Source organism: Hippocampus bargibanti, linkage group LG10 (assembly GCF_051943395.1).
Source record: "Hippocampus bargibanti isolate YZ-2025 linkage group LG10, ASM5194339v1, whole genome shotgun sequence".
In the NCBI taxonomy this organism is placed as follows: Eukaryota; Metazoa; Chordata; class Actinopteri; order Syngnathiformes; family Syngnathidae; genus Hippocampus; species Hippocampus bargibanti.
Window position 1 is genome coordinate 15,603,343 of NC_142743.1, and position 144,179 is coordinate 15,747,521.

The 144,179-nt window shown below is 41.4% G+C and overlaps 9 protein-coding genes across 13 annotated transcripts in view; 4 read left to right on the top strand and 5 right to left on the bottom strand.

Moving 5' to 3' along the window:
* Positions 1-2,658: 2,658 nt before the first annotated feature.
* On the bottom strand, positions 2,659-6,618 carry LOC148892634 (keratin, type I cytoskeletal 20-like). The gene is made up of 9 exons (XM_089006311.1): positions 6,253-6,618; positions 4,980-5,105; positions 4,400-4,482; positions 4,173-4,329; positions 3,898-4,059; positions 3,633-3,758; positions 3,321-3,550; positions 3,209-3,243; positions 2,659-3,126 (listed from the first exon to the last, which is right to left on the bottom strand). The coding sequence occupies exons 1-9, from the start codon at positions 6,553-6,555 to the stop codon at positions 3,023-3,025; spliced, it is 1,326 nt and encodes a 441-aa protein (XP_088862437.1). The 5' UTR covers positions 6,556-6,618; the 3' UTR covers positions 2,659-3,022.
* A 3,380-nt stretch (positions 6,619-9,998) lies between these two features.
* On the top strand, positions 9,999-11,058 carry LOC148892635 (uncharacterized). Its single transcript, XM_089006314.1, has 2 exons — positions 9,999-10,728; positions 10,856-11,058. The coding sequence occupies exons 1-2, from the start codon at positions 10,341-10,343 to the stop codon at positions 10,930-10,932; spliced, it is 465 nt and encodes a 154-aa protein (XP_088862440.1). The 5' UTR covers positions 9,999-10,340; the 3' UTR covers positions 10,933-11,058.
* A 1,002-nt stretch (positions 11,059-12,060) lies between these two features.
* On the bottom strand, positions 12,061-29,506 carry hap1 (huntingtin associated protein 1). The gene is made up of 16 exons (XM_089006475.1): positions 29,476-29,506; positions 28,909-29,190; positions 28,538-28,726; positions 23,068-23,144; positions 22,784-22,900; positions 22,596-22,690; positions 21,848-21,956; positions 21,539-21,617; positions 21,323-21,453; positions 21,112-21,186; positions 20,776-20,987; positions 19,300-19,515; positions 18,880-19,214; positions 16,259-16,447; positions 15,142-15,244; positions 12,061-12,667 (listed from the first exon to the last, which is right to left on the bottom strand). The coding sequence occupies exons 1-16, from the start codon at positions 29,504-29,506 to the stop codon at positions 12,289-12,291; spliced, it is 2,619 nt and encodes an 872-aa protein (XP_088862601.1). The 3' UTR covers positions 12,061-12,288.
* A 9,425-nt stretch (positions 29,507-38,931) lies between these two features.
* On the top strand, positions 38,932-59,441 carry jupa (junction plakoglobin a). Its single transcript, XM_089007251.1, has 16 exons — positions 38,932-39,084; positions 49,102-49,137; positions 49,352-49,510; positions 49,588-49,838; positions 50,606-50,844; positions 51,157-51,358; positions 51,891-52,035; positions 52,268-52,371; positions 53,173-53,511; positions 54,596-54,748; positions 54,831-54,950; positions 55,039-55,189; positions 55,865-55,986; positions 56,069-56,108; positions 57,114-57,252; positions 58,641-59,441. Exons 2-15 carry the CDS (start codon positions 49,125-49,127, stop codon positions 57,248-57,250), a joined length of 2,175 nt encoding a protein of 724 aa, XP_088863377.1. The 5' UTR covers positions 38,932-39,084; positions 49,102-49,124; the 3' UTR covers positions 57,251-57,252; positions 58,641-59,441.
* Positions 58,903-76,745, bottom strand: LOC148892638 (A-type potassium channel modulatory protein KCNIP2-like). Its single transcript, XM_089007252.1, has 9 exons — positions 76,546-76,745; positions 64,988-65,086; positions 64,784-64,908; positions 64,627-64,696; positions 63,058-63,128; positions 62,789-62,896; positions 62,602-62,706; positions 61,505-61,567; positions 58,903-61,425 (listed from the first exon to the last, which is right to left on the bottom strand). Exons 1-9 carry the CDS (start codon positions 76,616-76,618, stop codon positions 61,378-61,380), a joined length of 762 nt encoding a protein of 253 aa, XP_088863378.1. The 5' UTR covers positions 76,619-76,745; the 3' UTR covers positions 58,903-61,377.
* A 665-nt stretch (positions 76,746-77,410) lies between these two features.
* armh3 (armadillo like helical domain containing 3) lies at positions 77,411-96,043 on the bottom strand. Of its 2 annotated transcripts, none has more exons than XM_089006416.1 (26): positions 95,912-96,043; positions 94,834-94,943; positions 94,690-94,746; positions 93,350-93,496; positions 93,141-93,248; positions 92,946-93,038; positions 92,782-92,856; positions 92,330-92,416; positions 91,789-91,845; positions 91,193-91,236; positions 90,546-90,606; positions 90,386-90,432; positions 90,192-90,267; positions 89,794-89,887; positions 88,714-88,815; positions 88,490-88,548; positions 88,335-88,400; positions 86,653-86,722; positions 86,335-86,395; positions 86,170-86,258; positions 84,188-84,270; positions 83,489-83,615; positions 82,984-83,059; positions 81,004-81,082; positions 79,061-79,177; positions 77,411-78,053 (listed from the first exon to the last, which is right to left on the bottom strand). In XM_089006416.1, exons 2-26 carry the CDS (start codon positions 94,933-94,935, stop codon positions 77,961-77,963), a joined length of 2,070 nt encoding a protein of 689 aa, XP_088862542.1. In that variant the 5' UTR covers positions 94,936-94,943; positions 95,912-96,043; the 3' UTR covers positions 77,411-77,960. The 2 variants fall into 2 exon arrangements, with proteins under 2 accessions (XP_088862542.1, XP_088862543.1); XM_089006417.1 differs by having other exon boundaries at positions 94,834-94,926; positions 95,912-96,036.
* A 556-nt stretch (positions 96,044-96,599) lies between these two features.
* On the bottom strand, positions 96,600-116,354 carry ldb1b (LIM-domain binding 1b). Its single transcript, XM_089006257.1, has 11 exons — positions 116,215-116,354; positions 107,042-107,144; positions 104,601-104,645; positions 104,333-104,408; positions 104,143-104,245; positions 103,465-103,637; positions 102,202-102,324; positions 102,028-102,111; positions 100,697-100,820; positions 100,461-100,606; positions 96,600-98,689 (listed from the first exon to the last, which is right to left on the bottom strand). Exons 1-11 carry the CDS (start codon positions 116,255-116,257, stop codon positions 98,459-98,461), a joined length of 1,251 nt encoding a protein of 416 aa, XP_088862383.1. The 5' UTR covers positions 116,258-116,354; the 3' UTR covers positions 96,600-98,458.
* Positions 116,355-129,217: 12,863 nt separating this feature from the next.
* Positions 129,218-139,432, top strand: LOC148892641 (uncharacterized). Its single transcript, XM_089006806.1, is given in 12 exon segments — positions 129,218-129,345; positions 130,850-130,954; positions 131,057-131,218; positions 133,149-134,291; positions 134,293-134,689; positions 134,805-134,858; positions 135,377-136,067; positions 136,155-136,352; positions 136,531-136,588; positions 137,382-137,503; positions 137,585-137,736; positions 139,108-139,432. Coding segments are annotated over 12 exon segments (3,276 nt in total). The 5' UTR covers positions 129,218-129,249; the 3' UTR covers positions 139,206-139,432.
* Positions 139,433-140,521: 1,089 nt separating this feature from the next.
* ogal (O-GlcNAcase like) overlaps positions 140,522-144,179 on the top strand; it is an 11,450-nt gene continuing 7,792 nt past the window's right edge. The window contains exons 1-6 of one of the 4 annotated variants that reach the window (XM_089006808.1): positions 140,522-140,823; positions 140,994-141,045; positions 141,454-141,551; positions 142,612-142,760; positions 142,950-143,121; positions 143,218-143,316. In XM_089006808.1, coding sequence (XP_088862934.1) covers positions 140,751-140,823; positions 140,994-141,045; positions 141,454-141,551; positions 142,612-142,760; positions 142,950-143,121; positions 143,218-143,316 — 643 coding nt within the window. In that variant the 5' untranslated portion in view covers positions 140,522-140,750. Of the gene's footprint in view, positions 140,888-140,993; positions 141,046-141,453; positions 141,552-142,611; positions 142,761-142,949; positions 143,122-143,217; positions 143,317-144,179 lie in introns of all 4 variants that reach the window. The other 3 variants (XM_089006807.1, XM_089006810.1, XM_089006809.1) reach the window with 3 other exon arrangements.

Consider the following 144,179-nt stretch of genomic DNA (forward strand, 5'->3'; position numbering starts at 1 on the left):
ATATATATATATATATATATATGCCCTTGTCAAATTAGCTATTGCCTTCCACGTTTAGCATACTAGTGACGACAGAAGAACAAATACGCAGAAGTTGAAACCTGCATGCTACTCGTGAGACTATGAACATTGACTATACTTAGTGATTCATGAGTAGTTGCCTACTAAGAGTAATTCACAGTTTTGTGTTATACTTCACCATGAAGCTCTCCTATGATGTAAATTGTCCTACATTCTTTGCACGTAGCGCCTGCGGATGTCATACCTGAGAGCAGCCTGGTCTTGTCAAAGCAGGTTCAGTAAATGCCATTTCAGCATTTTTTTTTCATCTTTGACATCCAGTGTGGTCTTTCACCTCACTAGTAAGACACACTAGTACATTACCATCTTACAATCTACATTAGTAGGACAACCTACATCATAGGAGAGCTTCATGGTGACGTATAACACAAAACTGCGAATTACTCTGTGAATTACTCTTAGTAGGTCACTACTTATGAAGCACTATAAGTATAGTCGAATTTTATAGTCTCACGAGTAGCACGCAGGTTACAACTACTGTGTATTTTTTCTTCTGTAGTCACTAGGATGCTAGGAATGCAATAGCTAATTTGACAAGTGCTCCCTCTCGCTTATTTAGGTCCAACAGTGCTCCCACAGAAAAATGGGCTTTTCAGCATCAGTACACTACACTACAATAGTAATCCCTGTCAAACATCTATCCATTATCCGTACCGCTTATTCCTCATTTGGGTCGCTGGGCGTGCTGCAGTCTATCCCAGCTGTCTTTGGGCACGAGGCGGAGGACACCCTGAATTGGTTGGCAGCAAATTGCAGCGCACACAAAGACAGCCACTCTCACACTCAATTTGGGTGTTCAATCAGCCTTCTATGCATGTTTTTGTAATGTGGGAGGACGCGGAGAAAGCCCACGCGGCCCCGGGGAGAAGATGGGAGGCCAGAGCGGGACGCAAACCGGCGACCTTTGCACTGTAAAGCAACATACCGTTCGCAGGCATCTTCCAGGCAGGCATATATTGCACAGTCATAAAATCTATACGAGTTTGAATATGCTATTTAAATTGTTTGCCGAACAAGAACCCTCCTCCCACTTGCAGCAGATACTCTTTTTATTTATTTTATGTATTTGTTTTTGCAGGGCATTTAGGGTGGTTGGGGCACATTTTATAATTGTGTTTTCCACGGTACCATGGTCCCAGCCGACGAACCCCATTCCACTTCCCGCATCGGGGTTAGATCTGAGGTCTGGCTTTCTTGGAAAGACAAAACCGCCATCTAGTGGCCAAAAGATCTTACTATTAGACATTTATCAAGGAAGCCGGTAGTTTTCCTTTTCTTCGTGTGTGTGCACAAAATCAAATTTCAGATTTTTGATCATTATTTGACTCACCTGTTGTTGATTGATGATTTATTTTACTTTTAATTATAATGACTTTGGTGCATTTTCGGTGACGGTCCTAACTTGAATGGCCTCCTATTTGAAAACACACACCTCCATGGGGAGAGCAGACAAAGCCCAATTAAGTAAAAGCATGGATTAAACCAAAGCAATAAATCACATGACATTTTTAGTCTTTCACGACGACAACTTTCAACACAGCATTCAGACTGCAAAAGATGTGTGTGAGAGAAAAAAAAAAAAGCTATTCTGTATTTCGTGGCGATCACTGAACCATTTCGTTTTATCAAGGAGACAATGGGCACAGCACTTAGGCATGTGTGTTTCCTAAAAAGGCAGTGACTCTCTTAACAGAGCAGTAATTTAATTGAATGTACCAGAACGACTAAACAAGAAATAGCCTCCACGACGACAGTGTGACGTCATTTTTGTCCTGTTAGAGAGGTTAACCTTCTGTTTTGTGACCAAGGTGGTCACTTTTACTGCAGGGGTGGACATATAGCATTTTTGTTACCTAGAATCAACAGAATTGTTTTTAAATGTACATACACGACAGAGTAGTTGAAGCTAGACTAAGAGCAGAAGTGAACATTTGTGAGCAGCAGTATGACAAAAAAGTATACGACAGATGCAGTGTTTGCTTTAAGAATGCTGATAGAAAAGTACAGAAAAGGTCAGAAGGAATTGCATTGTTTCTTTGTAGATCTGGAGATAGCATATGACAGGGTGCCCAGAGAAGAGCTGTGGTATTGCATGAGGAAATCTGGAGTGACAGAAAAGTATGTCAGAGTGGTACAAGACATGTATCGTGACTGTAAGACAGTTGTGAGGTGTGCTGTCGGTGTGACGGAGGAATTCAAGGTGGAGGTGGGACTCCACGCCATGAAATCCATGGAAGCCTTTCAATTACTCTCTCCGTCATAACATTTATTTTCCACGTGATGGCGCTGTGGAACAAATGAGGCCTTGTGCTGCATTGGCCAAAAAGCAAATTTGGATGGAAAGCCTCATTGCTTCATGGTGCCTCATTTTGCCATCACTACAAAGTAGATTGCGCATTCACCAGGGAGTGCAAATTCCCCATACAGCGCACATTGATTGACAGCTCATATCTTTATGCAGGAGAAAACTACATTGGAATGAATGAATTGAATTTCTCGATGACTAGCACGCTGTCATTGTGATTGTTCCCAGGAATGACATCAGGTTGATAATATCAAAGACACACACCCAAAATATGCAGCAAGACACTTTTAATTTCCATTGCTGTTGTTTTCACATCAAAGGTGCAACATTTCCCTCACACAAGTCAGTATATTCATTTGTGGACGTTATGTCACACCGATCAAAGATGTCAATGGCAATGTGTTTGTGAGAGGTTTTTTTAATTCATTTGATTTTAGAATTGACCTTCTTGCGTGTACTTTTTGTCCAAATACTGGGAAAGTTGATGTTGATTTTTCTTTCAACCGCTGCATGAATGTATTTCAAAGGAAAAGGAGAACAAAGGAAAGTAAACACCGCTCTTTTTCATGACGTGTTTTTCACGGGGAGAGGAGAGCAAGAGGAGCAAATGGTTTCTGATGGCTCACTTGTAACCATTTAGACATTTTGTCTCTGAGTGTCCACACTGGTGGACACCACCTTTCCGTCGACGATTTGTTCCACAATGGTCTTCACTCTCCTTTCCACGAGGGGCTTGTGCTCTGTGAAAGTGGAGGGAAAAGTGGTCAGGAAAACAGCCACAACGATGTCATTTTGTGGAATGAGAAAGTGACAGTCGCTAACCTTCCATCTGCACCACCTTGCTGATGACCAAAGGCCTTCAAAGAAAGCGGACAGGGTGGCATGAGTAAGGTCAGATACGATGTACGTGGACACCGAACGGATTGTTTCTCACTTTTTCTGCTCATATGATTCTCCATCCAACAGACGGCGGTACTCGGCGATCTCCCTCTCCAGCCTCATCTTGATGTCTAGCAGCAGGTTGTACTCGGTCTTCTGTTGCTCGACAGACACTTTGAGTTGCTGCAATTCCACTTCCAGGCTGTTGATGGTCAGTTGCAGTTGGCTGAGCAAATTGCTGTTCCGCAACTTGGTGTCGGCGAGGTTCTGGCGCAGGCATTCGATCTGCGTGGCGGGGGAGGAAGAGGGGATGACTGAGTGAAACAGGTCTGCGTCAGCTCATGCGGCTGAGAGAACGTTGGCTTACCTCAGCAAGGATGCCTTGGTAGGTGATTTCCAAACTCTGGTATGTCCGTTTCAGCTCAGAAAGTTGGGAGGAAAAGGTCTTTACCTCCGTGCTGTAACCTTTGATTTCGATTTGCAGGGATTCCATCTATAATACACATACAATTGCATTCCCCAGTAAGGTAACAAATGTCACAGGATTGATGTTCATGCTCAGGTATATGCGATTAATTTGTGGCCCTGGGGCCGCTTTGAGAGGTTCATCATTTTGGAGCTCCCCATCTCACCTTAGCTTGATACCACCTTTCCAGTTCCTGCTTGTTCTTCAACGCCAGAGCCTCATACTGCTCCCTTACGTCTTGAAGGATCTTGGAAAGGTCCACCGATGATGCGCTGTCCACTTCTACGTTCACGTTACCCGTGTACTGGAGCCTTGCTGCATTCATCTCCTGCGTCATGGGGGGGGAAGGGTTTCAGGCTCATTTTCAACTGCTGAGTGGCTGAGGGACATCCAGCAGAGGGAAGCGTTTGGTTCGAAACGCATGAGCTGAAATGAGCTGACCTCCTCGTGGATCCTCTTCAGTTGTGCCAGTTGATCCTTCAGATTCTCTATCTGCATTTTCAGGTCACTGATGGTAACAACCATGCTGTCCCGGACCCCTCGAAGACGAACCAAATCAGACTCCACCAGTGCACGCGTGTTCATCTCCACCTCATATCTTGCAGAAAAGAAAGCTTGCTTTTTTTACGCGTACTGAGATGACAAATGTTAGTTGAACCTCATCTTACTTCATTTTGAAGTCGTCCGCCGCCAGCTGAGCATTGTCAATCTGCAGGATGATGCTCTGATTCTCTGCATACCTCCTTGCGATCTAACAGGGAAGAATGACACCCTTACAGGAATTGGGGAGGAAGCTGAAATATTCCTGACAACACAAATTATTGACGGCGACTCTTCTGTTTCTTTTAGACGCTTTTTAGAAGCTGAATATGGTTGATTTCTGACTTCATTTACCAGCAAGTTCCATGGAACTACACAATGATTTGTAGTTTTTTATTTATTTGTCCAATCGACCACTTGAAATTTTTGGGAGGAACGGAAGATCAATTGTCACCACCGTAAAGCGGAGTGTACTGTACTTGTCCTGCGATTGACCCCACAACTTTCCGTGACAGGACTCAGTCTAGTGCTTTTTACAAACCGATTGTCTGATAAACACGAGCAGACGTAAACTGACAGGGTCAACTGAGAGCTGTGTCAATACGCGGACTGAGAAGAGTGCTCCAGCCGGCCACCTAAACCGGTTCTGCAGTGGTGCCTCTAGACTTGGGCATGGATCCTTGGTTTTTGCATAGCAGGAATAGTCACCTGTGCTCGCAGTTCATTGATGGTGGCGAAGTAAGCGGTGAAGTCCCTGGCAATTGGAGACCTCCTCTCATAGAACTCTCTGATCTGCAGCTCCAACTTCCTGTTGGCAGCCTCGAGGGAGCGTACCTGTGCGAAAGAGGCAATTACGGTCAATCAACGAGTCATTTAAGTCCTTTGTTTGTTTTGAATAGTTTCCTGGAGAACATTTCAGGACCAACCTGTGCATAAAAACGAACTGAGTCCAGCATTCTGAATGTTAGATTGATGACTCTTTTGATTTTGATGTTGTGTCATGAACACAATCTGCATTGCGTTACCAAACGCAACTCCTTAGAACAATATTTTCAAATGCATTAATTCATTCTTCTCTTTTTAATAATGAATATTGCCTGATTCGAATCAATCAACTCTTCCTGTTTTAAAAACCCACTCTGTGATCGTAAGCACAGTTATCATTGTAAAGGTAGGATTGGGCGTCATTCCTATCGCGGCTTGGCATTTCCCAAACTTAATTGAGTCAAGGCACATTCGAGAAAGATCAAACGGCACCCCCCAAAATAAAATGGGCTCACAATGCGGTTACACGGGTTCATCAAGTTGAAGAGAATTTCCTCTTACTGCTTGTAACTGGCAAAAATGACAGTCTTGGAAAATATTCGACAACCTTGAGGTATCAATTGTTCATTTAATTCCCTTGTACAACTAAAGATTTATCAAGGGAAAAACAGAGAGAAAAAAAACACGGATTGTCTAAAAGCACCGGTTTGGAGAGTACAGTGCCATATAGGAATGTTTGGTTAAAAAATGGCTCAGCTCTTTGTTGAAATTCACAATAAATTTGCCCAAAGAAATAATTGCAACAGGTATTTGAAATGAACGACAAACTGAAGAAACAAAGGTGGCCATCTATTTTTTGTCAATGAAAGTCTCCACAAGACTTGGAGCAAAAAAATGATTTTCAGTCCAGCCAAGTGAAACTTTCCATAGAACATGAATGTGTCACAAGCACAGCAGTGAGAGAACAAGAGCATTCGATGATGCAGATGTCCGTGATGTAGCGACAAGCGTGCGCAAGTCTCAACACACTCTGGTTCAATAGCATGAGCAAAGAGCGGCCGAGCTTATGACTCGCATTTCCAATTGCCCAGATTCAGTTCATTCTCTGGAAAGTCAAGAAAATCTTCTGATTGGAAACCATTTGAGAAAACATTTGAGCACGAAAGGAGAAGAGAGGAGAAGTTTGCGCCCGCTTTCGGCCCTTTTGATTTCTTACCTTATCCAGGTAGGAGGCCAGGCGGTCGTTGAGGTTCTGCATGGTGGTCTTCTCACTTATCCCCATGACATCAACCCCGTAGGAACCGATCCCGCCGTAGGAGAGCAGGGCGTTGCCCTGGGAGATGCGTGTGTCGTAGCCCCCCGCGCCCGCATACACGCTGGGTGCGCGGCCCTGGTAGATGCCGGAGACCGACATCTGGCTTACACCGCCCAGTGGCAGTCGGCTCCCGCCGATGCCGATTGTGCTGGCGGAGGAGATGCTGCGGGTGCTAGTGCCCGTACGGCCTACAATGAGAGACATGGTGAACAGGTGCAGGTGGAGGTTGAAGCTACAGTCAACGAGGAGTGACTGCGGACGGCGCCAGTGGACATTTTATAGAGGCTACCCGCACATTCTGCAACTATGTTCGGCACGCCGATAATCGTTTTCTGCGCTTAATAAGTGCACACAATTTCCAGTGACAGGTTGACAATCAAGTTGAGCAGCTTGATGCCGGCTCCTGATAGAGCAGGTCCAATAACATTTAAAGAGTAAATGTTTTAAATGGAGGCTGACTGGTTGGACAACAATTTGATCACTACACGTTACTGGTTCTCTTTTCAAAACATTCTGTTTATGACAAGAACATAAATAATAGTGTGCCAACTGTCACTGAAGGAAAAAAAAAACAATCACTTTAATTCTTTTTTTATCAAACAGTTCCAAACAGCTGTAATATTTTTTTTCATCCCTGCTGTTTCAAATATTTTACTGAGCAGAGGCACATATTTTACACCCCATGGCAAACCACCAAATATCACATGTGGATGTGCAGAAACATATATAAACATATATATATATATATATATATATATATATATATATATATATATATATATATATATATAAACATATATATATATACATACAAACATATATATATATTTATACACATACATACATACATACATACATACATACATACATACATACATACATACATACATACATACATATATATATTTATACATACATACATACATACATACATACATACATACATACATACATACATACATACATACATACATACATATATTTAGTCTCTATGTTTGATTAGCTCTGGTAGCACCTCATCAGCATGACTAAGCCTACGTGGTAACGACCTAAGAAGTCTGTTGTAAGAATGGTCTAAATTAAACCTCAAACCACCATGGTGATTCAGTGAAGGGTTTTGCTGTTTTAAAAACAACAAAAAGCTAATGGGGCAATCACAGCCAGGCATGGACATTAGAGGTAATCAGACAGACAAAAGAAGTAATCAGATTAGCTTCAGGGAGTAGTCCACTGCTCCCCCAACCTTAGAGCAGGGACCTATCAGAGCAGAGGTCTGGCACTGCCACCTCTGTCCATAAGGGATATATTTAGGGCCAGAGTTACCAGCACAACTTTAGTTCACTGACGAAGCTCTTCGGATGAGGAGTGAAATGTCCGAAACCTTCAAAGAAGTACAGATGACGGCTGAAGAAATCTTTTCATCATTGGGATCGTAATTACGCCAAAAAAAAATCACCTGTCTTTATTTATTTCAGATTCAAATTTCATTTTGAAATTTACTAGTGAGCACATCATGGACAGTCGGGTAAATGAAGGAGAGGACCCTGTTAGGGAGGCTGTGAGTTTGAAGGGTTTGGGGGGCCGGGGGGGACAGGAGCAAGGCCAAAGAAGAGAGCGAAAGATAATGTGCATCATCATGATTTGCTCCTCTTCCATGTCAAGGTATGAGGATGCTGGAGAAAATTAAACTGCAGCGGCCCTGGTATTCAGTGGTTTAAAAAAATCTGAGGAAAATAATACAAAGTCGAATAAAAATGATGTAAGCACAGTTAAACTTGAAATAAGCCTGAATTGGGCATATGTTTTAATGCCGTGGCTGCCAACTTGACACCCCGAATCTTGGTTTTATGATGCACATGTCTGAAAAGTCATTTGAGCATCGAGAGCATTTCTGCTTACCAAATGAAGGCACAGCATCAAGAAATTTGTCTCAGTGACCCCCTTCGACCTTTTCACCAGACACTCCATTTTTGGCTCACACCCTTTTCATTGCTGCCAAGCCACATTTACCTGCTTGTTCTCCCATGACATTTGATCACTGTCTGAGCTGGGCAGGCTGAGCTACAATGTATCAAGTTTGTGCACCTGCACGTCAATGTTGCGCATTGGAGCAATAATGTTGCTAAAGAAAGAAAGGCTACAAAAGGTTTTTGATTGATTTTGCTTTTTAATGACTCCAAAGTCAGTTGATGCAGATTTGTTTTTTTCCTCGAGTGAGTTAGAACATAAACTGCACCTGTCTCACTGGGAATATGATTGCAAATATTTCAAAGAAGCATTTAGTGAAGCAAGCATTTGAAAAGTATGTCTGTGGTGTGGCACACCCTTCACGAGGAAGTTTGGCGTGTCAAAATGCAGCGCTGGCAAATTACTTCGCATCCATGGACTCGTTCTGCCACACCAACCCATGGACCTTCAAGATGAAATTACAATCGAATAGAATACAATAGCCGGCCCGGTAGATGAGTGGTTAGCACGCCGGCTTCACAGTGCAGAGGGTGTGAGTTCAAGACCCGGTCCGGCCTCCCTGTGTGGAGTTTAGATGTTCTCCCCAGGTCCGTGTGGGTTTTCTCCGTGTCCTTCGGTTTCCTCCCACATTCCAAAAACATGCATGGCAGGCAGAGTTAACACTCCAAATTGTCCCGATGTGTGAGAGTGACTGGTTGTTTGTCTTTGTGAGCCCCTCAATTGGCTGGCAACCAATTCAGGGTTTCCCCTGCCTAGTGCCCGAAGACGGCTGGGATAGGCTCCAGCACCACCTGTGACCCTAATGAGGAATAAGCAGTACGGAAAATGCATGGATGGATGGATAGACCGATTTATGGTATGTATTCTTTTAAATTGGTTGACATTCAGACATGCTATTCAAACCATTTCATTAAATCACAAAAAAAAGTCCGTTAAAGAGACCCAAACAACACACGATACTCCGTTGGAGCTGTTATCTGCAATATTGGGAATTTATGTTAAAATCACCGTCGATGTATTGTTTTAGGGGTCTAGATATTTACAAGTACTGGTACAGGATTTTAACATCATATCCGCGAGTAGTTATGTAAAGATCGCTGCACTTCAAGAGATCAAAACATTGTTAAAGTTGACATAGATGGAGTACATGTGTCATGTCTTGATCAAATGTGTGTGTGTGTGTGTGTGTGTGTGTGTGTGTGTGTGTGTGTGTGTGTGTGTGTGTGTGTGTGTGTGTGTGTGTGTGTGTGTGTGTGTGTGTGTGTGTGTGTGTGTGTGTGTGTGTGTGTGTGTGTGTGTGTGTGTGTGTGTGTGTGTGTGGTATCTTCTGTGCTGGCAAGAGGTGAAGCGAACAAGCTTCCACCGTTCGTTGACGCATAGACAAGATTTCACAGATGGGTGTGTACATCTTTTTGTAATTATTCAATTAGATGAAGATCGCTTGGGACATTCACAAACTCAACCCCAAATTATTTCATCATCTCATTTGTTGATTAGCCACAGTACTTGAGGTGCTACAACATTTGCCGTTTCACATGACATAACTAATTTGGTGTGTGCACCAACTTTTGTTATGATCCAGCTTACTGCATTTGTTTTCCCCAAGCTGAAAAAAAATCCTTGTCATTTGAAAATAAATGGAAACTGTTGATCCTTAATTTATATTTAAACAATAAATGATTGACACAACATCTTGTTTCCAATTAGAAACAGACAATCATTTGGAGCAGCACAGGTATTATCAAGATAAAGGCTAAGATGAGTCACAAATTCAATCTTGTATTTCCTGCTATTGCGGCAGACGTGTAAACATTTGAAGAAGGTGTTTACCTTTGTAGCCACGTTTCTAAGAGATAAGTGATTGTCAGATCTGTTCATCAACCCCATGCTGTGCATTTTGGTTAAAAGCTACAAAAGAACTATTGGATTGCTTACGTACTGTAAATAGATTGACTTGTTTTATTGTTATTGGAGCGCAAAAAGCTTTCCCACCTGTAATCGACAAGCATAATGACAGCTTTATGGACATAGCAATGTATCTTTTCCTTCACGCACATCCTCTGGCCCAGTCGATCGAAAGCTCGGCCATGGACACTTGTCGATATTCGGCATGTTCTGCCAGTGTTATAAAAGAGGACCCGTCCGTGATGAGGCAACGAGTGGCGATTTGTTCAGCGGTCATGTCAGGGAACAGGATGAAAGCCTTTGCACTGGTGTTTGCTTTGCTCGCGTGTGATGCCGTTGCAGCAAATGGGAGCAAAAATGTCGAGCAGCTCCGAGGTGGGAGGGAAGCGGGAAGGAGCTCTGCAACAAGACAGGAGCCTCTACCGCCACGCACGGTGAGACGGGCACACCTTTCGGAGGATGAGCGTGTGATTATGACCAAGCAAATCATGCAAGCAATCTCAGGTATGCTGTGGGTTTGGGGTGTGAAAAAAAATGGTTCCAGCTGAGGGAAATTTTCCAAGAGATGCTCTCAAGTGTGCACCTGTACGAAAAGCCTCGTGTGGTTCACGGAGGAATGATCTGTTCACAGAGATGGTGAACTCTGACTGCATGATGAACCGCGACTATGAAGGCTGGGTGGATTTCGGACGCCGGGATGCAGACTAAAAGAAGGGAGGCTGCGGTTGTTTCTTTGGTCTTCGCCAAATGATTTTTTTGCTTTGACCTGCTGCTCATTTTACTACGCTTGCAACTTCACGAATAAAGTTTTTTGGGGCAAAGTTAGAAACGTCATTCTTGACAGCAGAATTGGTATGGAAATGCATCATTTTAGTCACAGATGGGATGATACACACTTATTGAATATATGACAAAATCTGACATAGCACATTCAAACTACAGATCAAAGTGTTTCAGTTAACTGAAAGCACAAGTGACCAGAACTTGCGTTTCTTGTGTAATTCCCTTTAAAGGCTACAGTATCCTATGCCCTTTTGCTACAGATGACAGTGTCAATTACTCTACTTCTAAACATTGTATATGTCTGCATGCCCAACACTTGTTTTTTTTAACTCATTGTAGAATGAAAGTCTCCAATGATGCCTTGAGTACGATTGTGTTTTCTAAAATAACATTCATGCACTTGATTCAAAATCAGTATTTTGATATCCCAAAAACATTTGCGATGTGCAAATAGCAAAAGGTGAACAATAACGGCATTAATTAGTGAAGTCATTGTTTCATGCTCTAAGTGCATCGTCGTCTAGTTGCGTTATTTGAATGATACGCGATCATCTTATATACAACCTGTGCTTTCTCAAGACAGCAGGTAATACAGAGGAAGACCAGAATGTGTTTCAGTGCTATTTAAAACTTCATTAATCTGCCAGAAATAAATTACTGCATGAAATTTACATCAACAACATACAATATTTTTAAGGTGAACGTTTAAATAACCTATGCAACAAATGGTGTATGTGTATATATATAGGTGTGTGTGTATGTATATATATATATATATATATATATATATATATATATACACACACACACACACAGTCGTATATATATATATATATATATATACACACAGTCGTATATATATATATATATATATATATATATATATATATATATATATATATATATATATATATATATATATATATATATATATATATATATATATATACACACACACACACAGTCGTATATATATATATATATATATATATACACACAGTCGTATATATATATATATATATATATATATATATATATATATATATATATATATATATATATATATATATATATATATATATATAAGATTAATTCAGTTTTATTGAAGTTTCAGACTTATGTGTAAAAAGAAGCCATTGCCGCAACCAAACAGCACAACATTGGATGATTGTCCTGAGATGAACATCAAGGAGAACGCATGTTGCCACGACAACAGAAAAGAGGACATATACACACACGGACACGTGTGCAATGGGCAAACAGCAGCGTAAGATCAAAACATCAGGTGAACATCGTACTTTGCCCACATGACTCGACTTCCCCCAGATGGTCACTTACTGCAAATTGAGATGATGAATCTTTTCCAACTACGTTTAAGATGGAAATGTTCCTTGTCCCTCCCGTGTTTGTGCACAAGCACTCCTTTGAGTTGATGGCGTTGGTGAGTTGAGGCTCAGTGCAGTGGATGCGGCGTGTGTTTTGTTGAGGACAATAGCGGGCAGAGATACCTCGTTCTTCCAGAAGCTGCAGGAGTCCCAGTGATGACGGGCATACGTTTGGGATGTGCCAGCCTTTGGGGCCAAAGTGGCGCTGGACAGAAACCGGTGAAGCGCTCATGTGCTCACAGTTCGTACATAATGGCAGGTCGATAGGGTGATGGCTGCAAAAGGATGAGAATGAAAATGAGTACAAACATGTGCCAGCAATCTCATTGGATTTGGAAGGCTAGTTGAAGTGGAATGTATTAAAAAAACAGTTGAGCGAAACAACGCTGAAGCAACACAATCCTGTGGTTAACTGTTATGAAAGAGTCGTTAGAAAAATTATTCAAGAAGCTACACGAGTATGAGAGGTGCACAAACAAGTTAAAGCAGATGGAACAGCTCAATTAGCACACACGTGAACTTGAGCAGAGGATGTGCAACAGCACAAAAGGGAACAACCAAGATGGAAAGACGAATGAGCATCAATTCCACATCCTTGATATCCAGCGAGCACACTTACACGTACACTCTTTGTCCTGCTGCGAGTACTACTTTGACTTTTGATAAAACTGATTGAGGAGAACACAGATGTAATTTGTGCAGTTTGTCTTGACGACTTAAATTATCTGTGCAGCGACGTCATGTGGAAGTAGGGAGTAAAAAATGCTACGTAAGACACTAATACAGTGATACCTCCGCTTACGAACTTAATTGGTTCCCAGAAAGTGTGTGTAAATTGAAAAGTTCGTCTGCCAAACATTTATTTCCCACAAGAAACCATTAAAAATGAGAATAATCCGTTACTTAGGTCTCCACAAAACATAATTTTCTACTAAATAAGCCGTAAAACTACACAAAATACACCTTATATTATGTATAATAAATGTGCTATTGTATTGAAATTAAAGAAATAAACTGTACAGTATAATAAAGTTGTTTTATTTACCTTTGTGATGGTCGTTGATGATATCCGATATTGCTGTGCTTTCTCTGCAATAATACCCTCAACCAGTGTCCCCTGATAGCTGCTTTTCATTAATCCAAATCAACAGAAGTTTTTCTACCTCTTCAATTGCCTGAGATCGTTGCTTGGACAACACAGAAACATCCTTAGCCACACGTAGCAATGGTCAATTTAGTATACTGGTACTGGGATACTAAGTCACACAAACACACACCTCGTTCGTGTTTTTCGATGATCTTCTTCTGCTCGACCGTAATTTTCTTTTGTGTCCTCTTCGGTTTAACACTAGCCTGTGGTGGGGTCTTTTTCGGTCCCATAATAGCAAAAGTACTCAACTCGATTACAAACCACATCTGCACTCAGAGGAAGGGGGTGAAGAAAACTAGACCGCCACCCACCGTGGCGCTGTTCAACAGTGTGGTTTGGTGTTCATCCGCCGAAAATTAGTCCGCCAAGCCACCATGGCGCTGTATGGTTTGTTTAGTCCGCCGAAAACTAGTTTGTATACCAAGATTATATTCTCGCGAATGTAATGTTCGTAAGGCAAAAAGTTCGTGAGCTAAAGCGTTCGTAAGCTGAGGTATCACTGTACCTCGATTTGTCTTTGCAATGAGGACAAAGAATGTACAGTATTTTCAGTACTATAAGGTGCTTTGGAGTATTAGGCACACCAATAATTGGGCTAATTTAAATCAGCGCATTGCATTATAAGGCGCATAGAATAAAAGCTACATTAGTGACTGTGGTCAGGTCTTGTATCCACTCGATGGAGAAACGATAAAGAGAATACAATACAATACAGCTTTATTTATGTAGCGTTTTCACCACCGCTGTCGCTGTAACAAAGCCTTTCTACAGAACATTTATAGTACTACATCCAAGAAATCAGAATATGATGTCCCTGATCCACTAGTGAAAAGGGTGCTTTGATCCTCTCCTTTTTCACCTCGAACTGCTTCATACAACAAAGAGGCTGCAGAAAGTGCTTAAGATTGAATGACTGTGACTTTGTCTTTGACTTTGACTTTGTCTTATATTTTTATTATTTCTTTTTGGTCTTTTGACTTCACGATAGCGCCGCAAGAGTGGCTGCCTTTAAAGGAGCTCCTGTATTTTGTTTTTCTACTCCTTCCTTTCCTTTTCTCTTTGTTCCATAACTTTGCTGTTGGAAATGTTAATGTCTCCAATGCGAGACTAATAAAGGCTAATCCAATCCAATCCATATTTAAAGCACATCGGATTATAAAGTACAACATTGGCTTTTAGGTGTGCTTCATCAAATGGCTTGCCATGCTGGACTAAATGAAGTCATGGATCATTTGTGACATTCAACCATGGATCGCTTGGCATCAAGATGTTGCTCTGATAACATGCAGACATGCGTGGTATTGTTTCTCTTATTAAAATTTCAAAACAGAAAATGAGAATTCACGTTATATTGACGCCACCAGCTCTTACTTTGCCACTCCTAGAGTTGGAGAAATAGTCTGGACAGACGTTTCATGCCACTATGGGAGGGGAAAAACGTTGGGTGGAATTATTTAAGAGTGCTGCAAGAGAGCATAATTCTCTTACTGAAAAATTCAGATTCACAAAGAAATTAAGTCAGTTGTGAAACCCGAGAGTAATCGCTTACGACAAAGGAAGCGGCAAGAAAATTGGCAAGACTACGCCATGAGTTCTTACCTAAATGAGACTGAGGGGGTAAGGAGGGATAGTGTGGGGACTTGGCAGTCAGTGGTGGTGGGAGTGGGAATGGTCTGAGGTGAGCTGGGGCCCGACGGAGGCACTGTGGGTTGGCGGAAGAAAAACGTCACACTGAACTTTTACAACATACTCACGATTGCAACGTGCATAAATAATTCTTTGCGTGTGTATGAAGCATGGAGAAGATTAAGTATGTAGAGGGATAGAGTGAAATCTTGTTTATAGGGAAGGATATGCAACATAGACAAGACAGAAGGAAAATTTTGCTATTGTGTGACTATATAAAAAAAGGCTGTATGGTTTTATCTGTCCCTCATACAATAAGGCCATTCGATTTCTGTGAGGAAACAAAAAAACTCTTGATCTTGTGGCGTCACACCTGCGCACCGCGGCGCTGATGTGTGTACGACTCTGTAGTGCGCCGCCTTTTAAGTGCACCTTTCAAGTCTGCACATTTGATGTCTTTCAAGTTTGTCTCAGCCTGACGCATTACCCACGCATGCAAATGTGTATGCATATAAGTAGCTTTTGCAGGGACAGGCTCAGACAGAATCACACAGACTCGCAGAGACCCGCACAGGCACGCCCGGCGTTTCAGGAGAAAACATTGCTGCAGTGAGGGACTCGGTAGGGCGCATCTTTTTGGGCCACCATCCCCCCCCCCCCCCCCCCCCCCCCCCCCGAAAGAGGAGTGTGTAAAAGTGATTGACAACTTTGTCAGACAGACGGGTGGGTTTGCTTGCAAACATTTGGAACACATCTTGGGAAAGCCATACATTGACTAAAAATTGACAGAAATAGCTGAAACTCTGGTGAATGGTCTTCCATAAACTGAATAATGTGTGGTTGTAATTTGAAATAAATAACTTTTTAATCAAAGCCACATTTTAAATTGTCATGGGTACACATCTTTTTGGGTCACCCTGTAATTGGACTGCTATGTATACTGTAAAAGGTCATGGAAAAAAAGATCACCTACCATACAGGGCGCAAATGATGATGCATGACAAAGCAAGGGTCCAATGTATAGGGAATGTAAATCTATTTTACGTGTGTGTGAGGGGAAGGAGGGGGGGTAAATTAACATGTGTCATACCCATGCTGTGAGCCCCTGAGAGCAGCGATAGGTCAGGTTCATCCTCCTCCAGGTCATTCAGACTGTAGACGTGCTGTATGTCCACTTCAAGTTCTCGGAAGTCCTTTGTCAGGACACCAGGACGAGGGTGAAGGATACCCCCCAGGTTTGGTATGGCCAGTTGCTGCCATTGGTGTAGCGTCACTGAGCCTGAAGAACCAAAGGATACAAGCCATGAAAATACTTTGCTGTATACTGTATATGTCCAGTAACAACAACATGTTCATGTTTACAACATGAGCCTCTTACACGTACATGGGTGTTATTCTCAACAATAAACTGGACTACGTCTGTGTAAGCTCTCAGTCGTACAGGAGTGGTCCATCAATGAAAAGGTTTCTTCAGCCGTCATCTGTACTTCTTTGAAGGTGTCGGATGTTTCGCTTCTTATCCAAGAAATTTCATCAGCAAACTAAAGTCTTCCTGGTAGTTTAGGCCCTATATATATATATCCCTACTGTCCAGACATGGCGGTGCCGGACTCTGCTATGATAGGTCCCTGCTCTCAGGTTGGGGGGAGCAGGGGACTACTCCCTGCCGCTCCACTGATTGTTCCTATTGTCCTGACCAACGACTGGCCTGATTGCCCTATTTGCCCTGGTATCACCTCATCAGCATTACTAATCCTATGTTGCCTAAGCAGGCTGTTGTACGAACGATCCAAATTGAACCTCCCACCACCATATCGGTTTAGTGAAGGATTTAGCTGTTTTATGAAAATCGCTTCGTTTACTCCCCTTTTACCCCCTTACATCTATGTTCTTTCGCTAAGATTTTAACCTCATTGTCGTCAAATGAGTGGTTGCTAGCTTTTAGGTGCATATTTCATCTTTCATATTTTCATCAGCAAAAGACTGTTACAGTCGCGCTGCAAGAAGGAGAGATACAGACGCTCGATCCTACCAACTGCTCTCAGGCTTCTTAATAATTACACATGAAAAAAAAACCTGGACTCATGCATTGTAAAAAGCACGGCCACCTTAGGTTGACTCAATACAGTTTCATATATCAAATATGCTTTTTATACTGTATTTTTATACTTGCACTATGTATAGTTCTTTTTATTAAACATTTTTGAGCAGTTATACTTTTCAGTCCTCTGACATACTTTGTTTTTATCTTTTCACCCCACCACCACCCCTTTCAATTTTCCTGCTTTAGATTGCAAATTTTGCCATTGTGGGACTATTAAAGGCTTTCTGAATCTGATGTTTGTGATGGCCCATGATGCATATGCATTCGTCTGACATTTTCAAGAAAACTGAATGTGAGTGTGGATGGTTGTTTGTTTGTGTGCGCCCTGCAATTGGCTGGCAACCAGTTCAGGGTATCCCCCGCCTATTGCCCGAAGACATTGGGATAGGCACCAGCACACCCCCCACCAGCTTCAGAAAAGAGGTGTGCCATAATTGGTCATTACCTGAGCCCTGAAAAACTATGTCATTTTCAGTCGGCAGTGTTGCAAGATTGCCGACCTCCAAGGTGAAAAACGGGCGGATTTTGCTGCTTAACACATATTTCACAATTGCAGTATTAATTAAATCTCCATCTAGTGGAGACTTATAGACCATATGCGCATCGACAATATACTTCCAAGAAATTTGAGTTTACTTCTCCGTTTACTTTCATTTTTGCAGCAGGTAGCATATTGACGATGCTTTGCCAGCTCCTGCATGTAAATGTCCTCAACTGCCGATCTGTTCCTGTAAGCATGAAATTGTGCAAATGGGGGCACTTGGTTTTTTTTTTTAACTGCACAAATATTTCAATCAAATTGTGCCACCGCAGTCTTGCTTCGCCCATGTTCATGACATACACATACACAAATTACAACCAAACAAGTTGTGGGTGTGGAAACAAGTATTTAAACCTCTCAGTGTTCAGGCTTTTTAAATGCCGTTCGGCAAAGTACACATTGACTGTGTATGTGCTGCGAGGGCACGAGGGTGAAAAGCCATGTCGTATCACCGCAAGACATGCAATATGAGCAGTTGAGCCTCCCTCATTCCTTTATTGTATCATCGATATTTTCACATAGTACTATGATACAAATTGGAATTATAATCCAGAGCACTACTTCCTTGACACAGTTATTACATTCCTATTAGTCAGAGGCTTGGCACCAATTTGCAGTGTCTGAGGGCATTACGAAAGAGCACAAAAATAGACGGAGGGTTTTGATTCGTCCTGAGAATATCTGAGAGCACTTGAACTGGAAAAGACAAATAATTGTTTGTAAAATTGAAGGTGAATGGTGGTCATCATATTCACAATTAAAATGACAGTAATACAAGAAATGATAGAGTGGTAATTTTGGAGTTACTGTTTCTAATTTGGCGTTGTTGTTACTTTAAGCCTAAATAATAACAACAATAAATCTGTCAAATGGTTATTGCTGTTCAAGTCATTACACTTCAGGGACCTTGAAAGCGTTTGACAGCAGAGCAATGTCAAAATTGTACGTGCAAGATTATTAGTGTGAAACGCCCATGCCAAGAATGATTAACATTCTCTGTGTGAAATTGCACACAACACACCCGTTTGAATGTATGTACGCTTGAAAAGATCAATCAAACAGCTACCTTCCAGAGGTTTGACGATCTGCAAGCGGTCAGGCAGGTATGACCGGGATCCCGAGGAATCACAGGAGTGACGGGAGCTTCCATTGGAGTAGTTGGTGCCGGTTGATGCCACTGGACTGGAGGCCAGGCTATCATTTGGTGTCAAGAAGCCACTAGAACCCTCATCCCCTTCGCTGTTGGCGGCCAGGGCGCGCAGTTTCCGCTCACGCTCCACATCGAAGAAAGGCCGCTCAGAAGAATGGTTCTGCTGGCGAGCAGATAAGTTTTGCAAGGCGGCTTCAAGGTCCTGCCCCCCTGGAGTGCCTGGTTGGCCTAGTGGCTTTGCTCCACGGATGCTACAGGAAAAGAGAAAAAAAATATCACAAAATGAGAATGTTAAAAAATGATGACGGCGGTGTGCGTTTAGGTTCTCTGGCGCACCCGTCTTCTTTCTGGGCTGGACTGGAGTCAGGCTTTTCCTCTATTGTAAGACTGGTGTTGTCAGAGCCGTAGTAACTGGTCCGGGGGGTGCTGGTCCAGCTGGAGTGCAGGGATACCGGGCTAGAACCCGGAACGCCCGGACAGTGGCACAGAGAACGCAGCCTCACCGATCTGTTCACCACGCGCACAGTTTCAAACACACGCTTCGGGTGGTTTCTGAAAAACAGAAAAACGCCATTTTGAAAGTCACCGAGAAAAATAAAACACACTTCATGTGTTTAGGGCAAACTCAAAGAACATTCTACATATCAAGTTCCCTCTGGGGATTTATGTACAGTATCATAAAACATGCCTAAAAGTCACAGTATACAGTAAATGCAAACAATAAAATTTGGCGCACCAGTAGTCGAGTGGTTAGCATGCCGGTTTCACAGTGCAGAGGTCGCGAGTTCAAGACCCAGTCAGGCCTCCCTATTTGGAATTTGCATGTTCTCCCTGGGCCCGCGTGGGTTTTCTCCGGGTCCTCCGGTTTCTTCCCACATTCCAAAAACATGCATGACAGGCGGATTGAACACTTTAAATTGTCCCTAGGTGTGAGAGCGAATGTTTTTTTTTATCTGTGTGCCCTGCGATTGGCTGGCAACCAATTCAGGGTGTCCCCCGCTTAGTACCCGAAGATGGCTGGGATAGGCTCCACCACTCCCGCGACCCTAATGAGGAATAAGCGGTACGGAAAATCGATGGAATGGATACAATAAAATAATAAAAGAATGACGATATTGTGCAGGTGTGCTCGCTTTTCAATATCTTCTGGGAAAGTAAACGATTCCTGCCACAGATTGCAAGAATCCGCAAGAACCAGACACAAAAAAAGATGATTTGCCATACAGCACAAGTAAAGAAAAGCAATTGAATATTCACTATTGCAAACCATTTTTTTGAGTATTGAGTTTCTGAATGACTTCATCTCCAGGCTGCAGTTGTTCCATTATATGCTTGAAAAACAGGGAGGTTTTTAAATTTGTTTGGACAGATTTTTTTTAAATAAGGTTTGTATTGGTTTGTTTATTTTATCTGTTTGAACAACCCTTGGCTGCTGCTATGTAACCGTTGGTTTATTGCTATGTGCAATTTGCTCATGGAAGTTGAGAAATTGTACTTTGACAAAGGTGTGCTTTCTGAAACTGATTTTATTGGCGACACCAATGGCTGTTTTTTGCAGGAGGTTTCTTTTGGATACGTTTTTTTTGAAACCCTAGAAACTTTTTTTTTTAAATGATGAACCTTCAAATGCCAACGTTTGGCTTGAGGATGCCGGGCATCCATGTATATTATTTCTTAATCTTGCAAACTATCCAGTCTTTTCATCTTTTGTTGACAAAGATTTGGGAATATATTCTTAATGTGGAATCCGATAAATTAGATAAACATCCACACTGCAAAACCTTTAGAGACGATCACACACGCTACACTTACTTGTATTCTGACGATGCAGGCGTGTCCAAGCCTTTACGGAAGGTGCCCTCTATCTCCGCTGCTAGGCTGTCCATTGGGAGGACAGAGGCCAGTGCAGTGTAGCGCTGCACAGTACTGTTGGGAAGACTCTTATTTCGCAGATTTTTGATGTCCTCTCGTGCCTCGTGGAGCATGTCCTCACACTGGGAGTACTTGTCCCGCAAGTCCTTCAGCTGCAGAGGGGAGACGCAAGTGACAATCTTAAATCATTGATGATTGACAATGCAATGTCTCACTTATGATCACTTTGAAATCAAAAAAGGGAAAATGATCCCCAAGTGAGTTTGAATGACTTGCCTCAGATTGCATGTTCAGGTTATTCTCACGGGATAGACTCAGATGTTGACTCAGCTCCTCATTCTCATTGGAAAACTGCACATGGAAGGAGCGACAATTCCAAGTTTGCCACAAGGCAGTGCAATTTGTAGAATAAGGGAATTCAGCAAAACTTGTAATATAAGCCATCTTTGTTTTAAGTATCGGACTGAGGTTCAAAATATTTACTCACACGTTTGCAGCGGATCTGCAAGTCAACAATCTGGGCAAGAAGCATGCTGATTTCCTCCTGTTGGCGAAAAGAGTCTTCGACTTTGCGTGCCAGCTCATCTGATAGGTCCACAACCTGCTTGTTGACAGAGGCTGAGAAAGCACAGGTCTGATTGATGGACTTGAAGAAAGAGTGATTTCTGTTGCAATTCCAATCATGGAAAATTAGACAACTTACACAGCTCCTCCACACACACCATCATCAGCTCCTGCTCTTGTTCTTCGTAGTTGGTCGTCTCAGTGCAGAGCTCACTTGCCTGCACAAATGTTAGGTCTCATGATTCACGATGTCACTCAATAGAGTAATATGTATTTACGGTTATAGACTCAATTTCTGGAACACTTCCAACAAAAAACATTGACTAAAAGGCAATACAAAAAGAGGAACCTAAATTTGAATGATTGCCACCAGGGACAAAAAAAGCTAAACGAAAAAAACGGTTCCTTTCGTTAATATTCTATAGAGTGCACACGCACATACGGTTACCTCCAGTCGAAGTTTGCGGTTCTCATCCTCTAAACATTTCAGTTTCTGCTGCATGAAGTCATAGTGGACAAGGTTGTTGAGAGAACTGCTTGATTCATTTCGTTTTATTCTGCAAAGAACATTTTTTCACATGAGCAATCCATATGCACTGGTGAATAAATGTCTCGGTCTTTGCATATGCAAACGTAAAGCGCAGTTACTCATTGAAATCAAGTGAGGGAAAAGTCAACTCTGACCAAACAAACGGTACACTGTAGTGAATAAAATGTCATCTTGGTTTTTAATTACTTCGGTTGTATCACTGTTGCGGCAAAAAGATTTAAGGAAAACCTCTATTTTCAACTTTTCTGGACACTATTGCGATCTGAATACAATTAATTCCTTCAATGAAGCTTCAATGCAATACAACACATGTACAGCAAAGGTTTCCCGCAGGGGGCCATTCTGATGATCAAACTGTATAAATGTATGATTGAGTGACTAATTCAATTATTGTTTGATTTATTTTGTGAGGTAGTAAACAGTATAAACATTTCATGACACAGAGGGACAAAAACTGAAAACACCCGCATTGACTAAAAATCGCCAGATTAGCTTCAGTTGTTTTTTTCTGTAAAAGAAGCAAGTATAAGCAGTTTTTGACCAAAACCTTATTTTTTCATTGTGAAGATTATGAATCAAAACATTTATTGTATTCATTTTTTGGGCACAACGTTAATGGTCAAATAAGTCTCTGTGTTGTACTCACGGTGAGTGTGATTCAGAGTTTTCAATCTCCTCCGTGCTTGCGTAGAATTGAAGGAGGTCATCACGCATTGAAAGTTCATGACGCAGTTGAGCAATCTGGGGAAATCGGCCATAATAACTTCAGTTCATGGAAGTAAAAGAGCCACTTTTGAAATGGGATTGAACTCAAGCATATTAGTTTGGTTGCACCTCCTCCTTTGCACTCTCCAGCTGTTCATCCAGTAATCCATTTCGGGTTGTCAGTTCTTGGTTTTGTTTCAGGAGCGATTGACCGATCCGCGCTGCTAACTCAAGATCCCGCTCTTTCTGAAAACGATTTGTAAAAAAGGGTGACAAAGTAGCACAGAAAAGAAGATACTATTTCTTGACCAAAATTATATATTAACAGGCAGAAAGGTAATCTCTCCTGAAAGTACTGCACATCCTGTTTTGTGGGTGCCTCTGTGTGTATGTGTGTCTCTTTTGTGTCTTACCTCCTCCAGCAGGTGTGTGACTGCCTTAATGTCATGATATGTCTTGGTGACCTGGCCAACTCTGTCTGAGCACAGCACTGAGAGAGGAAGAGAAGCAAAAGGATTTCATCAATGGAGGATGGCATCAATCTCGCGTACATCCTCATCTGTCACACAAGGAGACGTGAGCTATCAAAAGCAATAACTCCGCTCCGTAATTACCATTACGTCATGTAACCCTGGGAAAAAAACTATTGGTCCAGTGTCAGAAATACGTTTTATTTTGAAATTCAGGCACATATGCCACTTCTTCTTTTTCTTTCAGCTTTTCCCTTCAAGGGGTCGCCACAGTGAATCAGTGTCCTCCATCTTCAGAGGTTTGATTTGCAGGTGCCTATGCCACTGTAGATGTAAAATCACTCAACTCATCAAGTGGTAATAAAAAGGTAAGCACAAAAGGCTAACAAAATTATTTTTAATAATGAATCATAATTAGAGCATCCCGGTAGTTGAGAGGGTGGCGCGTCGACCTCTCAGTGCAGGGGATATGGAAATTTCCGGGCCTGCATGGGTTTTCTCCGAATACTCCAGTTTCCTCCCTTATTCCAAAAACATGCATGGCAGGCTGATTGAACCCTCTAAAATTGTACATAGGTCTGAGTGTGTGTGCGGATAATTGGTTGTCTGTGTGCCCTGTGATTGGCTGGCAACCAGTTCAGGGTGTCCCCTGCCTTCTGCCCGAAGGTGGCAGGGATAGGTTCCAGCACCCATTCTCCCTCCCGTGAGTGACCCTTGTGTGGATCAGCAGATTGGAACATGGATGGATGGATTTTAGTATGATACAGTATATCATGCACACAGTAAAATGTATTAATATAATTTTGTAAATGAGCTGTTGTGGAATAAGTACACAAACACACTTTAATTTATTACAACAACAAAAATGAACTGGTTCATTAATGTGGAGCTGTGTTCCACAGACCACAACAATTCCATGTGGTCAGTCACATAGCAATCCTCTTAGCTTGATCCTTTTTAGCTGAACTAAGACACCTCTAAAGACTTAGTTCGCCTGGATACTGATATAGCTCAATGAGAGACTCTGCCAAGAATAAACTGGACAACGGACAGAGGTTAACACTGCCTGATTTTTTTGTGGAGGTTGGAGTATCACACAGAATTGTTTGTTTAGATCCCTCTACGACCTCCTGTAGATATACTAATTTCCTCATTGTGGGACTATTAACGTTTTTCTAATTCTGATTTTGATGTCATAAGGTACAAGATTGTCTGTCCGTCAATCATCATTCACTCGTGGCCAGTCCGCCAGTCCTGTATTTGTCACGATATCACTGTCACACACAGAGACGCAGAACAAGCAGAAACATCGCCAAAAATGACACTGAAAGGAAATACAAGGCAACCAACCTTCCTTTCACCAGACTGGCTAGCCATGCTCAAAAGTATTTCTTTTTTTTCCTCCAAGAGGAGGATGAGAAGGCTCTGTTACATCGATGTGCGTGTGTGGAACGGATACGGATTGCTTTTCAGCATTTTTGTTTTTTTCAGCATTCATCAAGGAAGAGACTGTGCTGAGCAGTTGCGCATTTTCAGCAGCACAAATATGCCAGTATTGTTTTTGAATGGGTTGCCATTTGACTGTCATCGCTGGACATTTCTGGAGCGATTGTGCTTGTTTGCGCCTGTCGTGGGCAGCATGCAAGCAGAAAGCGCTTAAGAATGAATTACTTTCTGTGTCTTATGTTGTCATATTATTTGTTATTTCGTTTTTTTTTTCTTTTGACAAGATGGTGCCATTCCAGCAGCTTTTATTTTGTTTTTCTTCTTTCATTCCTTTGCTGCTGTGAAATGTAAATTTCTCCACTGCGAGACTAATAAAGGTAAATCCAATCCAATACAATCCAATACAATAAAAGCAGTCAAAGTGTAGCCACCCCCATGAACACATACATGCAAGACGGGTAGCAAATTTTGTCAGTCGTTAGAGAAACGGCAGTCTGTCAGTGATGGGCTGATTGACCTTCCATCGGTACTGACTTACTGCATACCAGAGTAATTGATAAATTAACCTTGCGTCGGTACCGGCGACATGCTACTTCACCTATCTAAAACCATTTACTTATTTGGACTGAATAGAAAGTCAAACAGAACTCAGGTTCCATATACATAATGATTTAAAAAAAATAACACAGTTTGACGGTATACTAATTACTGAGATACATATTTTTAAAACTTTTTCTCATCATTATTATGACATGCAATTGGTAACTAAACCATTTGGAAAAAGGTGATGTTTGCCAATTATTTTTCATTCAGCAATCTACTTCTTGTGGACCTGGCAGCTATATACTGTAGTGCAGGAGAGTTCAAAGGAAGAGATTTGCTATGACAGCTAAAGGTTTTAGGGTTTCTGTGGTGTTAATTCTAGGTGCGGGTAGCTTCATAAACCTGTAGTCTAAGAAGGTACTGTTCCCCCAAGGATGAGCATTGCAGACTTAGACATACTTATGACGTCCGTTGCAGTTCAGGGATGAGACAGGCAAGGATAAAAACAGAGATGGACATTCACATTGTTCCACCGTCTATTGTTTAATGTCAAGTCTTGCCAAGACTGGAAAGCATTATCAAACAGCTCATATATATTTTTTTTTTTAAGACATTGACAACATGACAAATAGTCCAAATCTCTAAAATGAGGAATGTTTTTTTTTAAATCTGTCCTGTTTTTCAGAGGCACTCCTGTGCCGCAGTGCTGGGCTCGATGCCAGCAATATGAATATTTAGAGAAACAGGCACACAGACGACGAATAAAGGATATGATCCACTCATGTCGCTACTTAATCAGTGAATCACCTTTAACTTCAATGTTAATTCTGAAACAGTGCTATTTTAAATGAGTAAGCAGTCATGTGTTCATTACTTTTACGTGAGCATGACTGTAAATGAGTTTGAGGTGAGAATCTAGGGCAGCAGCACACAACATGTAGGGCTAGAAAATGTACCCCCCCCCCCATCCTCACACACATCTGTGAATCACAAATCAGAAAAAAGTGGCATGTCAAGTTAGATTGTGGAACCTTCCTTTCACACCAACAAGCTATACTGTGAGATACAAAGACCATACTAATAATGACTAGAAAATGATGAAATAGTCTTTTTGATTTCTAAAGAACAATAACATTGTACATCAAATGGCCCACAATAGCTGGTATAAATCAACTTTGCTGGAAAATTTTATCATCAAATATTTTGCAACTGTTAATCATTGCATGACCCTAAAGGAGATGACTCCACAGCTGGCCTTCCGCAGTACATTCAGCAAATAGTTACGCATTAAAGCTCCTTGACAGCATAAACTCTACAAGCATTCGAACCAGGAAACTAGATCTACTCCAAACATCCTAAACTTCTCCTAGAGGAATATCTGATGTATGCATACCTATTTCACCATACTCGTCATCATGCCTTCTCTCACCTTGCTTCACCTGCCTGCAAAGGTTCTTGTTGTTGTTATTGTTGTTGTTATTGTTGTTGTGGTGGCATGTTTTGTCCTCGAGCACAAAACTGGCAGTGCTCCTCTCTTCTTCCTCCTCCTCAGATGCTGAGGAGCTCCATACCTCCATTGTAGTCAGAGAAAAACTGCGCTTAATCTTGCCATCCATGAGTTAAATCCACTTGATTCTACTGATGGTTCACTGTGCAGACTTGTCATTTCCCCAGCATCATGCTGCTGGCTCCTATGTATGGTAAAAACAAGATCCCCTTGCCACTGAGACAGTATACACCTGTGTTTGTTTGCAGCAAAGGCTCTGAGCTTCTTGCGGCTCATGCATAATCCATCAGTCTGTACGGCCAATCTGTCATCATTCCTGCTACGTTCACCTGGCCACGGTGGACTACCAGGCAATGAAGGAAGGGGCGATGTGGAGGAGGGGTCACGGATGAAGGAAGATCTAATTCACAAGCCGTAGGAACTCGCACTGGCCTCATCCACTTAGCACAAGATTAGTGTCATATCTCCTTTAACGTTGCAAGATTTGAAAAATGAGAACGTTGGTGCAGTGATAATGATGCGGCATTAAGACCGCACACCCCTGCAACACAGGATGGTACGTTCCAACCAAGTCAATGGCTGCTCTGATTCACCACACAGACTTAATGCCAGCCTGATCAAAAGAGATCTCTGCGCAAGATTAGCGCAGACAACGCCACACCGACTCACTTTGCATCGGGCTGATGGATACAGAGAAAATGCATTCAGATGAGCTGTCTGACTATGGCGGGAGCACATGTTTGAGTGTGCACCAGCACCGCTGCGCTGCAGTTGTGTCCTCATCCATTTGACCTGTTACATCATGTGCCAAATAAGCAAAGCTGCAAGACTTCGTTCATAATATCTGAGTGGCAGACCAGAAAAACCACTCTGTTTAAATGCCTTAATAATGGAGTAGATCAGTGTATCTATCATCCTACGGTGCCTGATGAAAGAGATTTACAATGCCTCACATATGTTTATTTGCTAAATTAATCTAGAGTGTTAAACCCAGCAGGAGCACGCTGGTCGCTGCCTGCCACTATTTTAACTGCTAAATCGCCAAATACACTGCGCATTATGGAAGAACCAAATTCAAGTTGGTTACAGTGCTCCTGTCTCCCTTGTAACTGTCTATAAATCCATCCATGTTCTTTCTGACCAAAAACAAATGCTCTCTTGCTATGAATATTTGTTTTTGTTCTCACTTATACCTTCTTCTTCTTTCAACATGCTAGACAGATGGGGTGTGTTTTTGTCACTGGGCAGCGTAACGGGCATTAGTGAGTTTCATGTCGTGATCCCAGTCATTTCTGTAGCTAGACGACTTACCGACTAAATATGAGGAAAATGTGCCTCTCTGTTGACGGCTTATTTGAAGCATTCTGTTTCAGTAAAGTAGAGATATTTCTATCAGGGTCAGCATGCTATCAGGGGGTCAACATTGCCACTTGGCTTTTCTGTCTGCACAGTTAGTGCTGAAACTGTTTAGAAAGCCAAACGACAGAAGGTTAATCAGCTTGGTGACATTGCTGACCTGTGTCACACTGAAGAGGGCGTGTGTGGAGGAGAGTACGTCAAGTAAAGCGTAATCGTCATGCAGTGTGGTCAAGGCAGACTCAAAAAATTGTGATTTGCAGACAGGATACAGAGACATTGAAGACATGGCGCTAATGACGAAAAAAAATCTTTTTAAGGATGCCCTATCTTCCCTCTGGTCACAATAACCACTACATTAAGTTTATGACGGTAAGAAAACTAAGTCTCATCAACACAACACAAGGTAATGATATAACACACTCAACATGCTGCCTTGGATAAACAAACAGTACATAAAACCATATGCATGCATCAAAGTCAAGTCCTGTAAGCATTTAATCAAATGTGGAAAAAGCTTTGACCGTTGAACTCCCACAACCAGTAAAAAAAAATACTCACAGAAGTACTTGAACGTCTCTTCAATTTGCTGGTGTGTGAGCCCCAGGACGACCTCTGGCTGTAGCAGTGGGGTGTGCACCCAGTCGTCATTGTCATAGCCGAATACACAGTCTGCTCGGAGAGTGTAGTTGGGCTGACCCTCTGACAGGAGGCTCACAATTGCCAACTCTGGCAGATCTGCGCAGAGGTCTGAGCAAAAGAAGTCCAGATATTAGCGTGGGTGGGCACGGGCATTTCATGTGCAATTAAATCTAAAGAATGAACGGTGAGCTGACGAGTGTGTCTGTACAGTATTGGGATTTATTTAAACCAACGAAGGGATTTTTCGACACAGTCGTTTTGAAACAAGAAAACCTTTGTGTCTGACCCACCTGTGAGAGTGGATGCATCAAGGCAAGAAGCTTCTCCCAGTTTTCTCTCAGCCGAGCCAAGATGAATAGGTTGGGGGTCCTCATCCAGGACCCCCGGCAACTCCCCCCAATCCACATGGAGGGAGAAGGCTGACTGGGTGTCCAGGTGGACCTGTGTGAGCCCGGGGGGGAAAAAGCGAAGCCCGAGAATAGGAGTATGGGACAGATTGACAGAAACTGGAAACCCAAGGCCAAGTCTGTCCCCTGGTGGCTCAGAGACAGAAGACAGGACAAGGGCGTCTGCTGAAAACAATAAAGACAGAGGGAGAGAAAAGAGTGGAAAAGCTTTAATGTGGACACAACTTGTTTGTGAATGTTCATCAACGTCCATAGTTGTGATTGCAGTCATTTCTTGGATGTAGCAATCTCTTCATAAACTCATAAGAAAGCCTTTGTCGTTTCATCAAAAGAGCCTTACACTAGGTGCGCAGGAGGGCTGGGCCTCTTCATGCGTGTCATCCATATAGAGTTACCACCGCCTGAAGCTACAATACACCGATCAGGTTCTTCAGCATAACTGCACCTCACCCATGGACACACGGTGCATGCCGTCTGTCATAGCGTAAACGTTCAACATGCAAACAGTGCTTTGTTCTATATGCTGAAAGCCCATTTTCTGGCAATGGCAGCTCCCGGCTGACATAGAGCTTGACGCAAACATGAAGTCAATGCATAACTGCTTCTCAATTATTTTGACGATGCACTGAAATAAACAAGATGAATTGCAATTTACATCAAATGCAATTAATCGTACTCATATCATAGGTGTTTACTTTTCAGTTTAGATTTGGTGGAACACATTGTCAGATTAAATTGTTAAAATGCGCATGCATAATCAATTATCAATTTACTAATGCGTTTTGTTGTTAATAGATTTTATTTTCCAGCCAGCATCCCTGAGCATTAATCACGACTGTAAATAATATATACACCTGTTTTCTCAAGCGTTAAGCGAGCTCAATTGAGTGTGCCGTCTTTACCAAAGCTGGCAGCAGAGGCCACTGTTACTAATGGAAAAAGATGAATCCATATTCAATATCTTAACACTGTAGTATGGCCGAGAAAAAAAACTATGCATGAATGGCATTTTTGATAAATACAACATGATCTTTCAACTCCAAAATGGTACACCTAAAAGTTCAATGTGATAACTAAAGTCAATCACACATACAGTAAAGTCTCGTTATATCGATATCGGATATATCGATAGTCCCGGTTATATCGATACTATTTCTATGCACGCACTGAGAAAATTACATGCAAACAGGGTCGGATATATCGATAGTCCCGGTTATATCGATATTTTTTCGGACTCCCTTGAATATCGATATAACGAGACTTTACTGTATATCCAAAAGGGCAAAGGGTCAGGCGGAACTGTCAAATTGAACAGAGTGCAGACACCGGTGCACACCCCACTGACCTAATTAAACATAAATAACCTGACTGAAACCCCTGCCTCATGCACGCACAGCCCACACATCCCTTGCCAGCACACAGACTGATACACTATCACAAGCCATTTAGTTCCCATTTTCATTATTGATCTACTCGGTTCTTTCCCATCTTGTATCAGTTAAGTGTATTGGTTTGTGGCCAAGATCTATGAAATACAGTATACAGTATGTATATACTGTATACAGTAATCCCCTGTTTATCACGGTTAAAGGGGACCAGAACACCCAGCGATGGGTGAAAATCCACAAAGTGGGGATGCCCCCCCTCGTCCCACAGCTCCTACACCCACTGGCACGTCCCACAGCTCCTACACACACCGACACATCCCACAGCTCCTACACACACACTTCCCACATCTCCTACACACACACACACTAAATGGCAAGCATTGATCTAGGCGAGTATTTGATTAGACTGATCAAACAGGAACCCATGTGATTAGACAGAGGGGTGCTGAGAAGATGTACACCCAATTCACGTGGCTGTAAATCCTGGGATCTTGTGCTCTCACCCAAAAGCCATGTCAAAACTCTGACACATCCAATTTGGCAAAAAAAGCAAAGCACACTATTGGATTATCATACGTGCAGATAAAACAGGGCCACAGCGAATGAGCAATCTCCTTGGTGTTTTTAACCCAAACTTCATACCACACGACATGAGATTCCACAAAACTCAGCAGGGATAGCGGCCACGGAAAACATAACAGCGTTGTGTTCTCCATAGTTGTATTCCAAATACAACAAAAGCAAATTTTAATCATTGATGAAGTAACCCTTTCAACGTGCGCCTGTGGCTTGTTTACCATGAGCTCCTGCAAACAGCCTTTGTACTTGAAGCTTGGACTGGACCTGATCTTAACTCAAAAAGATCTGCGATGGCACTGCGATGGCAAAGAATGCAATGCCCTTCCAGGAGGGTGTGTACGTGAGTGAAAGCACACAGCATTGTGAGGAAGGCGGGGCAGATGGGGTATTACTTGTCAAGGACAGAAAGGGAGAAAAGCAGCCATGTTCATATTGATTAACAGCCTGCACCAAAAATTTAATTAATTTAAAAAATGCTTTTTGCTGTCATCTCCTTTATTATGGCTTGCACAACTCTTAGAACTCATGCCCAAAGAAAATGTCTGAGGCCACCAAGATGATTCACTGTAGATGTGGTGATTTCTTAGCAAGAAGTAGCATCATTATGGTGCCATACTTTTTCAAATGTTGTCTCAAAAGGTCAACCATATTTTGGTCAGACCAAAATATAGACTGAATCCATACATCCGTTTCCTGACTGACTTATCCCAACAATGTTCACGGGGCGTGCTGGAGCGTTGAACAGATCACAGCCAATCGCAGGGATACACATAGACGAACAACCACTCGCATTGAGAGACAACTTAGAGTGTTACATTAACCTGGAATGCATGTTTTGGACTGTGGGAGAAAAGTGAAATACCCAGAGAAAACCCATGCAGGAATGGAGAGATCACGCAAACTCCACATACTAAGGATATCAAACCCCGCACCGCTGCAGTGTGATGCCTGTGCGCTTGACCTTGTGGAACTTCTACTTCTAAAATTATTTTCCTTCCAACAGAAGGCTTCCACCTTACCCAAAAGCCGTATGAAGACAATACATTGTTCTTCTTTTCCTTTCGGCTTTTCCTTTCAGGGGTCGACACAGCAAATCGGTGTCCTCCATCTTCTGAGGTTTGATTCGCAGTACATTGTTATGTTGCCAATATAGAATAAAATGACATGTATTATTGGTATGATACAGTGAACCTATGAACCTGTCTTTCAAAAACAAATCAAATCTTAGTTTTGACATGCAATGCCAAAGTGAGCAAGGCAAGTTGTGCCATGACTTGTGCCATGACTGGATGTAACTATTTTACACGGAAACTAAAATCACAGCAATGGCTACATTTTTTATATAACAATTAAACATTTGAATTAAAACAAAACAATGTCTTCTTCTTTTCCTTTCGGCTTTTCCCTTCTAGGGTCGCCACAGCGAATCAGTGTCCTCCATCTTCAGAGGTTTGATTGGCATGTTAGTTTTGGCCCTTCCTGACACAACCCTCTGTATTTATCCGGGCTTGGGACCGGCACAAGAAGACACTGGCCTGTGTGCCCTTGTGGCTACAGAACAAGCAACTCCATGAACTTAACAAAAAAAAGAAGATGCTCGATAAAAGGCTCCCAAACACAAAACGGTCATCAGCACAGCAGCATTCAAATAAAGCAAAACTATACTCACTATTTGTTGACAATGCTCTGATCTTCCTGTGAAATGGGCATCTCTTTCCATACATTTCATTACAAACAGCACTTCAAATGTGACACACATTCAACTACTGGTCACAGAAACACACATTTGACAATCATTAATGTCATTCTAAATTTACTTTTTTTTACCTTAATCTAATCAATAATGTCACCCTAACAATGGTGATAGCTATATACGGACTGAAAGTTGTGAAGAGAAAGGGGTCACCAAAAACCCAAGTGCAATTTTACTCATTCTATATAAGGAAATCTGTGCTGCACTCACAAAGCAATTTGGGCGCAAAGCCATCAAGCCCCATTGACACAAAACCATGAAAACCAAGACAAAAAAGTTCTTCACCCATTTTTGTGGATATGGTGTGTACTAAAATCTCAACATAGAAACATCAACAACAGCCAATTGCTCGCAGCCAATTGTTAAATTAATGTAAAAATGTGCCCTAAATATACAGTGAATAAATATGTGAGTCTTTTTTTTATATAACTGATCAAATTCCAACCCCGAAGAAGTCAAAATCTGCCAATGATTGTCAATGTTAATGCACATATCTCTCAATGAAACTGCAGGTTGTATAGTGCAAACACACTGAGCACATAAGAGATCACACACAAAGCAGGAAGTCTCTCTCACATGTCTACTTAAAAATAAAATTGAGTGGAAACAAAACTATAACTTCTGATGGTAGTCAACATAAACAGTTAGGAGCTTGTGCTGTGGGCTGTTCATGAAGTGGCACAGTTAACAGGATATCAAGAGTACAGTACTGCATCAGATCATAGTCCCTTGGCAAATGAGCGCAGCAATGAAACAGTACGCTAATGTTTTTTTGAATTCTTGTTGGTAAATATGAAAACATTTAACATGACTTACTGTGCTCTTAGAGTTAGGACACAATTTTGTTTTCATGTGAGCCCATCAAGTTCATTGTTCCCTGCTCCTTAAGTTCTTTTCACGGCCGACTAGTGTGGGTGCTGTGCCAAATGTGTGTCCTGTAATAGGAAGGAGAAAAGCAGTGAGGCAAAGCGGAGGTGGGGCCAAAGGCTGACCTGAGATATGAAGGACATGGACTATACAGTATGCAAGGCAAAGGCATGTAAGAATGTAAACCACAGGTATCAAACTCAAGGTCTGAGGGCCAAATGCGGCCAGCAACATAATTTTAAGCCCACAAGGGCTATTCATGTGAAAGTGACTTCCTGTTTCTTGCTTGATACAAAATTGCTCATTCAAAAGTCTTCACTTTGTATATTGTGATATTCTAAGGATTTTGTTCCCATAACACCTTCTAAAATAAATGGAAAAATACTTTTTGAGTTGCTTATTGTTTCAAAACCAGTTATGCATCAATTTGTTGTGTATCTGTGATAATATTTGGGGGGAGGGGGGCAGCTACAACAAAAACCTGGAAATCGAGAAGCACTGACGATGGTCTTTTGTTTTAATATGTTGCTCAATACACACTATCCTTTGCTAAATTCGAAACAAAGCTCCTTTTCATTCCTCCCTGAATGGGTGGTTTGTACCAGAAAAGTAAGGTAAGAATCTGCTGAGGAGATAAGTAGTTTTTTCCAGGGAGCTTGTGTCAAGGAAGATCCTTATTTGACAAATAGGAGATGTGAGTTCTACATTCAATTGCTACTCCTCGAGTACCGGGATGTTGGTCACGTGAAGAATTATTACTCATAAAATTAAATGGAAAAAGGCCCCCCAAGAGTGAAACTTCTGTCCTGGGGGCTGCTGCCCTGCATCTCCTCCTTTTTCCCAGTTTCAAAAATCAAATGAAGAGTATCAAAATAAGGCTTCTGCAGAAATTGCAGATGATCTATCTGAACATTTGATTCAGATTTGTTGCAACATGGAGAGTTGGAAAAATGCAGGACGGCGGCCCCTCTGGACCAGAGTTTGACACCAATGATCAAGTGAAATAAAATAGAGTGGAAAAGATTTGCATTTTAAAACTGAATGTAAAAAATGAATATACAGAATCAAATTTTCAGTATTTTTTAATACTCAATTCAGATTCAATTCAGATTTCAAAAGTTAAAATTCACATGGCACAAAGCACAGACAATTTATCTAAATCCGATTCCGTTTTCAATGCACGTATTCAAATTGGGCATTCAAACTCAAAAATGAATTATTCAGAGTCAATTTCTGATAGCTTATATTGTATTGCAACTTCGACAGCAAAGTTTAAAGAAGAGTAGTTGTAACCAAGTAGCGAACACGCCAACAGCCGCAATCCTTCCAACCTACAAAAATACAGTATCGGCACATCGTACGACCAGGAAGTTGGTAATTTACTTTCATTAAAGTTGCAAGAAAGAAGACCGATTTGGACGGTGTCTTTCACAGCCACCCAACACTCCGATGGAAAATTCCCTGAACAAAGTATTGTCCGACGCGAGGAAGTAAGAAACTATATTACAGCGAATTTAAACGAGCTCGGTCGCTAAAATGGTACTACGGTGTCTCAAAGAGAAGGATGTCATACTTACATGTTTCTTTAATTGTCGTTGATTGGCGGACTACTGTCAATGTTTAAGTTTAACTCAGTAAAACTCAAGCTCAGCTGTTACTGCGACCCCTTCGTGGTTTGATCCATTCGGTCACTGTTGTGGGATCATGGGTAGTGTAGTATTTTGACGCAGCAACGCGACGATACTGCAGGGGGAAACGGCAAGTACCAGATGGGATTGATGGATGGATGGACGGACAGACAGACACAGAGACATATTATTATTATTATTATTATTATTATTATTATTATTATTATTATTATTATTATTATTATTATTATTATTTCGCCACAAAGGGACATAAGTCTTCTTTTGCTGGTCCCAAGCCCGGATAAATACAGAGGGTTGTGTCAGGAAGGGCATCCGACGTAAAAGCTTGGCCAAAACAAACATGCGGATAAAACCTCGATAGATGGAGGACACTGATTTGCTGTGGCGACCCCTTGAAAGGAAAAGCCGAAAGGAAAAGATTATGATTACTATTATTATTATTATTATTATTATTATTTACTTCAGAACTGTAAAATTAATGTGTTGTTTTGCAGTTTCTGATTTTGTTTCTTTTTTGCCAAGATTGTTTATTTATTTATGTTTATTTGTTTGTTTTTAAAATCTTGAATCATCAAGTTTTAGTCAGTCGACCCTCCAAACATTAATGAACTACTAATGTCTCCAGAGGTTAGCTGTCTAAAAGGCTCACAGCAAGCACGCAACACAGCCTTCTTGTGTGTGGTCACTTTGTAAGTCATGATTAATAATTCACCAGTGTCTCCATAGATCGAGCGAGTGGCTTCAGGCCACTTCCTCTCCCGAGGACAATGGGAGCATTTCCTGCGGGTGTGAAGCCGAAGACAGAGCGGATTTGTTTACGGTCTGTGTGTTGGGTCACAAGCTCAATGCACTGTTTTTATTTTACAGGTTTTTACACGTTGATTTCTTTAGATCTTTATACACACTTATCTATCATCTGCATGGTTGCAGTGCAGCTGATAAAATTCATTTATGCATTGGATAGAATGACCAAACTATCATAACCGCGGGCGCTCTTTTCCATGTAAAAGCTGCTAAAATACAATAAATGGTCAACACGGTGGTAGTGGTAGTCATCCACACTGAATTTGCGCAAAACGCAAGTATAGTGTTTTCGACAGAGAGTTGTTAGCACTCTATCTTGCAACGTGCCATTTTCGTTTTCTCCTCGAGGGGCGCCGGTTCACCGCATATGTGGATCACAAACCACTCACATTCGCCATGTCAAAGGTGATTGAACCGTGGTCGGCCCGACAGCAACGGCATTTAGCGGACATTTCGGAATTCACAACAGACATTCAGCACGTGTAACCCTGTGGCCGATTGCTTGTCACGCACAATCGTGTGTCCAGTCCAACTCGGGGTGGATTTTTCAGAGATGGCCACCGCCCAATCTGAGGATCTGGACGTCCACAAACTCAAGGCAGCAGGCACGGCCCTGAAACCTGAGGAGGTGGCACTGTGTGAAGGGGGTCCCGCTCTCCTCTGCGATGTGTCTACAGGGTTCACTCGTCCCGTGGTTCTGCAGTAGTGGCGTCGGTGAATTCTTGATTCTATTCATTCCCTGTCACACCCTGGCGTCTGGTTGCAACCCTCCTTCGTAGGGTTGCACAAATCTCCTCACTATGGTCGATCGGACCACTAGGTGGCCGGAAGCAGTCCCCTTGTCCTCCACGACCTCGGCAGATATCGCCCGCGCATTTCTGTCGTCCTGGGTCGCACGTTTCACCACGCCATCCGTTATCACTTCGGACAGAAGCCTCCAGTTTGTGTCCGAGCTCTGGTCAGCCATGGCGCAGTCCTTGGGTGTGCAGGTACACCGCACTATGGCCTACCACCTGCAGGCTAACGGGATGTGCGAAACGTTTCCACCGGTCACTTAAAGCCGCGCAACGGGCAGCACTATCGGACGGTAACTGGGTCGACCGGCTTTCGTGGGTCTTGCTCGGATTACGTTCGGCCCCAAAAGAAGACCTTAATGCCTCCGGCAGAGTTAGTGTTCGGTCAGCCACTCCGCGTTCCTGGTGATTTTCTGCCTGAAGCTTCGGGTACACCTTCCTTCCCCCTTTTGCGAGGAGAGCCCCTCACTCCAGCACCATTTCACCGCTGCGTCCCCAAAATATTCGTTCTGTCTGCTCTTAGGTCAGCCCGGTTTGTTTTTGTGTGTCACGATGCCCACTGCGTGTCCTTCCCGGATCAGGTCTCACCCGGAGCACCTGCCCAAATGAGTTCACCTTCACCACCGAACTATGGACTGCGTAGTCGTTGTGGCAGGCTAGTCAAGCCCCTTGCAAAATTTTCACCTTGACCTTCCTTCTGGTTGTTCGGGGGGGGGGGGGGGGGGGGGGGGGGGGGGGGCTGAATGGCGGACACTAGGACCAGGCATCTCACCCAGCAGGTGCACGGGAGGGGGCGTGTTTATGTGACATATATTTCACTGCATTTTCCGTTTGAGTGAGATCCACTTGTTAGCCGTTGGAATAAACACGTCTCCACATTCAGTCGTGTGTGCTCTTTCCTCAACGGCTACATGTGCATCATAGTGACACATGGGGCTAAGGTTAGGGCACAATCATTTTTTGTTGTTGTTGCAAATACAACGTTTTACTTTATTAAACACACCTGACCCTTGAACACATTTGCTGTGATAGGCTCCAGATCCCAGATACGGAAATTACCCAAACATCCTTGCAATTTTATCAGTAAGACAGACAATATTTTCCGACTTAACGATGTAGCTTTTTTTGCTTCCGTCTCAGTTTGAAAAGGCTTGGTCCATTTGTCAGTTCAGAACTAAATGTGCATTCCACGTGTCCAGAAGGGACCCTTATCCCCTCGCAGCCGAACACCATGAACCGCATCCTGCCGCAATAACGTTACCAAAAAAATCGGTGGTATTACTATGCACTGCATGAGCAATTAATTTCCCGATCGTGGTGTGGTGACTCACTTCGCTTGTCTGGTTTCGTTGTTTCTCCCTCGAGGTGTGGCTTTTATGACGAGAACACTACATGCGCATTACGCGCGATGTCAGCATTACGTCTGCGTGACTTGTTTTCTGTTGGGAGTGACACACTTAGTGGGGGGCACTAAGACGAACAATCACTCTGCTTAAGTCTGATATATTTTTTCAGAAGTAAGGATTTTTTTTAGTGTCAATCATACACGATAAAAACACTCAATGGATTACATCTTAGTTGACAAAAAAGCGGGAAGCCGTGTCTCAAGCTGGCAGGATAAGTCAGATCAATATTAATGAGTTAAATGAGCAAGGCAAAACAACACAAAAGTCAAACATTTGCTCCCCTGCACAGAAAGAATACATTTTTAGCCTCCCCTCCTACACAAACACTCGCAGAAACTCTTGGACTAGACAGTGAGATTTCAAAAGACGGAAGCTGGTGGGTTTTAGACTGACAATAGAAACTTGACGAACTGTGTGTTGTTTATGTTTGTCCAGTGAAGTCACAAAGATTCATTTATTTTCAAAAAACGATGCAGTTGTAATCAACGTGAAATGACGCTTCAGCCAATATTGCTTCACCGAGTAAATAAAATACAGAGCACTGGTATCAAACAGTTCCAGTTAACAAGGAAAGCATTGCGCGAACCGAGGTCGTGCAGCAAGCAGGGTGGGGTCCATGTGAAGGGGGCGGAGTCTCTTGGAGGTGACGCCGCTGCTTGCTCTCTTGAGCGTTGGAGAGAGTACGTAGCCTTCCTACGGCAGAGCTCCAGGGAAGAAAGAGAGAGTGGCGGAAAGTTGCCGAGAATAGAGAGGTTGGCGTCCTGACGGAAAGAAAAACAAGCCCTTCTTTGGAATAATCTTTTTGGTAAAACTCGACAGGTGAGTTTCGCCAAACTGAACTTTTCTCTTCCTCTGCCTTCTTGTCGTGTTTTTCACAGTTTCTGTGAACGTGCACATCGAAACGCCGTCACGTGTAACCACTCGTATGTCTGTTGGAACAATGCATTTCAACGTGTTGTACATTTCAAAGGAAGCTTGCTGTTTTTGAAGCCTTTGGATTGTTTCCGCGTGTGTCGCGCTGCCTACCATTTAATCTGAGGTTATCGACACTTTACTATTGTTTTTCTCCGGTCACCGTGTTCCAGCCTTCTCTCTGTTGATTTTTTAAATGTTTGGGCTTAGTATCGATTGATACTTGACGTCACCTGTCAATGAAGTCGCACTGGTTAGCGCTCGGAAAGTTCACTGCGTGCGCGTGCGCGCGATGCAGGTGAATAACTTGGACGCTGCTTCCAGATAATCTTTCCTGATGAAATCGTTTCAACGCTTCTTTTTTTGTGCCTGCCTTTGTTGCATTATCGTTTTTAGCGTCGAACAGTTTTTTCGTTGTTGTTTCAAATATAATTATTGGTATTTTTAGAAAATGCCATTTTACAGAAAGAGTTTTGAGAGGGGAAACCCAGAGGAAAAAAACACGTAAGCTCTGAAAAAATACACAGTTAAAAATAAAATCAGAGAATTCCAGCAGTATAAAAGTGTGTATGACTACCGTAACTTTACAGAGGAGGGAGGTCTCCATTTTGTGGACTGGTTTAACTCGCAATATCGTCAACAACCGGTTGTAGTAATATTTTGTGCAAATTAACAGTAGGTTGAGTTCACAGTTGTCAAAGTCAAGGCCCGGGGTCCAGATCTGACCCGCCACATACTTATATTTGGGCCGCAAAAGCAAATCAAACTCATGAAATTCCATGATGGTTGCTAAACCAACATTTCTAATTTACCGATGTAAACAATAATAACAGTCATTAATTTGTTGTGTATATGTAATATGTGGAGGGAATTAAACATTCTAATGGCTTCCCAAAATTCTGAACGGTCACCGAGAAGAAACTAAGTAACTACAATGTGGCCTGCCGCAAAAAATAGTTTGACATTCTTGGTCTAGTTGCAATTTCACATGTGATATTTTTTTCAAGGTCCTCAAGAATTTAGTACACCTGTATTATAACAAGCAATATCAGATTTATTATGGATAAAAGTAATGGTTTTAAAGGGTACCAGATTGCATAGATCATGGATCACCCAGCTTTTTGACCCGCCAGCAGCTATTTCTTGAGTACAGATCAATGTGAAGCGCTACTATTTTGATACACACTTCTGAAATGACTTACTTTCTGAAATGACTTACTTTCTCAAATGACGTTGATTAATGTTAGGTTTAAGACAATGATAATCTGAATGATTTCTGATAACAATTAAGATTATTTTTAAATGATCAATTCTTCACCATTCTGAGAAAATCATTGTGTCCCATCATTAGTGAACTATTTTTGGAGCACTCCTTTGGTGACCACTGGCATGAATTATGTCAAAATTAAATTCATGACCTGTGTGAGAGTTGCGCTGTTTGCTTCAGAATGTATTTTCAGTGAATATTTCGAGGAGTGAATAATAGCTACCCTGACTACTTCCAGTTTGTGGTGTGGCAACACCCCTCACATAAACAAGAGTTCTTTAAAATGCATCAGTTTCAAAAACAGTTCTGACTACTAAACTGGCAGAATAAGACTACAATACAAAACAATTTCATCACGCTTTAAAGGGAACAGTTTGGCGTAGTGTCGTTAAGTTTTCAATAAAATAATCAAACAATTCTGTCAGTCACAAGTCAAATTACAACGGTAAAATTTTTCATGTTTCATGAAAGATTGATATGTAAACAAGTGGACTGAACTCAAGCACAGATTTTTATCTAGACGCTGCATAACTATATTGAAATATAACATACACACATCATACATGTAAAATTAAATCACCCATGCAATATAAAGTAGTTTTTTTTCTTTTTCATATGCATTGCAGCATATCGTTGTGAATTTGATTAAATGTTCAGCCCCAGACAATATATGTTCCTTTTTCTTGTTGTTTTGGGCTCATGGAAAATATTCTGTCTCACTAAGACGAATCACATTAAGAACAATAGTCTGGAGATTAATTTGTTTTCAAAATAATGAAAACCTATAAATTAACACTCCACTTGACACACACGCACACTCATTTGACCTCAACACAATATTCCATACCTGGAGCTTGACACATCAGTACTGATTAACACCCAAACATTTTGCGCTGCCGCCAAAACCGGCCTTGATAATTTTGTGTTAGGCTTGACAAGCAAACATTTTTCCCAATCCTGCTTAGCGGCGGCCACGGGAGCACACGTTCCTTTCATTTAATTTCTTATGAGTAATTCCACTGAAATCACCATCATGCGGAAATTACTTTCATGTCATCCGCCGTTTTCGATGCGATTAAGGCAAGTGGCATCCAACGTTTTCCATATGTCGAAGTAAATTCTACTATGGCTTACCATGTAATGACATTCTTTACTACGTTTATCAAATGATATCATCTTAAGTGGCGTGAAACACAAGCTCGGCAGTAATGTTGTCCCCTTTGTTCACAATATTTGCAAGCGACACAATCACAAAGTAAGCGCTTTTAATAAGCCAACTCTTGGCCAAGTAGTGCGGTCGCAGACCAGAGATCCCGTTTTGAAAGCTCTGCCCGTCTGCCCTCAAAGGAGAAAGAGGGGAGGGGGGATAGATGGGTGCCCGGACCGCAGTAGGGGGTGACTTGCTTTAGATTTCACAGATACAGCTGTGGTGGTTACAGTGATAATCTCTCCCCCTCTTGCTTAATTCTCTCATACTGTCCTACATTGGCAGAGCAAGAGGCCATGAGATCCTTGCATTTATAAATAGGTCTACACTTTGCAAAGGGGATTACTATATGGCATATAGCCCAACCTCTTTGTTTGCTTGGTATAATAAAAAATTCCTACCGGTTCAGTGAACCCCCGTTGTTGGTGTACATTGGTGCCTGACTTAGTACATTGCATGAGCTCAATTGCAGCCCAAATGTACATGTCGCGTGGCCTGTTCAGTATTTGGATATCACCTTGCCTATGTGCGCCACTGTTCGCATCGAGAAGGAACGCAGAGAGATAACATTTCTGGATGGCTTCCAGGCCTGACTCGACTGCAGTTAGAGGAATTCATGTGGATTCAAATTAGATTTTTATATCGTCATTTTCTTACTCCTGGCTTCAAAAACATAAAAAAACATATTTCAATATTTCCGGTGATGTGATTTGATGTGATGTCATGTCTGTGAGGGTAACTCATTCACTTCCAGACGATGTGCAAACATGTGTCCACTCCAGTGCTAGGGTTTTTCTCTCAAATTCTAGGACCCACATGATATTGAGTTTTAGGACTACATAAACATTCAATATAGTGTTAGAAACCTTAGACTCTCTTCTTTCATCAGAAAAAAAAGTTAATTACTAAATTATATAGGTCTGGATTTATATGAGCTTGAAATGAGGGTGGCTGTCCAAAATACAATGCCATACATACATATTGGTTTATATAGCCCTTTGACAACAGCTGAAGCTGGAACAAAGCTCTAACATGGAAAAAAGGGAAATGCTGTCCCCTGCCAGTGGTCTCTCTGCTTTATTCATGATCATCATAGCTGTAACTATGAGCTTTATATCCAACTAGGAGGGTGTAAACTTGATGCTGACTCTTTTGCAATCGGCTGATTTGGTCTTATTGTCCCCTTTTATTTTTAGAACTGAACCCCGGAATGTGTTTTTTTTTTTATCATTTCCTTGTGCTTGTCCTTGTCTGCTAATTGAAGAGAGAGAAGAGTACAAGGTTGTGGTTTTAAAATCAACATGGACACGGACTATACTTATTGTAGTGTAAATATGAGCAGACAGCGGGATCTCAAATGATTTTACCTATGTTGTTGCGCAAGCTTTGTACTATCTGGAGTCCAGCATTGCATTATTTTAAATGTGCCATTACACTACCACCCTGTTCTCACAGACAGCCCCCGCTCTATTGAGACTGTATTGTCCCTGAAAAATTCATCATCTGTCAAGAGTAACTCAGCGTGGAGCCACACACTGATGCCCAAACAGTGGTGGTTTGCGCTCAAAGTGCTTGTCCGTTCCCATACATGGATGGCTTTGACCACCACATTTGGCCTCTGAGCACACACGTTTCTGCTTCTTTGGTTGCAACCAATAGAGACACTTGAATCCCAGGTTGTTTTTCACTGTGACAGCAGTGCTGGGACAATACTGCTACTCTTTTCCATTCCTTAACACAGAAACTCTCTGTGTTCAGTCAAATACTTTGATCCTTCTCTTTTCCTTCCGACCTGTAACCACACATTTGGAGGGGTAGGACGTACAGTGAAGCTCCAAATGCACAAAAAATTTCTTCAGCTTACAATGCTGCAAGTGGAAATCAACAGAGCATTGTGCAAAATTTAAGTTTTGTATAATTCCGTGGAATTTAGTCATTTGATGATGCACTGCTTCATGATACAGAAGAACTTGCAACACAGCCGAATGGGAGGTCATCAATGAATGCTTCAAAAAAATACACTTCCAGCACATTTTCTTCATCTCATATTCTCAGCCTATATGAGAAAAGAAATGACCAGCATGAAAACAGGTGTCGACAAGAAGCTCTGCTCTTGGTCAACAGCCACACGCTGCAACTCACAGAGTGGAATTTAACATCCACTTTGCAGAGAAAAATGTGTACTCGGGCTCGATGATGTCATTCTTATTTACCTGAAAGTATCTCCCTGCGGCTGACCTGGTTTCTTCCTGGATGCTGAATGTCAGGCTGGTGAAGTGGTATCGGTGTCGTAGATATGTTCTTTGCTGTCATGGCCACAATCATTCTTATGTAACTTTAAAAAGATAAAAACATTCTGTGGGTTCAGTTCATTGTGACCCATAAGGGAGAGAGATGTATTGTACTTTTCAGGAAGGGGGTTGTTATGCAAATTTTTGGGTTCAAAGAGGAGTGTGTGATCCACTTGAAAGACTTGAAAAGGAGTAGCCAATTGCCCTTTGATAACTTTCAGGTTTGCTTTTTGGACAGTAAAAGACACACAACTTGCTTTTGTCTCCTTCTCACATCTTCAAAACATCTTGTTTTCTTTATCGTGTGCTTCAACCAAATTACTTGATATTGTTAGGGTTAGGATGGTTGTGTCACTTTTATGTCTTCTTCTTTTCCTTTCCGCTCGTCTGCTCTTAAAAAAAGAGAGAGAAAAAAACAACCGTCTTTTTTGTCACATGAATTGAGTATTTAAATGCAATGGTGACACATGCTGCAATCAATATGGATCATATATCTAATGAAACAATCAACAGCGTTTAGTCTGTTTTACTCATGCCTCCTTTCCATCAAATTAGATTGGATTGGATTAGCCTTTATTAGTCTCGCAGTGGAGAAATTTACATTTCATTGAATGGTGGCACTTCATTGCAGTTTCACTCATGAAGGCCCCCAAAATGACTGACATGAACGTTTCCCGCTTTTCTGTGTTCATTCAACGAGGTTCCATCCAGTCACGGTGTCGGCTGTCGATTGATTAATCGATAGGTGTCTGCCTGCCATGGTACAGTGGAACAAATTGATTCGAAAGAAAAGAAAGAGCGCAACTCAACAAGAAGGCAAATAGTTGCCACCGAGATCATGCATAGGATTTACCTGATGGTCCACATTGTAGCGTGGTTCGCTGAATTGAAAGTTCTAAAAATAAGGTTGTAGTGGTAATACATGGAAAAGAAGTCCTAAAACTGACAGGCTGTTTTTGTGGCTCTTTTTCCCCTTGTGTGAATGTAGAAAGTAACTGGAATACAACAGCAGCCCTCGGAGATGTACATTTTGTGGCTGATTGTTAAATTCCTCGCATGAGCCACGCAAATTAGGCCCCGATGCATTTCTCACCATTTCCGTCCTTCTTTATCAACCTTAGGCAATCTGATACAACGCAACACAAGGGCCCCTCCTCTGAGACAGCTCACATTTCCTTTGATTCACGACTTGCTTCTATTGGCCACAGTCATTCAATTTTCAGTAGCGCAGCACTGAATTAACTCACGGAAAGGACTGCTTATTTTATTCACTGTTGTTCTTGCTCTGCTGGCATGTGTTGCTGGGAAGGTTTCCAGATCAGCAAAACAAGGGGAGAGAAACATTGTTGCTGCATCTGCCACTTTTAGACGCATTTAATTTGTGTGTTGCACAAGCGTGCAGCAGAATGTCATTTTCCATTCTTTCCCTGAGCTTTTGGCTTTGTGCTCATGCTGTCTTCTGGTTTCCATCATCTCTCTGTTATCGTCAAAAGTTCCCAAAAAGGCTCTCGCACAGTGTTTGTATAAGATTAAGGCCAGCAATCGTGAAATAAGCCCATCGAACGACGCCCCCAAAAGCGTGTCCATCAACATTTGCTAGAGTGTCGCCTTTTCTAATAAACGTCTCCACTTAGATCCAGGACTGGTGCGAGTTAATTTCGACCACTTCCTGTCACCGTCTCAATGAATCCATCAACTGTGCATCACTTCACATCCTCCCATATTGATTTGGAACAATCTTCTATCCAGTCACCCCGTTCTCGGTTCATTATATTCCCAAAGCTCCTGTTGCACTTGAATTGGACACACTGTTTGTGTCTTTGGGTTGAAGAATGTTTGTGGCGTGTGAAGATGTATTCTCCCTAGAGAACTGATGCAGATTGTCAGTCTGCCGTAGCCTGTTGTCGTGTCAAGAGGACTGGACTATGTAAGTGCAGTTTTAAGTAAGAGATCTTTGCATTCTATGTCAGCGGGCTGTGTGCCGGCAACTTTACGGGTCGGGATTCTCGTGTTTGTATAGTCAGACGGTATGTCGGATACTTGATCTGTTTTAGTGCAGATGGTGTAGGCATTACTGATGTGTGGTAATAATCTGCTGTATTTGCATGTCGGCGTACGCATGATATTAACAAGTCTGTTTAAAACCAAACAAACAAAGCACCTTGTTGGTTAATGAAATTAATTTTTGGACAAAAATTCTGAAGCCTGAAAATGCAAATATTTTACAATGAATGTGAAACGGAAACTGCACCATTGAATGAGATGTAAATTCCTCTGCACAAATGAAGTGGAATATGCATGTAGCCCGTGTTGCTACCATGTAAAAGGACAGAGGAAGAACTAGATTGTTGTAGATTTTTTCTTTTCTTATAATCAATGCATGCTACTCTATTTAATATCAAATACGGCTTGTTTGCCTCAAAGAATGTTGGTAGAATGGCATTGCTTTGTCAAGCAAATCACCAATAATGTACCTCCTTCTGTTGAACTTCATACTAAACACACAGCTCAGGCGACAATACTGTTCAAGCGCCGTCTCATTTTCGCCCATTCTTGCCAAAACCGTCGGAGTGCAAAGAGCAAATCATTGCAGTATGTATGTTGTGATCCACTGTGAAGTTGAAACAGCATTCATCTCCAACCCCCTGGGCCTCCTGCCCGAGCTGATTCATTCCTGCTGTGACAGAAAGAAGCGCTTAGACCAGCACAGTCCAAATCTGGCTCACTGGAATGTCTTTTATAAAAGTACACTCGGTGTGGAAATCGAACACATTTGTCTCCTTTCTGTGAGACTTTCATGGTTAATTGTCAGCGCTTGAGCAAAGCCTTCCAGTAATCTATTAGCTATATTATTCCCAATCATTCCACCCCCCCCTCCCCCACGCGCCGCTGCCACACCCGTGTTGAGCGCTTGTCACCACTGGGGAGTGGGGAGACACTCCCTGTTGAGCATGCCTGAGTGATGGGCGAGCAGTAAGTTGAGTGTTTTTCATTGTTACCCAAGTGTCTTCATCAATTCATGATCACGCCGTTGATATAAATTTAGGAGGTCAGGTTTGAAAAGGGCCAAGAACATGAGCAATGCACACACTGAATGTATAACGACTGTGTGGAATGTCACGGTAGCGTTTTAGCAGCGCTGCCCAACAACGCAAGCCAAGCGTTTCTGTTACAACTTGTTCACCTGCAGCTTTCATTGAACATCTGCCTCGCTTTTACGCTCTGCTGAAAAGACGGCCCTCATCCCGCGCTGTAATTGAAGGACATTGCTCAACAAGATAGTGGGTGTTTTCCATTAGCGCAAAATGTTTAGCTGTGTAAGTATGCATTTACAGTCTGTGCTGATGGTGCAATGACCAGTAGAGAGTGAAATGAGGAATCACTTGTTAACTGGAAGAGAGCAAAGTCCTCTGAGAAGTTCACAAGAGAAAACTTGAACCCTGATGTTGTTGTTGTTTTTAGCTTTGGTCACTTTTGAGAATTTGTGAGTAACAAATAAGAACCCGCCTTTATCCACATGCTAGCAAGTCATTCTTGAGCCATCAGATGGGTCAGCAGATAAAATCCCCACCGTGAACCACTGGCAATGCATAGTTTTGGTTACCTAGGTGATATGTGGGTGTGTCGCTGCATTGCAACAGTTCAGTGAACCCACTGACTCAAACTGGGAAAGAAAAAAATATTTAACGCTGGCCCGGATTTACAGGAAACTTGTTGTGTTGTGTCCACTGCGGTTTATCAGTAAAATGTTTCTGTGGGCGCATATCTCTGGGTTGATAAACAGACTTTGGTCAGTTACCACCAAATGGGCAAGAGGCCACACCCAGCACAAGTGATTTATACTCGCATGAGTCATTGCCTTATCATGTAGCATGTTCCTGCAAGCAGTCAAATAGCCTGGTTAGGCAGGATCGACAGCTCTACACACACAACTGCTGAGACAGTGCTCCGGGCAACTGGATTCCTCACAGAGAAAATACATTTCTAAACCATATAGCAAATTGTAAGAGTGCTTTGAAACCCTTGTAAAGTTTGATATACCTGAGGAAAAGATGTGTCTTCAATACCCCAAGCATGGGCAAAATTCTCTCTTTGAACTCTATCAAGTATTGTCACAATTTAGCATCATCTCAAAATGAAGGCTGATGAAGACTGTGTGTGTAGTTGCGTCTATTCAAGCATCTGCTATGTACAATGCTAACATGCAATGCTCAGGAGTCAAAGACATTGAAAAGACACAGTGGATCCATTGTGTTATCAGTCTGATGTCTGAGACGGACCGCAATTAAAAATGCAGATGTTTCTGTGATGAGCGAGTTCTGTGGTGCATAATGACGCAGCTGCAGAAATGGTCTGCAGGAAAAACATTCCTTGAAGCGTGCTATTTTTTTGGTTGGGTCTTGAGAAAAAAAATCCTTCATATGATTAAAGGAAACTGTGGGATCGTGGTAAGTACCTTGTGTCTGTCAAGTATGAGGGAAATGGAAGAAGAGTAACAAATTTGATAATGCTGTTATTGTACTGCTACTCAGAGAACAATCTGAAAAGAGTGATTTGTAAAGACGGGAAGTTTTTTTTAATATCAGACAAGCGCTGACGAATGTCTGTTACGTCATCTGGAATGCCTATGAAGGCCACTTTCAACTTTTCCAAAAATCCCGGAGATGCCTGTTGTCTTGTTATTTGGTGAGCTAATTATGTCTATTTATTGTTTATGAACAAAAAGTTGCAGGTATTTGTGAGACAAGCTTGGGTGCGACATTCACAACCGCATCACCCATTTCACTGACTGTCGCTTCACATGCACACCTGTGTGCACACTGTGATCCAAAACCAGTAGGGCAGGTTCCAGTTTGTGATGTGTCAGCAATCGGCTGTTCCCACAACTTTTTGGGCGTAGGCCTGAGGTGAAAGGTCAGCAGAGTCGGCTAGTATTCCTAATTTGAATAAGTCTATTATCGCTATCTCTCCTATGCCTCTCTCTTGCCCACATGATTTGCTGTTGTTAGCTGAAGGGGCAGACTTTCTTTCTGGCATTTGAATACACTCACTTACACCCATGTTTGAAAATAGTAAAAAAAAAGAAAGAAAGACCAATATACTTGCAACATTGATCGTCATTCATTCAGAATAAGTACTTAATATTGTTTTTTTTTCAGGTTTTTGACTAGAGGAGGCCAGGATGTCCATGCAACGTAAGTCTCTTATTGCCATCTTTTGTGTGTGTGTGTGTGTGTGTGTGTGTGTGTGTGTGTGCGCGCATTGCGGTTCATCGCATTGCAGCAAAATATAGAAACACCAAATTCAATTGGGTGCAGAAGGACAAGAAGAAACATTTAAAAAATGACTGAAGCTACAAGAGAAGACTTTGGTCTGACATTGAGCGCCTTCAACTTCTGTCCATGACAGTGGGTGAGCTCGATGGCGGGGTAACGAAGGTGACAGAGTGGCAGGAGACGAGGTACGCATATGACTCGGGGATCCAGTCTGGAGCCAACACTGTCAGAGATGATGACGGTGACTTAAAGCAGTACAGCGTGACCACCACCGTCACAACAGAACCACCAGGTAGGACACGAAAAAGTCCAGTCATCCGCTGTCGTCTCTCTGCTGTTTACACGATGAGCTTCATCACTCATTTCTAGACTCCCAGTACGTGTTGACCAGAGGCCAGCGGGTTCGGGCCGCCATGTTTCCAGAGACGCTGGAGAACAGCACGACCATTTTGACTACAACCCAAACAGATCCGTCCCAGCTGACCAACGTCCAACGGCTGGCGGAGCCCTCCCAGATGCTCAAGGCAGCAATCATTCATCTGATCAACTACCAAGATGACGCTGAGCTCGCCACTCGTGCTGTGCCTGAGCTTACCAAACTGCTCAATGATGAAGATCAGGTATTTTCCAGATGCCTTTTACCTGCCATTCCAACTATCGACTTACATGCACAATAACTTAAAGAGAAGTAAAAAAAAGAATGGAGCTATTCAGGTATTGTACAAGGACAGTCTTATGTGGACAAGGACAGTGAAGGTCGCTGATTCATAACTGGCATCTCCAATATGTACTTTGTGAGTTGGAAACTATTTTTTATTCCACCAATGCAATGTTAACCACAGTGTTATATTTTGGCTAGTGCTGGCACACAATGAGGGCTGCTTTAAAGTCAACTCAGCTCATTTTTATTTATAGAGCATTCCATACAGTGCCGCACATGGAGAAATAATTACAATAACGGATAGAGGAAAACAATAAATGTACATCAAAACCATAAATTTCCATAAAACATTAAAACAATGACAAGTCTAATATTGAGTCAAGAGCTACAGAGTAAAACTGCATTTTAAGAGCGGTTTCAAAATGGCCTGACCTAACCTTTACCGGAAGGTTACTCCAAAGAGAAAGACCAGCAATGCAAAAGGCACAATCTTCTCCGAACGTTCTTCGTGTTCAGTCCTTGCTACCTCCAGCGGCATCTGCTCAACTCAAATATCCACTAAAAAGGCAAAAAAAAAAAAGATCTAGAAGCGACATAGGCACGGTGACCACGCTCCAGAGCTAGAGAAAAGTCCGCCATTTGAAAATGGCCCCTCTGTTGTCTTCCCAGGGTTGCATTCTTTGAATTTCTTCTGTCAACCAATGGGAATGTGTGCTTGTCCATCAGGTAGTGGTCAGCAAGGCAGCACAGATTGTCAACCAGCTCACCCGCAAGGAGGCGTCCCGCCATGCGCTGATGCAGTCGCCCCAGGTAGTGTCTGCAGTGGTGCGAGCCATGCAGAACACCAACGACATGGAGACCGCCAGGGCCACCGCCAGCATCCTCCACAATCTCTCTCACAAAAGGGAGGGCCTGCTCTCCATTTTCAAGTCCGGTGGTATCCCTGCGCTTGTACGCATGCTCAGGTACTTTTTTTTGGACACTATTTAGCGGACCAGCCCGCTATTTCCTAGTCTCAAAAAGCTTTTGTCGACGACTTGTGTCACGCACACATGTACAAACTTTCCTTGCTCCTTAGATTGATCTCTTTCTGGGCAGAACGTTAGGACACTGTTCTCTTGGTGATTTACCTGACATATTCTCACTAATTTTACTGTTCAAATGCACACTCTGATTTGTATCCCTCACAATGGCTTCAGGCTAAATTGCAACCAGACATTTGTAGGTCAGCTGTTCCTTACTTGTACAGTACTTTATCCCTCTGCGATGGCCCTCAGCTCTCCCATGGAGTCCGTGCTCTTCTACGCCATCACAACCCTACACAACCTGCTCCTGCATCAGGAGGGAGCCAAAATGGCCGTCCGTTTGGCTGACGGCCTGCAGAGGATGGTCCCCCTTTTGAAGAAAAGCAACCCCAAGTTTTTGGCCATCACGACAGACTGTCTGCAGCTGCTGTCTTATGGCAATCAGGAGAGCAAGGTGTGTGTGTGTGTGTGTGTGTGTGTGTGTGTGTGTGTGTGTGTGTGTGTGTGTGTGTGTGTGTGTGTGTGTGTGTGTGTGTGTGTGTGTGTGTGTGTGTGTGTGTGTGTGTGTGTGTGTGTGTGTGTGTGTGTGTGTGTGTGTGTGCATGCATGTGTATGTGTGTATACAGCATGGCGCAAGTCCACATAGTCGAAAAGCAAGACTTCACCGCTTTCAAGCACTTTGTCCTTTTGTAGGTACAGAATGCATGGTTAGATTTGGGTGTGACATCGGTACACCGTTCAGGGCAGTCAGGTTTGGGTGTGGTTATTAGAATCAAGTGTGCAGTGTGTAATTATTTTGCATGCTTTGACATGTCAGAGTTATATTCAAAGTCTACACGTTGCATTCCATAAACAGACGCGTCCCTAAAACTCCCAAGTGTAGTGATATTTTCAAAATATGAACCTCATGTCTTTTAGCTATCCATCCGTTTGCCCGTCTGTCTGTCTGTCTGTTGAGATATGTATTTACTATGTCTCTGTCACAGCTCATCATCCTTGCCAACGGTGGTCCCGAGGCTCTTGTGCATATCATGAGGAACTATAACTACGAAAAGCTGCTGTGGACCACAAGCCGTGTCCTCAAAGTTCTCTCTGTGTGCCCCAGCAACAAACCCGCCATTGTAGAGGCAGGTGTGTGAGAAATGTCTATTCAGTGTACACACACACACACACACACACACACACACACACACACACACACACACACCTACCTTTGTGCAGAAGCCAGTCATGCAGGTGTGGCGACTCTTTGTTAACGTCGCCGTGGGTAATGGCTGGTTTCTCATGAGCCTCAACGTTCCACGACAGCACACCATATGAAATGATGTGGTTGTGATCTGATGCATGCCTGTGTTTCCTCCAGGTGGGATGCAGGCTCTGGGTAAACACCTGACGGGCAGTAGCCAGCGTCTCATGCAGAACTGCCTCTGGACACTCCGGAACCTGTCTGATGCCGCCACCAAGCAGGTGTGTTTTCCTCTTTTAGGGTAATTGGATTGGATTGGATTGGCCTTTATTAGTCACGCAGTAGAGAAATTTACATTTGACAGCAGCAGAGTGATGAAAGTAAGAGGTAAGGAAAGGAAGAAGTGAAGTAGAAAAACAAAATACAGGACCTGCTGTGAAGGCAGCCACTCTCAAGGCGCCATCTTCAAGTCAAAAAAACAAAATAAGATGACAACACAGAGACCGTCATTCAATCTTAAGCACTTTCTGAACCCTCTTTGTTGTATGAAGCAGTTCTGGATAAAAGAGAGGATCAAAGCAGGCATTTCACCAGTGGATTAGGGACGTCATGATGAAATGTGCACATCTGCTACAAGCTAAATGTTGAAAGCAAATATGAAGCTGTAGCATCCATTGACAAAAAGAGATTGCATCTTACAACTCCTGTCCCACGTAAATCCGCTTCAATTCCAAGCCGCGACAGTTCCACATCCACATCGGCGCCCTGCGCTGACGCTCTTTTCTTCTCATCACGGGCTCCTCAAGCCATGCATCCATCCAGCTGCAGACTGTCCCACAGCAGCGATCTTTCCACTGAACAAAGCGGGGCTGTGAAAATGCTGCCCATTACAGGAGCAAAAAAAGTACAATCGCCCCAGCGATGTCACTCAAATAGCACTGACATTCTTCCCAAATCAAAAACGCTGCTGGCATATTCACGCTGCCGAAAAAGCGCAATCGCTCAGCAGAAGATGGATGGATAGATATATTGATTGGTTCTTTGAGTTCTTCACGTGCCAATATGCCTGTGTTTTATTCCAGGAGGGAATGGACAACCTGCTGCAGGTGTTGGTCAACCTGCTGAGCTCCGATGACATCAACATGCTCACCTGTGCCACTGGGATCTTGTCTAATCTCACATGCAACAACGCCTACAATAAAACTCTGGTCACCCAGAGCAACGGCATTGAGGCGCTGATCCACGCCATACTCCGTGCCGGCGAGAAAGAGGATGTGACCGAGCCTGCCATTTGCGCTTTGCGTCACCTGACCTCCCGCCACCAGCAAGCTGAGATGGCACAGCACGCTGTGAGGAGGCACTACGGCATACCTGCTATCGTCAAGCTGCTCAACCAGCCATACTACTGGCCAGTCATCAAGGTAGACCGGGTGCAGTGGAAAGGGATGCTTGGATGGAAAATTAACTTGATATACCGGGTGTAATTTCAGAGCTTGGTCAATGTCTTATAAAGGACAACCGACGTCACATTTTTGTTTTTTAACTGACATCAGAAAAACGTTTTATAGCATCTAAAATACCCAAAACACGCAGTATGATATTTTTAGTCAAATGCAAAACACCAATGAAAATGACAGTGTCCAAAATCTGCAAAAAAATTGAGCTGCGAATTGGGCATTTTCAGAAAGTCCCGCCCCCAGTTCGTGATGTCATGCCAAGACGTCTTGCATTGCTGGAGAATCAAAACAATGGCTTCAGATTCGGAGAATATGCTTTCTTGTTACACATCCAGTTATGAATATGATTCAAATAGTTCTGAAGAGGAAAGCATACATGTTTGCAATCGATTAAAGAATTTATTTGTGCCATTTTGAGGCAAAATTGGGGGGTAATCTCTCACCCAAAAAAAGAGGCACAAAACTGCGACCTCCTGTGGCCACCTCCGTTTCCACAGGCTGATAAATTCCTTATATGGCGCTTGGACGCCCTCTTCTGGCCTTCTGGCGGCTTTTGGGTGCAACACGAGGTCCCCAGACCAAACAAGTACAGTAAAATACATTGACGTGATGGAAGGACCGCTACAATGCGTCTTTTTTACGGTGAGGGGCGGTCCTTTAGTGACGTCACGTACGGACTCGTCACCAACTCAAAAACAAGACTTCCTGAATATTCAGCGCAAGTCTTAAAACGTAAAATATAGCTATATACGGTGGAATCTTTGTAAAATACGCTCAGTAGAAGTCATTTGAAGCCATTTTACAAATTATGGACACAACTTGTCCGGAGACGTCGGTTGTCATTTAAGGTAACATTGTGGGTGATATAGAATATTAGGTACTGTACACAAAAATAGTCCACAAGACTTTGGTCAAAGCAGTTTCAACGGATAGAATTTCGAGGACTAGGTGGAAATCTTTTATCGAGTCAGAAATATATAAATAAGCACCTTGTTTTTCCACACTGAGCAATGGTGTGACTTGTTCATTTGCTTCTCCTGCCCTGAAGGCTGTGGTGGGCCTGATCCGTAACCTGGCCCTGTGCCCGGACAACCAGGCCCCACTGAGGGATGCGGGCGCCATCCCGCGCCTGGTCAACCTGTTGCTGAAAGCTCACCAGGATGCCCAGAAACATGGCTCATCCAACCAGCAGACATACCAGGTAAGTGATCCCAGCCACTTTTAGTGGCCACAAATGCTGTGAAAGACCATTTATGTTAATCTCTACTCGTGCGTGTTGTCAGGATGGAGTGAGGATGGAGGAGATAGTGGAAGGTTGTACTGGAGCCCTGCACATCCTGGCCAGAGACCCTGTCAACAGAGCAGAAATTGCCAACCTGCAAACCATTCCTCTTTTTGTTCAGGTACCAGAAGCCATACACTTTGTTGTTGTTTTCTGTCACAGCCAGTCTTTGTCTTTTTTATGAGTTTAAAATTTCCTCCCCTTGGCAGCTTCTCTACTCGCCAGTCGACAATGTGAAGCGTGTAGCGGCGGGAGTTCTCTGCGAGCTGGCTCTGGACAAACAATCAGCTGAGGCCATCGATGGCGAGGGCGCCTCGTCTCCCTTGATGGAGCTACTGCATTCAGACAACGAAGGCATCGGTATGACGCCCGACGTTTAACATCACGAATTGGAGCATTTGTTGGTTCCAAATGGCAATGCTTAATCCGTTTTGAATGAGTGACTGGAATATTTACATACTCTTCTAAGACAGCGTATACTGTACGTATAAAACACTTGTAAGATTCACTTGAACATCACCCGGTGCAATTGGTGATGTTAAAGGTCCCTAAGGTGAGTTTTTAATCATGTTACCAGGTTGTTTTGTGTAGTTTTTTTTTAAATTGTTTTTAATCCCTTTAAATGTGTTTTGTCTAAACTAGATAGCTGGCTATCTATCTATCTATCTATCTATCTATCTAGCTAGCTGGCTATCTATCTATTAACTATCTAGCTATCTGGCCAGCTAGCTATTGGCTATCTATTAGCTTCTATGAACTTCAAGTTAGTGTTGGTTTAAAGGGGGGGGATACTCGCTCCACACCATTTTTTTTTGTGATGGACGGTGCCCATTTAGATTTGAATCCAAATGTAGGTTTTCTTGCCACCATAGGAACCGGATTTATGTTACTGAAACAACTTGTATTGACCCAGTCAAGCAAACAGGCTAAAAACAGAACCAGTGGAGCGCCTCATTGAGGTTGACTGAACAGTCAGTTGAGTGTTCCCAACAATACCAGCAGACATTAAGTGTTACACTTTGATGTCCTCATCAGCCACATACGCCGCTGCGGTCCTCTTCCGCATCTCCGAGGACAAGAGCGCCGAGCACAAGAAGAGAGTTTCCAGGGAGCTGACACACTCCATGTTCAAGCACGACCCTGCCGCCTGGGAGATGGTGGGTGTCGAGCTGCCACCGCGACCGCCGCCGCTTATTGACTGGACATACCAAAGTCTTACGTTACCTGACTTTTCTGCAGGCCCACAACAGTGTCACCATGGAAGCACCCTACCAAGATGGTGAGGACATCTTACTGGAATGTGCACACACAACGTATTAGTCAGCATTCACCGCAAGAGCAGCCCACACATCATCACTCTTAACATACAGTCACACAAGTGGCCATCTTGCAGGAAACAGACTGTCGGCAAATATCAATTCTGCATTTGATTATTCAGAAGGTCAATCTGGGTTACTTCAGTTTCTTGTTTCGTCTTTATTCACATCCACAGTTTCCATTTTTTTCCTTCGGTGTCTTGAGGTGTTAGCTTTTTGGGACGTTTTAGCTTTGTTGTGTGCTCTCTTTTGGAAATCTGTTTCAGCATTTATTTGACATCCTTGATATGCAGTTTACAATAAGTTCCATGTACTCATATCTTATGTTCTTTGTTCTCACTGGTAAGATAATTCAGTGTACAAAGTAGAATGAGTGTTTTTACTATTTTTTGTGTGGTGGAAGAGATATTAAAAGTATACGGAAGAGGATTAGGGCCACTGAAGAGAAAAAAAGGTTGGCAAGATTCTCACTATTATCAGAATTCTGACTTTAAAGTGACTCAAGTCAGAATTCTGACTTCATTCTCAGAATACAGTGAGTTCTGGCTTTAAATTGAGAGTTCTGACTTTAATGTGATAATTCTGACTTTATTCTCAGAATGAATTTAAAGTGAGTTCTGAATTTATAGTGAGTTTAAAGTCAGAAATCTGACTTTGAAGATAGAAATCTGACTTTGACATTTAAGTCAGAATTCTGACTTTTTATAGTTATAACTATTGCTCCACAAGTGTCACAAAGTCAGATCAGTCAAAATTCTGAGAATAAAGTCAGAATATTGCCAACCTTTTTTTTTTCTTCAGTGGCCCTAATCCTCTTCCGTAAAAGTAAGACAGTCATTCTCTTAGTACGCAAAATTGTTTCACTAGTATGGACATAAAGCATCCTATCGTTCTTGCTGTACAAATCATAAAAACAACAGCAGCCGCCAGCGTGAAGATCAAAATGGCAAATGTGCTCGTCTTTGCAGAACTTGACGCTCCTTTTCAAAACTTCGGCGGCTACGCCGGTGACATTCCCATGGACACCGTCGAGGCCAACTTGATGCATGACGATTTCGCCGGCAACATGGTCTACGACAGGCAACAGCAGTTTGAACCTTATTAAAGGTCAGCAAACCTCAGAAACATAAAGCCTGTTGGACCATAAAATGTCACTGACATTATAATAACAGTACACGCGTGCTCAGAAGATCAGTTTCGATAGTAAATCATCTCTTTGCACGTAAACATTAAACAACCCGGTAAATTAATCACAGCAATAACATTCGATAGATTAGACATGCGATGCAACTGTTTGTACAAAACAGTAACTGGGTCTTAATAAAAGTTCTTGACATTCATTCGGTTTAAAGTACATGAGAGCATACTTCACATGGACTTATATCATCCTGGTTAAAGGACAACCGACGTCACTTTTTTGATTCCTAACTGACATCAGAAAAACGTTTTATAGCATCTAAAATACCCAGAACACGCAGTATGATATTTTTATTTAAATGCAAAACGCCAATAAAAATGACTTAAAGTGTCCAAAATCAAAAAATTGAGCTGCGAATTGGGCATTTTCAGAAAGTCCCGCCCCCAGTTCGTGACGTCACGCCAAGACGTCTTGCATTGCTGGAGAATCAAAACAATGGCTTCAGATTCGGAGAATATGCTTTCTTGTTACACATCCAGATATGAATATGATTCAAATAGTTCTGAAGAGGAAAGCATACATGTTTGCAATCGATTAAAGAATTTATTTCGTGCCATTTTGAGGCAACATTGGGGGGGAACTGTCTCACCCAAAAAAAGAGGCACAAAATGGCGCCCTCCAGTGGCCACCTCTGTTTCAACAGGCTGATAAATTCCTTATATGGAGCTTGGACGCCCTCTTCTAGCGGCTTTTGGGTGCAACACGAGGTTTTCAGACCAAATAAGTACAGCAAAATACAATGACGTGATGGAAGGACTGCTACAATGTGTCTTTTTTTGGTCAGGGGCGTTCCTTCAGTGACGTCACGTACGGACTCGTGACCAACTCAAAAACAAGAAGTCTTAAGACGTAAAATATAGCTATATGCGGTGGAATCTTTGTAAAATACGCCTAGTAGAAGTCATTTGAAGCCATTTTACAAATTATGGACACAACTTGTCCGGAGACGTCTGTTGTCCTTTAAGATTGTAATAGCCCCCTCTTATTTGTGAGGCATCTGCTTGAGTGGTGTACAAATAATGGAGAAAAAAATACAGTAATTGATATCCCACTAAAAGACTTGTAATTGCCTCCAAATGGCATACTATGGCATTCCTTTTTTTATTAGATGGAAAATGTTGACTTCCGAGACTCCAAGATCCGACAACATGGCTACAATGCACTACTTTTCTATTAGAATGGTTTAGAGGAATGCTGTGTCATCACAGAGCAATTCAATCGGATGGATGGACCGCCCAAAATATGCTTTTCCATCTTCTTACGATTTTGTTCGCATGCCATTGTTTCTTTTCCACAGATCCTGGTGACGAGAACGTTTTGGAAAAGTGGGGCACCTGCCTCGAATGGAACAACGGTCTTGATTCCTTTTATATGTAATATATTCAATTATCATTGAGTACGGGACTTTTAATCTTAACAGGGCTTGCATACGTTTTATATCCTAACATTGCTGATGAAAATGTTTGTAAGTATGTGTGCGTAGAGGTTCAAGTGTGCTTGTGTGAGTCTTTTTGCTTTGGGTTGGCTAATCTAAGCCAAAGAGATTTCCTTTTGTGAAGATCACATAGATTGCTTTTTTTTTTTTTTTTTTTTTTTGAAAGAGGACTAGTTGACAGACAACACTGCCGCAGGTGGACCAGTGTGAACCTGCTCATCTTTCTTTTGATGCCTTTTAAAAGAATCGTTTTGACAATTTCGCATTAACTTTGTCCCGCTACAACCACAAAGTGGTGCCTGAGTTTGCCACCCAGGCAAAGAACAAATTAGGAAAGGAGACAACGCCTTTAGGGAAAGGGGAGCAAACGAGTTGCTCACATTTTATTCATTTATATTTTACGGGGAAAGGATTGCATACTTTGCTTAGCCTCAATAATAACATGTCAGTTTTAACCAAAAAGAAGAGCTTGTGTGTAACCATTTACGATTTGATGTCAAAACTCTGATTGAGGCATTGGTTCAACAGATTGACTGATTTCTTTTATGTGGATTTAATATAGTCGGGACGCAAGCTGGAGAAACACTACTGACAGGGAAATTTGTACTTACAGAGTTTTTACTGAAATTTTGTTAAATAAAATTTAAGGATATATCAAACCTATCTGTCCATGTTTTGTTCACGCTCACACTCACACCTAGGGACAATTTGGAGTCTTCAATCAGCCTGCCATGCATGTTTTTGGAATGTGGGGGGAACCGGATGACCCGGAGAAAACCCACGCGGGCCCGGGGAGAACATGCAAACTCCACACAGGGAGGCCGGACCGGGTCTTGGACTCACAACCTCTGCATTGTGAAGCCGGCGTGCTAACCACTCCACGACCTGGCCGCCTGCATTGATAATCGAACCTCAAAATAGTGAGGGATTACTGTACACATAAAAACGAACTACAATGAGATGCAAATTATATTTAATGTACATTTCATTGAATGCACTGCATTGTCTGTTATCCATTGTTCAAACTGAAAAACATTGTTTTTAACAAATAACCATAAACCAGGGGTCTCAAAGTCATTTTTTGCCACGGACCACATTGTAGTTATGGGTTCCTCTCAAAGGGCCGTTATGAATTTGGGGAAGCCATTAGATTTTTTAATCCCTTCCACATATCACATATAGAGTGCACAACAAATGAATGAATAACTAGTTTTCAAATCTTAAGTCAAGAATAATGACTGTTATTGTGGTTTACATCCAAAAATATGACATTATGGTTAGGATTTTAGTAAGCATCATAGAATTTCATGAGTTGAAAAAAATTGTGACGGGCTGGATTTGGCCCCCGGGCCTTGACTTTGACTGTTGTAAACTGAATTTTAGTTGCGGAACGCTCAGCTGTTTGGAACATCCCACAGGTGAACAGGCTGCCTAGTTTGTAATAGGTGAGTGCCATGATTGGCTATACAATGAACGTCCCTGAATTGTTCAGTCATTCACAAGCAAAGATAGATGAGGTTCACCTCTTCTCATCAAGAAAATGCAGTAACAGTTTCAGAAACACAAGTAGCGTCAGACAACGGTGTTCTGTGGTCTGACAAGTCCATATTTCAGATACAGTGATACCGTGGCTTATGAACATAATTGGTTCCCAGACACTGTAAGGGTAAAAGTGTGTATCCCAAAAATTAATTTCCCATATGAAACCATTAAAATGAGAATAATCCATTCCCAGGTCCCCATAAAACATCATTTTCTAAGCTTTAAAACTACACAAAACATACCCTATTTTATCTATAATAAATGTGCTATGGTATTATAATTAAAGAAATAAACTGTACTGTATAATACATTCGTTTTATTTACCTTTGTGAAGGTCGTTGATGGCTTGATGGACTGGAGTGGCCGGTATCATCAGCATTAAACACTTGATGAGGAACGTAGCCTTCTTCTTTCACCATCTTGAGGAATGATCCCTTGTAGGTGCTTTCTCTGTGATAATTGTATCTAGTTCCTCATCAATTGTGTTCTGTTTAGCTGGGTTGATAGCTTTTTGCATCAAATGTACAGATGGCTTGTGCGGGTTATTTGTGGAGCCTGATTTTAACCTTGCAGTCTACACTCTGCCTTTGAACTATCAAAGTTGAAACTCTCACTGCCGTCTGCCTGTCTCTTTAATGTTTAAACCAACCCCCCCCCCCCCACTGCTGCGTTCTTGACCAATCACGTGGCTTTAACCGAAGACTGGGGGCAAGGAATAAAGGACAAAAACAGTCGGCTGCCATTTTGTTGTTAGAAGAATGGGCCCGTGCGCGAACGACACATCACTCATTGAGGCAGTTCCGTGTACAAAAAAAGTTTGTATGCCAGTGTAAAATTTTCATATATGTAACGTTTGTAAAAGTTTGTAAGACAAGGGTTCGTAAACCGAGGTATCACTGTATTGTGATTCAGTCTTGATGGGCTCCAACAAACCTTAAATGTATTTTCGAAGCAGAGTGATTTGATTACTCTGTGAGGTGACAAGTTGAAGTCCAACACGCACACATGCTGCAGCGTTGAGGCAGAACTCCAATTGTGGGAACGTTCGATGTCACCTTTAGATGACGTTGTCGAACATGCGCATGGATTGCATGATGTTCTCATCCTAGAAGGGAAGTATGGGTTATTAGATCTTAATGTCTTGTTGGAAGTAAGGTTTTGAAAAATATATACAGTATATCCACCTTCCGACATGTTTCTAAGAACTCATCAATGGTGATGATGCCGTCGTTGTTCTTGTCCATTTTCTACAAGGTGACAGACACATAATTAGCGTGATTGTGATTCATGTGCAGGAGTTTCCAACGACAGTGATACCTCAGCTTACAAACTGAATTGGTTCCCAGAAAGTGAGTGTAAGGCGAAAAGTGTGTCTTCCAAACATTAATTTCCCGTAGGAAACCATTAAAAATGAGAATAATCCGTTCCCAGGTCTCCATAAAACATATTTTTTTGTACTAAATAAGCCTTAAAACGACGCAAAATATACTTTATTTTATGTATAATAAATGTGCTATGGTAATTAAAGAAATAACCTGTACTGTATCATAAAGTCGTTTTATTTACCTTTGTGATGGTCGATGTAGTTGCCTCATGATGCTATCCGAGTGAAGTTGCCGTGCTTTCTCTGCGATAATACCCTCACTCCCAATGTGCCCTGCCAGCTGCTTTTCATTCATCCAAATCAACAGAAGTTTTTCAACCTCTTCTATTGCCTGAGATTGTTGCGTAGACAACACAGAAACACCCTTAGCCACACGTAGCAATGGTCGACTTAGTATACTGGTACAGGGACGCTAAGTCACACAAACGCACACCTTGTTTGTGTTTCTCGATGATCTCCTTCTTCTGCTCAACCGTAATTTTGTTTTGTGTCCTCTTTGGCTGAAGACTAGCCTGTGGTGGGGTCTTTTTCAGTCCCAAAAAAGCAAAAGTATCCATTCGATAGCAAACCACGTATGCCACGTATGCACTCAGAGAAAGGGTGTGTGGAAAAGTAGTCCGGCAGCCACGGTGGCGCTGTTCGGCCGTGTGGTTTGGGGTTCTTCCGCCGAAAACTAGTCCGTCAGCCATTGTGGCGCTCCGTGTGTTTCCCGAAAACTAGTTTGTATGCCAAGATAATGTCCGTCAGGTAAAAAGTTAATCAGCTAAAGCGTTCGTAAGCCCAGGTATCACTGGGTACTGATTGATGTGAATAGCTGCCAGTGTCATGCACAATGCTGACCTTTGAATTATGCCAATGTGTAGCTTAATATTTGATGTACATTTCTATTTTTCCAACCTGGAAGAAACGTTCCACGTGGTCCTGGGCAGCGCTGTCCCTCATGCAGGGGTAGGTATACTTGCCCATCATGTCATAAATGGAATGCATAATATCTGTCATCTCCTGACCAAAACAATTAGTCATCACCACAAGTTGTTAGTAAAACATGATAAAGTAAAGAGCTTTCAGCGAAGAGTGCTGACACCTCTCGAGTGATGCAACCATCTTTGTTGAGGTCGTACAGGTTGAAGGCCCAGTTGAGTTTATCTGTGACCGAGCCTCTGAGGATGATGGATAGACTGAAGACAAAGTCCTACGGTCCGGTCAAACCAAAGAACAGTAAATAGAGAGTAGAGGGCTATATTTCTGATTCACGTTTCTCTTCTAAACCACATTCTACGCCACGTCGTGTTGAGAGGTTATGACACAATTGATGCAGTGCCTCGAGCAGTAAACCTTTGTTGTGTGTTTTACCTCAAAGCTGACAGATCCGCTTTTGTGAGTGTCAAAAGCCTCAAACAGGAAATGTGCATACATACTTGAATCTGGAACAGGAACATTTTATATGAGTGAGATGCAGATTTATAAATAACAACCACATAACAAACAATTAAGACATCTACTCTTGGAGCAGGCAGGACAGTTGTTTTGTTAGCACTAGCATCAATGCTAATGTTACTGTTCAGATTTGTGGACGCTTGGTAACTATGACAGATAGGAAATGTTTTAAGTTTAGTGTTCGTTTTATCATGAATACAATTCAGTATTTGGTAACAGTAAACAGCTTTGTGATTGGCTCTTGTTTGTACTCTGCAACAGGATTTGTGTAAGTGTCATGGATATGTGTTATTATGTATTTAGTTTTTTTCCTAATGATGTGTTTGGTACAAAATAGAAAACAATGCTCATGACCAATAGTAAATTATTGTGGTGGTGGCAGCGTCAGGCCTTGGTGCTGTTTTTCTTCAGCGGGAATTGGGGCCAAGACAATATGGAAAGAATTATGAACAATTCCAACCAGCAGTCAGTGTTTTAGCATCAAACTGGCAGGCTCCTGCTTGAAAGCAAAGCCAGGAAATGCATGCTGGAAAAGCAGAAATTGATTTGGTGAAGCAGTGGCGGGTCGTGCAGATCACTCCTTGGCCTTCAGTAGTGCTATGTCTGAATCAACAAGCTGCGAGTGTGGTGTGATATTACTACACGTCCACCACAGGATGCTGTTGGACAGGAAATAACTTAACAGTGACTTCGTTTGTGTAAGCTCTCAGTCGTACGGGAGTGGTCCATTGATGAACAGGTTTCTTCAGCCGTCATCTGTACTTCTTTGAAGGTGTCGGACGTTTCGCTTCTTATTCAAGATGCTTCTTCAGCGAACTAAAGTTTAGCTGGTAGTTTCGGCCCTATATATATCCCTACTGTCCAGACGTGGCGGTGCCGGACTCTACTATGATTGGTCCCTGCTCTCAGGTTGGTGGGATCAGAGGACTACTCGCTGCGGCTCCACTGATTACCCCTATTGTACTGACTGACGACTGGCCTGATTGCCCTAATTGTCCTGGTATCACCTCATCAGCATAACTAAGCCTATGTTGCCTAAGCAGTCTGTTGTATAAATGATCCAAATTGAACCTCAGACCACCATGTCGGTTTAGTGAAGGATTCTGCTGTTTTATGAAAATTGCTTCTTTTACTCCCCTTTCAAACCATCTATTTTCTTTCGCTAAGATTTTAACCTCATTGTCATCAAATGAGTGGTTGCTAGCTGTTAGGTGCGTATGTACTGCCGATTGAGGCCCACTAGTATTATCCCTGCGATGTTGATAATATTTTTTTTTTGAGAATTTGTTGAGTCTCCCCAATGTACTGCTCTTTACAATTTTCATTCTTACAATGTATTGAATAAACTACAGTACTTTGATTTTCATTTGTGGTGCTTGTCTGGTTCTTTTCCTTGCACATCCTTGTAATTAGTGTCTTTAAATTTGCCATTTTGACAAGAACGTAGTTGTATTTTAAGAAGCAACAACAGAGACTGCAACTGACCTCCCTGAGGGAAGAATTGAGAGTAGATGTTTTTAAACGTTTCCTCATTCACTGCCCCACTGGGACACTCCTGAAAAGAGAAGATATAAAGACCCTCGCTCTTGCACGCGCATGAAAGTGGTTGCAGGCAAGAGCAAATGCTGCCAACGGCGCTCACATTTTTGAATCCTCTGTAGAGAATCTGCAGCTCTCTTTTACTGAAGTTAGTCTGCCCTATGAGACGCTCCAGGCCTTCGGGTCGATGACAGACTGCCGAAAATTCGGTCTCATCACTAACGCTATCTGCACAAAGCGGAGAAACACATCATTCCAGCACAAAAGATGCATTGCATGACTAACGTGAATGCGAAAGACCACTTGCTTTGATTGACGGACGGGCCGGAGCCAGAATGATAGCAGGGTAGCAGTTTGAGGAGGCGCTCCTTGACGGTCCTTTTGGTGGCTTTATTTGGTGGATTACCTGGAGAAAAAAAATTTGGTTGGCGAATGGGTATCTCACAGAAACGACACAACATATTTTGAAAAGGTGAGACAGCGATACCTCGGCTTACGAAAGCTTTAGCTACCGAACTTTTCGCCTTACCAACATTAAATTCACGAGAATATAATCTTGACATACGAACTAGTTTTCGAGAAACACACGTAGCGCCACAATGGCTGGCAGACTAGTTTTCGGCGGAAGAACACCAAACCACACGGCCGAACGGCGTCACTGTGGCTGCCGGACTACTTTTCCAGATCCACTTTCTTTGAGTGCACTCACTCGGTGTAGACGTGGTTTATTATGGAGTGGATACTTTTGCTTTTTTGGGACCGAAAAAGACCCCACAGGCTAGTGTTAAACCGAAGAGGACACAAAAGAAAATTACGGTCAAGCAGAAGAAGGAGATCATCGAAAAACACGAACGAGGTGTGCGTTTGTGTGACTTAGCGTCCCAGTAGGAGTATGCTAAGTCGACCATTGCTACGTGTGGCCAAGGGTGTTTTTGTGTTGTCTAAGCAACGGTCTCAGGCAATAGAAGAGGTTGAAAAACTTGTGTTGATTTGGATTACCAAAAAGCAGCTAACAGGGGACATTGTTAGTGAATGTATTATCGCAGAGAAAGCACGGCAACTTCACTCGGATATCATCAAGAGGCAACTACATCAACGACCATCACAAAAGTAAATAAAACGACTTTATGATAGAGTACAGTTTATTTCTTTAATTACAATACAATAGCACATTTATTATACATAAAATAAGGTACATTTTGTGTAGTTTTAAGGCTTATTTAGTAGAAAAGTATGTTTTATGGGGGCCTGGAAACGGATTATTCTCATTTTTAATGGTTTCCTATGGGAGATTAATGTTTGGAAGACATACTTTTCGCCTTACACACACTTTCTGGGAACCAAATACGTTCGTAAGCTGAGGTATCACTGAACTCTCGTCTCAGTTGTTTAACCAATGGCGTGTACTTAGCCAGTGTGAAATCTGGACTAATTAAACCCAAAGCTCTTATTCTTATGCCTGAATGGCACCAAGTAGATTGAGTGGTTTTTACCGAGTTGGGGGTTCAATACAATGCTCTAAAAAGTCTTAATGTTTTGTTGTGTGTGGGAATGTGGGAAAGCCACTGTTCACAAAACCAAACGTTATTGATTTTGTTATAGTTATTTGCCAAACGAACATTTCATTAAAGTTTGTTGTCTTCAAATTGGGTGTTCATCAAACTATTTGCGTTGATTAAAGAGGAGACATAAAACACATCATTCCAACACTGTAAAAAATGCTGTACAATGTTGGTTCATTTAAAAATTACAATATTGTGTGATTACCTGAAAAATAATTCAGATAATAAAGGTCTCTAGTTTTATTCAGCATAGCACCATTTTTGTTTAAATAAAAATGTGAATACAAACGGTCCCATAATAAAAATACAATATAATCTCTTTTTAAGTACTCAATGTCCCTTTAACACCCCCCCCCCCTCCGCCCTGTAATCGTCAATCGTCAATGTTTAGAAGTTGAGGCCATTTCAGACCACGCCAACATAATTTATTGAAATAATGAGGTTCCAATACCTCCAATATTTTTTATTCGTCCCACGAATTCTCCGGCAATTGTTTCCAAGCGAACTGGGTAGTGCAATGATAAATGCTGCCAGCAGAGGGCAATGTTGCTACGTATCTCCATTGGCCAAGATATACACGACCGGTACTTTCTCTACTGGAAACGTGAACAAGCACACATGTTGAATAATTCTGAACCCTATGACTGTTGAGAAATCTCAATTTAAATCTCCAAATCCCGCTAACGGCCAAAGCCAATCTATGAATTGGATTGGATTGGATGTGCCTTTATTAGTCTCACAGTGGAGAAATTTACATTTCACAGCAGCAAAGTGATGAAAGACGAATGACGTTTTTAATTATGAGGGTGGGCCAAGGATTGGCACGTATGAGGGGACAGTCACAAATCTTTGAGGGGTCATTGTTCTCCAGCGCCTTTTACCATATCTAACGGATAAATTCCCTACTTGTTCTCAGCCACAAACCCTACTCGAGAAAAATATGCTACAATTTACCTACGAGAAGAATTGAGTATGATTTATTTGTTGTTGTTCCCTGAACAAATAAAGATTTTTGGAGAAATATATTAATAGGAATATTCTTGTTTTTATTATGTTATTAGCAATTACATCGTTGAATGCTAACTATTTTCATTGTAGATAAACTTTCATTTGCATCTGGTTGACTGGATTTGACTGATTTGTAATGTTCAAAGTTTACACATGCAGCAGAACAAAGGATAGACGAAAATCTACTTCCAGCTGAAAAATGGTCACTTTTTTTAGCAGTCAGCTTTAGGAAATAGTTGCATTTCATCAGATTTCAACGTTATTTTAATTTTAAGTAAAAAGATGTTTGTGCAAGTGCATGAGTGCCTATGCATGTCACCTGTACCCTGCATTGAATGCCTGTTTTTATGTGACTGTTACAAAATGGAGCAATCGTCCTGATCCAAGGGCACATAATTGCTTTCCAGTGTTTTTGTAAAGGAACTTTTGCTGCGATGTGGCGTTTATATGAGGCAGATGAGGTTTTTGCACAAAATGCCACTTTTGATGGCTGCCTCCTACTTTCGGTATGACAAAAACATCCTGCTGCTTACAGAAACTCCTATCTCTCACCATGGTTGAAGATTTTCTTCCTCGAAAGAAAATTATCCATTCATTCATGTTCTAATCCGCTGATCCTTACAAGGGACACTGGTTTGCCAAAGCCTATCCCAGCTGTCTTCTGGCAGTCCACCCAGAACTGGTTGCCAGCCAATCACAGGGAACACATAGACAAACAACCATTCGTGTTCATAGGAACAATTTAGATGTGTTCCACCCGCAAGACTTGAATGTGGAAGGAAACCCACGCAGGCACGGGGAGAACACGCAAACTCCACACAGGAATGCCTCTGCACTGTGAGGCCCAATGCAGACTGTAAGGCGATGGCAAATCCGAAACCCCGTTGGACAGAAAATCTATCTAACACACATATACTCAAAGCCATTAAAAGACAACCGACACCATTTTTTTGTTTCCGAACTGACATCAGAAAAACGTATTATAGCATCTAAAATACCCAAAACACGCAGGATGATATTTTTAGTCACATGCAAAACACCAATAAAAATTACTTAAAGTGTCCAAAAACTACTTCAAAATGACCTTGGAGATGCTGAGTTTCAGAAGGTCCCGCCCCCTTGTTCGTGACGTCACGCCAGGACGTCTTTGCCTTGCTCTAGAATCAAAACAATGGCTTCAGATTCGGAGAAGATGCTTTCTTGTTACTCATCCAGATGTGAATATGAATCAAATAGTTCTAAAGAGGAAAGCATAAATGTTCGCAGTCGATTAAAGAAGTCCTCCCGTATCAATTCGAGCCGTCAGGACTCCAATGTAGCGTCCCAGAAAATGCACAAGATGGCGCCCAAACTCCGTTGGAAATGGGCTGATTTGTCTGCTGGGAATTTGTGTCAACGAGTATGAAATAGTAGTAGTCTTGGAGCAACACACAATGATTCACCATCGCGTTATTTATGTGTTTTCCTTCTAATTTTGCCATCAACACGGATCAACACGAAGTTTTCAGACCAAACAAAGTACCCAAAATGCATTTTGTGTCGCTTTCCTGGTCAGGGGCGTCCCAGACGCGACGTCAGGCATCATCATCTACTTGCAAACAAGACTTCCTGAATATTCAGCGCGAGTCTTAAAACGTAAAATATAGCTGTATGCCGTGGAATCTTTGTAAAATACGCTCAGTTGAAGTCATTTCAAGTGATTTTACAAATTATGGAGGCGTCAGATGTCCTTTAAGTCAAGTAAAATTATTGGAAAACAACAGTTGTGAATTAAATTGCTTAACTTATTCACTGTCATTCACAAATGTATTCGGGAATTGAAAGTATGACGTAGAGCGCCATTCCCGAATTTGTTCGGGTTTTGTTTTTTTCTTGTGTTGGGTGCTGATAAAGCGCCGCGGATGGCCTCTGGCAATGTTTTTTTTTCCTTACCACAAGAGGGCAGCATTTCCTTTTTTTCCAAGTGAGTACAGGTAACATCCGACTTACGCACGAGTTCCGGTCCGACCAAACGACTGCAAGTCAAAATGGCCATAAGTCGAAATCCATTCAAAATGTTGAAAAGAGTCTCGGAGGCTAAATGACTGGCAAACTTCCCCTGCTCTGGTGCCATCACACGTTCGATTGCTGTGCAAGAGTGAGATGCTGGCTAGCTAACCAAAATTGTCGTACACGTTGCTGGCCTGCTAGCGCATTGCGGTGCCAGGCGTAGAATAAAAAAAATTAAAATAGAGTCTGAGGTCGTGGTTGTAAGTGCGGGTGGTCGTAAGTCGAGCAGGTCGTAAATTGGATGTTTCCTGTACTTTGTTCCAGCTTCAGATTTTGTTAAATCGCTATATAAACCAATATGTATGTATTGCATTGTATTTTGGACAGCCGCTGTTATTTCAAGCTCATATAACTCTAGACCTATATAATTTAGGAATTAAGTCTTTTTTTCTGATGAAAGAAGAGAGTCTAAGGTTTCTAACACTATATTGAATGTTGATGTAGTCCTAAAACTCAATATTCTGTGGGTCCTGGAATTTGAGTGACAATGACAAAAACCTTAACACTGGAGTGGGCATATTTTGCACGTCTGGCAGTGAATGAGTTAATAATGAATTAAAAAAGTGTATTATTTCATTGAATAAATATAAGAATTGGAGTTATACATGTAGGTCAATGCTTCTGATAGCGTTGAGGTCAGGGGTGCCCAAATTGTATTGTATGATTAATATTTTGTATTAAATCCAAATGGAAGACAGGTGAATGATCAAAATTAGAATGAATTAGGAAATGACCTTTATACTATCTACTTGCTGATTGTGCATGTGTGTGCTGCTATTCTTCGTCGAGAGCTTCGCTGAGGAAATGTCAATCAAATGTTCAAATATGGCAGCTGTGGCCGGATGGAAAAGCAAGTAAAATTGGACGACACTTGTCGTCTTCATGACACCGAAGGGCAAAAACGATGCAGTCATTTTTGTCTTTCTGCCGATTGAGCGGATTGAAGCAGAGAGAAGAGAAAATAAGTTTCCTTGGCGATGGCATTTTTTCTTCCCCGGCAACTATTTTTAGAAGAGAAGATTGATCACGCCGGAATTTGATAAGAACAGTATGTGCGCATGCGCGCAAACACACACACATTCACATATACACACCAGAGTTGCAGGTGCTAATTTGTCTAACAGTGCATGTTTTAGTTAGACGCAATTAACAATACAAGCACATTTCAGCATTTCCATAAAATGGTTAAATGTGTTTCCAAAACACATCTCCCTCAAAGATTGGCCCTGAGCTTGCCTTCCGGCTGACTTTGATTGTTTCAATCAATTTCATTGTATATGCCACTCACTGAGGCAGATCAATACACTCTACCCTGCTGCTCCGAACACAATTAAAAGACTCGTATGCACTCTTTTACCAGCTGAGGATGAGACACCAGGACAAGACAAATGAGAATAAAAAAAAACACTTGGAAAATATGCATCAGGAAGTTTCACAAAACGATAGCCGCCACTTAACGCGTCCATTCATAGTGAGTCCTATCATACAGAAAACTATCAGAACAGAAAATAGGGATTACAATATCCATCCTTCCATCATCCAAACCAAACAAAACCCCAAATCTAAATTTGGGTCTTTCACAGCACAAAAACAGAGAAGCAACATATCACAAAGACACCCAACTATAGTTTGCTCTAAACTGATTGGCGGGTCAAAATCAGAATGGTGAATTTGAATTGATAAATTAGCCCATGATGAAGTCATATACGCATCGTCAAAGGTTAGAAAAAAATTCACACCTATTTTTAAAAAGTGACGTGTAGCTAGTACAGACATTTTTTACTTAACTGAATAGACTCAACATCAAAATGTTGTGCAATCAAATTAACACTCAAGTACAGACATCTTAAATTTTTATTTCAGTCCACACAAACTGCCTGAGGCTTCCTTGGACATGATGAGCAACATTAGATGTGCACACAGTGGGCAAACCGTGAGATCATAATAACACGATGTTCCCCCAAAAAATGAAACCATCGATATATTAAATTAGAGGATATCATCGGATCTGTATACAGCGTATGTAACATTTGCCTGGGGTGTAAGAATCAGATTTTTAAGCTATTTAATATGCCGTGATAGGCCCATATTGACTTGTCCAGAAATCAATATAAGTCAAAGGAAATAAATGTTTATAATATATGAATAATCATTGTGGATAAATATGGTTTCAGTGTTTGATATTAACAATACAAAAAAGTATGTGAAGTGAAGAGTGAACTCAGTGATGCTTTTTATCAACAATATGGGATGGTAGTCATGTATTTACATCAAATGACATTCCATTGGGGCCAAATTGACGCCAAACAAAGCGGTCCAACCCGATGCCCTCCGGCCGTGACGCAAATCACTCTAAAAGTAGACTGCCAGAGTATTTATCTATTAACTATCTAGCTAGTTATTTGACTAGCTATCTAACAGCTATTTGGCTAGCTATCTAATATCTATCTAATGGCTAGCTACCGAGCTATCTATTTGCGATCTATTAGCTGTCTATTAGGTGGCCGGCAGGCTATCTAGCTGGCTAGCGAGCTAGCTAGTTATCAGCTATCTAGCTAGCTATCTATTAGCTATCTATTAGCTCGCTAGCTAGCTTTCTATCTATTTGAGTTGCATGTGGCTGCCGTTGCCTCCCCACAGAAAAACGTATCCTGTGACTGTCAAGTGACCTTGAGAGTTTTGAAAGGCGCTTACAAATGAAATGTATTATTATTATTATTATTATTAAATGATGAGTAGTTTATTTGAATGTCGCCGATGTCGTTGGCTTTTTATCGAGCATCTTCATCTTTATTAAGTTCAGTATTGAGTTGCTTGTTCTGTAGCCCCAGTCACAAGCCAGTCTCTCATTGTGCCAAGCCCGGATAAATACAGAGGGTTGAGTCAGGAAGGGCATTTGACGTAAAAGCTTGGCCTAAACAAACATGCGAATTAAACCTCTGAAGATGGAGGACACTGATTCGCTGTGGCGAACCCTGAAGGGAAAAGCCGAAAGGAAAAGAAGAAGTAGGCTACACTTATTACCAGTGATGACACATTAAAAAGCCATTAGGTGCAAACATTTTTGGGAATCTTCAACCAAGACAATAAGCTTGATGGGCAACGCCTCTGATGATATCTCACATTTTTCTCCCCAATCACTTTCCAAACAGACTTTCTTTCATCACGCCATCCTAAAAAGGGTTTGGCCCAGCTCAATCAATCATGTCGCCTCTGCGCTTCTCGTAATCCTCACTGGGACTCCACTCACATTCTGGATGACCCTTTCCTTCCAAACTGTACCCTCTCTCGCGCAGCTTTGAAAACGCACACACCCGGCCAGACGGGAAAGGGGTTTCTATCAGATGTCAATGCTTCGACTGTCATGAATATATGTAATGAAACATCAAACCACACAAAAAAAAACATTTGCTCCTTGGACCACGTGTCAACTGGCAAACAAAAAAATGCAACGGAGATGAGGCAAAAACACACAGAAATACACACATGGGCTCACACAAATGTTTTGCGACGAATTTACTTTTTAGTCACGCAAAGTGTGACAGTAAGTGATGCGCAGACTCTTTAGTCGAGAGGGGATACTGATAACTGGGCAAAAATCCAACATCTCTGATGCGTACTTTTTCACACCGAGCTCATCCATATTTAATGTACTGTTCATCCAAGGTGCTTCTTTGCTTGTCATCAATATTGTTTGCCATTTTTTTTCTTTTGGGCAAGTACTCGACTATACATTCATTTTATACAGTTAAAATGATAAAGTAGTACTATGAAGGTTCAATGTTCTAAAAGTGGGGGAGAATTTACAGTTTGACTGAATTGGAGGTGAAATAAATGTATGTTATAATGTTCCATTTTAGGGGTCTGAAGATTGAATTCTATGAAGTGACCCGTCCTGGTTTTCTTGGCCATTCCCACTGGTTTTGTCAAACTCTCGGGTGACTTTATATATTCTTCTGGAGCTGCCGTTTGAGTCCTTCTATACGTGATGAAAAGAAGGAAAATTGAATTAAAACATTAGCAAGTTAGCCTTTACACTACACTACTGTTTCGGCGTATACTTCTGCCTTCGTCAGAGTGACACTCTGGGGTGGATCATTCGAACTCTTCCAATGAGCGTTCACCTTGGTCTTTCTGATTAACAGTAGACTAAATTGCTAATATTTTTCCAATCGTTTTGAGAATACCACAGAGGCTGGACAAGAACAAATAAAATTTGCTCGGTTCTCATTCTACTTAAAAAAATAAATAAATAGAATTGTTGATGAAGCGTTTTATTAGGCACATCTATTACGTGAAGTTGTAAACACACTAATTGTGTTCATGAGTGGAGTGTGTTGTTCTAATCCCTCTCGTGATGACTGACGTCTATCCAAACAAAGGGCCGATTGTGTGTTTTGTGGAGTGTGTTAATGCACCTGTTGACTGTTTGGTTAAGCAAACATGAAATAGCCATCACAGCAGCAGAAATAACCACCTGACATGAAATGAAACCTTCATTCTAATAAGTCTGTTAAAGGACAACCGACGCCTCTGGACAGGTTGTGTCCATAATTTGTAAAATCACTTCAAATGACTTCTACTGAGCGTATTTTACAAAGATTCCACCGCATATAGCTATATTTTACTCGCGCTGAATATTCAGGAAGTCTTGTTTGCGAGTTGGTGATGATGCCTGACGTGACGTCACGTCTGGAATGCCCCTGACCGAGAAAGCGACACACAATGCATTTTGGGTATTTTGTTTGGTCTGAAAACTTCGTGTTGATCCGTGTTGATGGCGAAATTAGAAGGAAAACACATAAATAATGCGATGGTGAGTCGTTGTGTGTTGCACCAAGACTAATATTTGATACTAGTTGACACAAATTCCCAGCAGACAAATCAGCCCATATCCAACGGAGCTTGGGCGCCATCTTGTGCATTTTCCGGGACGCTACATTGGAGTCCAGAGGCCTCAACATGATCCGGAAGGACTTCTTTAATCGATTGCAAACATTTATGCTTTCCTCTTCAGAACTATTTGAATCATATTCATAACTGGATGAGTAACAAGAAAGCATCTTCTCTGAATCTGAAGCCATTATTTTGATTCTAGAGGAAGGCAAGACATCTTGGCGTGATGTCACGAACAAGGGGGCGGGACCTTCTGAAACTCGGCATCTCCAAGGTCATTTTGAAGTAGTTTTGGGACAATTTAACTCATTTTTATTGGTGTTTTGTATCTGACTAAAAATATCACCCTGCGTGTTTTGGGTATTTTAGATGCTATAAAACGTTTTTCTGATGTCAGTTCGGAAGCAAAAAAATGGTGTCGGTTGTCCTTTAAAACATCCAGCTCTGCATACTCGTGTTCAAAGATTTAGTATGGGAAGCAGGCACTCGGTTATTTTTGGTGACAATGTCTATTTTGGGATGATCTGAGAGGAATAATTTATTGTGCTTGTCTTTGCAAGAAAGTAAAAATAAAAGGGTGGGATGAGGGAGAGAGAAGAGCGTCTCACTGTTCTAATTACACTCCAAACACACTGAGGAACTTCGCTGGAGATGACAGACTTTGACTTGATGTTTGCCTGCGCCTCCATTCTTCCTTGATTCCTCTCTCTCTTTTTCTCTCGCTCCGTCTACACCAGGAGTGTCAAACTCGTTTTTTTCCCCGCGGGCCACATTATAGTTATGGTTTCCTATCGAGGGCCGTTATGAATTTGGGGAAACCCTTATGTTTCATTTCCTCCATACAGAACACACAACAAATGAATGAATAACTGGTTTTATAATCTAAAGTCATGAATAATGACTGTTGTTGTGGTTCACATACGACAATTTGAAATTTTGGTTTGGACTTTGGATGGCAAGCATCATGGCACTTGACATGCTTGATTTGCTTTCACGGGCCGAATAAAATAATGTGGCGGGCCAGATTTGGCCCTCGGGCCTTGACTTTGACACCCATGGTATACGCGCTCACTTATAGACTTCAACTCATTAAGAATTTAATAATTAAGACTGAATAATCTCCTTTAATGCTGTTAATACTGGCTGCATTATTATCCTAATCACACACTGATTAGTTTCACAGTAACATCTAAATGCTGTTATGAATTTGGGGAAGCCATTAGAATGTTTAATTCCCTCCACATATTACATAGAGCGCATAAGTCATTAATTAAGTCAAAAATAATGACTGTTATTGGATTGAATTGCATGTACCTTTATTCGTCTCACAGTGGAGACATTTACATTTCACAGCAGCAAACCAGGAAAAGAAAGAAAGAAGTAGAACACAAAATACATGAGCTTCTGGAAAGGCAGCCACTCTCGCAGCGCCATCTTGAAGTTAAAAAATGTGGTTTACATGGGACAATGTGAAATTTTGCTTGGGAATTTCCTGGCATTGACATGCTTGATTTGCTTTCACGGGCCAAATACAATGATAAGGCAGGCCACATTTGACCCCAAGACCTCGACACCTGTGATCTATCTGATCACCAGTCAATTGACTTTTCGACAAACAAGTTTTCACACTCACAGTAACAGCTGCAGACAATTTTGATTCGTTAATTAACCTTATTTGTGATCGGAACGTGTTTGGAAGTGCAAGCTCGGAGAAAACTAGCAAACGTCACACAGAAAGTCTGAAGCTGAGATTTGAACCCAAATGTTAGAGAAGCGAGACATATGTCAAACATCACAAACTCAGTTTAAACAATCTAAAGTGCTCATTTAATGTAACACTGAGTGTATCCCCAAAGTATGGAAACACACACAATAAAGAAACGTGTTTATTTACAATGTTATCTTCAATGTGATTCCTAACATTTGCGATGTTTTTACAACATTCACTCACATACAATGCACTCTAATTTAGAGACAAAGGTGGATAATTTGTGTAATTAGTCCCAAAAATTGCTCTTCCGCCGAATTACAGAAGGGTGGTAGATAAGTGACCTCTGAATTCCTTTTTTTTTGTTTCTTCTGTAAAATATGCGCTTTGACCCAGCAAACGGTTCAGAAAAAAACTGCTTGTTGTGAATTATGTTAGAAATAAAGTCAAATGAGACTGCAGCCGTGAATATAATTAAAAAGCTAATCACACTAAACTATCTTGCTTGTAGACAAGTATATTTTTTAAGTTTTAAAGCTTGTACTAACAGTACAGTGTACTGGAAGCGAACCGAGTGGAGATCAAAACCATCCACAAGAAAGAGACAAACGATAAGGGGCGAAATGAGATTCAATCGCCTACCTGTAAGAGGGTCGTAAGATCGATCCAACTCCGTGGAGTCCGACAAGATGTGATCCTGACTTTGGGATTTCATGCTTGTCACTTGACTTTACAGGACCCGCAAGACCTTCATCTCGCATCCCTTGCCAAGGCTGCAAAATCGGGAAGATCGCGTAGGAGCTTGATTGTGTCGATGATCCCGCTCCCCCTCCTTTGCTCATTCAATCTGCTCTTTCCGCACGAACTTTCAAAACACTGTTGGCTCGATTCGTCCGATCACGAGGGTAGAAAAATACCACCCATGGGAGAGGAACGAGATTGGGCACGAAGATGTGCGACAAAGAGACAAACTTAATTCATTTTTTTCTATCCGAGCATCTCGTTAGATATCGCACACATTCGTTCGGTTCGTCAGGCAATACTAATGATCGATTGACTCAATCAAGATTTTTTGACAAATGTAGGAATTTTATTTATTTGCTAATATAGGATGTTTTTAGCATGTGTATATCACTAATTCTAACAGTCACAAGACACACAATCATTCACGCTTGCATTGTCACTTCGAGGGAACTCTTATCATTTCCCAAACAATATCATATCAGTCGAAAACAATATTTGCATGGGCATGATGAAAGATTATTCAATTGAGAGCACATTTGGACAAAGGTTGGTTGGTGCCTGATAGGGCAAATATGCAGTGAAGTCTAAAAATATATCGTTCAACAGAGGACAGAAAATAAAGTAAAAGGCATTTGGATAAACACAAACATTTTATGAAATTTGTCCACATAAGCATGTCTACACAACAAACAGGAGCAAACATTGAGTCAAGAAAGAATAGAATAGTTTGTAAATACTAGTGAATAAGTGAGACAAACAGGTATGTGTTTATATAGTTTTTATTTGTCAGACATGAAGCAAAAATGAAATCATGTGAGGAAAAAAATCAATTTCGGAAAGCAAGACCTCACCCTATTTAGTTTCATTACATTTTCATAAGAAATGACTGGCAAGATATACAGTAGTTAGTCATGGCTTCCATTTGGTTACCCCAGCACATCAACTTCATTACTTGTCTTTGATCAGCAAAGCATGTAAAGTGAAAATACATGAAATGTAAGTGAACACATACAGAACAGGAAGCGCAAAGTGGAGAAATAAATTAGACACACCCAATTAAGGTGGGCGCCACTAGCACTGGTTTAAAAATACTTGTTCACAAACTATCTGGAATCCAAACATTCATGCCAGCTAACAGTCCAGCCATTACTGCAGCTTGCTCATCAAGGAGCCACACCTGCACCCACACACATGGTAGAGTCACCCATGAGAAAGTGCTACCAATCGTTCTGTTAAAGAGTTTTCAATCATCCGGGAGGAATGAAGGACAGGTTTAAAGTTGATGTTAGCGTGTCTGGAGATGGGAATGCTTCTCAGGAGATGGTGGAGAACTCTTTGAGGAGCACATCTTGACTCAGGGTGTTCAAAGACACGTTTTTCCTCACATTCAGGCTGATGGAGCGCACCTGAAGACACACGGGACACCGCTTGGTCAATAGAGTCACAGCACGACACACACGCTGACTATGAACACTCATTTGTGTTGAGACTGTTTGAAATTGCTTCTGGCTGAAAAATAAACTAAATTATAGCGTTACACAGAGACTGTAAATTCAGATTTTTTAACACCATTGGAATAGTTTGCTGTCCTGTTTTGCACCCACACAAACAAAACAATGTCAAGGCCATAGTAAAGCCGTCCTCAAATTCACAAATATGTTCATCCCGGTGCAACTGCACATCTGAAAGCGGGTTCCAGGTGTGAAGCCGATCGTTGCAATCATCTTTTTTGCAAGTCCTCGCTGGCCAGCTCTGGGCACATTGTGCTTTTTTGCACCTGTCATGGCCAGCATTTTCACAGCCCTGCTTTGTTCAGCAGAAAGGTCAGTGCTGTTGGACAGTCTGCAGCTGGATGGATGCATGGCTTGAGGAGCCCACGATGAGAAGTAGCGTCAGCGCAGAGCGCCGATGCGTATGTGTAACCGTCGCGGCTTGGAATTGAAGCGGATTTACATGGGACAGGAGATGTGGGACAATCTCTTTTTGTCAATGGATGCTACAGCTTCGTGTTTGCTTTCAACCTTTAGCTTGTAGTAGACGTGCATATTCCACCATGACGTCCCTGATTCACTGGTGAAAATCTCTCCTCTTTCATCTAGAACTGCTTCATGTAACAAAGAGGGTACAGCAAGTACTTAAGAATAAATGACTGTCTTTCTGTTGTCATATTATTTGTTATTTAGTTTTTTTTGTTCTTTTGACTTTAAGATGGCATTGCAAGAGTGGCTGCCTTTCCAAAAGCTCCTATATTTTGTTTATCTAGTTCTTTCTTTTCCTCTTAATTTCATAACTTTGCTGCTGTGAAATGTAAATTTCCCCACTGCGAGACAAAAAAGGTAACTCCAGTCCAAGTCATTTTGACATACCACAAGAACAAATCGACACAAACATTACTGATGATTGATAGTCTTACTAGCTCCTTAAAGAAAGCCGATTCTTTGGGCTGCTCGGAGTATCTCTCAAACTGGTCCAAACCATCCTGCAGCTTGAGTGTCAAGGTGTCATAGTTGGAGCGGACCACCTCCAGCACCTAACACAACCAGAGGCAAAAAAAAAAACAAAGTTGGCATATCAGGGTCGTATACTTCCACACCACATTTTATTTATGAGGGACCATGTGCTGCATTGTCATCCACATAACTGTTTGCTGGCTGCCTCAAAGCTATTTACAGCTCTTGTGCTTCAAAGTGTGCATTATCAAATGGGACTCTTCGGCTCTTTTATTCTATATGATAAAACTTCATGTGTGTGTGCATGTGTGCGTGCGTGCGTGTGTGTGTCCAGCTGAGATGAGAAGCTGCAGTGAAATCAGAGCTAATTATGCCAAGATTCTCCGCAGCTCCACCCCTGACAGTTACCCTCTCAGCCATGAAATAGCCCCTAATGTGAACATTTATCATTATTTTATTAATGAGCTTGAAACACAACATGAAGCGTTTGCATTGGAACACTTTCCCCCACAAACAAAAATGCTGCTGATGTGAACTGGAAACACATCAAAGTGGAGATCGCTTCCAGTATCCAGTGTGCAGTATGACAAAAACAGCCGAGACATCATTTTTCGACTTTTTTTTAACTTGGATTAATAGGAAGCTCTCAGCATATTTTTATTTATAAAATGCCATTGGACTGAAAAATTCATCCCGTGTCTGTGTGAGGAATGTTTGAATGATACCCTCAGTTAATGTGTCAGTCAGGGCAGTCAGGAGAAGTATCGGCTGTGACAAACAGGCTGGAAGAACATACACACATACACAAACAAAAAGAAAAGAAAAATGAAAGGAAAATAAATAGAGCATGAAAAAGACATCCGAAGAAGACAGGAGGCTGGAAGTTGGCTCACGTGACGATTGAGCAAAGAGGCTTTGGGCCACAAACACAACTCACGGCGAGGCAATGCTCCGCATCATCAAGCAGGCACGTCAATGTTGCGTTTTTGTTATCTCAAATAGCAAAAAAAAAACACAACCGGCCCCATGCTGGGATGCATGTTAATCTGTGGTTGTGGATATAATCAATCTTCTTGCGTCACTATCGGGAAAAAAAGACACAAGAAGATGGTGCACCGGTAAAATGTGCGCGTATGTGTGCATGTGCACTCACTCAAGGAGGAAGAAGGAAATGTAAGGCTTAATTCTGCATTTGAAGAGGAATGGTTTAAATGAGCTCCGAAATCAGTCAAGATAACATTGAGGTTGATGTGCAAAGCACGAGTCGCTCCATTGGGCTTCTTCGTCTAATTCGGAACTCTGTCACTTTGTGTGATGCTAGCAACTCAGTTACAGCCAACTTCCATTTTCCTTGCTTGCTTGTTGTGATGAAGTCAAGCAGATAAGAGTATGGTGGGACTATAATCACCATATCCATTACTTTTATCGTTTTGAAAAATGTTTTTCCCCCTCTTTCCTCGTTGTGCTTTTTTAAAATGAGCTTGTCTTGTCATCACTACACGCGGATTTCACTTAATGAAAAAAAATAAGTAATTTAGTGTTTATATGTGTCTGGAAAACATTTCATGTTATGTTTGTGAATGGACAAAATAAGCAAATCGTCATTTGGTTTGTACAAGTGGAGGGAAACGGAAAACAAAATCTGGCAATGACAGAGGAGCAAGTCACAGCAGTTGGACACAGCCTGTTTTCTGCTGGGCAAAAAGCTGAATTAGGAAAGCGACGGATGGGTTAATTAGTTCTGGAAATATACAAGGACTGTAACAGCAGTTAGTTGTTTACTGAGACAAAAAGATAAAAAAAAACATCAAGTGGGAGGGAGGTGGTGTTGATGGCAGGCAAAGGCCAACGATGACTAGGATAGCCGAAGAAATACTCATGTTCTCATATGAATGTGTACTGTTACCTGCTCCTCTGACAGTTGCGAGATGTGGTTCACAGCAGCATATGACTCAATCTTCGGGTTAAAATGGTTGATGATTGCCCTTCAAAGACAAAAACGTCCCCGTTATCAGGTGTACAGTTACTTGTGATGGAATACCTCATTTCAGTGTTTGCATAAATTAAATCAGCTTCTCCAGTCTGCTGCAAAAGCGTTCATCACAATTTTGGAAGCAGGCTCTGGGAGATTTGCTCCCAAACACCCACAAGAGCATTAGGACCACTAGGCACTGATGAGGGCCTGGCTCACAGATTTAGTGTAATTCATTTCTGAGAGCAGATTACAGCAGAGAGGGCACAAGGCACACCAAAGACCGCACGAATCGTATCTGAGACTGGCAGCCATTCACATCAATCAGTACCCAAAAAAAGCTTATACAGTGATACCTCGGTTTATGAATGCTTTAGCGAACACACTTTTAGCCTTACGAACTTTAAATTTGCGGGAATATAATCTTGGCATACAAACTAGTTTTCGGGAAATACACGGAGCGCCATAATGGCTGGCAGACTAGTTTTCGGCGGAAGAACACCAAACCACACGGCCGAACAGCGCCACCGTGGCTGCCGGACTACTTTTGCACACCCCCTTTCTCTGAGTGCATACGTGGTTTGCTATTGAGTGGATACTTTAACTTTTTTTGGGACTGAAAAAGACCCCACCACAGGCTAGTCTTCAGCCAAAGAGGACACAAACGAAAATTACAGTCGAGCAGAAGGAGATCATCGAGAAACACGAACGAGGTGTGCGTTTGTGTGACTTAGCGTCCCAGTACCAGTATGCTAAGTCGACCATTACTACGTGTGGCTAAGGGTGTTTCTGTGTTGTCTAAGCAACGGTCTCAGGCAATAGAAGAGGTTGAAAAAAATTCTGTTGATTTGGATTAACAAAAAGAAGCTAATAGGGGACAGTGTGTGAGGGTATTACCGCCGAGAAAGCACGGCAACTTCACTCTGATATCATCAAGAGGCAACTACATCAACCACCACCACAAAGGTAAATAAAACGACTATTATACAGTACAGTTTATTTCTTTAATTACAATATAATTGCACATTTATTATACATAAAATAAGGTGTATTTTTGTGTAGTTTTAAGGCTTATTTAGTAAAAAAATATGTTTTATGGAGACCTGGAAACAGATTATTCTCATTTTTAATGGTTTCCTATGGGAAATTAATGTTTGGAAGACACACTTTTCGCCTTACACACACACTTTCTGGGAACCAATTTAGTTCGTAAGCTGAAGTATCACAGTATCTCTCATTTATTACAAAAACTCAGCTATTTTAAATTAGTTCATTTTATTATAAATTAATCATAAGAAGAATAAATTGTTACATACATTTAGGTAATGTAGACTATATAGTGTGCAAGTCTGAAAAGACAGTAGCTCTACACAGCTGACCTGTTCAGCGCCCCATTTTTGTTCGATGAAATCTAATTGAAGCACACGGGTGAATTTCAAAAAGGCAATATTTTCCTGCGTTAGCATTCAATTCTGTGGAATGATCAGTTTTCTTGGCTAAATATAAACTGATGGTATAAGCGCAGGCTGCAATGGCTCAGCTTGTATTGGCATGATATAGCAAATAAATTGTAGTGACAGCAACATAGAGAATTGTGCTCTGTTATTTCCCACTGTCATTAACATAAGGAAGGCGAGAATGTCAGAAGGGGATGATGGAAAGAAATCAAATTGGTTTAATTTCTTCATTGACGATTTGGACTTCTTTATTCGTCCCTGCCTTCATTTATTTATTCTTTGTTAAATTATTTCACAACACTCACACCCAGCTGCCTTCCCCTCAACCTTTACAACTGCCAATTTAAGTAGCCCACGCTCTGTGGAGAGTGCAACTGATTTGGTGAAAGAAACCTTAGGAAGAAACCAGCTCATCAGGGGCACCTCAAAGCATGTGTGTGTGCGTGCGTGCGCTTACCGAACATTAACAAGAGCGTGTGTGACTTTACTCGCAGCATCCTTCCACTGGCCAGTGTTTGTTGACACTCTCAACACTGAAATGCAACAGTTGCAGATCACAGTTTGTTAAAATAAGGATTTCCAACAATTTCTTGGTAAGTGATCAGATTTTGACATAATTAGCACAACCTGGTCTTGTTGCTTGTAGGAAAAAAAGTCTAGTTTCAGGTAACTATTTCCCAGCATGATACTGTATGTCTAAAATAATTTCACAGACTTAAGCCCTCCATTCAAATAAATCTAATTTAAGAGTTATTGAGGATGCATGCGAAGGCTGCTAATGTTTTTACAAATCCATATCAGAATCAGAATCATATTTATTGGCCAAGTATGTAGAACAACCAATGAATATGTCTCTGTGAGAATGCGCTGTCATTGCTATGAACACTTTAGGAAATTTGTATTCTTTGCAAAAGACCTCAGCTTTACTTGGGGTGAGAAATGCTTTATGAACTAAAACGTACCCATACAGTAGAGGTTGTCAAACACTTGATGCATTCGTACAATCTCATAGTAGAGCTCATCATAGCTGTTAGATGTGGGAAGAAATGTGTCGCCATATGTGATGAACATGTTGAACAGGTTTACCACCTGGAAATGGGAAACAGAAAGCCAAACCATTTAATACTACAGGAGGCTTAAAGGACAACCGATGCCTCCGCACAAGTTGTGTCCATAATTTGTAAAATCACTTCAACTGAGCGTATTTTACAAAGATTCCGCCGCATCAGGCTATATTTTATCCATCCAATCCCATCCATCCATCCATCCCTAATATCTTGCTTACACTTAGTTATCTTCATCTGGAAATTTGCAGGACTGATGTCACATAAGACATATTTCAAATCAAAGTTTCCCCTTTGAAATCACCCCCTTGGAGTCTAACACATGTTTTGGGCTTTCTCTGCTATTCCAATGCTGGATTTTTCATAAACCTCGACATCACCATTATCACAGCTATCTCAATGTCTTCCTTGCTTTAATGACCCCTTTGAATAAGGGGAACTAGTAGTTTGGGTTTGAAAGATTTCTTTTGTGACATCAATATTGGATCATTCCTAACACACCTCGTAACTCAATTCTGCACACTTTAGTCATGCAGAAGTATGACACTTCTCTAATTTGCCTTTATTCTCCCTTGAGCACTACTCTGTGTTTCTTACCAGTAATGCAAGATGAAAGATGTTGTGCTTGGCCAGCAATGTGGTTTCATTTGACAGCAGAAACTTGAGCAGGTTTATAAGTGCTAGGCAGAGGGAGAAAAATGATGAATGAAAATAAAATGGAGAGGTTGATAGATATCATGAAGCAGAGAATTATGGCTGCGCCAAGATTTGTGTGTTGCACTGTGAGTTATCGTAAGGACATAATAATGTAGGACATTGAGTAACCAATGAAAACAAGCATATCGATATAGGTTTTGTCAAACGCACTGAAACATACCAAAAATCTGCCGGTTGAATTTGACTCCTGTTTTCTCTCTATTATCATTAGCAGAAGCAAGATGCTTATGCTGCGCCATCCAGAGAATGAAGCTGATTATTGGTCTGATTAGGGGAATCAGAATTCTAATGAGACACAGCTCAATGGGACCATTAGAAAGTGGAATGTGATCTTGTGCTGTGTTGACCAGCCTGAAACCAGGGCCAGCAAAATGAAGTGTGCTTTCTTCAGAGACTCATTATCCAAACTCAATGATGCAATTTATTTCCAAATAAACATGGAAATGACTTCAGAGTGAAATTGCATTTTGCTTGAAACTCTTCAGAATTGATGCACGACAAGTTTAAGCATCAAGAGATTTACACGACAAATCTCACAAAAGCAGTATTTCTTGCCAGAGCTAAGAAGTGGGGAAAAAGATGAAAGTTGGCAAAATTGAGACCGTGACTTCAAAAAACTATGTAGCTTTAAAAGGGGGGGGGGGTCGCAGTCTCAATCTCTTTTGTCAAGCAGGAGTGCAGCAAATTCTGAACTGATTTTTAATTTTCTCCACTGCTTTTGATACCTGTGGAGCATAGAATCTGTGTGTAACAAAGGCGAACAAAAATGCTGGGGGAGTATGTGAAATTCACTTCCCTGATTCTGTACTTCAAGAGGTTGCGAGCAGAGCTGTCTTTAAAGCTGAACAATTAGTGCACTGAACTTTAAATCTGTGAGAACCGTAGAGATTCATTTTCAAAGTCCCGATGTGTCTGAATCATACAAGACACCATATACTGTATATAATTTACCCTTGTTTTGTCTCAGGCTGTTTCAGATTTCTTTTAAGTTGTGGTGGTAAACAAAGGTGAACAATCTGCAGAAAGCTTCAGAGATGTGCCTGAGAATGCACAGCAAATGACTCAAAACACATCGGTCTCCATTAGGTAGTTGATTATTTGGGCGCAATGGATTATAAAAAAAACAACAACAAAAAATGCAAGCCCTCTTTATGTTTATACCCATTATTTTTCTAAAGTATTTGGAACACCGAATAGCTAGCAAATGAAACCTATATACTGATCAGCTAGAACACCATAGCCACCGGAGCAAGCACGTCACACAGGTAAGTTCTTTACTTCCATACAATGTATCCATCTGACAGTGTTCAATCATTTTATTCTACATCACATAATCTCTGAGGCGACTGGTCACTTAATTGAACAAAGTTAAGCCATACTTTCATTCAGTGTGATTGTGAAACGCATGAAGTGCGCTCGCATTGTTGGGCAGCATCGTTGAGTCAGCAGGAAATCAGTCAACTTGGCTCAAAGGAATTATTGTTGTGTGCCAACACACTTTTGTGCTGCATTTTATGTGCTTGTAATTGTAGTACAAATCTAACACAAACCTTAACGCTCGCCCAGATAATGATAGTAAAAACTGTGATAATTCACAATAAAAGCAGAATCAGAAAGGGACTCAAACAGGGGTATGCGCTGCTGTAGAGGCAGACTCACAGGGGTCGCCATGATGTCGAAACATACCCTGCCTTTACAAATATAGTGAGGTTCAGTTTCATTTGACAGTGTCAGAGATGTATGAGACAGACAAAAATGAACATCATCATCCTTGCAAAGACAGAATATTTGACATAGTTTTTATAGTGGTCATATTGTTTTGGTGACTCGTTAATGTCATTTGTATTCGAAATGATGCATACCTGACCATAGCTCTCTCCATGTGTAGTGTAACCTGATTCTGCATTTCTTCTGGTAGCAGAGAAGTTTGTGAATGATCTGAACACAGCGCCTGATCAGAACATAAACAAACAAAGAAAATATGTATGCAATTTTGTGTGCCTCGTGTATGTACTGCATTAACTCACAAGTATAAATCCATGGGGAAATCCTTCATCATGTGTGTGACAATAAATTCCACCATCAGATCTAGGGAAAGCAGTTGAAAAGTTAATTGGAAAAAGCGGATATATTTTGTAAAGATATATTTGAAATATATTATTTTTTGGGAAAATGCAAGCAACATTCAGACTACAAAAGCTTGTTAAAGTGAACATGCTATTGATATTCCACGACACATAGGACTGCCAAATAACCAGTAATTACAGCAAATACCTATAAACAAGAATTAAATAGTACCCTAAAGGTGAAGCAAATGGATATAACAATAATGTAAAACATCGTACCTAAAACTGCACACACTAGCGGCAGCGAAGGAATGTTCTTCTCCACGGCTTTTTTTCTGTGCCTCATGGGCTGTAAAAGGGAACACATGTATAATGAAACCAGCATGAACAAGGACATGTTTTCTTATGACTTGACCGTGTGATGCTTCATAATACGGGTCATGGTTCATGCGACATAACAGAGGTATATTGAACACCATGACAACTGAGACAAGAATCATCGAAATGATAACAAGACGTGGCTGGGGGGGAGAGAAGTCTGTGCTACATTACTACTCTCCAGCCCCAACTCCATATAAAAGCGTTAGATAATGGATTGATGTAAGAATAATAAGAGGACTGTATTAGAATTCTATGCCACTTTTCTGGAGGTTTTTTGACTGATAATTATAGTTTCCTTGTGATGATGATGAATATCATACTGTTGGGCATATTTACCACAGCATTTCCTGCAACACACCAAGGGCAGGGCCGGATTCGAATCCAGGCGGACACCCAAAGCGGTTGATTAATTGTTTCAAAAGTCACAACCACCATGACAGACAAAGTGATAGCACAGTCAGAGTAGATACAGTAAAGTCTCGTTATATCGATATTCTCGGGAGTTGGAAAAAATATCAATATATCAGAATCAGAATCAGAATCAGAATACCTTTATTCGTCCCGCAATGGGGAAATTTGCAGTCCACAGCAGCAATTGAAGAGGGATGGGGTTGGGGTGGGAGTGAAAGGATAGAAAACAAGATATTCTAAGCATAACAAAATAAAAATGTCAACTGTATACTGTGCAAATGTAGATGTGCAAAAACCGTTCTATAAACAAGACTGTACATAGTGCAGAATCAAGAAATGCATTTAGATATATTGCAACAACCCATATTTACAGGTGTCCAGTTTTTTTTTTGTTTTTTTTCACATGTGATCATTGGGAATTGTGAAGCCTGACAGCAGTCGGTAGGAACGAGCGGCGGTACCTCTCCTTCTTGCAGCGCGGGTGTAATAGTCTCTGGCTAAAGGAGCTACCCAGAGCTGTCAGGATGGGCAGGAGGGGGTGGGAGGGGCTGTCCGTCATAGCTTTTAGTTTAGCTAGCGTCCGTCTGTTGCCCACCTCCTCTAGAGAGTCCAGCGAGCAGCCCACGACAGAACTGGCCCGCTTGACAAAGCGCTCCAGTCTTTTTCTGTCCCGGGTGGTGATGCTGCCTGACCAGCAGACAATGCCATAGTGGATGGCTGATGCCACCACAGAGTCATAGAAACGGACTATTGATATATCCGATCCTGCGGCATGTAAATTTTCTCCTTGCGTTCATAGAAATAGTATCGTAATAAGCAGTACTATCGATATAACCGATATCGATATAACGAGACTTTACTGTAATTCAAAATGATCATGCCCTAGACCAGGGGTGTCCAAATTCGCTTGTCCTGCCTGTTTTCCCACTTTTCCTGCTACACACCTGATACAAATGATGAGTGCCGTTTTCATGCTTCGTCAGAGCTTGCTGATGAGCTGATGCTTGAACTCAGGGATTTTGCAGCAGGGAGCAATGGAAAACGTGTGGACAGCGGCCCGCGAGAACCGGAGTTGCACACGCCTGCCATAGACCACGAGGGAAATTTCGAAAACAGGCAGAACTGCAGCTTTCTTGGACCGCAGTTGTCTACAACTATCATAGACCCACCATTCGATGCAGACTGACTCTGAAGTTCATATTATCATCGTGCAGAAAGGCATCAGCATACTGGTCCTGTCACACACAAACATCACGTGGGAAACCCAAATGAGATCAAGACCTCAGGTGATCAAAGATTGCCAAAGTATGTACGCTGCTCCTACCTCAGCTATACAAGTGAGGATGATTAGGCACAGTCTGGCACTGTTGAGTCGATGCTCATCTGAAAAGATGTTTATATGTGAGAACGAGATCTGTAAAAAATACTTACACTACCTACATCTTCCTGGATATGGACACACATCATGTCACTTTATACGGTATGTATGAAAGCAAGGAATGCAAAGGAAGCATTCAAAGAAAGGGGACGGAACGGGAAATGTGCTACCTTTCGTATCCTGCATTACGATAGAGGCGTATTTGAGGAAAGTGATGAGAAGGTTGCTCGTCTGTAAGTTGGGATCCAGTGGCAGTTCTGGGTTGTTCATCACTACATGGGGCATGAACAATGAAAACGTCAGACACTTTGGGTTTAAGTCTATGGAAAGCTTTCACTGACTGGCTTTAAATCTGACAAACCATTCACTACAAGTCAGTTCCAGGTCGGTTCTCTTCTTGATAGCCTAATCTAAAAAAATCCCTGAGCCTTGGATTGGCCCTCCAAAAGTGAACGCACCACCTAATCGTGGTTGTATTCATTCAAGCAAACAATGATAAGAGAAGGAACATGTTGGATCTGTCGCTGAAGCTGCAGTGCTGTCTAGGTATATTGAGCTAGTGAAAATCTGTGATCACAATTCAGTGTTTCATGACTGATAAAACCATCATTTCTATTTTCCACCTTCGCTGAAATGCTCATTTGTTTCCACGTTCCTCCGATCACTGTGGGCGCACAGCAGAAGATCTATCTGTACAGATTTCATGACAGGGAGATTTCTTGGTTATTCCTGGCTGCAGTCATACGTATGATCTGGTTTTAACACAGCCTGCACGTGACATGTTTATATGAACAGAGGAGTTAATATTTCATTCAGAAATTTGCTCTAATCGCCAGAGGAAAACTAACCTGAGATAAAAACATGTACGTACCTATTTGTGTGTGTATCCCAAAAGACCCCAAGATGCTAACACGAAACGTGAAGCACTTTAGTTCAAAGAGAAACAGTACCCCCTTGATGTACTTCCAAACTGGTTACTGGGCAAGTTGCGGTTTGAAGCTATTGAAAATACATGTGGTAGTTCCAGTGGGGGAACTGGGATTCTTAAAATTATAAAGCGGCAAAGTTTGTTGGGGGCGCTGCAGGTGAAATTACTTTTTCATTCTAGAAATTCACAAGGTTTTACAGCAAAAGTAATCTGGCGTGCTTTTCCTTGTAGTATGACAACCTAACTAAGTTCCCAAAGAAACACCGCTACACCTGTAAAAAGAAGAGAGAAACAGGAAAAGGAAGAAACAGGAATGACATACTGTCAAGAGAGGGTGGTGTTGTGCCGAGTGGCGTGGTTGGTGTGTTCTGAGATTGATTAGTTGCATTAGTTACAATGTCAATCTCAGGGTGGCTCTGCGGAAAGACGAAAAAAACAATCAAATAATTTGATAGAAAGGTGTCACTCAAATGAACAACATAGCTCATGTTTCCATATGTGCACTGAGGAAAAAAAGTAATTCCAAATGTAATTCTAAGATGGGAAGCTAGCTGTCAGTTGCCTTAAAAAAACAAATAAAGTTACTCAAATGTTATGACTTAAAAAATGAAATGCTCATGGGGAGGACAGACTAGCGTAACTAATGGGAGGAACACGGGGCAAAACATGCAGCTCAATGTGTGTGCACAGATGTGTAAACACCAAGAAAAAGTCTGTTACCTGTGCCAATACAGTAATGAAGTTGCGGTTGAGGTGCACAGCCTCATACAGTGCAAGTAAAATTGCTTCATTGGTCCTGCAGACAAAATGGAAATTATAAATTGGCGCAACCAAGAAGTTAGGCAGAATCAGACAAGGCAGAAAATGTTGCAACCACAAAGGCAAAAGACATTAAAACTGAGATTGTTACATACTGAACAGAGAGTTTCTCATCTGCATCTGCAATAAACATGTTGCCCACCTGTGGACGAATATAGAAACATAGCTTTGTTTAACTTGGGAAAACAAACCTGACCATCAGTTCTAAACTCTTCATCGTTCGTTTCAATAAATTGTACAATGGAAAATACCCACCATACTTGTGAGGGTGGAGAAGAAGCCGCCCTGGTGCTCTTCTTCTTTGTCTTTGTACTGTCTGTAGTGAGAAAATGATATGGGACAATTTACAGGAACGAGGAAGACGAATGAGAGATAGACGAAGTAACCCAAAAGGTATGTGCATGGTGTGGACTAAACGAAGCTTTCACTCATTAATGCGATACCTTTGTCAATTAACACAACCAAACATAGCTGCATACAAAACCATTTGACAGACTGACAAAGGACAGTGGGTTAAAGGAATATGGTTTTCACAATTTTCTTGTCTGTCGACTGAAAATGACATTTCAGTTGGTCGGCTCACAATCATGGCCCAGCTTCAGAAAACACCTGAGCGATGATTGGTGATGTCATTTTCGGTTGACAGAAAGTGACAAAACTGCCGCCTGAAATGGGTAGATTTTGCTGCTCAACTCAAAATCTACAAACACACAATGAATCTGAAAGCCATGTTTTAGACAGGTGGCGGCGCATAGAACATATTGTCAAGATTTTTTTTCACTTCCACTTTAAGACTTGTAGAAATAGAATATTTAATTTAAACCTCCAAAGTTTCATGGTGCCAGCAGACACATCATTGTAGACAGTCATTTTTTTTATACCTAGAAGGGAATAAATCTTACCTGTTGTATTCTGTTAACGCGTGGTGGACAACAAGGCCCATTCCCTGGGAGGAAACAAACACACACGGAACCTTCATTTGGCAATTTGCATACGTGGCACCGGCAGCCAATCAGAAGCCTGCTTCGGACTACACCCTGACTGAAAAGTATACTTGAGAGTTTTGAAAGCCTCTGAGAAAGTGGTGTCCACGTAGCTTTGAGCAGACAACACAATGCGAACATTGCATTGTGCACCAGGACGACAAACGATAACTGCAGCAAAATCTTCAGCAATGGTTATTTACCATAAATTAGGCAAGGGAGCATTTGTGGTAGGCACTTCCTTAATTTTAAAAAACCCTTTATACTTCGCAACAATGGTTTTTTTTTGGGCGATTGGACGTCTTCTTGTGTTTTAAGTTGTGAAAAATGGAATAATGGGGCAGGCAACTTTATGGCCGGGCAGCAACTTTTCAGAGTCTTTTCAGATATCCCTTTTACTTTTTTGGACTATTACCTAATCACTGTGTGAAAAGGGGTAATTCAAGCAAAAAAAGAAACAACAAAACAAAAGAAAGCTTGAAACGTTTGCCTAACAGTATATAAGACATACTTACATCCAGTGTTGGCTCGTCATCCACAATGGAGAGCTTGACAATGTATGGATTTACAGACTGACAGAGAGGGGGGAAGCAGTGAAAATATCAATTAATCCATGAACCTGATCACTTTATCCTCATTAGGGTCGCGTGGAGTACTGGAGCCTAGCCAAGCCATCTTGGGGCACAAGACGGGTAACACCCTGAATTGTTTGCCAACCAATTGCAGGGCAAACAATCATCCACACTCACATTTACACTTTGGAACAATTTGGAGTGTTCCATAATCCTGCCCCTGAAGGAATTTTGTAAAAAAAAATTGTAAATTCAGATATGAAAGTGAACTTTCCTGAAAATGCAAATGCATACACCTGGCCGATCACACGCATGCATACACACATGAAAATTTGAAAATCCGGAATTCCGGAAAAATCCAGAGGACTTTCATCACTGTGAATTACATGAACAAATGGACTGGAGTAGACAAGTCCAATAAAGGCATTGCATTTGTTACATTTCTGGTGGATTATGAGTGCATCAAATAAGTCAAAGAACAAACCTCATACTTCCGGTAATTGACCAGAAGGGCGAGCAGAACGACGGCGTCATAACCATGGTGCCCTCTACTGGACACATCAGAAAGAATCTGCAGAGACCGAGCAGAAGCACTGATGAGGAAATTATCACAAAACACATTTGACAGTTGATATCAGCTATAAGGAAATGTTCACAAGAGATAAGACAACTAACTTTTGGATCTGTTTTCCTTTCCATTCGCACATGTTCCTTGATTGTTCATTCGGTTGATTTTAATACAAATTTCAAATGTAAAACTATGAGCTAAGCAGAATTGGGTCTTGAAAAATATTTTTCTTTCAGCTTTTCCTTTCAAGGGGTCTTGAAAAAGAATCCACCCCTACATTGTGGTACTTGAAATATGGGATGTTTGTTCATTAAATGTTCTCTTTAACTTAAAAAAACGAGTGCATAAATGGATATTTTCACACCCACCTGCAGAATGGCTTCAAAGATGCTATTGATCATCACATATTCTAAAATGGTGTTCTGACTAATATTGTCAGTTACCTGTAAAAGACAGTGTATAATCAAGTTGTAAATGGTCCCTGACCATAATAGTAGCAACTGTACTCTTCAATATTGTTGTAATGTCTCACCGTCACCAGACATAGCAGTAGTTTGAGACAAAGACTCTTCAGACTCTCTGAGCTGTCGCCACAAAGGAGGCTGTCCAGTCTTTCCATTAGATCCTGTGGCAAATACACCAATGTTTGAACCTCACTTTTTCCATGCAAGCGCTTGACAGATTATTTTTTATTTTTTTGCTTCCACATTTTAGATTTAGTGAATACCTTCATCCTTTGCTCGGCTTTGTCAAAACCCACAAGCATATTAATGATGTCAAAGCCAGACGCCGATTTGTTCTTCTGATGAACTCCTCTGAAAAGTGCACAGAGAGTCTGCGATAGAGCAGAAAGGGAAAAGACCGGTGGCCCAAAGTGAGAATTTGGTTAGAGATGAAACATCCACGCACACAATGAAGTCCAAAAACTGTAACCACCTGCAGTGCATTGACCACTTTGATCTGATGTTCCTCTCCGAGAGCCTGAACACTGTGATGGAAGAGCGAATTGATGTTGTCCTGGATCCGCTGCACCTCCTCGCCATCCACACTCTCCAGCTTCGACTCCAGGTACTCTAAGTTCACCTAGAAAATGAAGGACAGACAGAGAAGTAATAAATACAAAGTAAAAGTCATAAAAACAGCAAGTTACAAAAAAAGGCATAAAAACCATGAAAGTTATCAATAGCAACATTTTTACCATCCACTTGCAATCTTATTTTAGGCACACTTTCTATTAACATTTTCTGAACTATATGGCATTTTTCAATTATACAAATAGTCTCATAGGACACTCACACCTGTTTTTAGTTAATATTTCTATTTTGGAGGAGCGGAATGAGTTTTCATACAATGGTCAACAATGTGAACAGCGGTACTAAACAAAACATGAAATAAATATCTGTACATCAAAATATGTGCTGTGCAGTGTATGACAAATTAGAATTGCACTGGGAGGTTTTCTTGAAGGGAGAGAGTATAATGTTTGTAACAGCTCTCAGAAAAATGCAATGCTTTGTTATTCCATGAATGGGTTTTCTGAGAAGAAAAAAAGCATTAAAAAATCCCAAATTGTATTTTTCTGCCCCAATCTTCAAAAAATTGAGTAAAAAAAAAATCAATGGTGCCATCAATTTGATATTTGGTAACAAACCCCTTGGGGGAAAATAACTAAACATCAAATGAAAGCAGAACACCATCCACCCAATCATTGGTAATAACGTTCCCGTACTAATAACACAGACGACATATTAAAAAAAAAAAAAAGAGTCGGAAGTAGAAAAGTTTTCAGCAATGTAACAAAAATTCTTTAGCAAATTCATACACTGTCGTGTTAACATACAATTTTGGTGCACTCTGCTCTTGCCAACTGGTGTGGGTATCTCAGCTTTCCAGCCTGCGGTTTTGAGAGTGTTCTGTGGGATTAAAATCTGGACTCATGGCTGGTCGGTCAATTCAGAATTTTCCAGCACTTTGTCTTGAACCTGTGTTCTTTGGGTCCCTGTCCTGCTATAAAACCTTCGAAGTCTGATGGTGACCCGGCTTTCTCACACTGGGCCCTGCAATGCACCCCACAACTCTTTGGTATTCTGCAGATTTCATAATGAAATAGTCATAGTTAAGTAAGACCCTAGTGAGGATAAGCAGTTTTAAACATGGGTTGATTGGATGATTGGATGGATGGAATGATTGGATGCGGGGAAAAAATGCTGATTACAAAAGAACACATTCATGTGATATTTATTATCATATGAACAAGTATTGACTCTACAATGTACCTTCATCAGAAACAACTCATCCCAGAAGCGAGGATTATTCTTAGCTGGGTCCTCTTTCTAAAACAATCATACAACACATTATTTACAAAAATAATGTTATAATAAATGGGGATGTAACGTAGTTTTGTGACGCATGATACTCACTGCAAAGATCTCATCATACATTAACACCACCTTTTCCTTCAGCGGTTTCTTGGAGGATGATGTCCTCCGCAGTAAACCGGTTTTCTTCTCCATCTGAGACATGGCAAGGTCTGAGAATATGGTCATTTAAATATTCATCACAGATGATGATATATGGTAGACAATCGCTCAGAGTAATAAAGGGCTAGAGGACAATAATCATCACCCATGATGTTATTCCAGTCAATACGTATTTTTCTGACTTGTAGGTGCTCTATTTCTTGATAAACTGTGCAATAATGGGTTCACAGTCGTATACTAAACCCACGGTGAAGCGTAAAGACGTGGTTGCAGTATCCTTATCTGTATTACTATGCCATTTTAATTCAAGAGCATATTATTCACGAACGTCAATCATCTCGAACAGCATCTTGAATTTCAGTAACATTGATGTGAGCAACTGGTAAAAGCTCTAACTCATGCTACTATGCATTCAACAACTACAGATGACCATCACGAATGTCATAACTAAGGGCTATGAAAACATATTGCGAATATCGAGCATAGGGACACAGCAAAGGCAGGCTTGTCTACTTTTGTCATTAGCCTCCACCCGCTATTTCCGCCGACTCTGACGAGGGCTGTCAGTCGGTTGTCAGTTTGACAAAATGCGCGGCAGTGTTTTTTTGCAGGGAAAATCTCAATTATGCTCATTAGCTAGCTATAAAATTTATTTATCAGCTGATGTGGGCTAAAATGAATCGCTTATCGTGCGTAGGACGGGCAGCTAATCAACAAGCATTTGCTAAGACGCTATGTTTGTAAACTAGCCTTTTAAACTTTACCTGGTTAGTGAAGTCAATGCAAGATGTTCATCGTGTTACCGAAAGCATTGTATTCCAATGATAATGTTCAAGTTGTTGAGTACTTCATTAGCGGATTTACAGCTAACGCTACCCAGCTAAAACTGAAAAGAAAACGACGATAGCATCCATTTATCGAGCTTTTACGAGCAAAGTGTGGCCGTAGAAATTTACGCCAACCCCAGTGTTGCATGAACTGGCCACGTTTCTGTTAAGATACGAGTATTAATTCTCACCTCACTTTGAGTGTATAATGTCGATCATGAATCCTTGACACGATTGCTCTTCAACTAGCATACTGCTAGTGCTAACTAATGTTGAGTCTTCTACCGGCTCATGGTGCTACTCCGGGTGATGGGAATTCCGGCTCTTTTTAGAGAACGGGTTCTTTTGAATCGGCTCACCAAGAAGATCCAGCTCTTTCGGCTCCCAAACGCATCCTCATGTTTGTTGCTTATATTAATTTACTTCCAAAAATAGTGCAAAATTATATGTGAAACAAATTACTCGTGTAAAAAAACACAATATACAATTTAAAAAAATGTATATGGCTTTATTTACAGTACTGACTGACATGCAACATCTTAATCTTATTTTTTTCTCTCACTAAGATTAGTATTTTCACCAGCTAGTAATTTGTATGAATTAAGATGGCGTCCTTGCTAACATGCTCATATTTATTTCATAATTTGTGTATATTTTTACTTTTTAGCTGTTTTTTTTGTCCTCTACTCTGCCCTTCATTTTTTTTTGTTAAATTGGGAATTTCTCCATTGTGAGACAAATAGATATTCCTATCTTGTCACACATCACATTTATCAATTTGTGAAAGTAAAAAAATAAAGCTGAATAAAATTTCAGTGGTGAAAAGTTGCAATGTTAAAAAATAACTGTTAGTTTAGCAATAACTTCATAACTTCAATATCGAAAGTGAAAATGTATCTTTTTTATTGGTACCATACATTAATTAGCAAGGGCAGAAACTAACCAAATAAAAAATTGATACCAAACAATGATTCTACAGGGTTTGAGGAAGGTACAAGTCACCATTCAAACTCGATTTTGAATGTGTTGAAAGAGTAACAAAATAGAAATGTACAAAGACTTATAAGATTCCACTTCACTTATGGTTGTGATGAAGAGCAGTAGGGCCAAATCAAGACCAGCAGTACTTCTTTCAAGCTTTTTATGACTCATGAATGCAATTTATAGACTAAACTTACAAACTATGCAGGCTGAACATCATGTTAGGCTGGTTTTAGAACATGTTTGAAGACGGCACAAATTAAAACATTGTGGAAATGGAGGAAATCGTTTTACCTTTTAAAGTCAATGATTGGATTCAAAGTTAACCTAACATTTCAGCACATTCGCTTGACGCCGGGTCAAATCAGGTTGCCCAATACATAATACTTCTGACAGTGGAGGGGAAAATGACGAACAATTCACGTAGACAATAAACAGCTGAGTGAATTTCAGAATGTCCTAAATAAATACATACGTAAAATAAGACAACGGAAACACCGTCCCATGGTGCCATTGTACCCTCAGGGCTTTTATGATTTCATTTACACTACCCTTAAAAAAAGAGGGAGCAGGAAAGAGCTGTTTTTTTTCCTCATTTCTCCTATTTTGTTTCTTTACATTAGATCAAGATGGCTTTAGGTATATCTAAGTAAGAATACATCTTATTACAGTCAGACAGAACTTTGCTACTACCTTAAATATACAAGCACAAATACACAAAATGTCAAATTTCGAAAAGCAACAGAAAGACAAAATAAAACATCCACACTAAATAATTTTTCTTTTATAAACACAAAAGATAAAAACAATATATTTTAGGGGAGGAATAAAAGTCCTGTGGTGCTCCTTGGTCTGTAGCTTTTCAGTATTGGTTAAAAAATAAAAATAAATTCATAATTGAATTGAAGAATTAAAAGTAGAAATTAAAAAAAAACATTCTCGGGAAATATATACTGTATAAAAACTCTTCAAATGTGTAAGTGTGTATGTTGCTCACGCCAGAGTCTACTCAATTTTGCTCACGCATCAAGGTACTGAAACACCTACCACCACATGTGTACGTGTGTGTGTGTTAATTGCTGCATCTTGCGCCTAAAGTGTGACAATTTCAACAATTTTGCAAGAGGTCTCGAAAATTCTGGCCTGCTCAGTTTGTCAAAGACACGTGCTTAGGTATCTTCTCTCCTCAAACCTCTCATACCCTCACTTCACTGTGTGCGTCCGGCTTTCTCTCTATGTGTCTCACCCTACTCACCTGACCGACTCACAAATATTTAATCACAAAAAGTTTGTAGTGCCTCGCTGCATCAGAGCTGTCCAAAATTGAGTTGTTTGGAGGCTGGTGGACAAGCTGTCCCTAAGCATCTTGCCACCATGGCCATGGCCCACTGCTTTGTATCATTCTCGAGTAAATGCGGTTTAGTTTTCTCCTGGTTTCAATAACTTTGCCTTCTTTGTCACAACTTTCAACTATCCAACGTTGAAATTAGCAAGAGCAGATAGAACATGTTGAGGATGATATGCGGAACAGGATGAGAAGGGATTTGGGGCCTTGATTTCGGGGACTCACACAGTCATGATACAGCTCTGGCAGGAGGTCTAACAGAGCTCCGCCAGGCACTGCGTGTCGGAAGAGACAGAGCTCAAAACGCATGTCGGGGGTCTGCTAAGAAACCTGTTGCTCTCGTGACTTTTGTCTTTGGGAAGGCTCAGAGGCGGGTGTGGGGTAATTGTGTTGCGAAGGAGGAGCCCAAACTCTACTGTGATGCCTGTGAGGTGGGGTTGTCGCTCTTGCTCTCCTGACTAGAGGGCGCCTTGTTGTTCCATGGCGAGTTGGATCCCAGAGCCGGGGAGTTGTTGAAGCTGTCCTCATCGTCGATGCCGTTGGCTGCGTCGAATTGGGTGTTCTCCAGCCGCGTAATCAAACGCTCGTCCTCGTCACCAAATTCACCTCCCATCAGTGTCGGCTCGCCCACCACCATCACATCCTGCACAGCCAAAATACAACGTTAGATAGTGTTAATATGGCAATAGTGGTCAACACTTTGTAAATCATTGGATTGTCAACCCCTTCCATACTCGTGTTTCGGCACCCATGGACTTACATGTTCGATTATTTTTTTTCCAAATTGTTTTGATTTTGTTTTGGCCAAATGCATTTTGCTTAACCGGGCCGGGCAATATGGCCGAATAATGTAGTACAGACGCTCCCCAACTTATGAACATTCGAGTTACGAATAATGGTACATACAAACATTTTTGCGGGTACAGTATGTCGAAAAATGTTCAGACAGAGAAGCTGTAAGTTAGATTTTGTATTGCGCGCCTTTTCCGTCCGAGCTCGCGTGCGATTGGCTGCATACTCTCCTTCAACCAATCAGTGTCCAGCTATGCTGATGTTGCAGACGATTTCAGGTCGCGATCCACCGAGCTCGCTTACGAATTCCTGCGTGTAGAGTATGTGGGCGGGGAGGAAATCACTCTTCCCAGTTGACACTCCAGGAGGACGCCATGCATAACAAAAAGCAATGGCTTACTGAAGACCCAAGGATATATATTGTCGTACTACAGTGGTCCTGCCCACCATTGAGAGGAGGTGAATCCATGTTCATTTGGTCAAAGCAACTCTGGTACGACAAAGACTGCCACCGGGGCTCCGGTATAGTGTTGTAATTTGGCACACTGGCATGCTATACAACTGCCAGCCCACTTTCAGACTTCTCTGATGAGGCCAAACCAACAGGCTGGAGGCCTTTCACACCAGGATGGGAAAGGTCATGAATGGTGTCAGCCTTGCAGACAGCAGGCACAATTGGGTGCGGCTGGACGGTGGAGACATCACAGAACAGTGTGGCATTAGCATAATCAAATCTGATGTCCTACAGACGCAGTTTGGTGGCAGATCTATGGTAGGCTCGTGTGTCAGAGTACGAGCCAGGTCAGCAGTGTAATCAAGTTGCAGGTGAAAAATGAGGGATCAACAGACACATTCCTTCCTATCAATTCGGATGTTTTACTGTCACACGGGTTGTTAAAAAGGTTCCCAAAAGGAATGGGTTGAGCGCATCGTGCTTGCCGACAGCCGGTGGAGCCTCCAGGAGACCCCCCCTCACTCTGGCTGTCATTAAAGCCAATCCAAAATGGAGGCATTTTGTAACACGCTGCATTATTCTTATCAGCTGGAGGTGAACCTTAATGTGCTGAGACCATGGCCATAGGTTGTGTTGTCAAAAGTGGGACAACATGCCTGTTGCATGCTAGGTGCTTGCATAGAAACCTGTCACGACTGCTCAATTCAAAGTGACCAATTGTGGAGATGAACGTGAGATCTGCTTGTTAGCTTTCTGCACAAAGCTAATTCTTAACACAGGAGGCGAGTCTCCATACACTGAGGCAAGTTGTTTAATCCAGTTAGTTCGCATTATATAATGTTACTGCAAGATTTGCGCAGAGTTGAGTAGTCATTTATATGAACAGCTACGCCATGCTTTCCTTCGGCATGCCCTCACCACCCGTGCATAGTGGCAGCTTCTTCTGTGGGCAGACGAGCACTATGTGACTCAGCTTCGCTCTAAACCATGCTTTTGCCCTCAAAATTTCCTCTTACATTCCATTAATTGTTGCTTGAAATGCAAGGGGATTATGCGGTCACATTCTGTGCCATTTATAGAGGTACACGACCTGACGCAAGCAATGACTCAACAGCGCTTTCTGTTGAGTTTCGATAGCATAGAAAGACGATTCCAGTGATGTACTTACTGGAACCTGGCTGGATAGAGGGAAGCCACTGGCAGGACTCTTCTTCTTGTTATTGTTATTATTGTTAGTTCCTCCTCCGCTGATGGTACTGCCACCTGACATCTTACGCTTCCGTCGTTTGTTTGGGGCCTGTCTGGATGGCTCGGCTACACACAGGAAACAGGAAGTTAGATTGATGGAAAAGTTTGTCTTTTTTTACCGAATTGTTATATGTTCGAATATGTGTGATTACACACCTGGAGGTGCCACCATTCGCTGCCATTTCTGGAAGAGGCAGGTCTTGAGGCAGTCTCTGGGGCTGAGGCTGTACGTCTTGTGTCTGGACATTAGTTCCTGCATGGGCTCCAGGATCACACACAACTAGAGCAGAAAGCATACGGGCAAAAAGCTGGTGTTAAATTTAAAAAAAAACATCTTTTGCAGTGGCAATGTTTCAAGATGTTAAATAAGAGTAAAATTTTGCAAACAGAATTGTTTTGTGCAATGCCTTTCACATTAATGTAAATAGCTAAATTAAAATATTGTCAATGGAATTCAGCTTTGCTTACAATAGAGTAACTAGTATGAAAGAGCTACAGCTCTAAGTACATACAGTACATCCTCTATGTATGGTCATAAATTAGTCTCATTATGATCTCTATGGGGGAAATTCAATTTACACTTAACTCTGCATAATTAATAATAATAATAATAATAATAATAATAATAATAATAATAATAATAACACATGCAGTCATGCACAGAAAAATGTCCAAATATGGGAATGCGCAACAACTGATTCCAATACACTTTAACCAAAGTTAAATAGTGAGCATCTATGTCCTTATGGATCACTTACAAACATTGAGTTGAGGTATTGATACAAAGAAAGATTATCACAATACACATCTCTAAAATAAATGCACACACAGTTGTGTTTTCAGGTAATAATTCAGACCATGTCATTGGGATCAGTGGGGCCAAAAGGTGGATGATTTCTTTACTTTACTTTTTCTGGCTGTCACAAAAATGTGATGTTGGTTGTCCTTTAAGGCTTATTTAGTAGAAAATAGTTTTATGGGGACCTGGGAACGGATTGTTCTTATTTTTAATGATTTTCCATGGGAAATAAGGTTCGGCAGACGAACGTTTCGCCTTACACCCACTTTCTGGGAACCAATGAAGTTCGTGAGCGGAGGTATCACTGTATTGCGCTTTTTCTTTTGGGTAAAGTTAGAATTTTGATTTGCATATGTGTAAAATAGAGAAATTGCACCCATAACTTACACTGTGCACTCTTAATATGGTGCTCTGTGTCGTTGTGAAAATAAGGCACATTCACCAACCCAAAGACTATGACTCATGCAGTGAACATTATTCAGAAGGCACATAAACTTGCAGATCTAGTCCAACTTGTATTATTAGAGAATAAGACACGCACTCCTCTACAGATCACCCTTTTCACATTTTGTCTCTATGCATCCGTCAGACAGTCTTCAGGTGTATGGTCAAATTTAAACCAAATATTATTGAAGAAAAAATTGGGTAGCACCAAGTCAAAGGCCATAATGTTTTGTGTTCAACTTACTCGGAGGTAGTTTAGAGTAGAGTTTGACAGGCCACATCTTGTAATATTTTTAGACAGCTGGTCAAGCATCTGGGGGTCTTGGGCCTGAGAAAAAATTCAACAGGACAGAGTTAATAACTGGACAAACACAGACAATAGCATGACATTTAAGATGCAGGGCTGCCACCCACTCACATGCATGGCCAGTATACTGCGAGGGATGAGTTCACGATGTTGTCGGATGCTAAAGTGCCACGTTTTTATCCTCATCATGTCGTCAAACATGAACTCCAAGTATAAGCGCCCTTCAACACACACCTACAATAGGGGACGGTGAGTAAGATTGTTAATGTGCATATTCAGAATTTAATCATTCCGCAAATTGCTGCATTTCGCCCTGCATTATTTGTGAAGCGTTCAATACTAATTTTGTTAGTTAACTGGCCATATAAATTGATTATCAATCTACAAAGGGCCTCACTTGACAATACGATGATGCCCCATCGAGACAAGTACATTAACAAGGGTTGGGCTGTGGCCCTGATAATCACCTGTAAGTTCATTCTTTCTGTTCCTAAGCCATATTGGGCATATTCCATCAACTCAGCGGCCCCTCTCTTGCATCACAGTGCACAGCCCACTCCATTCAAACATGTTGAGGATGGAAAATTTTATAATTTTCAGTCCTAAGTCATAAAATTCAGATGCTATAATGTGCCTTTCTATTGAAGTGTGTGTTGGGATGTATGCATCATTGCTTCAACAAAAAAAGTAATCTGTCCATTACGTTCGTATGAAGTGGTCAACTCATTAAGTTGCAAGTTAAATCATGGTTATGGTTGCCCCAGGAGTGAACACATCCTTTATTAATTAATTTATTTTTAAATTTCAGGCAATTTAATGTCCTTCAATATTTTGTTTTGTTAATAGTTATTCCTGTTATTTTTTTCTTGATCTTACCAAAATGTTATTGACTAGTTATCCAGGTGTGTATTTTTTTTTTTTTGCTACTTGGGGGGGTAATATTCTAGAGCGTGGAGGTCTTAATAAAAAATAATTGGAATAGCGCTGCCTTAGAAGAATATTGTGACCGTAAACAATCCTAAGTATATCCGCCCATAATATTACCATATTTACGCACCAGTAAGTGTAGTGTATTATTAGGTGAATAAGTAATTCTGTTGTCATACCTAAAAACTCACCAGGTTATAAAGCACATTATCTTTGAAAAGCATCAGATGTTAAATATAGTTTCTTCTGATTATGCTGCATGTTTATTTCTCACTATGACAGGGATTTTGGTGAAAAAAAATGTTCGCTAACAGTGAAGACGAAAGAAACGTAGCAATTTTGGACGATTTGTCTACCTTGAACCCATGAGTTAAATCAACCAGTTTGCAATAAAACGATTTCAAGACGAATAGAGGAATAAAGAACATAGAAGAGGGCAACAGTCACCTGTGTGAACATTGGCTTTCCATTCTGAGAGACCATGGTGCACTGATCACAGTCAAGTGAGACAAAGTTGTTGTGAAATGATTCCTTGGGGTGTTTTAGGACATAGTAGAGCTCAGTCGCACCACCTTCAAATATACTCCGAAAGTATCTTGGAATCAACGTCCGACCAATTGCTTGATGGGTGGAAAGAAAACAAATGGGTCACACAACAAATTGGATAGTACAGTTTAAAAGTGGATATTATACTCACTGGGGATGTAACAAAGATCGTTTAAACCATCAGACAGGATGGACCATCAGGTTTAAACCATCAGAAAATAGTTTTTTTAAGATGTAAGTGCATCAAATCGAACCGAATCTAATCACTCTACTTTTTGAATAATCGTGATACAGACCAAATTATTTTATGTTATCTTCAGTTATCTTCTCCACAAATGGCACAATTGATTCAAATGTAACAACAAAAAAGTGTTTGCCTCATACCCTCTTGAAATGAGCTGTAACATATTGAATCAAATAGTAATGCCACGGAGCGGAATCAAATCGTTCCACATTCAAACGGAACACTCATTGAATCATTTGGCACCTCTCGCATTGTCTTTAGCAGAGAGATGCACACCCGTATTAAATAAGCAGTACATTAGCAGGAGGGTATATTCATTTGACATTAGTCCTTACTGTAACGCTTGGGCCCATCTTCCAGACAGAAGGTAATGGTCAACATGGCATCATCTTCAAAAAACTCTGTAGTAAATGCATCCCACCATAGGTTATCACACTCCTACAGTTTGGAAAAACGACAGACATTCCATTACCCACACACAATGCTAGTGTTATGTAAAAGAAACGTGTGCAAGGATTTACAAACCTCTGTCCAGTTCTGTAGCCGTTTGTTTAGTTCAAATATTCTGTAGTCTGTCTGGTTACCATATGGTGTGTGCCTCCTACACAATAAAACGACAGGTGGTGAATACAAGAAAAGGACAACTGTTGGTTTGTGGTAATAAAAGAGAAGGGAAATTCTGAGGTGCAGCTATATCAAGTTATTTCAGAACCTCAATTGGCCGGATTAGACATGGGTGTTCAATTGGATATGATTGAAGACCACAACATTAACTGGTTTCATGTTCTCTTACCCAATGCCTGGCTCCAGGTATGTGGGAGGATACATTGGGGTTGGACTGGAGAAGAGAGAAATATCCTTTTAATAATATATAGTGCACCCAGCAAAGATCACAGAATCTAAATCTAACACTTCTCCACTCCACCAAATATCAAATTTATTGTTTCCTAATGGAGCCCATGAGAACCATATTCTGGACAACAGAATATGGAAGCACAGAGCAAGACACCATCATAATCTATTAAATATCACTACACATACAATTAATTGATCTTAAACAGAAAAAAGAGAGGAATCAAGGACCAACATTGGCATCATTTTTGTGACAATGTAAAAAGAAGAACTTTAGCCCAAAGGCAAAACTTGCACTCAGCTGAAACCTGAATAACCACCTCCATGAAATATCTTTCCCAGAGAACCGATAACAGGTCGACTGCAGGGGTTTTCTCAATCGCAAATTGTTCACTTCACCAGAATAAAATCACTCTCCAAGGCTGTCCGTTGGCGAAACACGAACAGAAATGCCATAAAACCGTGAGATATGGCGGGGCCATGAGAATGCGAAGGGAGGGGTGCTGGTGTTACTGTGACTACTGTTAGTGCCTCAGCATGGCTCTGCTCTTGAAAATAAAATTTTGAAAAAAAGGGAAACACAGACGAGTAGAAAAACTAATACGTTCGATCTCAAGCATCGTGTCGTTGGTTGCGTTGGCGCTGATTGGGTGAAACCAAAAGATGCGTACGTGCATACATGTTCGCACTGACACACGCACAGCAGAGAGCAGCGGACTATAGAGTTCTGGGATGGGCTTCGCTTGAGTGGTGTCGCTACAAGCAAAACAACAAACTCAAATGCACCTTCATTTCAAGCTGTCAACTAATATGCAGATTAATTTTACACAATTTTCCCTTGATTTTCTGAAGGAACTTTTATGAAACTATAAAAAATCTGATATTCCAACTTTCATCTCTGAATATTTGGACATTGAAATGTCAACAATTAAAAGAATTCAAGTCGGTATCACAATGGAGTAGAATTCATTTTTCAAATAACCAATAATGTTATTTGCACAAAAAAACAAATTGTGTTTCTTTTCTAAACCAAAAAGTACAGACAGACAAGAATAGTATTAAAGTACCAGATGGATAACTGGAATTGTCAAGAGTAGGGGTGTCTCAAACATATCAAAATGCTGGTCCGATTACGTGGTTTTCGGCTTATTGGGGATCAGGGAAAAGACTGGTTTTCTTCATTTTCTGAAATTATCCAGGTTACAAAGCAAACAAATAATGCAAAGCTATAAACATATTGTTAAGTGATAGTAATAATAGCTTGATTTTATGCTGCACAATGTTGTAATTTGTTTATTTTGGAGAGGGTGGTGCAATAGTGGTCACAGGCATATTATTTCCCGACCCAGTGCAGCAGTCGTCATTTTCAGTAACATGGCAAAAAATGTAAAAACACTCATGCAAAAATATGCTTCCAAAATAACAGCCCTACCTGCTATAAAGCTGCCTCAATGAAAAGAGGCAACCACGCGGTTTGCAAATGTGTCATGTCCAAACGACATAAATTCATATCGATGTTAGAGTGTAAATTACTTGTTTACAAGCAAGCTTATTGCCCAGGTTATAAATCGATATTTTTTGCAGATGGGAAAAATCATCCTCATACCAAACAACTCTGTAACTGCAGAGACTTTTGATTGTGGCCGACACAAAGCAATAAATATCACCTAAATGTATTGTTAACACTCAAAACGAGGAATCCCTCATTCTAGAATCTAGAATTAGTGATTCCTAGTGTTTTGAGAGCACTCCTGGTCCTGGAGAGCTACCCTCTTGCATGTTTTCCAAGTCTCCCTGTTACAATACACCTGATTCAAATAATCAGGTAATCACCAAGCTCTGCGGAAGCCTTACATTGAACCTGCTCATTTGAATCAGCTGTGTTGCAACAAGGAGACTTGGAAAACATGCAGGAGCGTGGCTCTCCAGGACCAGGAGTGCCCACCCTGTTCTAGATTAATGCTCTTTTCTGATTTCTTCCCTCCAACTTTGCTGCTGTAGGTTGCAAATTTCTCTATTGTGAGACTATTTTTTTTTCTTATTCTTATTTATTCTCCGACTCAAAACTCAGTTACTGAAGGAATATCACTTTTTTTCCTGTTTCCATTTCAATGGCTTTAACTTCAGCAGTAGCAATAGCAATGTTAAAGGGTATCAATAAACAGCAAAAAGAATGCTCAGGAACATACATGCACTACACTAAATACACTACATCCTTGCTATGCAGGCAATATGTTGCAATCGGGCACTTTCATAACATTTGCAACTTGTAAACGCATCACACCATTCTGTGATTGTAACATCATAAAGATCGAGAATAGCCCAAAACAATTATTTAAATTTTAATTAAGACCAGATCTAATTCACAGTTACAAAACTCACCCGACGTCTCTGTCCAGCATGGTGCCGGGATGGAAGGGGGGGAAAGTGCTACCGTTGGGGGGCTCCTTGGGGGAGTACAGCTTGAACGACTTTGAGGAACAGCCTGGAACGAAAACCAGAGGGGAGAAAAATATTAAAACAAAATGTACTGTTTCTGATTTTTGAGGAACCACAATTAATTTACAGAGTTGAACCGAAAACAAATGTAATTAAACAGCATAGCTTAAAAATTATGCATCCAACAAACGCAACCAATATCCGTACCGCTTATTCCTCATTAGAGAAAAAAAACTTCCTGTGCAGTTGGTGGCGATATTCCCCGGGTTTGGGATGATGCTGGTACGCGAAAACCGAAAATATGACAGATAATATTTTTGGGGAATGAAGGAAAATTAGTTCAATGAAATTTAAAATAAATATGTTTTGAAAAATACTGTCAAATATGAGAATCGACATTGAGTATGAGGAGGTAGATGCCAAGATATTCACTATGCTTCTGTTACACACTTATATGAATATAATACAGTCCGCAAGTACTAACAGACATGGTGAAACAGCAGGTCTTTTGCCCCTTATATTGGTCTAATTGACCAGCTCTCTTCAGACTACCCACAGCAGCAGCAGGTCATGACCTCAGCCGTTACCATGGTGAAGCCCCGCCTTATGGTGTCTTGTCTCAACATAATAAAGGTATGCCCCCTTGTCTTTGTGTGACAATTTTTCAACCACATATAAAGGGGATTTGTGCCTGTTCAAAATCACCAACGAAAAGTATAAAATATTGTTGTGTTTAAAATGTTTCATGTGACAAGCACTGGTATGCATGTATATTCCCCCAATAAAAGCATGTTTCACTGTGATGACAATATTATGGCATGTCAGAAACCAACACAAGTTTCACAACTTCCAGCCAGAAAAGTATGCTTTCACTTCATTGTTAAAAGAAGCCATTTATCATGCAAGCAAACAGTAATGTCCAGCGGGCTTGATGCAACAACAAGCGGGAGAGAGAGAGAGAAAAAACAACACAAATGGGAGTTGGTAAATAAATAAATAATCAATGTTGTTCGTCCATTAGTTGGTGAGAGCTCCATTAGCTCCTCTCCATCCCTGTTAGTGGTTAATGATAGGCAGTCCCAATCACATCAGCAGGATTCCACTTCCTCCATTGGGAATTTGTTCGTTCCTGTCCAACAAGCTGCACTGTCCAAATACACACGCAGTGAACATGCATGATACTCATAGATAGTGTTAACATACAACATAACTTGTATGACATCAATGACTAGATACCCGCGCCAGAAAAATACACGTAAACAAACTAGTGTATTCACTTGAAAACAACAAACGTTACGAAGACTCATACCACTCAGCACCTTTCAAGGAAACACCAACAATCAAACTTTTCCTACAAACAAAACCTGCTGCGAAAATGGTTATTTAAAAGTTGAATGCAACACTTACAAAGGCATCGTGGACGCGAATAGTATTTCTCAAACCATTCACACAGGATTTATGAGGGACTGAGAGGTTACAAAGGCAATTAGAAAGCCACCAAGCGCACAATGCTAAACCTTTGCAGCTAGCCACGCTACGCACTGGCTTGACACATTCAAAGCAAAGACCGATTCGGGCGCACGTGAAAGTGAATAATACAGAAGCAGACAAACTTCAAACATTCACAACCAATGCTCTTGTTGGCCTTCACCGCCAGTGGGTTGAAACTAGACCACGTCGAGGATTTAGTGGAGGTGCTCACGTTAGCAAGCCCAGATGGCAGCTTGTATCCACCGCTAGCTTGTCAGCTAACGCCTTAGCATCAAATCTCTTTTTAAAGCACGAGTCACCAAAATAAGCAAATAAAACACAATCCGATCAGCCGGTCGGCCGTAACTAACCATGGCACCGGCTGCAGAAGAGATGCGCGGCTTGTAGCCGTGCTGAGCGAGCGTTTTACCTGCACCGAAGTCCGATGAGCAAACGAATGTTTACAGATCCGTGGTAGGGTCTTTGGGTCTGCTCCGATAGGCCCGCTGAATGAACGGCGAGGCGCAACGGAGTCAACACAACACGTCCCAGTGAAGGCGATCGATGCAGTTCTCCGCAAACTGTGAGGCCCAGGAAGCGATACGGCCCAAATTGCGGGAGTGTAACCGCTATGTGTTTTCCGGCATGAGGCCTATCAAAGGGCTGAAGCCTGTTGTGGGTTTACATACGGACCCCGATGAGCCCTTTGTTCACGGGAGGACATGAACAATAGCTCTAGGCCCTCCTCCACCACCTCCTCCTCTTCTTCTTCCTCCTCCTACTCTCTCTCCGCAGTACATTTGCTCGTCTCTCTGACCGCCACCGCCAGTCGCCCCCCACTACTCCAATGCTTGTGTCGGTTGTCTGCTAAGCATTTTCCACTCTTTCTCCTCTTCCACTCTTTCTCCTCTTCCTTCACCCCAAGCTGTCCTAAGTGACACACGAGAATTGGCCTAATGCAGCGAAGTGTAAGTACGTGTGGAAATGAAGATCATGTTGACCGCACCTAATTAGTGCACACCAGCATGCTGCAAACACATGAGTTGCACTAGTCAAAGAAATAAACATACCTTTTTTACATTTAAGAATGTAAACCCCACCCCAAATCATAAAAAGTAGATCCGCCCATCCATCCATTTCCGTACCGCTTATTTCTCATTAGGGTCGCGGAGGATGTCCCAGCCGTCTTCGGGCACTCGGTAGGGGACACCCTGAATTGGTTGCCAGTCAATCGCAGGGCACACAAAGACAAACAACCAGTCATTCTCACGCTCACACCTAGGGAGGATACAAAAGTTCTTTATGTACCCTTTACTGTCATCTGGAATAACATTTAATCGTTCTGCCTGTCAGTCTATATCGCTGCAGATATTTTTTGTGTAGTATCCCCCCTCTCTCGACCCTTCCCTACAAGAAAACTTTTGTTCATTTTTTAGAGTAAACACCCTGTGTACCCGGCGCCAATATTGTCATTGGTTGCCGTGACAACAAAAATATAATTTATTTGGTCTTGTTGTTTTGTAAGTTTTTAATAAAATCATCTTCAATAATAAAATATATTATTATTATTTATAATATTTTGTCATGATCACTTCCGCTTCCGTGTCACGTGAGAGAAATTGCTAGAGAGAGAGAGACAAATTGCGAGAGAAATCGCCAGAGAAAGGGAACAATAAAGAGTACGTCATTAAAGTTTGTGTACTTGCGGTTTACAAGGTGCACACGATTTCACGGTGGTCCACAATGTAAATTTCTCCAATGTGAGACTAATAAAGGCAAATCCCATACCATCCCATCCCAATAAACGTTTGTGACATCAGTACGATGCGTCATCATTGACCGGGGTAGATACACCCTGTAGTTTAAAGCTACCTGATTCTTTATTATAGTATTCATAAGGTACTGTTTTGCTCCCACCCTAGATCTGTTCCACAGTGAATCTTGTCCACTCGCATTCTCACACACCCACATGCACACACGCACGCACACGCACTCACACGAGCATAGAGCATTAAGCCTAAAGGAGAATCCCAAGGCCTCTAAATCTGTTTAAATCGCCTCAAAATATAATCAGATATTCAGATCACAGCCAGAAAGGATTCACCCATATGGATAAAGTTGGAAATAAAAAACGAACAAGTGTTATTGAATCCATGCCTATCATGTGTGGACAGGGGAAAAACAGGATGCTGAGTTTTGCACACACCGAGTGAAATCAGATCCATGTAGCCATCCATCACTTTTCTACATTGCGAGTCCTCACTGGTGTCATGGGGGAAACCAATGCAACAAGGGAGGAAGGCCAGAACCCAGTTTAGAAAACCCAACCTCACAACTCTTAGAGCATACTGTAAGTGTTAAAGTCAAGGCCTGGGAGGCAGATCTGGCCAACCACATAAATTTCATTTGCCCCGCAAAAGCAAATCATGTGTCAAATTCCATGACCCTTGCTAAATTCTGGCCCAAAAATTTTTGTTGTCATATTGTCATATGTAATAAATAACTGTGACATTTTCCAATAGCTTTATGACCCGGTTTACACTTACCTGAACGATGATTGAACAAATATGATCGTTTATTTTGTGTACAGGTAATAATACAATATCATGATTCAATATTTGTTAGGCTTCCACAGCTATACGAGAGAAGATGTAATTCCTAAGCGGTCTGCGACAAATATTAGTTTGAAAGTCCTGTTTTACAGGAATGTACTGAGCAGTAATCACTATTAGACCATGACAAGTGAAAAAGTGAATTTGTTTTTTTTTTTGTATGAGCAAACAAGCAAACAATGACCACATTATGGTAATACAGTACTGTATGTCCTTCTATTATAATCTGGAATTAATACAAAATTAGGCAGCAGTCGTAAATCAGGTGACTCCAGTGATTAAAGGTTAACATACCAATATTCACATATAATATTTAGATCTTCTTTTCCTTTCGATTTTCCCCTCAAGGGGTCGCCACAGCGAATCAGTGTCCTCCATATTCAAAGGTTTGATTCGCATGTTTGTTTTGGCCAAGCTTTTACGTCGGATGCCCTTCCTGACACAACCCCCTGTATTTATCCAGGCTTGGGACCGGCACAATAAAACATGTGGTTTGTGTCACCTTGTGGCTACAGAACAAGCAACTCTATGAACTAAATAAGATGCTCAGTAAAGGGTTCCCAAATATGAAATGGTCGTCGGCACAGCAGCATTCAGCAAATAATTAATAACATACAAGTAAATAAAATCAGCAAATAAACAAATGAAATAAATAAACACATAAATAAAAAAATCGATAAATAAATAAAATTTATTATTATTATTATTATTATTATTATTATTATTATTATTATTATTATTATTATTATTATTATTATTATTATTACGACTGTGTGACAGTTTTGCCTAGCATAACAATGGATGCGCCTTGTTTGTAGATCAGCTTCAGGTTATATAAGTAACCAAGTTCAGAACATGTTTTACACAAACTAACCTTAACTCAGACCCTTGGTGTTTTTACAATGACTTTATATGGGCTGAGTTTTTATGTAGAGAATGGAATCTCAATTTTGGGCTAGATCTAACCAACTTAATTAAAGTATACTTCATAACTCGGGGGATTACCCTGTCCTGAAGCAGTGCAGGTGAGGCACACATGATGTGTCCAAATCCAAAGGCATTTAAAGCATTTTCGGCCATTTCCAAATTCGACCAAGCCAATTCGCAGACTGGGTCCTTTGACGCCACCAAAAGTACCTGGTCATGTGGTCATGTGGGGTCCACTAAGGTATAGCCTTAGTGGACCCCACAAATCATGGCAAATTTGATCAGGTTTAATGTGAATTTGGACACAGCAACAGTCTATATGACAGACAAATAATCAAATTTAGTGAATTGATTTCTGCAGTGATTTATAGGGTTTGATGCACACTGTTGACACATTTATGAATGAAATATGATGTTATCCACCACATATTTCAGTATATGCCGAGTCAATAACACCAAAATTGCATTAGACTTAATTTCAAATGTTTTCACCTGATCTTCGATCTAGTCAAATTCTCAGGTGCGTCGTGGCCGTGAAATACAAAAAAAAGACATCAGTTGAATGAAATGCTTAGCGAGAAGCAACGCAGACTAACCAAATTCCCCAAAACAATAAAACTGAATTGATTCTGCATGCAAATGAAAATGCGCAAGTTTTTACAATGAACACATGTGCACCTGTTTTCATGAAATCAGGCTCAAGGTATCTAATGTTCAAACTGACCCGAATTGGTCGAGCATTTTATGTGAAATTCTTTCCATTCTTAATGCATAACTTCCGTTGCTCAACAATCCGGGGTCTCCATTGTTGTATTTTGGACTTTATAATGTGGCACACTGGAGACAGGACTTTTAGTAGGTCAGCGTATTACTGGCACTCTTTAAGTACAACATCAACTTCATGTACCATTCAGAATAAATGGGGCCTTCACAGATGTTCAAATTACGCTTGCTTTGGACACTAACATCACAGAGATTTTTGCTTTTAAATATTCAATTCATCCGGGTGGTCCTTTTGGTCTTTGACCTTACTTGTCTCATAAACAATTGGGAGTTTTGTGGACTTTGGGATCAACTTTGCAAGACGTTGTCCTTTGTCCTTTGTCCCACCTTTTTGGGAACATGTTATACTGTGGCGTCCAATTCAAAATGTGCAGTATTTGCAAAAAAACAACAATGCGCATCAGTTTCAACATGAAATATCTGGTATTTGTTAAGCATTCAACTGAATATATTTTTAATTGACATTTTACAAAATGACCCAACGTCTTTGGAATTGAGGTGTGTAGTTTTATGCAACATATTTCACATTACCTTTTCAATGTAACTACTGAGATCAATTGAGGTTGCCACGTAACTGCAGAAAACTGCTATTCAGCTATACTACAACATAATCAACCTAATAGTATTTTTTAAATACTGTGTAAATGAAGTTGAGTTGAATGAACAAATAAATGAACCAATTTTGTATCTCAGTGCCATGTCAACAGTTTGACTGAAAATCCATGACGTAGTTAGCTATCTGGCTATCTATTACCTATTTATTAGCTATCCATTAGCTAGCTAGCTTTCTATCTATTTGAGTTACTTCGGGGTTGAGTGAACGCTGGAGCGTGTGGCTGCCACTGCTCACCCACAGAAAACATTTATCCTGTGACTGTAAAGTAACCTTGAGAGTTTTGAAAGGCTCTTAGAAATGAAATGTATTATTATTATTATTATTATTATTATTATTATTTATTATTATTATTATTAGTATTAGTATTAGTATTAGTATTATTAGTCTCTACGCAAAGCTCTTATTTGTAATGGCATTGTGAGTTAGAATGATGATGAGCAATTCAAATGTTCACCTCCGCAAAGGACAATACAGTAGAAATTAAGGAGATAAACCTCAAGGCACGCCACTCACCCATCCAGAGACGAAACGAGGCTGAGCTTCACTTAATTTGTATATATTTCATAAAACACAGTTAATGTATGACACGATTACATACAGGGCTGAAGAGGTTTCTCTCAATATATTTGGCAAGAACAATTTAGTACAAGGGTGAGGAGTCTGTGACGGCAGCGTGTGCGAATATGTGACCTATGTGGACTTGTCAGTCTTAAATTATGACCATGGTAGTCATGGAAACACAAGCAAGGTCTCACAACTGGAGAGTAGCTAAGAATCATCTCTGGGCACACAGGGGTTAATCCTCTGTGTGTGTGTGTGTGTGTGTGTGTGTGTGTGTGTGTGTGTGTGTGTGTGTGTGTGTGTGTGTGTGTGTGTGTGTGTGTGTGTGTGTGTGTGTGTGTGTGTGTGTGTGTGTGTGTGTGTGTGTGTGTGTGTGTTTGGTAAGCTCTTCCATTGAAATGCTACATGACTGGGACTGGGTTAATCCACAGAGCAAGTGTTGGGTGATGGAGATTCAGTGGGGGTGGGAGGTGTATCTGGATAAGGCTTTAAGGGTTTACACACACCGTCTCTTTCGCTGTGAGGCACAGGGCAGGCCTTATCTTCAAGCACCACCCTAACCAGTGACACACAAACACGCGCATACACACGGCGCACACAAATGTTAAGCCGCTGAACCTTCCCTCCACTGACTAGCCGCATAGCAAAAAACACAAATCCAAGTACTATGTTAGCAGAAGATATACCTGAATGGGGAAAAAAATAGATTTTTTTTGTTTGCTTGTCAGACTACATTTTCGACAGTAGCACACATATTATATATAGTAACACAGCATAGTAGACAGCTTGCCCTCTGACAAGAATGGGCAGTAAATGAGCATGAGTATGATCAGCAAATGCCCCATAATGCAAAGCAATCCACTCATGCAAAAGCTTGATTGGCTTCTTCCATTAACTGCCACTCGTCAATTCTAATTGAAACACATTATGATTCAAGTTAACCCCAAAATAAATATGATCACATAAGACCATGTTGTACATATACCAGATGGGGAGAAAACAATTATGATATTCCAATCAATGTATAAAAAAATTAATAGTGTGCTTGTTATTAACATTATATATATTTAACCATCAGAACCATGTAAACACTTGCATAGTGCAATATGTATAGTGTGTATAGTATAAACAAAGATAAGAATCCTCACTTTGGATTAGCAATGACAGAGAGAAATAGTATCTTAAATGATATGCTCATTGCAATGGTGTACAACTGTCCTGCATCTACCGGTTAACAATATTTTAACATTCACGGCTGTCAGAATGACGTAAAGCGGAATCTGCAACACTGCGAACAATAGCCACATTCATAAACATGTTCAATGACAAATTATTGGATTTAATATGGTCTTGGTTTGATTAAAGTGAAATATTACGTGATGATTCAAATAGAGCACCTCATTTAATAGTGAGCAACATAACACTGTCTGACCAAACATATCACCTGTGTTGCAATGACAGTAGAAAGCATGACGAATAACAAAGGCAATCCAATGAAAGCGACAGGAAATCTTCTCGTGTTTGGTTGCATTTTCACCACACAGCGTAAGATAACTTATTATATTATAGTATCTAACAGAGAGCAATGAACAGTCATTTCTCATTATCCTTAATGTGGTGTTCATGGCTCAGTCCCATTGCAAGCATCTGTGTGATTTTGCTTCTTCAGGCCCGAGTTTCCCCATTCAGACAACCTAGTGGTCATGGCTGGCATATACTAACTGTTTACTTTTGCCCAAGGAGGCAGGCGTGATTGAAACCTATGAATTCATTTCCAGAAACAAGGGGCCAAGCAAACATATTATATTAATTACAATCGATTGTCATAAAAAAAAAACACACATCAGACTACAAGAAACGGTTGCCGCTTTTCAAGTCATGGGCCTACCCCAAGTAGATGGTGAACAATTCTTAATTCTATGTTTGATAAGTAATTAAATGGGGCACACCGATGTGCGGCGATTGAAATTGACCTCTCTCTTCAATCCAATTTAATCAAAGCGTGAGCAGTGGGGGAGGGGGGTGATAAGATGAACCAAAGCCGAGAGAAGCCACTGCAAAAGCAGTCTTGACTTGACTTGAATGAGCCTGAGTCATGTGCTGCTGAATCAGCTGTGTGAGAAGCCACAAGGAAAAGGTCATCTTACCTCCCTCAGTTTCTAGCTGTGACATGGCCATTTTGTCACCCATAAAGTCACGTTGACTGCGATACACTGCTCAAACGCACTCTTGTCTCATGTGTTCATGCCTCTCCCTCTCTGTGATATCTCCAGTGTCCAGACTGTCAGCTCGGAGGCATTGCATGGTGAGGAGGGGGCACTTCCACTCACTAGTCAACAGGAAACTGAATGTCTGCCTCGGTTCTGATAACAAGCCATCCCATTTGCCCTTTCTGAACAAGTCACTCTTCCTCGCTCATCAAAAGTCAGCTGACTAATGCAAAACAACTACAATTAAGTTCCTTTTTACCACATTAAATAGAAATGTTGCTTCTTATAATTTGTGCGATGCTATGATGAAACACTTGGATTTGTCGAGCTGGGCACAACATTTTATTGATTGTCTAACCTGGATGTGCGTGTGATTGACTGCTGACTATTCTTGTTGGTGTAATCCACCTTTTGTCCAAAGTTAAATGGTATGGGCTCCAGCTCTCTGCAACCATGAACAGGATCATAAATAGATAGATGTATGATTTATCATTCAGCAGCATGGCGGACTAATGTTTAGAACATCTGCATCACAGTTTGGAGGTGTATATGACCAAAATAAATCCATTGATATTTTCAGTCAAGTAAAATGCATAAATAAACAATAACATAAATACATGAACAAATAAACACAAAATCCATAAGAACAGCTAAAAAAAAGTAATGAAAACAAATGGGTGAATGCCATATGATAAACGTGAGAAAATATACTGTTGGAGCACAATCAATAAGTTTGTCAGTACAGAAATGTTCTATTTGCAGTAGGTGGGCTCTTCTGGGGTGCAGTCCATGACCATAAACTAGATAAGCAGCAAAGAAAATGGATTTATGAGTACAAAATCCTGACATTCACTGCAGGGAAAACTGAAGTGGCTGTAATACTGACGGAGGCACAAGGCAAGTCAGTCAGTCGGATGCTTGGTAGCAGCGCCCCCGTGTGGCCTCATTATGCGTTTCATCCGGACTTGAGCAGAAGCTCGCTCTGCCCTCCTTTCGTACTCACATGGAGTATTTCAGGTGAGAGGTAGACGACAAAATAAATGGCACGTGTCACACGTGTCGGCGAACTCTGAGTGTGATCATCGAATCAAATTGACAAGCCACAATAAAATCAAGATAATTACAGCTAACGAGATCAGCAATGATGGTTCTACAATTTCATAGATATCAGTGCTCAATTGTAATTCCCAAAGTACGAATTCAACATGTTCATCATTGTGGTAGTAGTTTGCAGAGGTGCATAACAATACTCCAGTATAATGACAACGTAATGTTTGGGTTACATCAGTTATATATATGAGAGTAAAAATATCAGAAATCTTGTCACTCAAGAATACGCAGTGGGATGTCAATCAAAAGTGGACACTGCATACCCTGTTTTTGTCAAAGCTGAACATATGATAAACCAGTATCGATCGCATTTGCAAGTAGTTCGTAAGGTTAATGAGTGAGTGTACACCACAACCGGAATTTAATTGCAGCAAAAGAAAAAAAGGAGCCAATGTGGGATACTAAACCAACCACCCTAGGTTATGGGGGCCATGCGTTCATGTAAGTGTGTGTGTGTGTGTGTGTGTGTGTGTGTGTGTGTGTGTGTGTGTGTGTGTGTGTGTGTGTGTGTGTGTGTGTGTGTGTTGGGTGCACACGCCGTCGCACGTGCGTGTCTGAAGTCAGCTGACAACTGTGTGAGGGGATGTGACAGTGGCCTGATGCTGCGTTCTTCTGTTCTCTGGGAGCCATTTTGTCTCCCTCTGATCTCCGAGTCAGGTCTGCACCCCCTACCACCACCCACCCCCTCCAGCCAATCACGTCAGCGCTCAGCCTTGCAGAAAACATAGAAACAGTCTGATTTCCCCCAGTCTCACAACCCTACTCCTCATACACTCCCGCAGCCTTCATCTCCCATTTGCTCCTCATCCCTCTTACTTCTCCCTTCTCTGTCATCCTCTCCTGTTTTCTCTTATCTCAGCCCTCCCTCGAACGCTTCCTTTGACAAATCACACCTCTCTACTCTATTTCTTTTTCTTTTTATAATCCCCCCTCCCTCCTCTTTAGGCTCTCTTGTTGTGCAGCCCGTTTCCAAACAGCTAAGCCTTTGTGCCTTTTTGTCTCTTGCCGTTTCAGACAGGCTGCAGTCTTTACTCATTTTCCTCCAATCAGGGACACCATGTGACTCCCTGCATGAGAGGCCACAGTCCCTCCCACCTCTTCTCTCTGTATGTGTCTTTCCCTCCGACTCCCCCTTTCTCCTCCCAATCTTGCCGACAAGTCAGCAACCTACACGAGCAATCAGGGGAGTCAGAAAGAAAAGAGAATGGGAAGTCAGTGTCCATGAGAAAGGTGAGGGGGGGTGCAGGTTTATTGCCTGTAATTATCAGAGCATCTGCTCGTTCCGAAACAATAACAAGTCCTCTCTTTCTCTTGTCACAGCTTGGACCACATCACCAAACATTCTGCTTCAGTGTTGATGTCATCCACATGCTGGGCCACAGAGCGTGTGCACGTCCACATGCACGCACACACGTACGAGCACAAACGCTGAGCCCACACAAGAAGGAGAGGTGGACTCTTTGCTGTTGAACATGGCACTGGAATGTAAACAAGCCAGAAAGGGAGACAGAGAGGGGATTAACTGTTGTTGGGCAACTGTAGTTTGATCATTTCTGTCATGGCTAACTTGCAATATGCTTTGGTTGAGTTAATCGTTGTTCGTTTGTCTTTGTTAGAATTACCTTTGACGAAATGTAAATGACGCCATGATCAACTATGTGTGAAATTCACAATGAAGTAATCAAATGGCCCTGGGCTATGTGGTCAGTCAAGAGTGTTTTTCACCCAGTGTGATTTGGACAGGATGCATGACCTGAATGAGCACAAGCAGTATAGAAAATGGACGGACAGATGGTTAATTTTAGCTTCTGAACTCCTACATTGATGCCTGTGCTGTTTTGTAAAAATAATGTTGCCATATGAGATCTGAGCAGATGCAGCTCTTAGATCATGTTGTTCTTCTTCTCTGGACCATAAACAAAATCAGCAGATGTAGTGAACTGTGTTTTGCCTCAACCATCATCCATCCATTTTCTATGGTGCTTGTCCTCAATAAGGTCAACGGTGAGCTGGGGCCAACCAGGCAGACTTGGGCGAAAGGCAGAGTACATCCTGTACTCACATATGCCCTGAGGGCAATTTCAAACCTTAAATTAACATGTTTTGGAAATGTTTGAGGAAATCAGAGTGGCTAGAAAAAACAATCTGCGCATGCAAGGGGAGGCCATGCAAAATACATGTCAAAAAGCTATCCTTCTTCTTCTTTAAGGTATTGTAAAGGCAAGAATCAAACCATGAAAGTGTGAACCAGTCACACCAAGCCATTGGATAGGGTGTTGCCAAATGAAATGCCATGCATTAATACATCAATTTTCTATATTCTGTATCCTGTCAAAGGGGAACAACAGCCTATCTCAGCTGACTTTGAACAAGTCAAATCTCAAAACTCAGAACTATGAGGCAGTCCCTAATGTCAATTACAAATAAGATAATAAAACAATGAGGTTGTCACGTGAATAGAAACAAAATACACCAAGCAGATAATGTGAGGTGGACAGAACTGATTTTTAAACACTGGAGATAACAATATGACAGAGTAAACCAGGACGTTTGCCACGCACAGGGCAGTCATACGTCTTTTTGGAAATTTCCATGACCATCTTGATTAAGTATGCAATCTGACCGCAAGACAGCGAAGGACCCATTCTAAACAAGAGCTCAGACCTCGGCTGTGCAAGCTTGTTTAACGGCTGAAGTGGCAGCACTATTTGTGTAGCGCAGGGCCCGGAGATTGGAAACACACGTGCGGGTTTAATCACACATGCAGAGGCTTAATCACACGGACAGACTCCACATTTTTGCATCGACTATAGATCTGCCACAATGCGCTTCTATTTGTTCACCGATGGCGACGACGAAACATTGTCTCTGAACTTGGTTTCGCCTTCTGAAGTGGCCGCCTAACAGTCAAATCGTTTCCAAACCACAAAACACGAGAGTATTTTGTGCTTTGATCCTTGTCATGGTTAAAGCCTGCGGTTGGTCACATCTGAGCGTTCATTGCAGATGTTGACCGGTGCAGTCACTGTGGTCTGTGTCGACAGGAGGGGTGGAGAGGCCATGTCAGGGTGATACTACACCCTCTCCGAGAGGCTGAAAACACATTGACTCCCACTCCCCCGCGGTACAAGTAATATATAGTAATACATTTTCAGATATGGGATTATAGTCTATTTCATGTCCACATGCGCTATGAGGAGTGGGATATAAATCGCGCTAACACTTATGCCTGGGGCACACCAGCACATGGTTTATTTCCAGACCATGATTCCTCTTTCTCTTTCCGACCATGTGTGATTAGGGTCAATAAAAATGAGTGGAGTTATCTGCTTGCTGTCAAACCCTCCACACCCAAATACAACAATATGTAGCCTCCAGGGAGTTCCTGAGCCTTCAAAGACGGCCATCAAATCACACACTTTCCAACATAGTACATACTTTAATGTGATGGAAACTCCTTCCACCAAGTTGTTGTCTGTGACTGAATTCTCAGAAACCAAACAGCTGTGATACCTACTCCCCAAAAAAACACAAAGAAATAATTCAAACAGGTTACAAGCAACCAGCCGAAACCTATATGTGTGGTTAAACCACACACAAATGCCACTGTTTGAGTATCAAAATATTTCTACACTGTTGGGTGAATGTGTACTGACCTCTTCCATGACCTCACGAAGAAAGGAATTTGAGGTAGACAGGGGAAACTATTTTATGAGAGAGTTTGACGATTATTGTGAACTTTTTTTTCAATGTGAAATGATAACATGTGAAGTTAAGAGGCAATACGATACAAACTTTAATCGAGTACCACACGTTTCCCAGTCTGCTTGCCAAAATTACAGCATTTGATGAAGTTGATTAAGACAAATAACAACAACCTGTATGGAAAAGTCAGGGCAAGGCTGGATTGGCTGAAAAGTTGCTGAAGTGAAAAGAGAGATGAAAGTCATCAAATACATCTGAAAATAATAGAAATCCAGTCATTGTTATTAACCGAGATGAACTCGTCTTGCAATCGTGCGACCTTTCACATACAACAGCACATTGAGCAGCACATTGAGCAGCATATTTCAAAGGGTTTAGTACATGTTTACAAGACTTCATCGATGCCAACCTCCAAAGAAGTCACTCATAAACGGTTGTTATCTTCAACAACAACGGACCAAGGCGCAATGAAGGAACATTCGTCAACAACTTCTTGGCCATGTATCACAAACATCTGTTCACAATTTATCTTTTCACTCAAAAAGTTACATCGAAGTTAAAGGTGAAAAGAAAGGGATAACTGTTGACCAGTCGATTCTGTCCCTTCACTCAGGCCAGCACAGCAGGCAACATCCCATGAGCCTTTGCAAACTGAGCTCAAGGCCCTGGGGCGATGAGCTCCCTCTTTCCTTATGCCTCAGTCACGCCACGGTCGGAACTCTCCAACTCCAAACACATCAACAAATTATATGGAAATGTCAGCGGATGACCATGGCAGTGGCGGCCGCTGCAGATGTCGTCAACGTCCATCAATGGCATGGCGGCTACTTACCGGGACACGCGCAGCCGCCCACCGACATCTTCTCACATGTCTGGTGGGAATACGATGAGAAAGATGGTGTTGCCTCTGTTATCCCTTCTCTCTTCCTCTCCTCTATCCTGTCTCTCACCAGTCACTGCTGCTGCTCACATGAGCGTCTGTTTTCCCCATGGTTCACACACACACATGCACTCACACACACACACAGACGCACACAGCCGGGAAGCAGAGCGAGATGGAGGGAGAGTGATGAGGGAGGACGAGAGAGTGACAAAATGCAACAGAGAGACAGACGGGTAGAAGAGGTTAAAAAGAGAATTCGCACACACACATGCGCACGCACACGGACTCACGTGTACACAGACAGACACAAAGGATCAGATTCTCTCAGTAGTAAGACAGCACTGTGGATGTGTGTGTGTGTGTGAGTGTTTGAATGTTATATAGAGTGAGCAGAATTCAGTCCTGCCTCTGCTCTGCCCTCATCAGCCCTGCAAATTACAGCTCAGGTGGGAGGAGAGAAGGCGAGAAAGGGAGGGAATGAGGCCGAGTGCCAAAGTGTATACATAAGTGTGTATATAGTGGCTATAGAGTGTGCATGTGTGCATGTATGTATGTGTGAAAATGACCTGAAAGATTTGAGCAAAACCAACTATGTTATGTGGGTGCTTTCCCCCTTTAAAATGTAGAGTGAGCTGTCACAATGACACACACACACACTCCAATGCAAGAAAGTGCACATATGCATGTTCAAATAATCTTCAGGGAACTTACTGAGATCCAAGTATACACGTGTGTGCATTTTTGTGTACTGTATATGTGATGAAGCCGTGCAAGTGGCTTGTTGCCATCGAGCAAAGGTCTGCTCCACGGCGGGGGCGGGGGGGGGATAAGGGGGGGGAGCAGGAAGATGGGGGCAATTGACGTGCCTCAGCTCTTTCCTTTCTCTCTCTCTGTCTCTCTCTTTCTCGCTCCGTTAGTCTTTCTGTCTGCAGTATGTCAAAGTGTTGCTCTCTGACTTCACTCATCTTTTTTTCTCGACTCCTCAGTCATTTATCTCCCTCACACACTACCTCTCTTTTCCCTTATTGCTCCTCTGTCCTCCTTTTCCCTCCCAATGTCTCCAATCACTGTGGCATTTGTGTCTCCCAGATATAGATGTGAAGCTCTGCTTATGGTCTTTCGACTATGTCAGAAGTTCAGAATTGTTGCACTGGTTCATTTATTACACGACACAACGTGGGTGGTGCAGAATTCCTCCTGCTCATGTATGTATATGTTGAAATATCAGAAAATTACATGGATGAATTAAATGAAAACAGCACACAAATGACTACATGCTTCCAAGTTATGAATTTTTAGGAGGGGATAAAGAAATGCACTAAGCTTTTCCCAAGCGTTGCAATAAAAAAAATTGAACATTATCATCATAAAGGCCTGATGCAGTTTCTGGCTTTCGGACATTCGATTGTGCACATGTACCTAAGGATTTGATATCTTAGCAGTGTTATCACAGATATCTCAGCAGTGTTATCATCATTGTCCACTGTTTGTTTCCAAAATGGTATCACTGATTTTTATTGAAACAGGTTGTCGCTTTACATGTAAAGAAGAACATAAGTCTGCAAAGATCACCTCCCCCATGCGTTTGCTTATTCTCTTTTTTAAGACACTTGCTCTTTGTCTCCCTTGCTCTTGTCCTCACCCTCGTCTCATTAGGCAGTATCTCATTTTGAGGAGGGGAGTGCTAAGCCAATCAGGAAGGAGGGAGATGGCGAAAGGAAAACGACGGAGAGGTTGCAGAAGGGAGAGGGCAAAGACGGAGTGAGCGAGAGACAGAGGAAATGCAAGTGTGAGGGAGGGAGAATAAATAGCTCTAGCGCACTCGTCCCCCATTACCCCGGGAGGGCACTGTCGCCATGGCAATGTGGCAGGAAAAGGATAGCACAAGCATGATCGGCTTCTCAACTATCACGTAGACACACATTTACCAGTTAAAAATGTCATCTGCCCTCATAAAGTGTTTCTTTCAAATGCTTTTGACAAGTTCAGAGAATCCTACATTATGTACATGGCCGAGACAACCGCTGCTCTACCTACATTGCTTGTCGACACACATGTGAAACCGCGTTGTAAAATCTACTGATGAACAATCAAAGCTCCGGTAATGAAGACAAATTACAGTCTCTGGGTATCACAAGGTGTAAAAAATACAGAGTAAGCACAAAGAAAGGGCAGAAGACAGGGCTCGGAGTAAACACCATTACAAAGGAAAGAAGAGGTGAAAAAATAATAAAAGTATCACAGTTTCCAAACATGTACTTCCCTTTTCCACGTTTTGTTTGGACAAGTGTTCACCTTCCATCTTTCCTCAACTGTTTCTTTATCTGTGCTTAGATTACTTTGAACTGAATTATTTAACACATAAATACTTTTCCGCAAGAAAATAAATCATATAGGTAATGCATCACTGTAGGTTGACAGATCAGTTGCTCTGAGTATTGGATAGATTTATTGTTAAAGTATTATTAGTCCTGATTTGTTGGCTTAAATTAAGTATAAATGCCATCTTTTTGTGATATTGACAAAATAAGTAATTTCTTTTCCCACCAGTGATACTTGCACTATGTACAGTATTTTACTTACTTACAGTATACATCTCAGTCTTCTGACATTTTTACTATGCTTAGAATATCATTTTATTATCCTTTGACCCCCCCCCCCCACCCCACCCCATCTCCTTTCAAATTGCTGCTGTGGACTGCAAATTTCCCCATTGTGGGACGATTAAAGGTTTTCTGATTCTGATATAACCTACAATGTACCCTGTATAATTTAATTACTCCGTTCTTAATGGGTGTGCACTGGCTCCCAATCAGCTGTAAAACAGATTTGAAATATATTGTCTATAAATCCTTTGTTTAGATCCAGAAGAACTGAAAAAGAAGCTTTTGTGAGTTGCATGTGTCTTGAAAATATTTACTTTCACTTTAGTTGTCGGACTCATGTGTCACATTAAGTTGTAAAATGTTTTAAAGTCATTTATCTTGGTGTCATGTTTTTATACTAAAATGAAAATGGCATTTGAAACATCAAGGGTGTAGACTATTTATATCAAGGGCATGAATATTTCCTAATATGTCATGAAACAACCAGTTATGTTTATTTTTATTGCCATACGCAGCATGTTCCAAATAATCCACTTTTTTTCTAAGAGCAATGAAAAACCAGACATCAATGTCCCAAAGCCATTAAAATTGAACATGTTTGTACTTGTACCTTCTACATGAATATGTTTTTTCATTTCAATTACAAAAAGCTAAGTCTATAAAATCAAGTTATATGGCTTTGGTGTCCTCATGCCTTTTCAGTTTGAGGGCGCACAGATGGTGCAAACTCTTAAGAAATACAGTCCAAAATGGGATTCTTGTTTCTTTGAAGTGCAGGATTTTGAAGCTGTGTTTGTGTCGAAGTGAATATGTGCACCCTTGAATTCTCACTTTTGTTGCTCTATCAACAGCATGGCCTCCATATCTCTTCCAGTCTTTTTATCATCTTTGCCCACATCCTTTCTTGATCTTTCTTTCTCGATTAACCAAGGCACATTTCTCCTGTGCGTCTTTCAGCCCTTCAGTTGTTTACAACAAATGGTCTCTGTGCCATATGGGAGGGTATTCCTCCTCTCTGCTCTGAAAGCAGAGGGACATGAGACAAAGTCCAATGAGGACAGCAGTGGCACAACACCTGCACCAAACAATGTGTGTGCGTCTTGCAGAGGAGGAGGCGACAAGATAAAGATAAAAGTGTTTTTGCAGGGCACTACAGTGCACACGTGTCTTTCATGAACTCACTGAACGGGTGCGGGTATATAGAACATAAGGTGTGTAACACAGACAGCAACATGACTCCCAAGACCCCGCAGGTTCTTCAAACAAGATCAGACTGAGTCCTCGGAGGTTGTGAAACATGATGGAAAATAAATAGGCTTCTACACGGTTTGTTTGTCCCTTAAGCACTAACCCTTTGGAAAAGTCTACATTTAAGAGTGCCTATGTATTTTATTGCCAAACAAAAACAGCGCTCCCAGTGGGACAGTGTACTTACTGTATGTGACAGTGGTTGTTGATGTGCATGTCTGGTGTTGAATGCTGCAGTGAGGTGACCCACTTACACGCAATTGCCCCTCCTCAACTCAACTCTCCACATACTCCTGCACGTACTGCACTGGCAGAAGACTGACGGAGGCTTTTGCCCCATTTCACACAGTAATGTGTTTCATGATGTGTGTGCGCGTTTGTGTGCGTATGTTTGGTTGTGCACCAATGAATGAAAGCTGAGGAAGTAACAATAGCAGCAAAATTTTGGCATTTAGCCCTCATATTATGTTGAAAAAAATCATGTTGATTATGTTGTGGGTCATTTTAACCCGCATGTAAAAATCCATAAAAAACAGTCAAATAATAGGTGACATCAGCAACAACTATTTCTGAGATGTTATAAACATAGGGACAACATACTGTAGTTTCTATCCCATTGGGATATTTTAGAACTGTTTTGAAGAAAGGAAAAAGAAAGAACATTCATGCAGTGCTTTAGTCAACACAAAAATGGAAACGGGTAAAATTGACCTCTTAACATAATATGAGGGTTAAATGCCAAAATAACCCAAGTAGACGAAGAAAAAAGAATCACATCCAAATTGCTTCTCTTTCACTGAGGTATTATGAGCATTCATTTTTACATTGGGGAAATTTTGCACAACCCTGAGGAACAGCATCCCATTATATCATTGTCGCTGCAGCTCTGTACTCACTTGAACATTGCTTCACAGTTGTTCCTGAGAGGTACCACTTACAATAAGGAATTTGATTCGATTAGATCAGCCTTGATTAATGTCCTCCATACAGACATATTTGTCATGTCTTTATTATGATGATACCAGTGCAGCGTGTTCTACCGGAGACAAATTCCTTATGTGTTCTACATAAGTACTTGGCCAATAAAGTTGATTCTGATTCTGATTCTTATTTAAGAACAACTCACACCTTGATTTGCATTGGTACCAAGTTTGAATGCTTGCTGACGATACAGTTTCAAACAGGATTATGGAAACTGGTTATGTTGTTTTTGGGTCCAGTCATTCATAAACAACCAGTGATGAAATACTGGCAAGAACACAACAAGCAACCCATCTGAAAACAATATGCGAACGTTTCTTCACCAGATCATAAAAGCGGTTCCTGTGACTAAATCTCATTTCCTATTAATCGCGCACAGCCACTGACTCTGTAACCCGGAATGACATTCAGAAGAAAGGTCAACCCTTTCCTGGTATGCAACAGATAACAGGCCAGACACATGCATCGTCTTCTTTCTTAAATGGCGAGATAATACAAAATAATAGCACAAGCATGAGAAGCCAATTAATCGCGCTTTGTTTTGTGTTGCATTTGTTATGGATTTGCTATCTATTTGGTATTATCTGTGGATAGGTAACTGACGAAAATTATATCATCTTTTCTCAAGGTACCATGTGTCTTGTAATTCACACTGGAAGTGGTGACTTGACGTTTTCTGACAAATGTAATCTGTTGAGAGGGTGGTGGGGTGTTAACAAAACATTCCAACTCAGGCCAAATTGCTGTACTCTATAAATAAATACACAAACAAACAAACAAATAAATAAATAAATAAATAAATAAATAAATAAATGGGGGCCCAGTACTAAACAGCTGGCTGTGGACCTGTGGTTGGGAACCTCTGAGTTAATATAATCATTGGAGGATGTGAAAAGTCGACTGGCAGGAAAGCATCTGAATCTGTGATCATACCCACTCATATGAAACCTGAAAAGCGTCTTGGTTCACTGTGTCATCACGTCAGTTTGATTCTTTTAATGCTGGTTAAAAACTCCCTTTCAGCCCATAACTTGTGGCATTTCAAATTATTTTCAACATCATGTTTTCTAAAAAGTTTGCAATTGTACTGTTTGTTGTTTTAGTAATTGTAAAGATTTATTCACGCTCTTTAACTCTTTTATTTCTAAATGTTTTAAAATAGGATGGTGCTCAACTGGTTAACACGTCCTCCTCACAGTACAGAGGTGCAGGATTGAATTACAGGCCATGATCTTCCTGTGTGGAGTTTGCATGTTCACCCCCTGCCTGCATGGACTGTTTTAAGTCAATTGGATGAGCTGTGCAGCCAAAAGTGATACAGCTGCATTCCTTTTCTGTATTCAGCACATGGAAAAATATGTTGAAAGGATCTACATTTCAAATTTTTCGTCATTCAATTCTGAGGTTCCTGAAGTACAATACCACACAAATTTGCACAGTCCTGGTTGCCATTGTAACTGTTTGGTTGTCCATCAGCCCAAACCCTGAAATGTTGGGAGGGAAAAAATCTTAGCAGAGAATTTTTGAACACCAGTAACTTGTATGTGTGTGTGTGTGTGTGTGTGTGTGTGTGTGTGTGTGTGTGTGTGTGTGTGTGTGTGTGTGTGTGTGTGTGTGTGTGTGTGTGTGTGTGTGTGTGTGTGTGTGTGTGTGTGTGTGTGTGTGTGTGTGTGTGTGTGTGTGTGTGTGTGTGTGTGCGCGCGTGTGCTGACACTGAAGCAAGATAAAACACCCCACAAATCATTTTTGGATGAGACACCATGAAAGCATTCTCATAAATGAAGCAATGTATGGAGAATGTTTTTTATATTTAAATACACTATGTGGCATTCTTAATGAGCTTTTGTTTATACGTACCTGTTTTACTTTACGTCATTGCAGGGTTGAAAAACAGAAACGCGCCTTTTGCCAAGTTCTCAATTGTGTGACAAATAAATGGTTTTCTTCTTTTGTCAAAGTAAGAATTATACTGAACAGTTGTCTAAATGTTGGGAATAATGATAAAATACTCAAGTAAATTGCGGATACGGGTGGAGTGGGGCTCGACTTTATGACTCATTCATCTGCCCTCTGCATAATCTAAGTACAGTACAGTAATGGTACATTATTGTCAAGCTGTCATACCAAAAATTGAACGCTTGGTGGCGCTTCGGCACAATCAACATCGCGATCATTGGAGAAGTTAGTGTTTGGTGGCTTGAATGTACCTAACAGAGATGCAATTGTGCCAGGTTCTTATAAACGTTATCAGAAACGGACCAAGATGATGGAAAAATCATTTCCCGTCCCTAAGGCGGCGTTTAAGTGCAAAAGTGTTCTCTGACCTAGGATCAGATGGTCTGAGTTCTCCGAGTGTGTGGTGAGTGTTGAACTGTTCTGAGGTCAGCAGACATTTCGCGCGCTTCCGGTGATCACGTGTTCAGGAATGCCAAGTCGACCATGTGGAGCAGCAAGATGGCGGCGCAGTGGAATCCAATAGAAGAGGCTTTAAATGCAGTCAACGTGGATTTTCTGAACACAATAAGCCCTTGCCAGGTATTGCTTTCGCTATATATGATATTGTGTTGATCAAGTAGACAACGGACAGGTTTTTCTGCGTCGTAGTGGCGATTGTTTCACCGGCTCCTTCGCGCGTGGCGACACGTGGCTTTGACTGGCTTTTAGCAGCATGGTACGACTTTAGCGATCCGCTGTAGAGGGTCCTCGACAGTGTTTTTGATCCTCAAAAACCGGAAACCGCTGACTGTCACGTATAGTCAACACGCTGGGTCTTCTCGTGTTGCTTCTTGCGATCGCAACGAGCCATTGGTTGTTGAAAGCGAAGGAGTGTTGCATTTCCTGGCTGCACTGCTTTGAAATCAGCAGAGGCAGGCACGTTATACTGTTCTTAGAAGAACGCGAGATGAGCAAGACGAAGATCGAAGCGACATTTGTCCTTCTTGATCATTTTGACCCGATTTCACTTCAAAACGTCACAATTATTTTCATTTTAGCAGTATATTTCACTGCGATATCTCTTAACCCAGAAATGTATTTAATACTAATTATTATTCAACCCAACCGACCAGAAAGTTGTATGGCATTTAGTTTGGTGCCGTGGTAAAACCGCCTGTGTTGATGTAATTTCCATTGTCATCTGCTATTATTGTTTATTGATTGATACCCGTGTCAAAAGTGACAGTTTGTGGTTTATAATCAAATTTCCACTGTGACAACATTGTTATATCATATTTGTCTGAATTTTGTTCCAATTCTCTTTCTTGTACAACAATTAAAATTTGTATTAGATAAGAAAAAAACATTCAACCATCATCAGGATGTTCACACATCACCTTGGATTACTTGCACAGCGCTACTAAGATTTAATGTCTGAATTTTGAGGATGTCAGTCCAACATGTTCGCTCAAGGTTAGCTTGAGATAGTCCAGTGCTCTTTGGCACATACGAGTATGGATTTTAAACATTTAACTTTTTTATGTGTGTGTGTGTGTGTGTGTGTGTGTGTGTGTGTGTGTGTGTGTGTGTGTGTGTGTGTGTGTGTGTGTGTGTGTGTGTGTGTGTGTGTATGGTAAATGCATGCTATTCCTCGAGAGGAGGCACAGAGTACTATCTTCAATTTCCCCATTGTGGGACTATAAAGGCTTTCTGATTCTGAATTGTGAAAAAAGAAAATAATTGACACCCATTAAAAACGTCCTTTAATCATAGTTTATGACAAATGGACCAAAAACTATATTCTAAAATAATAAAAACATATTAAGTAATTTTTGACCATCAATTCATTCAAACTCCCAAATCACTCCCTAACTTTCTATTGATCTGTCTGTTTCACCTCACATCACAGTTCTCACTCAGTGTTGGCTACACAGAAATGTTTTGTGTTTGGAAATATTGAATGGGTTTCACGTTTCTTGATTGTCCAAGAATAAAACAATCCTCCAACATACCGCACAACTCAAGATATTCTGTCAGGATAATTTTTTTACAAACCCCTATGTGTTTAGTCTGACTCATTCCCGTTTTGTCGATATCTCTGCAGATTGGTTCATGTGGAGGCACCGTGAGTGAGGAGGGCATGGACACAAGGTCCTGTATGGAACATTCCATCTTGGCCATTTTTGAGGAGTCTGCTGCTTCATCCGAGGTCAGAGTACAAGTCAAGAATGGCAGTAGCTCGGAGTAAAAATGTATGCTTGCTAAAAGTGGATGGGCCAAAATAGTGACTGGCTTTTGTTACCCATTATAGGACACAAGGCAAGCAGAAGAAGAGAGCGAGACATTGTTGTCTGCTCTAAATCAGATGTTAGAGTGTGTGGAGGATGATGTCGGCAGCACGATTTCTCCCTTTGACACCCTGCCTGCCACCAAGCTCCTCAACTGTCAGGAGTTTGGGAACAGCACGACTGCTGTAAGTGCAACGATAATTTCTTTTTTTCCCCCATGAAATCATTTACTGATAACCTCAAACTACCACAGAACTGCATTGGACAAGACAAGAACAATGAGTCTAGAGCAGGGGTCGGGAACCTTTTTGACTAAGAGAGCCATAAAAGTAAAATATTTAGAAATGTTTTTCAGTGAGAGCCACACGCACGCGCGCACAAACAAACGCTCGCGTGCGCGCACACACACACACACACATACGCACGCGCGGCCTCTTTTCAACAAAATATCAGAATGCATTATTTAAAATAACTTTGTGACAGTACTCACCGTTAACATGAATGGTTTTCCATTCCTCATGATTGGTAAAAATCCAGGCAAACGATCGGAATGAAATTCAATTTGCCGGTCCAGAGGTGAAGTTACTGCTAGCTAGCCCGCATACGACTCATAAGCTTCCACACTTGCTATCTGCAATCTACTTCTCGCAGAAGTATGTTGATGCTAATGTTAACATGGAGCTTGTTAAAATGTCACTGACATTCGACTGTTTCATCGATTGTATTGTTTCATTGCAAATTCGAATCAGAACATTTTCTCTCCTCTAATGCTCCGGTGCATTCACGCTGAAGTGCACTAGTTGGGCTCATTTACCTGTTTCAACATGACGGCCGCTATCATCCAATCAAAATGCCGCTTTCGCCCATTCTAGATCAGTGTCATCCAATCAAAATTGCGCTTTCCGCCAACTGCAGCCCCAACGGGAAATGAACAGCGAAAAAAACGACAATATGTATTTAGTTTTATCGGCGAGCCATATGCAATCATCAAAAGAGCCATATAGGACTCGCGAGCCATAGGTTCCCGACCCCTGGTCTAGAGTATGCTCATCGATGTAACACAACTGAACTTGGCAGTCACATCGTGCAGTACAGTTTAATGTGTGAGGTGCTGCAAGACATTTTCACAAGTTGCTGACCATCTGCAACTTGTTTGGGTGCAATTACAAATATTGAAACACCGGTGAATTGCATCAAAACAGCACAGTTGTTGACTGTTAATTACACTGACAGGTTATATATAGTGTTATCCCGACCCGATCAATTTTTTTTTCTTAAACATTAAATTTGTTGTTTTTCGCTGCTGTAGATTGAAAATGTCTCCATTGTAGGACAAGTAAAGGTTTTATTATCTTGTCTTATTTTATCTTAAATTTGAATCAGTGCAGATCCCGTAATATTATGATGATTGGCATGGTCTGAAAATGATAGGATTTTCTTTTTCACTTTGTGCCGTTTAAAAATTTGCTACATTTAAAATTCTAAAGCAACAAATATATTACTAAATGTAGTGCACACATTTCACTTGCACAAAATGTAATGTTTAGAATGTTGAGCGTTCCATTGTGTAAAATTGATTCCTCGACCATTTTGGCTGATCAGTTTTCTGTTGCGTACTCCTGGAATTTCCGATATTAAGTCTCAATGGTTCCATTGTAATTTTACCCTGCACAAAGACTGATGTATTACGATAAGAATACGAAAACAAGAAGAAAAGAAGAGAGTGGCTGCCTTTCCAGCAGCTCCTGTGTTTTGCTTTTCTACTTTCATTTCTTTCATAACTTTGCTGCTGTGAAATGTAAATTTCTCCACTGCGAGACTAATAAAGGCAAATCCAATCCAATCCAATTAATTGTTTGATCCGCTGCTGAACTAGACTTTGAGCCTGAAAAGGTACTGTGTATAGGGATACTGAATTAAAAACAAAAGAAATTCTGAATGTGCAGACAATTAGGAGCTGCTTTCTTTTTTTATCCAAAAGATATTCTAAGTCACATGACATGCACTCGTGTGTCAAAAAAATCCGATCCAAAATTGTCATCTGACAACTGTGCCTAAGACCAGTTTGCAGTGGTAAAACATTTGAACTCTTCCTATCCCTCCATCTCTCTTTAGGATGAAGTAGCCTTTGCAGCCAAACTTAGACCAAGAACCAAAAATGGTGTAGGAAAAGAAGACAAGAGCAAAGTAGCCAGACTTCAGCCAGTCTTCCAAAACCAAAGTCGGACATGGCTTGAAGGCCCAAATCAGAAATCAGACACTCAAGTGAACATCTTTACTACATCTTCTCTGGTCAATTTAGTGAGGCTCATGCACCCCTATTGCCTTAAGATGTATGTGGAGGAGGACAGGGGAGACCACCGGGGCGCTACTGGACCACTATCGCCCTGGGACAAAGTACAGAAGAAACACCCGATGTTGTCCCAGGGAGAAGTATGGAAGTATAAGAAGCCAACTGGAGACAGCGATGAAGATATAAATGTTGTATCTGATGATGATGATGATGATGAAACACCACTGAAAGAGAAGGAGGAGGGTAAAGAGGGGATTGCAAAAAAAGATCACAGCACACTGCTAAAAAGTGCATTCCTCACGAGCAAATCATCCAAAGGTCCGCTTCCCAAGGTGAAGAAAAAAGTCAGTTTTGGCCCTGTTCAAGTGACTTCATTTGATCCATGTGTGGAGGTTGAATTCAATGAAAAGACTCTCCCAAGCGTAGCCGTTGCAGATGCATCCAATGGTCCACGACTTGTAACCCCAACAACTCCATCTATCTCATTAGACTTAAATAAGCAGGCTGAGGCTCCTATGCCAAAAAATGAGGGCAAAACCAAATCGCTAAGCCTGCAAGAGTATCGTCAGCTGCGACAAAAAAGGCAGCCTCTGGTGGAGAAAAAGAGGAGTTACATGACCAGGTGGCCTTCTGTTCCCAAGCCCCCCAAAGAACTAACCCCAATTCTCTGTTCACATGGGCACAGCCAAAACCTCTGTGAGATGAATTCTTCACCATGTTTGATAGAAAAGTCCAGAATCAGTCCGGATCCACGCCAAAGAGCTCCTCGCAAGACAACATGTTGTCGTCCTCTCGAACTACTACAGAAGAAGCCATTGTTGGCTGTTAGGCAGCGCAGAGCCAAATCACTTCGAAGTAAATCTGAACCGACCTCATTTGATGGTTCAAAGTGCAATGATGAGCACAGTGGCCCCCCTGTTCAAGGAGCTGTCGGCAAGACAAGTCCATTCAAGAATCGGGATGCCGCTCAGCACTGATCCCCCAAACCCAGTCATCATTCACTTGCCCGTCAGCCCGACGCCCCACCCATCAAATTCTCACTCGTCTCTCGTGTCCAGCGTTCAACACTCAGTTGCATCATCACAAAAACAAGAGTCCTCCATGAAACCTCATTCTAGAAATGAAGTGGAGATCTGCTTCCTGATTACACCTCAAACAAAATCCAGTTCAGAATTCCAAAAACCACAAGACCTCATGCCAACGCCTCAGATTTCTTGGTCAGTAAATTCGGATTCAGCAACGTGTGACCAAGGCCAATCGGTCAGGGAAGCGTTATCAAAGGCCCCCACAACATCTCTTTCCGAGAAAGCGCGATCACCATTTCAACATACCTGTCGCAATCAAATTGCTGCAGCGGATTCAGGTATAGAACAAACACACACACTTGTAGCAAATGATGTTGGTATGAACGATTTATATTATGGATAACGGAGAAATGAGGACATTGTTGACATCAGTGTCTGTTTCTTCTGTTTAAGGGATTGAAGCCTGTGACCTTACCAGCTTGTTGGAGCAGTTTGAGGAGAAACAAAGTGAGTCTTTTGCATATTATGGTTTTGTTGTTGTTTTCATACCAATTACAGTGATATGTTGGTTTACGAACGCTTTGGCACACTCAGCTCTCAGTTGAACAGCTGACTCGAGTGAGAGGTTGGCGTCAGCAGCAAGATACATCCGCCAGACTCACTGAAACGTGAGCCATGACATAAAAGAGAAGATGTACATGAAAGATTGGACAAAGTCAATATTTGTTGATCAGGGCCAACTCATGCCAGGGGCCTAATTGCATCACTGCACCCCACCTGTTTTAACCACACACACACAAAAAAACAACAACTGAGAAAATGCAAATGGATTATACAGTATCCGATCTCAACAATTCAATTGACCAGAATTCTGGAAGATGAACAAGCACATTTGTCATTACTATGATACATTGTAAATTGTAAGCAGTACTCACAACCATAGCGCCGAATTCTGAACTCTCTTGTATGTATAATGTATAATGCACATTTGCCCACATAACCAATTGTGGTTGTCTCCCTTTCAGCTGAAGAGGTTCATCCAGTTATCTTTTGTGCAAACCTGTACAAAGACGCAGAGAAGAACTCTATGCCAATGCAGACCAACACAAAGGAACCCAAACCTGTCACAACATTGTACTCAGTAAAATCAAAAAGTGACATGAGCTATCTGGAGTGCCAAAGAAACTTGGAACACGTCACTCCTGAGCCTGTCAGCACCGAAGTCATTCTCAACACTCGGGAAATCGTTAGTGTCAGACGGAGAACACCAGCATCCAAGGGGATTCAAATCATTGATCCTCAACCTTTGCCATGCAGGAAGACAAACACGACAGAGCCCGCTGCATCTCCTCACGTATGTTCATTGGTGTCCACAGATCACGATTACTGCGTGCCCTTGGATTATTTGCATACAAGAGCCCCTCCTTCTATTCCCGGGAACACTCATGAAGTGGAAGTGACCCCATCTTTTGATAAATGCAATCAAATATCCATCATGCAATGTGACTCTCCCATCAGAATTGATGAGAAATACCAGTCAGCCTCATCCGCTTGCAACCCGACAGCCCCTTCATATACCCAACTTACACCTCCACCCAGCCCTCCGAGCAGAGGACGAAAGAAGAGCAGATACTCGAGGAGATACTTGAGAAGATCCCCACTCTCTGGCGTTTATTCGTCATCGTCGTCCAGCTCGCCATCCCCCTCCCCAAAAAGGTAGTCACGTTAACCTCTCTCGATCTTCGGTTTGCGTTCTGTGCTCCCCTGAAATTTGAATATGTGAACGTCTGTGCGGCTCCACAGGTCCCATTGTGAGCAATCACGAAGCAGGTCTTGGTCATCGTCCCCTTCTCGCTCTGCCTCCAATTCCCCGCCTCGGCGCTGCAAAGTGTCCTGTATGTGTTTGACATATAACAGATCGAGACCCCAATCACGGTCTCGCTCGCGGTCACCGTCTCCTTCCTCAGCAAATTTTTATGCGCGAAGGAGAAACGTTTACAGGTTAGTTTATAAATATATATATAAGTCAAAATCTTTGGTTTGCACAAGGCAATAAATAAGCAAGCATGGGCTTGTCCCTTGAAAAACTTACGAGTTGAGGCACTTATTATTTATGTATTCACTGTAATAATACAAATGTCATCTTACTATCACTAAAATGTCATTTCTCCATCACCAGAAAGTCTTGGAAACTGAAGACGGAAGACAAGGCAAGGCTTCAGAAGCTGAAAGCCATAGTAAGTCCAACAGTCTAGTCATATCAGCTGGCATGTCAAGTTTTTCTGTAGGTGAGCAGCGGCAGCCACACGCGCTAGCGTTCACTCAACCTGGAAGTAACACAGATAGAAAGCTAGCTAGCTAATAGAAGATAGCTAATAATAATAATACAGTAAAGTCTCGTTATATCGATATTCAAGGGAGTCCGAAAAAATATCGATATAACCGGGACTATCGATATATCCGACCCTGTTTGCATGTAATTTTCTCCATGCGTGCATAGAAATAGTATCGATATAACCGGGACTATCGATATATCCGATATCGATATAACGAGACTTTACTGTAATAATAATAATAATGCATTGTATTTATAATCGCCTTTCAAAAGTCTCTAGGACATAGCTAATAGCTAGCTTGCCAGATAGCTATATAGCTAATGAATAGATAACCAGCTAGATAGCTAATAGATAGCAAATAGCTAGCTAGATAGCTAGATAGCTAGTCAGATAGATAGACAGATAACCGAATAGCTAGATAAATAAAAATAAGTGAAGACCGATCTCCTTTGAACATCCGACTTTTCGATCTGGATTCAAGAAAACATTCTTGTCAAATGCTCTAGCCCTGCCCCATCTCGAGCCAGTCTAAAAATGGCACTTCTAGCCCCATTTCAGGCAGTTACTCTTATATTTTTTTCATATTTTCATTTTGAATATGTAACGTTGTTACATTTGTTACATTAGTCCCCAAACCAGTCAGCTGTTGTCTGTTTGATTATCTGCACATCTCATCTAAAATTCTTTTCCCAAGGATGAACGCAGAGTTGTGTACGTCGGCCGCATCCGCAGGTCCATGACGCACAATGAACTGAGGGAGCGCTTTTCTTATTTCGGAGAAGTTGAGTGTGTGTCGTTGCACTTTCGAGATAAAGGGTAAGTACACCCAAAATGTTTTCCTGTTTGCTGTTAGTCCATACTGTAAAGTACTAAAAGGGTCTTGTTTGCTTCCCAAAGTGACCATTATGGCTTTGTCACGTTCTACCGCATGGATGATGCATTTGCAGCCATCGACAATGGTGCAAAACTAAGAAGACCCGATGAGCTGCCCTTTGACATCTGCTTTGGAGGAAGAAGACAGTTTTGTAATTCAGATTATGCCGATTTAGGTGAGTAGAGTGGAACCTCTGAGGCCCAACGCAATTCAATTGTCGACGCCCCTTGGAAAGATTTCGTCTGTTTGGCATGGGAAGCAGTACAATTGCTATCTCTGAGTGAGCCTTGAAGTACATTTGGACACATTGATACAAATAAAGACACTCAATTTTTTTGTATTTAATAGATTGCAAACCACTTTTGGGGTACATATCGTATGTTGAGCAGATAATCAGGTGTGAACTTCCACCTCTGCCAATTGCGCCAATAGCAAGATGGACCTTTATCAGTGAGAACCCAGCCCTGAGAGGAACCTTGCCTACCTCTACTTAACACTTGCTGCTACTCCACGAACATAATGCTTTGGAAGTGTCAGGGCATTTGGGCATCATCTGTACAGGAAGTGCACAAAATGACACACACAGGCACAAATATGAGTGAATAACCAAATGGTTGTAGTTCCAAAAGGAAAATAAATTAGGGCCCAACGGATTCATTGTCTGATATTAGCCCATTTTGGAATACAGTAGAACCTCGATTTAACGGACTAATTGCTAGAAGGGGTCACACATTCATGATGATTGATTGTTGATTGGAATTATGTGCATTTTTGTGGCTGAAAAATGGCCAGTACCGTACAAAATGATTGGAAATAATGAAAATGTAGACGCCAATGAAAAATGTTTTGAAGTTCATCAACGCTTACCTCGCAAGCGCTTGGTATGGATATTAAACGCTCCTTTTGAGTCACATGCCTACGCTGATGCCAAGCTAGTGTGCTAGCGTTCCACCGATTGTTTTTGATTGGAATACCTCCTCTGCCATCATGGCCGGCGGTTCGGGGCGTTTGTGAGCCCGCTCTAGGTTGTGCTGTATATCTGTGATCACAGAGTGGCAGCTCTGCCTGGCATGACCATGCCTTCTCCTTGTTACTGCTACAGTATGTGAGATTTCCACAGGGAGCACCAGTTACACCCGCTTTCTCCAGCTTCCTTCACTCAAAGTGCATTTGACTTTTAGTGCTGACATTTTGGAATTAGATGTGACCAATGAAGCTGATTTGCTTTCCAAGTTTTGTGCCAATTATACCTGTATGCATATTAGCTCATTTAAACATGACACTACCGCATTTTCATGTCATGTCCGAGATGCTTGTGGGCGAGTGTTGGAACTCCAACCCTTGTGTGCACATTCCAAGGTCTAATTTGTTCCCTTAAATATTACTGTACATTCAGATTTAGAGCTTCCATTGCACTAAACCTTTTTCAAGAAAGTGTGCTGTTATCATCAACCTCGTGTTAGTGATAGTCACGAGTGCGTCAAACATTGGACAGTTTGGACCCTACCTCAGATGACTGAACATGTTATCAAACTGTGTTCCTCAGATGCAAAAGTGGATGCAGAGACGTCTCCAGCCAAGAGCAGATATCAGGAGTTTGACTTTGATTCGTTACTGAAACAAGCCCAAAGAGGTCTGAGGTAGCAGTGCAGATGAAAGGATCGCAGAAGAGAGAACGACACCAACTTCAGAACTTTTTACTCGCACTTATGTTGCCTATTTCAGTGTTTACTGCCCCCCAGTGACCGACCTGACCACAAGTGACATATGGTGAGGTTTGTCGCTGATGAGGCATTGACTGATATTCATAAGCAGGTTTACAAAATAAGACACATGTTGATTTGTTCATTAACATTAAATTATAAGCCATATGTTTAACCTTTGCATTTGGGGGCTGGGGGTGATCCACCACATGATGCAACATTTATCTCGACTGGCTCGGCATCTGAGGTGTATATCTTTTTTCTACCCGCTACTCAACATATTCAATTGTCTCACAGCTATCCATACAGAGTTGTGTTTTTTTATAACGTCTATAGAGATTAATGGCAGTATTATGCTAATGGAAAAGTTATGGCAAAGAGCTAAGAGCATACTGGCCAGAGCTAGCACACTGTATCTGTTGCGAGCTGCATAAGCAAATATATTGTTGTGTTCAGATTTTATAGCGCTTTTGTCAACCCAACATGGCTGAAGGAGGAGAAGAAATGGATTTGCTTGCAGTTTTCCTTTTAAAGCCATTTTCAAGATGGACTCTTCAAGAAAAGATGGACATCTTTAAGAAAGGTTGGAATAATTTTCTGGCTAACAGTAGTAGTGGACTTCTAGTAAATGACACTACGCTTTTTACAGTCACAGCTGTGGATTGATTCAGACATAGCACTACTGAAGGCCGAGAGATGAAATCCAAGGCTCGCCACTAGTTTTAACAGGAGGATAACAGTAATAATGAAAGAATATAATAATCATGAAAGCTGTAGGAAGCCAATTAAGACATTATGCAAGAAATTGATCTCGGTCCTAATCATAAATTTCTCAATTTCTCTTGTGCATTCTTGGAAACGAATAGAGTACACGTGTGAGTGTGTGTGTGTGTTTACACCTGATATTAAATTTACTTTACTTCCCACTGTGAAAAATTTATTACTGCAAACATGTTTTTGTTACAGTTTTGTTGTGTGTATGTATATATTTATACAGTATATATAAACTGAATCATAATCAGCTTGATATACTTGTGTGTTCTGCATGCTTGGCCAAACAAGCTGATTATAATTCCGTTTTTGATTGGTGTTACCTCTTTATAGCATTAATATACAGTATTTAAAAGTACATTTCTTGTCCTCGAAACATGTTATTGTACATGTGGATTATTCGTAGGTGGTGCACTGTCCTTGTAAAAATATGGTCCACTGTCTCTTTAAGACGCTCATCTCGCAGCAAGTGACGTTGAGTCCATGCGCAGGCGATGAGCCGCAACCCATGTGGTGAATTTACGACATATTTACCAGTGCAGACTTTGGAGCTTGTCAAGATCTGCATTACGCAAGTGTGTTTGCTTATTCGCATTCGTGTGAAAATACACACTAAAGGGTGGATCAGTCTTTACTCCAAGCCATGACTGACAGTCGGAAAGTGTGACAGTTCGAAGACACTGAGAAGCTCGACACCAGCAGACAACGGTCAATCATGGCAACTTCGAACAAAGTCAGCGAGAAAGCAACCAGCGGGACCAAGCGCTTCCTTGGCGGCGTGGTCGAAGGTGAGCAACGCGGAATTCAATCGTCTCCACGGACAATATTGGAGAGTCAGCCGCCCCCCACGATGTATGTAAACAAACACCTGCGTATCCGCGGAGTTTTCCCGAATGCAACATGACTGACGGGTTTGTTTTGTTCAAGTTGTATTTCAATCCGACCTTGCTTGTTGCAGGATTTTATGGTCGACCCTGGACGATGGAGCAAAGAACAGAGCTCTTCAAAAGGTAGAATTCAATCCAAATTTCCAAACACATTCGAACTGCTTTGAATCACGAGTCAATATTTTCAATACAATGCTTATATTGTTTTTACTTAATGTATTTCATTTAGCACACATGAACAACGGTATTGGGAAAGCAGTGCAGCCACATGAGACCATTGTACCATTGTGCATAAATAGTACAATTTCCATGAGGAAAACATTAGAATTAAAGTAGTGAGCATAGAAACCTTGTAACCACCAACCACGCATATAATAAATACTTGATAACATTCTGTTAATTTGTATCGACCAAACGGAGTACAATACTATTTATTTTTTTATCGGTCATTGTGTGGACGTAGCCTGCACTTTCATTTTTTTCCTATGATGTAATGTGATGTATCGTAATTTGAGTCTCCTACTTTCTCAGGGAACAGAAGTGGGGTTTAAACACGTACCTGTACGCTCCAAAGGATGACTACAAACACCGAATGTACTGGCGAGACCTTTACTCCCCCAGGGAGGCAGGTGAGTCCATGTGACCACAACTGAACATTTTCTTCATTTGTTGCTGCTCTGCATGGACCTCACCTATAAACATTGAACACTATCATTGAAAAATAACAGCAATCAGAATCAGAAATCCTTTAATACTCCCACAATGGAGGAATTTGCAATGACAAAGAAATAGACTCGGCAGAGCAAAGTATCATGGTCTATGTAATTCACCAGGCCATGTTCGGCAGAAGGGGAAGAAAAGTCAAGTTTTTGTTGAAGATTTAACTGATTTTTTGGCAGTGACAAAGGGTCCAAGTACAAATCCAAATCAAACACTGTAAACCTGTATCTTGATACAATTGCTCCTGCTTATTTTTATTTGAATAAACAGCAAAACACATTCACACATTGTTAATTAGCAGAGGTAAGATTAACTTCAATGCACATACACACTTTAAAATCGCTAATACCATTTAATACTGTAGTTACAGTCACTAATACCACCCAATAATGAAGCACTTACTTGCTAATGCACGAACACATGAATCGACTTGATTATTGGAAGAAATTCAACAGCATTTTGTTGCCCATCATTCGGCGATGATGACAAGCGGCGTTTAATGAAAGTGGCCAAAACATGGCACATTAAAATTACCGTAAGCAGCGTTAATAAACTGACCACTAAATGGTCCTGGAACTACAGTAAAGTCTCGTTATATCGATATCGGATATATCGATAGTCCCGTTATATCGATACTATTTCTATGCACGCACGGAGAAAATAACATGCAAACAGGGTCGAATATATCGATAGTCCCGGTTATATCGATATTTTTTCGGACTCCCTTGAATATCGATATAACGAGACTTCACTGTACATGAATAGTTACCTATCTGGCCTTTTGAACAGGCGTGCCTCTTTTCATGTTGTGACACGACAACGACAAAGAGCAAACTTTAATTGTGGTGATCGTATATTCCTATCATTTATATAACTGATCTCGTGTCACTCTATCTGTTTGTAATCATGCATCCGTACTTTAATTTCTGGTACATTTGTGAAAACGTATTCTTTGTGTACCGCATGCAGAGCAAATCACAGCCCTGATATCAGCAGCAAAGCAGCACAACATTGACTTCATCTATGCTGTCTCACCTGGCCTGGACATTACTTTTTCCAACCCCAAAGAAGTGGCTGCACTAAAGAGAAAACTGGATCAAGTAAGGAAATTGGATAAGGTAGGACTTGGAATGTATGATTAAAAGGAAGATCCAGCAACCAATACTTACTACACCTTCGCACAGCACTCCAAATGGTGAATATTTAGAGCACAAAATAGAAGATAAAGAGTGATTCTGAATGCAGCCTTTGTAACACTTTTGCAGATTACATACATGTGTTGATAACCTGTGCCATATCCTCTCTAGGTTAAAGAGTTTGGCTGCAGCTCCTTTTCATTACTGTTTGATGACATCGAAACAGAGATGTGTCCAGCCGATAAGCAGGCCTTCAGCTCCTTTGCCCACGCGCAGGTGGCCATCACCAATGAGGTGTACCAGCATTTGAAAGAACCGGACACCTTCCTCTTCTGTCCCACAGGTCACATTGAAAAACTTGTACAAACCAACTCCCATTAAGTTTTAAATACTGTACATTGTTTTGCAGATTCACTAATGTTCTTCCCCAAAATTACAGATTATTGTGCTGCTTTCTGCACTCCAAACGTGTCACAGTCATCTTACCTTCACACTGTGGGAGATGAGCTGCTACCAGGGATAGACGTGTTGTGGACAGGTAATTTATACAGAAACACATTGATGGACCGCAGGGTCGCAAACCTTTTTGACTACGAGAGCCATTAAAGTAAAATATTCAGAGATGTTTTTCAGTGAGAGCCGTGATTTCAACAAAATGTCAGAATATATTATTTAAAATATAAATTTGTGATAATACTCACCATTAATATGAATAGTTTTCCATTCCTCATGATCGGTAAAAAAATCCAGCCAAACGATCGGAATGAGAGTGAACTTGCCGGGTCCATAGGCGAAGTTACTTGCCTGCACACTGCTCATTAGCTTGCACGCTTGCTTTCTGCTGTCTCTCACAGAAGTATATTGATGCTAACGTTAGCATGAGGCTTGTCAAAGTGCCGTTGATATTCAACGGTGTCATTCATGGTATTGTTTCATTGTAAATTAGAATCACGGTAGAAGCTTTTCTCTCCACAAAGGCGAATTCTTCGGTTCATTCAACCTGTAGTGTACAATACTCGTCTTTTTTTTTTTTTTACTCGTCAGGTTTATTGAAAAGGGGCGTTTATCTGTTTCGACATCAACGACCACCTAGGTCAATATCATCCAATCAAAATTGCTTTTTGAACATCATCAGCCACCTTAGGTCAGTATCATCCAATAAAATTGCACTTTCAGCCAACCTAGGTCAGCGTCACATAATCAAAAGTGCGCTTTTTGCCAACTGCCGCCCAAACAGGAAATGAACAGCGAAAAAGCGAGATTATGTATTTACTTTTATCAGCAAGCCAGATGCAATCATCAAAAGAGCCATAGGTTCCCGACACCTGATGTACGGGTTTGAAGTTTGGATTGGATTGGATATGCCTTTATTAGTCTCACAGTGGAGAAATTTACATTTCA

Excerpts from the sequence above, each read along its gene's own strand:
- LOC148892634 (XM_089006311.1), bottom strand. The coding sequence starts at position 6,555 with ATGTCTCTCATTGTAGGCCGTACGGGCACTAGCACCCGCAGCATCTCC. Across the intron at positions 5,106-6,252 it reads TGGCCTCCTACCTGGATAAG|GTACGCTCCCTCGAGGCTGC; the intron begins GTAAGAAATCAA and ends TCTTTCGCACAG. Across the intron at positions 4,060-4,172 it reads TGAAGAGGATCCACGAGGAG|GAGATGAATGCAGCAAGGCT; the intron begins GTCAGCTCATTT and ends CCCATGACGCAG.
- armh3 (XM_089006416.1), bottom strand. The coding sequence starts at position 94,935 with ATGTCTCAGATGGAGAAGAAAACCGGTTTACTGCGGAGGACATCATCC. Across the intron at positions 86,396-86,652 it reads GCTAGTGTGTGCAGTTTTAG|ATCTGATGGTGGAATTTATT; the intron begins GTACGATGTTTT and ends TGCTTTCCCTAG. Across the intron at positions 86,259-86,334 it reads TTCCCCATGGATTTATACTT|GCGCTGTGTTCAGATCATTC; the intron begins GTGAGTTAATGC and ends TGTTCTGATCAG.
- hap1 (XM_089006475.1), bottom strand. The coding sequence starts at position 29,506 with ATGACAGACGGCATGCACCGTGTGTCCATGG. Across the intron at positions 22,691-22,783 it reads TGGAGAGTGCAAAGGAGGAG|ATTGCTCAACTGCGTCATGA; the intron begins GTGCAACCAAAC and ends CGATTTCCCCAG. Across the intron at positions 15,245-16,258 it reads CTCAGGGGCTCACAGCATGG|TGCCTCCGTCGGGCCCCAGC; the intron begins GTATGACACATG and ends GCCAACCCACAG.
- jupa (XM_089007251.1), top strand. Across the intron at positions 50,845-51,156 it reads GCGCTTGTACGCATGCTCAG|CTCTCCCATGGAGTCCGTGC; the intron begins GTACTTTTTTTT and ends GATGGCCCTCAG. Across the intron at positions 51,359-51,890 it reads ATGGCAATCAGGAGAGCAAG|CTCATCATCCTTGCCAACGG; the intron begins GTGTGTGTGTGT and ends TCTCTGTCACAG.
- LOC148892638 (XM_089007252.1), bottom strand. The coding sequence starts at position 76,618 with ATGAAATCCCAAAGTCAGGATCACATCTTGTCGGACTCCACGGAGTTG. Across the intron at positions 64,697-64,783 it reads TCTACAGAGGATTCAAAAAT|GAGTGTCCCAGTGGGGCAGT; the intron begins GTGAGCGCCGTT and ends TTCTCTTTTCAG. Across the intron at positions 61,426-61,504 it reads TCTTAGAAACATGTCGGAAG|GATGAGAACATCATGCAATC; the intron begins GTGGATATACTG and ends CTTCCCTTCTAG.
- LOC148892635 (XM_089006314.1), top strand. The coding sequence starts at position 10,341 with ATGGACATAGCAATGTATCTTTTCCTTCACGCACATCCTCTGGCCCAG. Across the intron at positions 10,729-10,855 it reads AATCATGCAAGCAATCTCAG|AGATGGTGAACTCTGACTGC; the intron begins GTATGCTGTGGG and ends ATCTGTTCACAG.
- ldb1b (XM_089006257.1), bottom strand. The coding sequence starts at position 116,257 with ATGGGTGACAAAATGGCCATGTCACAGCTAGAAACTGAGGGAG. Across the intron at positions 104,646-107,041 it reads ATGCTGGACAGAGACGTCGG|TCCAACCCCAATGTATCCTC; the intron begins GTGAGTTTTGTA and ends TCTCTTCTCCAG. Across the intron at positions 100,821-102,027 it reads CTACTCTAAACTACCTCCGA|TTGTGTGTGATCCTGGAGCC; the intron begins GTAAGTTGAACA and ends TTTCTGCTCTAG.